We start from the raw sequence: 115972 nt of genomic DNA on the forward strand, positions 1-115972 counted from the left end.
GGGTGTGGTTTCCCTTTCCCCGTTGTGTATGCTATCGGTTATCCTCTTTGGGGGCGTCATTTCCTGGGTCGGGGTGCGTCTCTGTCCGCTCTGCTCTTTTCTTCTTCCTCTTCTTTCTTTTCTTTTCCCTTTCTTTCTTCTCCTTCTCCTTCTTCTTCTTCCTCTTCTTCTTTCTTTCCTTCTTTTCTTTCTCTTCTTCTCTTCTCTTTCTTCTCTTCCTTTCTTCTTTCTCTTCCTTCCTCTTCTTTCTTTCTCTTTCTTCCTTTTCTTTCTTTTTCTTTTTTCTTCTTCTTTCCTTCTTCTTTCTTTCTCTTTCTTTTCTTCTTCTCCTCTCTCTTCTCTTTCTTTCTTTTCTCCTTTTCTTTCCTTTCTCTTTCTCTTCTCTTCTTCCTTTTTCTTTCTTTCTCTTCTTTTCTTCTTTCTTTCTTTCTTTTCCTTCTTCTTCTTTCTTTCTTTCTCTTCTTTCTCTTTCTTCTTTTCTTCTTTCTCTTCTTTCTTTCTTCTCTTTCTTTCTTCTTTCTTTTCTTTCTTCTTCTTCTTTCTCTTTCTTCTTCTTTCTCTTTCTTCTTCTTCTTCTTTCTCTTCTTCTCTTTCTTCTTTCTTTCTTCTTCCTTTCTTTCTTCTTTCTTCTTTTCTTCTTTTCTTTCTTTCTTCTCTTTCTTTCTCTTCTTCTTTCCTTCTTTTCTTCTCTTTTTCTTTCTTTCTTCTTTCTTCTTCTTTTCTTTCTCTTTCTTTCTTCTTCTTTCTCTTTTCTTTCTTTCTTCTCTTTCTTCTTCTTTCTTTCTCTTCTTTCTTTTCTTCTTCTTCTTTCTTTCTTCTTCTCTTCTTTCTTCTTTTCTTTCTTCTTTCTTCTTTCTTTCTCTTCTTTCTTCTTCTTCTCTTTCTTCTTTCTTTCTTCTTCTTCTTTCTCTTTCTTCTTCTCTTTCTTCTTTCTTTTCTTTCTTCTTTTCTTTCTTTTCTTCTTTCTTTTCTTTCTTCTTTCTTTTCTCTTTCTTCTTCTTTCTTCTCTTTCTTCTTTCTTCTTCTTTCTTTTCTTCTTTCTCTTCTTTCTTTCTTCTTTTCTTCTTTCTTTCTTTCTTCTTTCTTTCTTCTTCTTCTCTTCTTCTTTCTTCTCTTCTCTTTCTCTCCTTCTTCTTCTTCTCTTTTCTTTCTTCTCTTTCTTTTCTCCTTCTCTTCCTTCTTCTCTTTCTTTTCCTCTTCTTCCTCTTCTTTTCCTTCTTTCTTCCTTTCTTCTTAGTTCTTCTTTCCTTCCTTCTTTCTCTTCCTCTTCTTCCCTCCTTCTCTTCTCCTTTCTTCCCTCTTCTTCTTCCTCCTTCTTCTCCTTTCCTCTTCTTCTTTCCTCCTTTCTCCTCTTCTTCTCCTTCTCTTCTCTTCTCTTCCTTCTTCCTTTCTTCCCTCTCTTCTTTCTCTTCTCTTTCTTTCTTTCTCTTTCCTTTCCTCCTTCTCTCTTCTCTTCCTTCTTCTCTCTCTTCCTTCTCCTTCTTCCTTCTTCCTTCTTCTTTCTTTTCTTCCTTCTCTTCTTCCTTTCTCTTCCTCTCCTTCTTCTTCTTCCTCCTTCTTCCTTCTTTCCTCTTCTTTCTTCTTTCCTTCCTTTTCGCTCTTCCCCCCTCTCCTCCCCTCCTTCCCCCTCTCCTCCTTCTCCCTCCCATCTCGCTTCTCCTTCCTTCTCCTTCCTCCTCCTTCTCCCTCCCTCCTCCGCCCTCCCCTCCGCTTCCACTCACTCAAAACCCTGCCAACCAAGACATCAACCGTGCGAACCTGACCTTTTCCATCCTTCTCTTTCCCTCTCTTTTTTTTCTATTCTATTCCTTTCATAACTCAACCCTGGAGAACCTTTCTTTTTCGTCTCTTTTTCTTCCCCGTTTCTTTCTCTTTTTCTCCCTTTTTCTATTCTTTTCTTCTTGTTTCTTTCCTTCCTTCTCGTGTTCCCTATATTTCCTCCCCTCCCCTTGCCCTGGGACATAATAACCCCTGAATAACAAAACAAAAAGACCCCGGGACAACAACTCCTAGTAGGAGTTAATTTAGGAAATATATTATAAGATTTAAAAATTTTTTACTTTAAGTCTTACCTTCCTTAATAAAGCGAAAGAAAAACCCTTAAATATTTAGTAAAAACTTAAACTCTCCTTTTAATCCATTCCCCTTAAATACTATATAGAAGATAGCCCATGTGTATAAATCCCCCCCCCTTTCCTCCCTATCCTTTCTTCTCTTGGCTCCCTTCCCTCTCCTCTGAATCCTCTCCTTTGTTCCCTCCCTGCCCTCCTCTTCTGCGCTTCCCCTCTTTTCCCTTTTTCCTTCACTTCCCCCGTCTCTTTCTCCCTTCCTTCCTCCTATCCCTCCCCGTCCTTCACTACGCTCCTCCCCATCTTTTCCTCCCTTACCCATCCCCCCCAGAGCGCTCCGGTCCATGCCTTTCTCCCCTCCCTCCCTCCCTTCTTCTTTCCTCCCCCCCTCCCCTCCGTCCCCCCCTTATCGCCGTTCATCCTCTTCTCCTCTTCCTTCTCCCTCCCTTTTTCTCCGTCTTCCTCTCTCTCCTCGCCACTCTCCTCCCTCCTGCTCCCCCCGCGCCGATTCCGTCCTTCCTCATCCCTGTTGTCTCCTTCCTCCCCCCTCCCCTCTCCTCCTTCTTTTCTTCTCTGTCCCGCTCCCTCCTCTGCGCTCTCCTCCTCCTGTCCCCCTTTCCCCTCCCCCCCCCACCCCCCCCCTTTTCCCCCTTCCTTCTTCTTCCTGCTCTCTCCCCTCTTTCTTTCCGCCTTTCTTTCTCCTTTTTCCCTCCTTTTCCTTTGCTTTCGCTTCCATATCCCTCCTTCCTCCTTTCGTCTCCTCGCTACGCTCCCCCCCCCTCCTCCTCCTCCTTCTTCTCCTTCCATTTCCTTTTTCCTCTTTCATTTTCCCTCCTTTCCTCTCCTCCTCCCCTCCTCCCCCCCACCCTCCGCTCCTCCTTTTCACAGATTCCTCCCTCCTTCTCTCCTTCGTTTTTTATTTCCCCCTTTCCTTCCCCTTTGAAGGAAACCCAACCAGGTAACCCTCCTCATCCTCCCCTCTCTCCGACCACGACCCTTGCTACCTGCCTCCCCTTCCCAAAACCCCTTCTCCCTCCCGACCCTCTCCCTCCCCCGAAAACCCCTACCGACGCAAGAACCCTCCCTCCGACCGTACTCCCTCTAAAGCAGACCTCTCCCCTCCTTCTCGCTCCCCTCCTCACCCCGAACCCCCTCCCCTCTCTTCCCCTCCTCTCCCCCCCCTCCCTCCCTTCCCCTCCGAAAAACCCCTGGAGACATACAACACACAACAAACAACAACAAACATCACAAAAAGCCGCTCTGGACTACCCTCTGCGCCGCTCTAGACCCCTCCTTCTCCTCTCTTCATCTCTCTCTCTGACCTCTCTCTCTCCCTCTCTTCTCTCTCTCTCTAAAAAAAAAAAAACAAGACATCAAACACTCAAAAAACAAAACCCCAACTACCTGACAACAAAAAGTGACCAAACACCCAACCATACCCACAAAAAACAAACAGCCCTCTTCTTCCTGCTCCTCTCTCTCTCTGCCATCTCTACTCTTTCCTCCATCTCTTTCTGATCACCTTCTACTTCCTTCTGAACTCTTCTCTTGACCTGACGCTCTGCATTCTTTCTCTGAACTCTTCCTTTCTCTTCTCTGCTCGTGGATCTCCGTCTCTCTCCTCTCTTCATTTTCTCTCTCTTCTTGTCCTCTTCTGAAGGGTCTCTCCTCTTCTCTGCTCTGACCCCCGGGACAGCCCCTCTGACCCCTGTGACAGCCCCTCCGACCCTTGTGACAGCCCCTCCGACCCTTGTGACAGCCCCTCCATCCCTGTGACAGCATCTCCGACCCCCGGGACAGCCTCTCCGACCCCCGAGGCAGTCCCTCCGACTCCTGGTACATCCCCCCCCATGGCTTTCCACTCCCCCAGTCCAGGCTCCGTTCACGCTGGGTACCAAACTCGTGCTGCCCATCGCTGCTCTCTGTGCATCCTAACAGATCCCAACCGGGTACAGGACCGCCTCCCGCCCCCCCTAGGCAGACGCTGGGGCCTGGTGGCTTTGCTTCCCAGGGGTGGGCACCTCTGCTAGGGGGTTCGCTGGCAGCTGCCACAAGCTCCTCTCCTCCTCCTCCTCCTCCGGGGCTGAGCTGGGGGGGTGGGGAAGGGAAGGCTTCGGGAGCTGGTGCAGCCTGATGCTGCTCCGGCTGCTGATGCCACCCTCGGTGCAGGGGCAGGAGGGCAGCAGGAGGGCTTCTGCCCACGGCTGGGCTGCTCCTCTCCTCCTCCACGCCCATCCTCATCCTCCCCGCGAGCAGCCGCGCCCGGCGGTGGCGGCGGAGTGCTCGGGGGATGGATGGCAGGTGGGGAAGCAGGCAGGCAGGCAGGCGGGGAGAGGTTTTCCCATCAGCTCCGCCAGCCCTGAAGAACCTGATGCAATAAGTCGGGGGGGGGGGGGGGGGGAGTAACCCTAATCTAGGCTGGGTGAAAGCCAGCGGGGCTGGAGGACTCGGTGGGCAAACGCAGCATGCCGGGGCTGGTCACCACCAGGAGGGTGGAAGAGGAGAGATAGGGAAGGGAGTGGAGAGCAGAGGTTGGATGGCAGAAACATCTCCAGAGGGCTGGGTCCCTGCTGCTGACTCCCCGGGAGCCTGAGGTGCTCTTCGGGGAGGAATCGGGAGGATCCCTGCGAACCTAAGAGCTCCATCCAGGCTTGAAGCCTCTTGGAGATGCATTTGAAGCCTTGCTGGAGAAGCTGGAGACCGAATCGGGCTGGGGTGAGCGGAGCCCAGGGGTGCTCCGTCCTGGTCGTGCCCGGTTCTGATCCTGCTCCTCCACCTCCAGCCGGCTGGGAGCTTTCCCGCTGCTGCGTGGTGGCACTGAGGGGGCACAGGATGGTTTGTGCCGGGCCGGATACCACATCCCGTTGAAGCAGGAGCAGGGAGCAGAGCAAGGGGGGAGGAGGAGGAGGAAGGCTCGGGAACAAAAGCCTGGGGCGGGTGGAAAGGATTTGTTTTGAAGAAGTGAGTCAGTGGAGGATGTTTTGCTGGAGCAGCCTCGGGGAAACGCTGCCTCTGCTTTGCTCTCAGCTGCCTGGTAGCCTGGGATACAGATCTGCTGCTGGGGCACGGGCTCGGTCCTTTGCTCTTGCCTCCGGAGCACCCTGGCTGGAATAAGTGGAGGGAAGGCATCTGGTGAGGCTTCCAGGTGCCCCCAGAACTGCACCCACCTGTGCTGTAGGCAGCCCCTAGCACTTGCCTGGGGCAGAGAAGGCAGCCCTGGAGACCCCAGCTGGGCTGTGCTGCAGGCTGCTTCTGCTGGCACCGCTGGGCTGTGCCCCACTGTCGCCAGCCCCTGCTTGGGCACAGCCTGTGCCCCGTGAAGGGGTGGCAGCCATCCTGCTGCACCCACGTGAGGGTGGGCAGTGTCAGACGACCACCAGTGATGAAGGTACTTCTCCCTCCCCACTGCCTTTCTGAGCTCCATCTAAAGAGGGGCTTAGAATCACAGAGCTGTCAGGGCTGGAAGGGAGCTCAAGGCTCAGCCAGTCCCAACCCCCCTGCCATGGGCAGGGACACCTCACACCACAGCAGGTTGCTCACAGCCACCTCCAGCCTGGCTGCAAAAACCTCCAGGCAGGAGGCTTCCACCACCTCCCTGGGCAACCTCTGCCAGGATCTCACCACCCTCCTGGGCAAGAATTTCTTCCTAACATCCAATCTCAATCTCCCCACTTCTACTTTTGCTCCATCCCCCCCACTCCTATCAGTCCCTCACACCCTCCAAAGTCCCTCCCCAGCTTTCTTGGAGTCCCCTTCAGATCCTGCAAGGCCACCAGAAGGTCTCCTGGGAGCCTTCTCCTCTCCAAACTGAAGATGTGTGTCAGCACATCTTGCCCTGGGGACATCCTCGTCCCCTCTCTGGGATCTGCACTGGTGGATGGCAAGAAGCTGGTGCAATGCTCTGGGGGGCTGAGGGGACCACAGTGCCTGACATGTTCCAGTGAGCTAAAACCATTTTGGGCTTTGGCCACCAGAGCTGAGCTGTAGGTTGAAGATGCTCTTTGCCTTGGGTGGGTGGGTGGGTGATCTGTCAGCTGTGCAGCCCTCAGCTGTGCAGCCCCCAGCAGTCCCTCTCCTCTCCTCTCCTCCCCTCCCCTCCCCTCCTCTCCCCTCCCCTCCCCTCTCCTTTCCCCTCCCCTCCCCTCCCCTCCCCTCTCCCCTCCCCTCCCCTCCCCTCCCCTCCCCTCCCCTCCCCTCCCCTCCCCTCCCCTCCCCTCCCCTCCCCTCCCTTCCCCTCCCCTCCCCTCCCCTCCCCTCCCCTCCCCTCCCCTCCCCTCCCCTCCCCTCTCCTCCCCTCTCCCCTGCCCCCCTCTCCCCTCCCCTCCCCTCCCCCCCTCTCCCCTCCCCTTCTCTCCCCTCCCCGAGCTCGGGTTCCATGGTGCTGGAGCATCTCCTGGGGGGTCTGAGGGAGGGATCTGTCAGCTGTTGCAGCCCCCCAGCAGTCTCCACCTCTGCTCTTCTTCCACTGATCCTCCACCCTCACCCCAGAGCTGAGGTTCCATGGTGCTGGGAGCAGCCCCCAGCAGCTCTCCCAGTCTGCCCAGTAGCATACTGGGATTGCATCAGCTTTTAGCAGGGCCAGTGAGGGCTGTGTGAAGCCTCTGGCAGGAACAGCTTCCCTTGCTCCAGTTCCACCCAGTGGAAAGAGTTTTTTCCCCTCCCCTGTCTGGGCTGGGAAGCTGCGGCCGGGGGAGCGCTGGCCAGCGGCTGCCGGCGGCTCTGAATCAGAGCTTGTTCTGGGGCAGCTGCTTGGCCAGCCCCGATGGGAGGGGGACAAAAACCCAGCCCTGGCAGTCTCCTGTCCGGCTCCAGGGCTGCGAGCCCTCATAAGGAACTCTTTATGTCAGACCTTGGCTTGTGGCTCCGAGGTGGGGGTCTGGGGGAAAGGTAAATTTGGGGTGGGGTGGGAAGAGCAGCCAGGGGGTTTGAAATGATGATCCTGGCAGGCTGGGGGGGGGAAGGGGAAAGAAAGAATTGAATGTTTCCCCTCCCCCCCCCCCCCGAAAAATAAACCCCAAACCCCAATAATCTTTGCAACCTCCCGAAAAGCTGTGCTGAGGGAGCTGACTCATCACTTTTAGCCTGCTTTGGCTCCGTTTTCCTGGCAGCTCCTTTGGATCACAGGAGCAGTGGGGAAGGAAGGAGGGGGGGAAGCAATTCCTGGGAATTGAAGTGAGTTGGGAGATCAAATACCAAAAAAAAAAAACCCACCAGTGCAGTGGTCACCCAGGAGGGCTCCCCACGTTTGATTTGCCTCCTGGGGCTGAGGCTTTGGCTGCTGCCAGATGTTTTCTTCTTCTGCCTGTGGCCAGCAGGAAAAAGCTGGTGGCTAAAAAATCATCCCCTGCCCACCCCCCAGCCCTGGATTTTCCATCATCAGGTGGTTCCAGAGGCTGAGGATGCAGGAAGCAACATCAAGCATCAGAGAGTCAGAGAATTGTCAGGGTTGGAAGGGAGCTCAAGGCTCAGCCAGTTCCAACCAACCCCCCCTGCTGCCAGTCCTCAGGCTGGGCAGTCAGGGACTGGTTGTGGAGAGGGCAGAGTCCAGGGGGCAGCGAAGGAGGCTGCTAGGAGCTGGTGGTGGGGAAGGTTGGGTCAGGGCAGCTGCAGGCAGCCAGCAGCAGCTGATTGGAAGATCCTGCAGGAGCTCTTTGCAGACCTTGGTCCTTCCTCCTCACCACATCTCCTGAGTGTGAGCTCCAGCTGCTGAGTTTGGTAACATGAGAGGGAACTGCTGGGGCTCAGCAGCTGGCACCTCACAGGTGAGGAAGGTAATTCCTGTAGATCTTCAGTTTGGAGAGGAGGGGAGCAGAGGGCTCATGGTGTGGGCAGTGGAGTCACAGTCACAGAGCTGTCAGGGTTGGAAGGGAGCTCAAGGCTCAGCCAGCTCCAACCCCCTGCCATGGGCAGGGACACCTCACACCACAGCAGGTTGCTCACAGCCACCTCCAGCCTGGCTGCAAAAACCTCCAGGCAGGAGGCTTCCACCACCTCCCTGGGCAACCTCTGCCAGGCTCTCACCACCCTCCTGGGCAAGAATTTCTTCCTCACATCCAATCTCAATCTCCCCACTTCTACTTTTGCTCCATCCCCCCCACTCCTATCACTCCCTCACACCCTCCAAAGTCCCTCCCCAGCTTTCTTGGAGCCCCCTTCAGATCCTGCAAGGCCACCAGAAGGTCTCCTGGGAGCCTTCTCCTCTCCAGCCTGCACAACCCCAACTCTCTCAGGCTGTCCTCAGAGCAGAGCAGCTCCAGCCCTCTGCTCCTCCTCGTGACCCTTCTCTGGACACCTTCCAGCCCCTCCAGAGCCTTCCTGGAACTGGACCCAGAGCTCCAGGTGTGGTCTCAGCAGAGTGGAGCAGAGGGGCAGAATCCACTCCCTGGCCCTGCTGGCCACACTTCTGCTGCAGCCCAGGCTCTGCTTGGCTCTCTGGGCTGCAAGTGCTGACTGCTGGCTCCTCCAGCAGGAGGCCATGCAGCATGCACAGGGCTTATGGCAAGCAGCAAATCTGCAGAGGACACCAAGCTGAGTGGTGAGGTTGGCAAGACTGAAGGACAAGATCCATCCAGAGGGTCCTGGACAGGCTGCAGAGGTGGCTGAGGAGAACCTCAGGAGGTTCAACAAGGCCAAGTGCAAGGTCCTGCAGCTGGGTCAGGACAGCCCTGGATATCAATGCAGGCTGGGGGTGAGGAGACTGAGAGCAGCCCTGCAGAGAAGGAGCTGGGGGTGCTGGGGGGGAGAAGCTGGACAGGAGCCAGCAATGGGCACTGGCAGCACAGAAGGCCAAGGGCAGCCTGGGCTGCATCCAAAGCAGTGTGGCCAGAGCTGGAGAGAGAGGATCCTGCCCCTCTGCTCTGCTCTGGGGAGACCTCACCTGCAGGGCTAGGGCCAAATATGAGACCCCAGCACAAAGAGGTCCTGGAGCTGATGGAGAGGGTCCAGAGGAGGCCACAGAGATGATCAGAGGCTGCAGAACCTCCCTGTGGGGCCAGGCTGGGAGAGTTGGGGCTGTGCAGCCTGCAGAAGAGAAGGCTGCAGGGAGAGCTGAGAGCTGCAGCTGAAGCTCTGCAGGGGAGCTGCAGGCAGGCTGGGGAGGGACTGTTCAGAAGGGGCTGTGGGGATAGGCCCAGGGGCAATGGTTTGGAAGTGGAGCAGGGCAGAGTTAGGTTGGAGCTCAGGAGGAAGTTGTGCCCAGGGAGGCTGGGCAGACACTGGCACAGGTTGCCCAGGGAGGTGCTGGAGGCTCCATCCCTGGAGCCATTCAAGCTCAGCCTGGCTGTGTCCCTGGGCAGCCTGCTGCAGCTGGAGGTGTCCCTGCTGCCTGCAGGGGGTTGGGCAGGATGCCCTTGGAGGGTCCCTTCCAGCCCAGTGTAATCTGGGAATCAATGGGCACAGGGCATGCAACAGGCATGGGACATGCAGTGAGCACAGGGCAGGCAGCAGTGGCAGGGCAGGCAGCAACTTTAGAGCATGCAGTGGCCCAGGGCATGCAGTGAGTGCAGGGTGGGCAGTGGGCAGAGGGCATGCAGCAGGTGCAAGGTATGCAACAGGGATGGGACATGAAGCAGGTGCAGGGCATGCAGTGACTGCAGGGAATGCAACATGTGCAGGGCATGCAGCAGGCACAGAACCTACAGCAAGTACAGGGTATGCAGTGACTGCAGGGCATGCAACAGGGACAGGACATGCAGTGACTGCAGGGAACCCAACAGGCACAGGATATGCAACAGGTGCAAGCAGTGCAGTAGGCGCAGTGTGTGCAACAGGTGCAGGGCATGCAGCAGGCGCAGTGCATGCAACAGGTGCAGGACATGCAGCAACTACAGGGTATGCAGTGACTGCAGGGCATGCAACAGGCACAGGGCATGCAACAGGTGCAGTAGTCCCATCAAGGCTGTGCTCTGCCTCCCGCAGCCCTCCCTCCCCCCCCCCCCGCGGTGCAGCTGTTGGCAGCAGCTGGCAGAGCTAATCAAACTTCGTGGAAATACTTTCGTCGCTGTTGGTTTTTTTCTCTCTTGTTTTCCGCTTTCCCGAGCGCGCTCCCGAGGCGCCAGGACCGCGCCCGCAGCCCCCGGGGCAGCCTTGGTGCTGCCTGCCTCGGGCTGCAGCCTGCCTCGGGGCGCTGCCTGCCTCGGGGTGCTGCCTGCCTCGGGGTGCAGCCTGCCTCGGGGTGCTGCCTGCCTCGGGGTGCTTCCTCCCTCGGGGTGCTGCCTGCCTCGGGGTGCTTCCTCCCTCGAGGCGCTGCCTGCCTCGGGGTGCTTCCTCCCTCGGGGTGCTGCAGTCTGCCTCGGGGTGCTGCCTGCCTCGGGGTGCTTCCTCCCTCGGGGCGCTGCCTCCCTCGGGGTGCTTCCTCCCTCGAGGCGCTGCCTGCCTCGGGGTGCTTCCTCCCTCGGGGTGCTGCAGTCTGCCTCGGGGTGCTGCCTGCCTCGGGGTGCTTCCTCCCTCGGGGCGCTGCCTCCCTCGGGGTGCTGCCTGCCTCGGGGTGCTTCCTCCCTCGAGGCGCTGCCTGCCTCGGGGTGCTTCCTCCCTCGGGGTGCTGCAGTCTGCCTCGGGGTGCTTCCTCCCTCGGGGTGCTTCCTCCCTCGGGGTGCTGCCTCCCTCGGGGTGCTGCCTGCCTCGGGTCGCTTCCTCCCTCGGGTCGCTTCCTCCCTCGGGGTGCTTCCTGCCTCGGGGTGCTTCCTCCCTCGGAGTGCTGCCTGCCTCGGGGTGCTTCCTCCCTCGGGGTGCTTCCTCCCGCGGGGTGCTGCCTGCCTCCCGCGGGGTGTGTCACGGGCGGGCGTGGAGCTGCCGTGGGCTGCGCCGCTGCCGACTTTTGCTTTCGTTTGCCGGGGCTGGAGCCCTCCGGCGGAGGGCTGCGGAGCCTTCCCCTGCCGCTGGCGGCGCCGGGGCCTTATCCTCGTCTGCTCCTGGGGCTCCCGACCACCACCCACCCCCTCCGCCCCGGCCCCGGTGAGTGGCTTTGGGGACTTCGGGGACAGTCTAGGGACGTTGCCGAACTTCGTCTGGAGAGAGCCTTGCGAGCAAATCCTGCTGCCCTCTGCCCCCCTCCCCCACCCCCTGCGTAAGTGCAGGGCAGTCGCTGCCCGAGGGCACCGGCACGGTGGCAGCCGGTGGCAGCGGGGGGCTGCCTGCCCTCCCCCTTCGGGGGGCGTGTGGAGGTGTTTGGGGTCCCTGGCACCGCCGTGGCTTGCTGGCAGCTCCGCTGGTGGAGTCTGCGTGGGTCTGCGAAGACGTGGGTCCCGTCCCGGAGCAGTGGCCAGGTAGTGCCTGTGGCCATGCGGTTGTGGGGGAGGGGAGGAGGGAGGAGCTGGCTGGGCTGCACCCCGGAGGGACCCTGGCACGGGAGCTGGACCCACTGCAGAGGCTCCTGCCTCTGCTGGTGCCCTCAGCCCGGGGGTTGGCAGCTGCCCTTAGCTACAGGGCACAGCAGCCCCAGGTCCCTCCGGGTGGTGCTTGGCTGGGGAGGGCAGGCAGAGGGGCAGGTGGCACCACAGGGGATGTAGGGGCACCCTTGGAGCTGGTGCTGTGAAGGGCAGGTTCAGATGGCACCACAGGGGTGTAGGGACACCATTGGAGCTGGTGCTGTGGAGGGCAGCCAGAGGGGAAGGTGGCACCCCAGGGGGTGTAGGGGCTATGTGGGAGTAGAGAGCAGGGCTGCAGCAGGAAGAGTGGGTGCAGACCAAGGTGGGAGAGAGGGACAGAAAGCAGGGAGAGAGGGACACAGAGCAGGGAGAGAGGGACACGGAGCAGGGAGAGAGGGACACAGAGCAGGGAGAGAGGGACGCGGAGCAGGGAGAGAGGGACAGAGAGCAGGGAGAGAGGGACAGGGAGCTGAGAGAGAGGGACAGAGAGCAGGGAGAGAGGGACACAGAGCAGGGAGAGAGGGACAGGGAGCTGGGAGAGAGGGACACAGAGCAGGGAGAGAGGGACATGGAGCAGGGAGAGAGGGACAGAGAGCAAGGAGAGAGGGACATGGAGCAGGGAGAGAGGGACAGAAAGCAGGGAGAGAGGGACACAGAGCAGGGAGAGAGGGACGCGGAGCAGGGAGAGAGGGACAGAGAGCAGGGAGAGAGGGACACGGAGCAGGGAGAGAGGGACAGGGAGCTGGGAGAGAGGACAGAGCAGGGAAAGAGGGACAGAGAGCAGAGAGAGGGACAGAGCAGGGAGAGAGGACAGAGAGCAGGGAGAGAGGGACAGAGAGCAGGGAGAGAAGGACACAGAGCAGGGAGAGGACACAGAGCAGGGAGAGAGGGACAGAGAGCAGGGAGAGAGGACACAGAGCAGGGAAAGAGGGACAGAGAGCAGAGAGAGAGGACACAGAGCAGGGAAAGAGGGATACAGAGCAAGGAAAGAGGGCCAGAGCACAGAGCTGTGGGAGGCTCTGCCCCAGGAGGAGGTGTGTAGGAACCAGGGCACCAGATGCCCTCATCCTCTCCAGCCAAGGTGGGCTGGCTGTGTGGCACAGCTGGGCTGGGGGCCCTGGTGCCTGGAGAGCAGCTGAAGCTTTGCCGAGTGCTGCTGGCAGTGATGCAGGGGCACAGGGGAGCTCTGCCAGAGCCATCCAAACTGATGTCACCTAATCCCTTGTCTCCTGAGGGCCTTCTGTGCTGGCACAGCACCTGGGGCACCAGGGAGCCCTGAGCCAATGTTGTATGGAGGGCAAAGTGTCCCTGGTCAGCACACAAGGTGCTGGGGGGGTCCAGCTCTGCCTCTAGCACAAGAAGGACCTGGAGCTGCTGGAGAGGCTCCAGAGGAGGCCACAGAGGTGAGCAGAGGCTGCAGAACCTCCCCTGTGGGGCCAGGCTGGGAGAGTTGGGGCTGTGCAGCCTGCAGAAGAGAAGGCTCCAGGGAGACCTCAGAGCAACCTTCCAGGACCTGAAGGGCTCCAGGAGAGCTGGGGAGGGACTTTGGCCAAGGGCTGGCAGTGCCAGGATGAGGGACAATGGCTTGGAGCTGGGAGAGGGGAGAGTGAGAGTAGAGAGGAGGAAGAAATTGTCAGCGAGGGTGGGAGCCACTGGCACAGGTTGCCCAGGGAGGCTGTGGCTGCCCCCTGCCTGGAGGTGTTCAGGACCAGGCTGGATGAGGCTCCATCCTCCTGACCCCCACCCCTCAGGTATTCACAGACCTTGATCAGATCCCTCTCAGCCTTCTCCCCCCCAGACTGAACACCCCCATGGCTCTCAGCCTTTCTCCACAGCAGAGATGTTCCAGGCCCTTCAGCATCCTCATAGCTCCCCCTGGTCTCTCTCCAGCAGATCCAGGCCTGTCCCTCTGGAACTGGGGAGCCCAGACCTGGACACAGCTTGTGGCCTAAGGCTTCAGCAGATCCAGGACCTCCTGCTGAGGAAGGAAAGGCAGGCAAAGAGCAGCTAAAGCACAGCACACTGCAAAGATTCTCCTGGTTTCACACTTCTGGAAGCTGAACAACTCAGATCTCTGAACATGGAGAGTTGGCACTGCTCAAGGGGCAGAGTTGCCTGCAGAGCCCTCCAGTTGCTGTCCAGGGAGATCTGCTGGGCAGCATGTGACAGAGGAGATCCTGCCCCCTGCTCTGCTCTGCTCTGCTCAGACCCCACCTGCAGCACTGCCTCCAGTTCTGGGGCACAAGAAGGACCTGGAGCTGATGGAGAGGGTCCAGAGGAGGCCACAGAGATGATCAGAGGACTGCAGAAGCTCTGCTGTGGGGCCAGGCTGGGAGAGTTGGGGCTGTGCAGCCTGCAGAAGAGAAGGCTGCAGGGAGAGCTGAGAGCTGCAGCTGAAGCTCTGCAGGGGAGCTGCAGGCAGGCTGGGGAGGGACTGTTCAGAAGGGGCTGTGGGGATAGGCCCAGGGGCAATGGTTTGGAAGTGGAGCAGGGCAGAGTTAGGTTGGAGCTCAGGAGGAAGTTGTGCCCAGGGAGGCTGGGCAGACACTGGCACAGGTTGCCCAGGGAGGTGCTGGAGGCTCCATCCCTGGAGCCATTCAGGGTCAGCCTGGCTGTGTCCCTGGGCAGCCTGCTCCAGCTGGAGGTGTCCCTGCTGCCTGCAGGGGGTTGGGCAGGATGCCCTGGGAGGGTCCCTTCCAGCCCAGTGCCAGCTGTGACTCTGTGAGGTCTCAGTCACCAACCTGTTGGTGCTGAAGGCTCCCTGCTGGCCCTCACTCCACACAGCCACACTGCTGAGCTGGGGAGGAGCTGGGGAATGCTCAGGGAGGCTGTGGTGTCACAGGGGAAGCAGGACTGGCTTGGCTCCCACTCAAACCACAGGCAGTGGCAGAGCCTTCCAGGAGGTGCCCACACCTGGCTCTGCTTGCTCTGCTGCTTTGTGGGTTCCCTGGAGGAGTTCTGGGGCAGCCTCATCTCTTTTGGAGCCCACACCATGGAATCATAGAAGCATTGAGGTTGAAGGAGGCCTTTGAGGCCCTCAATCTCCAACCACACACCTGGAGCTCCCAGTCCCACCACTGCTGTGGGCCACCACCCCTCTGCCATGTCAACTCCAAGCTCTGGGCAGAGCTGGAGCTCAGTCCCATCTGTGCCTCCCATGCCTTCAGCCTTCCCTGTGGTGCAGGATGGAGAAGGTCCTCTGATGGGAGCAGGGACACAAGGTGCAGCCTGCAGGGCATTGCCCACTGCAAGCAGCCCCCCCCAGCCTCCCCAGCTCTCTGCTCACCCAGGGCAGGACCTCTGCTGGAGGGGGCAGCAGCAGGGTGCTGTGCAGATGTGCAGTGAGAAGGCAGTGAGGCTGCTCTTGAGCCCTGCTGCAGGCTGCTGGCTCCCAACAAACACAGCAGGGAAAGGTTGCTCAGGGCCTCCTCCAGCCTGGTCCTGAACACCTCCAGGCAGGGGGCAGCCACAGCCTCCCTGGGCAACCTGTGCCAGTGTCTCCCCACCCTCACTGACAACAATTTCTTCCTCCTCTCCATTCTCACTCTCCCCTCTGCCAGCTCCAAGCCATTGTCCCTCATCCTGGCACTCCCAGCCCTTGTCCCAAGTCCCTTCCCAGCTCTCCTGGACACCCTTCAGGTCCTGGAAGGTTGCTCTGAGGTCTCCCTGGAGCCTTCTCTTCTGCAGGCTGCACAGCCCCAACTCTCCCAGCCTGGCCCCACAGGGGAGGTTCTGCAGCCTCTGCTCACCTCTGTGACCTCCTCTGGAGCCTCTCCAGCAGCTCCAGGTCCTTCTTGTGCTGGGGGCACCAGAGCTGGAGGCAGTGCTGCAGGTGGGGTCTGAGCAGAGCAGAGCAGAGGGCAGAATCCCCTCCCTGTGCTGCTGCTCTCCCTGCTCTGGATGCAGCTCAGCACACAGCTGCCTGCTGGGCTGCCAGGGACCACTGCTGGCTCCTGGGCACTTTGTCACCCCCTGACCCCCCAAGGCCTTCTCCTGCAGGCTGCTCTCAGCTACTCCTCCCCCAGCCTGGCTCTGTGCTTGGCATTGCCCAGGTGGGGGTTGTGTCCATACAGACAGAGCAGATCCCAGCAGCTCTCTGCTCTGAGCTAGGCCTGGCCAGCAGTGGCCACTTCTGGTGGTGCCCATGGCTGTTGTGTCCCTGCAGTGCCAGGGGAGCTGGGCAGGCTGAGCCAGGGGCTGGAGCATGCAGGGAGGATGGTTTGCTGCCTGCCAGCCCTGGGAAAAAGGCCTTTTTCCACTGAGTCATTTTGCTGCCTCTGCTTTTTGTAAGGTCTGGGGGGGAAGGAGGGGGATGGAAAAAGCCAGCCCAGCTCTCCCTGCTGCAGCAGGATCAGGTCCATGCCAGCACAGCTGCCCCCTGTTTGCTGTGTGGATGGAGTGGCAGACAGGCAGCAGCAGAAATAGAACAGGGCTGGCTATTTTAAGATCTCCATTACATGATCTGAGCATTAAAGGGGGAGAAAAAAAAAACCAAAAAGCAGAGATAAGGAGGAAAGAATAAAAAAGCTTTGGTTGAGCTGCAACTGGCTCCAGAGAGCAGAGGCAGCTCCAGTGGGGATGGGACCCTCAAAGCCCATCCCTGTGGGGCTCTGCTGGGTGATGAGGCAGGGGGACCTGAGCTCCTGAGGGCACAGGGGATGGGTGGCTGCCCACACCTGCCCCTGCTTTGGTGTCACTCACCCCAAGGGTTTGGTGTGGGGCAGGTGGAGGGACAGCTCCTGATGGCTTTATCCATGGTCTGCAATGGAGGCAGCCTGAGGTAGTCTGCAGGTGACACCCAGCTGGCTGGCAGGGTTGATCTGCTGGAGGGCAGGGAGGCTCTGCAGAGGGCCCTGGCCAGGCTGGGTCCATGACTGAGGGCAGCTGTGTGAGGTTTAACAAAGCCAAGGGCTGGGTCCTGCTCTGGGCTCACAACCACCCCAGGAAGGCTCCAGGCTGGGGGCAGAGTGGCTGGAAAGTGCCCAGCAGAAAAGGCCCTGGGGGTGCTGGGTGGCAGCAGCTGAAGATGAGCCCAGGGGGTGCCCAGGTGGGCAAGAAGGGCACCAGCAGCCTGGGCTGGAGCAGCAATGGTGTGGGCAGCAGGAGCAGGGCAGGGATTGTGCCTCTGGAATGGGCACTGAGGAGGGCACAGCTTGAGTGCTGGGGTCAGGTTTGGGCTTCTGACTGCCAGAAGGACACTGAGGAGCTGGAGCAGGTCCAGAGAAGGGCAAGAAAGGTGGGGAAGGGTCTGGAGAAGAGGGCTGGGGAGGAGCAGCTGAGGGAGCTGGGGGGGTTTGGTGTGGAGAAGAGGAGGCTGAGGGAGACCTCATTGCTCTCTCCAGCTCCTGAGAGGAGGCTGCAGCCAGGTGGGGGTTGGGCTCTGCTCCCTAGAATCAGAATGAAAGGAACTGGCCTGAAATTGTGCCAGGGGAGGCTTAGGTTGGAGATGTGGTTCCAGGGTGGTGAGGGACTGGCAGAGGCTGCCCAGGGAGGTCGTGGAGTCCCCATGGCTGGAGGGGTTGCAGACCCTGTGGCCATGGCACTTGGGGCTATGGTTTGGTGGCCATGGGGGGGTTGGTTGGTGTTGGATGATCTCAGCTTTTCCAACCCAAGCCCTTCTGTGGTGCCCTGATCTTGGTGTCACCTGTGGCACTGCTTTGGTTGTGTGGTTGTGGACAGCAATGCTGGGTTTGGTATCCTGGGGAGGGACCTGGCTGCTGTGGTGGTGGTGCACAGAGGTGTGAAGCCCAGAATGAGGATTTGCTTCTCCTGGAGACCTTTCAGGGCTGCTGTGGAGCTGAGCTGATTGCAGTGCTCTTTGCTCTCAGCAGCAGGTGGGATGAAGAGCTGCCTTTGACTGCCAGGGGGTGAAATTCAGCCTTGTTTCAGAGGCAAGCAAAGATCTTGGCAGGTAAGGAGAGGAGGTCCCAGATCCCTGGAGGCAGGAGCTGCTTTCTGCTCACTGTTCCCTGCAGCTGGAGCCAGTGGACAGCTGCCCTGGTCCCCGGCCTTGTCCCTCACCCCCACCCAAGCCTGGAGCCTGAGCTGCAGGGGAAGAGGGCAGCAGCCCAGCTCCCAGCAGCACACCTGCTTGTCAGCAGTGCTGCCTGAGCAGAACAAACAACCCCAGCTGGGGACTTGATGCCAACCAGCAGCTTATCAAGGTGCACCCAGGTGATGGTTGAGCTTCTGAGATAAGTGGAGGAGCCAGGAGCTGCTGCAGAAGGTCCTGAAGCAGCTGCTGAGAAGAGCTCACTCCCCACAAGCCACAGAGGGCTGGTGGTGGGAGCTTGGGAGGCTCTGCAGAGAGCCCTGGCCAGGCTGGGTCCATGGCTGAGGGCAGCTGTGTGAGGTTTAACAAAGCCAAGGGCTGGGTCCTGCTCTGGGCTCACAACCACCCCAGGAAGGCTCCAGGCTGGGGACAGAGTGGCTGGAAAGTGCCCAGCAGAAAAGGCCCTTGGGGGTGCTGGGTGGCAACAGCTGAAGATGAGCCCAGGGGGTGCCCAGGTGGGCAAGAAGGGCACCAGCAGCCTGGGCTGGAGCAGCAATGGTGTGGGCAGCAGGGCTGGGGCGGAGCTCAAGCTTGGCTCTCCTGACTTAGGTCCATGGTGCACGGCTTGGGAGGAGGCAGCCAGGGAGCAGTTGCTGTGCCCCAGGCTGATGTGGGAGTGTGGTTCCTGCCCACCAAGGGCCCCCAGCACACTGGCACAGGATGCTGTGGAGCCTCCACTCCACCTCCCTCTGAAAATCTATTACTTTGTGGAGCAAACCCAAGGCAGCTTGGAGGTTCTCTGTTGGCCCCCCCCCCCCCCAGGATGTATTTATCACAGGAAGGCTCTGGAGGGGCTGGAAGGTGTCCAGAGAAGGGCCAGGAGGAGGAGCAGAGGGCTGGAGCTGCTCTGCTCTGAGGACAGCCTGAGAGAGTTGGGGTTGTGCAGGCTGGAGAGGAGAAGGCTCCTAGGAGACCTTCTGGTGGCCTTGCAGGATCTGAAGGGGGCTCCAAGAAAGCTGGGGAGGGACTTTGGAGGGTGTGAGGGAGGGATAGGAGTGGGGGGGATGGAGCAAAAGTAGAAGTGGGGAGATTGAGATTGGATGTGAGGAAGAAATTCTTGCCCAGGAGGGTGGTGAGAGCCTGGCAGAGGTTGCCCAGGGAGGTGGTGGAAGCCTCCTGCCTGGAGGTTTTGGCAGCCAGGCTGGAGGTGGCTGTGAGCAACCTGCTGTGGTGTGAGGTGTCCCTGCCCATGGCAGGGGGGTTGGAGCTGGCTGAGCCTTGAGCTCCCTCCCAGCCCTGGCAGCTCTGTGACTCTCTCCACCTGGGGATGGTGGTACCTGGGCTGGGAAGATGCTTTGGTGCCAAGGAGGCTTCAGAACACCCTGAGCCTCCCTTAGAGCCTGAGGGGCTGGAGGTGGCCCAGCCTGGTGGCACTTGCCAGAGCATTTTGTGCGTTCCTGGTGGATGGCACTGAGGTTTCTCTCTCACCCTCCTGTTCCCCCAAGAGTGCCTGGAGGAGCAGCTGGAGCCCATGGCGTACACGGAGAGTGCCCTGCCGGCGGCGCCCCTCGGCTCCCAGTGCTGTGTCTGCAAGGTGGAGCTCTCCATCTGTGGCCAAAACCTCCTGGACAGAGATGTCACCTCCAAATCAGATCCCTTCTGTGTCCTCTTCATGGAAGTCGATGGGAAGTGGCTGGAGGTAAGGCCTGGAGCTGGGTGGATTTCCTCCTCCTGTGGTTTGCCTGTGCCTGTGGCTCCTCTGTGCTCCACCACAAGGCTGCTCCTTATCCCTCTCTGAGCAGAGGTGGAAGCTCCTGTGGTACTCCTAATGCTCTGTGCATGCCCCATGTCATGGTTTTCATTGTATGGTTTGGTCCTCTGGTGTCTCCTCCCTCTGTGCTCCAAGGCTGCTCCTCACCCCTCTGTGAGCAGAAGTGGAAGCTCCTGTGGACCTCCCAATGTTCTGTCCATGCCCCACGCCATGGTGTTCCTTGTCTTCATTGTGTTCATTGTATGGTTTGGTCCTCTGGTGTCTCCTCTGTCTGTGCTCCACCACCAGGCTGCTCCTCACCCTTCTGAGCAGAGGTGGAAGCTCCTGTGGTCCTCCCAATGTGTTGTGCATGCCCCATGCCATGGTGTTCATTGTCTTCATTGTATGGTTTGGTTCTCCTATGTCTTCTCCCTCTGTGCTCCTCCACAAGGCTGCTCCTCACCCCTCTGTGAGCAGAGGTGGAAGCTCCTGTGGTCCTCCCAAGGCTCTATCCATGCCCCATGCCATGCTGTTCCTTGCTCTGTGGGTTGGTCCTTTCCCTGTTGGTGCTTCCTGCCTGGTGCTGGGGGTGAGCTTGGACCTCAAAAATGCCAACCCCTGGCAAGGCACCTAGAGGGCATCAAAGGATCTTGCCACCTTCAAAGTGGCCCCAGCCCCTTCTCTAGGTTCTGTAAGCTGGTGGTGGGGGAGGTTGGGTCAGGGCAGCTGCAGGCAGCCAGCAGCAGCTGGTTGGAAGATCCTGCAGGAGCTCTTTGCAGACCTTGGTCCTTCCTCCTCACCACATCTCCTGAGTGTGAGCTCCAGCTGCTGAGTTTGGTAACATGAGAGGGAACTGCTGGGGCTCAGCAGCTGGCACCTCACAGGTGAGGAAGGTAATTCCTGTAGGGACAGAGGAGGAGAGCAGAGGGCTCATGGTGTGGGCAGTGGAGTCACAGTCACAGAGCTGTCAGGGTTGGAAGGAAGCTCAAGGCTCAGCCAGCTCCAACCCCCTGCCATGGGCAGGGACACCTCACACCACAGCAGGTTGCTCACAGCCACCTCCAGCCTGGCTGCCAAAACCTCCAGGCAGGAGGCTTCCACCACCTCCCTGGGCAACCTCTGCCAGGCTCTCACCACCCTCCTTGGGAAGAATCCTGGAAAGCAACCAAAAATTGTCTAATTTCCTGGGGACCTCTTTCTTGCTGCTTGATCTCTAGATCCTTCCTTCTAGAGGAAGGGTCTGGAGAAGAGGGCTGGGGAGGAGCAGCTGAGGGAGCTGGGGGGGTTGGTGTGGAGAAGAGGAGGCTGAGGGAGACCTCATTGCTCTCTCCAGCTCCTGAGAGGAGGCTGCAGCCAGGTGGGGGTTGGGCTCTGCTCCCCAGTCTCAGGGGATGGAAGGAGAGGAAATGTCCTGAAATTGTGCCAGGGGAGGCTTAGGTTGGAGATGTGGTTGAAGAGTGGTGAGGGATTGGCAGAGGCTGCCCAGGGAGGTCGTGGAGTCCCCATGGCTGGAGGGGTTGCAGACCCTGTGGCCATGGCCCTTGGGGCCATGGTTTGGTGCCCATGGTGGGGTTGGGTTGGTGTGGGACTGGATGATCTCAGAGAGCTTCTCCAACCCAAACCAGTCTCTGATTCTCTGATTCCATCATCCCCAGGAAGCCCCCCAGGAAGCCTTTGGTGGCTGAGCAGCCCAGGGACTCCTTACCTTGTGGTAGGACTCCACCTAAGTTGCTGTTATCAAAGGAGCTGATGCCAGGGAGGTGCCCAACCCAACGCCCTTATCCTGGACAAATTTAGCTGCAGGTTTGATGGTGCTGGTGGTGGTGCTGGCTTGCTGGCTGGACTGGATGATGCTGGAGGCCTTTTCCAACCCAACCTGCTCTCCAGTGGACTTTGCTGAGCAGCCTGGGGATGATGAGGGAGCCTGGGGAGCTGTCAGTTCTGCCCTGATTGCTCTGCTCAGGGGTTTCTCCTTCTGTCAGCAATGTCTCAGTCCAGCAGCTCTGATTCCAGACCTTCCTCCTCAGCACAACTCTGTGAGGCTGTTCTGGTGGTTGTGTCTTGGGGTTTCTTTTCTCTTCCCTCCTCCTCTCCTTCCCTCCTCCTCTCCTTCCCTCCTCCTCTCCTTCCCTCCTCCTCTCCTTCCCTCCTCCTCTCCTTCCCTCCTCCTCTCCTTCCCTCCTCCTCTCCTTCCCTCCTCCTCTCCTTCCCTCCTCCTCTCCTTCCCTCCTCCTCTCCTTCCCTCCTCCTCTCCTTCCCTCCTCCTCTCCTTCCCTCCTCCTCTCCTTCCCTCCTCCTCTCCTTCCCTCCTCCTCTCCTTCCCTCCTCCTCTCCTTCCCTCCTCCTCTCCTTCCCTCCTCCTCTCCTTCCCTCCTCCTCTCCTTCCCTCCTCCTCTCCTTCCCTCCTCCTCTCCTTCCCTCCTCCTCTCCTTCCCTCCTTCTCTCCTTCATCTTTTCTCTGGTTGGCACCCTGGGCACTGCCTGGCAGCCCTGAGGAGCAGGTCAGGAGCTTGTCTGTTGTGTCAATCCCAGAGTTGCTTGGCTTGGAGAAGCTCTCCAAGATCCTTGAGTCCAACCATCAGCCCAGCACCCCCATGGCCATTACAGCATGACCCTGTGAGCTGGCACAGGCCATGCTGTGCCCACGTGCCAGGGAGCCTGCCCACTGCTGCCAGGGCCAAGATCCTCCAGCACCCAGGCATGGCTGGACCTGGTTTTGGCTTAACACCAGAGCTGCAGTGCAGGGCATGGGTGGGCAAAGCAGAGCCTCAGCAGGGTAGAACACTGTCCCTGTGCCCTCCTCACCATGTCCCAGCTCTCAGACCTGCTGTGGGTGGAGGGTGTCCTGCTCCAGGAGCAGTGGCAGCTGTGGGGGTGCCAGTTTCTGAGCTGGGTTCCAGGGCTGCACTGCTGCCAACAGCTTTCTACTGGCTCTCCTCTTGAGCTGCCCCCCCTGTGCCCAAATGCCATCATTTCTGTCTTGCTGAGCTCAGGAGGAGTGACCAAATCTGTGTGAAGCAGCCTTGGATTGGCTGGGGAGGGAGGGACAATCAACCACAGGCCCAGAGGTGACATGAAGCTGGGAGGTGGTTAAAGGTTGTGCCCAATGATGCCAGGGCAGCCCTGGCCTGTGGTGCCCAAAGCAGAGCCATGGCTCAGCCATGCTGCTGCCTTTGTGCTGCTCTGAGTCCCCTGGGATACCATCTCCCAGTCCTGGAGAACTGAGCATCTCCACATGCCAGGGATTCATGGATCCATGAGGATGAGCTTTGAGGTCCCTTCCAACCCATTCCATGGATCCATGAGGATGAGCTTTGAGGTCCCTTCCAATCCAACCCATTCCATGGATCCTTGAGGGTGAGCTTTGAGGTCCCCTCCAACCCAACCCATTCCATGGATCCATGAATCTCTGCATATCCTACAGGAAGGCTTCAAAAGGCCAAGCCAGGGACCTCCTTCAGCTTCTGCCTTGCAAAGGAGTTTCTCTGGAGGCCAAGGAGCTGTGCCTGGGGCACTGCCAGGTCTCATAGCCACCAGGAGCTGCCAGGGAGGAGCTCTTCCCAAGCACCCCAGGGGGGTAGATGTTCATCTGCAGCCAGCCTGGGTCCTCTCCCAGCCGTGGGTGGGGACAGCCTGAGCTCCATCTTTTCCCCTCAGGAGCTTGGGATGAGCCTTGCCAAGTGCAGAGCCACAGCCCAGTGCCAAAGCACAGAGCGCTGCAGGCTCCTCTGCCACCTCCCCCCAGCTCCTGACTCAGTTTCCCTCTGAGCAAGGGCTGTTAGTGCCAGGAGGAGGGAGAATGGGCTGGGGCTGGGAGAGGGGAGATGAGAGTGGAGAGGAGGAAGAAATTGTTGTCAGTGAGGGTGGGGAAGGGAGCTCAAAGCTCAGCCAGCTCCAACCCCTGTGTGCTGGTTTGAGGCCAGCCAGATCCTCTCTTGCCCCGAAAGAGACAGAAGAATGACACACGCAAACGGATTGGAGAGTGATGGAAAGTTTAAATGGAAAAGTGATTGGTGAAAATACAGAAAAAAAAACTACACAGCATAGTGGCAAAGAACATCCTAAAGCATACAGAGTCCCTTACATAGTACCCAGAGGTTTCCCAATCCTTCCCTTCTCCCACCTGAGGGTCTACCCAATCCCTCAGGGCTCTTCCTTCCCCCCCCCTCCCACTGCTAGGCAAGTCTCAGGCTGGCCAGGTCTGAGACTGCCCCCCCTCCATTCTCCTCCTGGCATTAGGCCTAGTCAGGCCTAAGAGGCCTTGAGGATACTCCCCCGGCATTACCCGATAAGAGAGGACATCTCCCATGGGAGCAGAGAGGGAAGAAAGAGAAAGAGAATGACTCTGCAGATGGCCTTATAGGGTGCAGGATTTATGGGTAGAAATACGTCGTTTCCTGTGTCCACCCCTAGTGGGTGGGCACCCAGGACACCAGAGGTGTATCTCATGCAGCAGTGGCAGAGGGCGCCCAGCCTAAACTGCCACCCCCTGCCATGGGCAGGGACACCTCCCACCAGCACAGGATGCTCAGGGCCTCATCCTGCCTGGTCCTGAACACCTCCAGGCAGGAGGTGCCTCCCTGGGCAACCTGTGCCAGTGTCTCCCCAGCCTCACTGCCAACAATTTCTTCCAGTGGCCTGTGCTGAGGTTTTCTTTGTTTTTTTTTTTTTCCCATGGTAAGTTAAGGAAGAAGAACCTCCAGGAATGTTTGAGGTGCTGGAGGGCACTGCTGGAGGGTTGCTCCTCTGGCTCCTGACATCTTTCTTGTCTTGCTTTGCTTCTCCTTGCTGTTTAGCTGTTCAAGGCCAGCTTGGAGGAGGCCTTGAGCTGGTGGGAGGTGTCCCATGGGTGGGAGCCCATGGCAGGGGGCTGGCACTGGATGAGCTGTGAGGTCCCTTCCAACCCAGCCCCATTCTGTGAGTCTCTGACTTGCAGCTGGGTGGCTCTGGCTGAGGAGCAGAGGCGTGGGGGGAGAGCTTCAGCTCCTGCAAGAAGCTTCAGTGAGCCTTGAGGCTGCAGAGAGCCTTGGCTGGCAGGGTGCTGCTGCCCTGGCTGTGGGCACCTTGTGGGGTGCAGAGGAGATGCTGGGGGCTGGAGGGGGAGCTGTGCTGAGCTCCTGCTGTGCTGACTCTGCTGACTGTTGCAGGGGCTCTGGGTAGCTCTGGCTGAAGCCAGAGAAGGGCTAAGGCAGGGACAAAGCTGCTGTCCCTACAGTGACCTCCTCTCTTTGCAGCTGGACAGGACAGAGACAGCTGTGAACAACCTCAACCCAGCCTTTGCCAAGAAGTTCATCATCGACTACCACTTTGAGGAGGTGCAGAGGCTGAAGTTTGCCCTCTTTGACCAGGACAAGTCCAGCACTCAGCTCTATGAGCATGACTTCCTGGGGGAGTTCTCCTGCACCCTGGGCATGGTGAGGCCCTCAGCTCCTGCACCCCTCCAGCTGAGGGACCCCCGGGTGACATCAGCGAAGGGACCCCCCCCAGGTGACATCAGCCCAGGGACCCCCCCCAGGTGACATCAGCCCAGGGACCCCCCCAGGTGACATCAGCCAAAGAGCACCTGGTGGGATGAAGGCCACTTCCCTTTACCTCCTGGGGAGTTTGCTGAGTCCTTCCAGGCCAGGCCAATGGAATGGCTCAGTGCTGGGGCTGGGCCTGGCCAACATCTTCATCAGTGCCATTGGGGAGGGGACAGACAGACAGACAGAGAGAGGCTGCTCAGCGAGTTTGCTGAAGATACCAAACTGAGACACCTGAAGGCTGTGAGGCCATTCAGAGGCTTGGAGAGACTGAGAGCTGGGCAGAGAGGAAGCTAAGGAGGCTCAGCAAGGAGGAGAGCAGAGTCCTGCAGCTGGGCAGGAAGAAGAAACTGCAGCAGGACAGGTTGGGAGGGGATCTGCTGGAGAGCAGCCCCAAGGAGAAGGAGCTGGCAGTGCTGCTGGGCAGCAAGTTCTGCATGGCACAGCAATGTGCCCTGGGGGCCAAGAAGGCCAAGGGGGTCCTGGGGGGCATTCAGCAGAGGGTGGCCAGCAGGGCCAGGGAGGTTCTCCTCCCCCTCTGCTCTGCTCTGCTCTGCCCTGGGGAGGCCACAGCTGGAATATTGCATCCAGCTCTGGGCTCCCCAGCTGCAGAGGGACAGGGATCTGCTGGAGAGGCTCCAGAGGAGGCCACAGAGGTGAGCAGAGGCTGCAGAACCTCCCCTGTGGGGCCAGGCTGGGAGAGTTGGGGCTGTGCAGCCTGCAGAAGAGAAGGCTCCAGGGAGACCTCAGAGCAATCTTCCAGCACCTGAAGGGGCTCCAGGAGAGTTGGGGAGGGACCTGGGACAAGGGCTGGGAGTGCCAGGATGAGGGACAATGGCTTGGAGCTGGGAGAGGGGAGAGTGAGAGTGGAGAGGAGGAAGGAATTGTTGTCAGTGAGGGTGGGGAGACACTGGCACAGGTTGCCCAGGGAGGCTGTGGCTGCCCCCTGCCTGGAGGTGTTCCAGGCCAGGCTGGATGAGGCCCTGAGCAAGCGGTGCTGGTGGGAGGTGTCCCTGCCCATGGCAGGGGGCTGGCTCAGGGTGGTCTTGGAGGTCCCTTCCAACCCAGCCTGCTCCATGCTCCTGTGTGTCTGTGATGCCTTTTTTTCTGCTGCCTGTGAAGGCTTCTGCTCTCCACCCCTCGGTACAGTGATGTCTCCTTCTCTTTGGCTCCCCCAGATTGTCTCCAGCAAGAGGATAACCAGGAGCCTGCAGCTGGGCAACGGCAAGCCAGCGGGCAAGGGGCTGATCACGGTAGGGCTCCTCCTGCACCTTCCCTCCTCAGCCTGGGCAGCACCTTGGGGGGCTTCAGGACACCCTCCCCAGGGTTCTGCAGCTGCCATTGGGCTCAGGAAGCTTTTCCCCTTTACTTTTCCTACTTCCTTTGGTCTGGTTGGAGAACCTTTGGGGTGAGGCCCATCCTGCCTGGTGCCCAAAGGCTGTGAGCTTCACCTTTGGGCTCTGGAATAGTAAAGCCTCAGGCTGGGGACCTCATGGCTCTGTCAGCTCCCTGATGGGAGGGTGGAGTGAGCAGGGAGCAGCCTCTGCTCCTTGGGGGCAAGGGACAGGAGCAGAGGAGATGGTTCCAAGCTGCACCAGGGGAGGTCCAGGCTGGACCTCAGGGAATATTTCTGCCCTGGAAGGGATCTCAGACATTTGGAAAGGCTGCCCAGGGCAGTGCTGCAGTCTCCATCCCTGGGGGTGTTCCAGCAGCTGTGGAGCTGGGGCTTAGGGATATGGTTTGGTGCTGAGCCTGCAGTCAGAGGTTGGGCTGGATGAGCTTGGAGCTCTCTTGCAGCTGGATGTGTTCTGGGATTCTGTGAGGAGTACAAAGCCAACATCTGCTGCTAGCTGCCTGTTCCCAGCTGCCTGTTTGAAGCTGCCTGTTTGCAGATACCTTGTTCCAGCTGCCTGTTTCCCAGCTGCCTGTTTCCAGCTGCCAGCTCATCCCCCCGGAGCAGCAGGGGGAGCGGTGTCGACTGCTCTGCCGGCGCTGGGTGTCTTTGTAAGCTGGGGACAGAGCTGTGTCGTAGCAACCACGACTCTCACGGCAACAGCTTCTGCTCCTGCTGCAGACCCCTGCTTGCAGGGCTCGTCCCAACCTCCATCTCCTCAGAGATGTTTTGGGTTTTTTGTTTGTTTGTTTTTTAAGAAGAAAAGACAAATTTGGCTGCACCCCAGGGAGACCTCGGAGCAGCTTTCCGGTACTGAAGGGGCTCCAGGAGAGCTGGGGAGGGACCTGGGACAAGGGCTGGGAGTGCCAGGATGAGGGACAACGGCTTGGAGCTGGGAAAGGGGAGAGTGAGAATGGAGAGGAGGAAGAAATTGTTGTCAGTGAGGGTGGGGAGAGACTGGCACAGGTTGCCCAGGGAGGCTGTGGCTGCCCCCTGCCTGGGTAGCTCACCAGAAGAGATCCAAAGGATGGGAGATCACTGAGCCAGGATGGAAGGGACCCTCCCAGGGCATCCTGTCCAACCCCCTGCAGACAGCAGGGACACCTCCAGCTGGAGCAGGCTGCCCAGGGACACAGCCAGGCTGACCCTGAATGGCTCCAGGGATGGAGCCTCCAGCACCTCCCTGGGCAACCTGTGCCAGTGTCTGCCCAGCCTCCCTGGGCACAACTTCCTCCTGAGCTCCAACCTAACTCTGCCCTGCTCCACTTCCAAACCATTGCCCCTGGGCCTATCCCCACAGCCCCTTCTGAACAGTCCCTCCCCAGCCTGCCTGCAGCTCCCCTGCAGAGCTTCAACTGCAGAGGATCTTTCCCCTCTGCTCTGCTCTGCTCAGAGCCCACCTGCAGCACTGCCTCCAGCTCTGGGGCCCCCAGCACAAGAAGGACCTGGAGCTGCTGGAGAGGCTCCAGAGGAGGCCACAGAGATGATCAAAGGGCTGCAGAACCTCCCCTGTGGGGCCAGGCTGGGAGAGTTGGGGCTGTGCAGCCTGCAGAAGAGAAGGCTGCAGGGAGACCTCAGAGCTGCAGTTGAAGATCTGGGTGGAGATCTCAGGAGGAAGTTCTGCACAGTGAGGGTCAGGAGTCACTGGAACAGGTTGCCCAGGAAGGGTGCTGGGGCATGGGTGTGGACACCAAGGAGCAGACTCTGCTTTGGACTCCCTGTCCTAAAGCAGGAGATTGGATCCAAAGCCTAAGCCAGCCTCACCCCCAACCCTTTCCATTTTGCCTCAGGATCCTTTGTCTTAGCTGAGATCACCCAGGGGTGAATCACAGAACCATAGAATGGGTTGGAAGGGACCTTAAAGCTCATCCAATCCCAGGGCAGGTTTCACTCTGCTCCACTCCAGTTCCCTTGATGGGGACCATCCCAGGGCAGGTTTCATTCTGCTCCCCTCCAGCTCCTCATCCTCAGGCTGGTTTTGGTGCCCACGGGTGGGCACTGAGGGCTAGGAGGGAGATGCCCAGGCTTTGTGGCAGACACCATCTGGCTTCACACCCCTGTGGGACAGGGGAAAGCTGAGGGTTTACCTGAGCTGGATGGATCTTCCGTGGGTCCAGGACCGATGCCAGCCTGCCAGGGGAATCTCAGGAGCTGCTCCTTCCCCCCAGGCTGATTCAAAAGCTGCATCTCCACCTCCTCATCTCTGCTGAGGGCCAGGAACCCTCTGACTGCTCCTGCTGCAGACAATCCTGCCCTTGCTTCCCAGCAGTCCTCCTGAGAGCCTTGCTGGGGTGACACTGCTGATCTCCAGTGGACGACAACCTCCTGGGGACAGCCAGCTGGGCAGCAGTACCATGCAGGATGCCCATCCATGCCCTGCCCCTGGCTGTGCTGCTGCCACCTCCTGCAGCCAGAGATGCCTCTTAAAGCCATTGGGGCTGCAGCAGAGGCAGGGAGGGGATTCTGCCCCTCTGCTCCACGCTGCTGAGACCACACCTGGAGCTGTGTCCAGTTCTGGAGCCTCTGCTCCAGGAAGGCTCTGGAGGGGCTGGAAGGTGTCCAGAGAAGGGCCAGGAGGAGGAGCAGAGGGCTGGAGCTGCTGTGCTCTGAGGACAGCCTGAGAGAGTTGGGGTTGTGCAGGCTGGAGAGGAGAAGGCTCCCAGGAGACCTTCTGGTGGCCTTGCAGGATCTGAAGGGGGCTCCAAGAAAGCTGGGGAGGGACTTTGGAGGGTGTGAGGGAGTGATAGGAGTGGGGGGGATGGAGCAAAAGTAGAAGTGGGGAGATTGAGATTGGATGTGAGGAAGAAATTCTTGCCCAGGAGGGTGGTGAGAGCCTGGCAGAGGTTGCCCAGGGAGGTGGTGGAAGCCTCCTGCCTGGAGGTTTTTGCAGCCAGGCTGGAGGTGGCTGTGAGCAACCTGCTGTGGTGTGAGGTGTCCCTGCCCATGGCAGGGGGTTGGGGCTGGATGATCCTGAGCTCCCTCCCAGCCCTGACAGCTCTGTGGTTCTGTGATTCTATGCCAGGAGGAGCAGAGGAGGAGAGAGGTGGGGAGCAGATGCTTGTGCAGGACACAGCCTGGAGGAGAACATCCAGGGGGCTGAGAAAGCAGCAGGGAACAGAAGGGAACAAAGGGAATTGTGGTTGGAAACGTTCCCTTCACAACACCCCAAGAGGCTCAGCAGAGCTCAGTCCAGACTACACCAACCCACTGCTGCCTGGCAGCTGAAGGCCTTCTGCATTCTGCTTCAGAGAAATGCCTTCAGCTGCAGGCTGCTGAGCTCTGCTCCTGCCTGCTCCTCAGCAGAGCAGAATAGGAGCCCAGCCTCAGGGCACCTCCTCGGAGATGGTTTGCATCCTTGGGGCCATCTCCTCAGGTGATCATTTCCTCCCTTGAGACCATCTCCTCAGGTGATCATTTCCTCCCCTGAGACCATCTCCTCAGGTGATCATTTCCTCCCTTGAGACCATCTCCTCAGGTGATCATTTCCATCCTTGAGACCATCTCCTCAGGTGATCATTTCCTCCCTTGAGACCATCTCCTCAGGTGATCATTTCCATCCTTGAGACCATCTCCTCAGGTGATCATTTCCTCCCTTGAGACCATCTCCTCAGGTGATCATTTCCTCCCTTGAGACCATCTCCTCAGGTGATCATTTCCACACTTGAGACCATCTCCTCAGGTGATCATTTCCATCCTTGAGACCATCTCCTCAGGTGATCACTTCCATCCTTGAGACCATCTCCTCAGGTGATCATTTCCTCCCTTGAGACCATCTCCTCAGGTGATCATTTCCATCCTTGAGACCATCTCCTCAGGTGATCATTTCCTCCCTTGAGACCATCTCCTCAGGTGATCATTTCCATCCTTGAGACCATCTCCTCAGGTGATCATTTCCACACTTGAGACCATCTCCTCAGGTGATCATTTCCACACTTGAGACCATCTCCTCAGGTGATCATTTCCTCCCTTGAGACCATCTCCTCAGGTGATCATTTCCATCCTTGAGACCATCTCCTCAGGTGATCATTTCCTCCCTTGAGACCATCTCCTCAGGTGATCATTTCCTCCCTTGAGACCATCTCCTCAGGTGATCATTTCCATCCTTGAGACCATCTCCTCAGGTGATCATTTCCTCCCTTGAGACCATCTCCTCAGGTGATCATTTCCTCCCTTGAGACCATCTCGTCAGGTGATCATTTCCATCCTTGAGACCATCTCCTCAGGTGATCATTTCCACACTTGAGACCATCTCCTCAGGTGATCATTTCCATCCTTGAGACCATCTCCTCAGATGATCATTTCCTCCCTTGAGACCATCTCCTCAGGTGATCATTTCCTCCCTTGAGACCATCTCCTCAGGTGATCATTTCCATCTTGAGACCATCCTCAGGTGATCATTTCCTCCCTTGAGACCATCTCCTCAGGTGATCATTTCCTCCCTTGAGACCATCTCGTCAGGTGATCATTTCCATCCTTGAGACCATCTCCTCAGGTGATCATTTCCACTTGACCATCCTCTGGTGATCATCCATCTGACCATCTCCTCAGATGATCATTTCCTCCCTTGAGACCATCTCCTCAGGTGATCATTTCCTCCCTTGAGACCATCTCCTCAGGTGATCATTTCCTTCCTTGAGACCATCTCCTCAGGTGATCATTTCCTCCTTGAGACCATCTCCTCAGGTGATCATTTCCATCCTTGAGACCATCTCCTCAGGTGATCATTTCCTCCCTTGAGACCATCTCCTCAGGTGATCATTTCCTCCCTTGAGACCATCTCCTCAGGTGATCATTTCCTCCCTTGAGACCATCTCCTCAGGTGATCATTTCCTCCCTTGAGACCATCTCCTCAGGTGATCATTTCCATCCTTGAGACCATCTCCTCAGGTGATCATTTCCACACTTGAGACCATCTCCTCAGGTGATCATTTCCTCCCTTGAGACCATCTCCTCAGGTGATCATTTCCTTCCTTGAGACCATCTCCTCAGGTGATCATTTCCATCCTTGAGACCATCTCCTCAGGTGATCATTTCCATCCTTGAGACCATCTCCTCAGGTGATCATTTCCTCCCTTGAGACCATCTCCTCAGGTGATCATTTCCATCCTTGAGACCATCTCCTCAGGTGATCATTTCCTCCCTTGAGACCATCTCCTCAGGTGATCATTTCCTCCCTTGAGACCATCTCCTCAGGTGATCATTTCCACACTTGAGACCATCTCCTTCTGTTGCTGTGCCCAGCCTGGCACATGGTAGATGACACGTGAGAACATAGCAAGGTTCAGACAGACAGCTGCAAGGTGAGCTTCAGACAGACAGCTGCAAGGTGAGGTTCAGACAGCTGCAAAGTCAGATCGTGAAATGATTTTGCTGTTCTCTTCTGCTGCACATATTTCTCTGCTAATCCTTAGTCTGATACTTATACCTAATCCCTTCCCTCATCCTTGTTCCTAGTCTAATACTGAGGTTTATCTACCTGAGCTAATGCCTGTATCACCTTCCTGTTGTGCTGGCACTGAGTGCAGCCTTGCCTTGCCTTTCAGATAGCTGCCCAGGAGCTGTCAGACAACAGAGTGATCACCCTGAGCATGGCTGGCAGAAAGCTGGACAAGAAGGTGAGTGGGGAGGGCTGGTTCCATGGACTGGCATGGCTTAGAGCCAGCAGGTCAGCTACCCCAGTGCTGGAATCATCTCCTGAGGAGCCTGCCAGTTCTGATGCTCCTTCACCCTGTGCCTCAGAAGTGCTGAGAGCTCCTGCCTTGGCCTTCAGCCCTCTGGAAATGGAGTGGAGATCTGCTTGGGGAGCACATCAGATCTGCTTGGGGAGCACATCAGATCTGCTTATGTTCAACATCTTCATCAATGCCATTGAGGAGGGGACAGACAGACAGAGAGAGGCTGCTCAGCAAGTTTGCTGAAGATACCAAACTGAGACACCTGAAGGCTGTGAGGCCATTCAGAGGCTTGGAGAGACTGAGAGCTGGGCAGAGAGGAAGCTAAGGAGGCTCAGCAAGGAGGAGAGCAGAGTCCTGCAGCTGGGCAGGAAGAAGAAACTGCAGCAGGACAGGTTGGGAGGGGATCTGCTGGAGAGCAGCCCCAAGGAGAAGGAGCTGGCAGTGCTGCTGGGCAGCAAGTTCTGCATGGCACAGCAATGTGCCCTGGGGGCCAAGAAGGCCAAGGGGGTCCTGGGGGGCATTCAGCAGAGGGTGGCCAGCAGGGCCAGGGAGGTCCTCCTCCCCCTCTGCTCTGCTCTGCCCTGGGGAGGCCACAGCTGGAATATTGCATCCAGCTCTGGGCTCCCCAGCTGCAGAGGGACAGGGATCTGCTGGAGAGAGTCCAAGGGAGGGCTCCAAGGCTGCTGAAGGGACTGCAGCACTGCCTGGGGAGGAGAGGCTGAGAGCCCTGGGGGTGCTGAGTCTGCAGAGGAGAAGGCTGAGAGGGATCTGCTCAATGTCTATCCAGAGCTGAGGGCTGGGGGGCAGGAAGGAAGGGACAGGGACAGCCTCTGCTCACTGTGCCCTGGCATAGCACAAGAGGCAATGGATGGAAACTGCAGCACAGGAGGTTCCACCTCAGCAGGAGGAGGAACTTCTGCACTGGGAGGGGGACAGAGCCCTGGAGCAGGCTGCCCAGAGAGGTTGTGGAGTCTCCTGCTCTGGAGCCTTTCCAGCCCTGTCTGGATGTGTTCCTGTGTGACCTGTGCTGCATTCCATGGTCCTGCTCTGGCAGGAGCTTGGACTGGAAGCTCTCCAGAGGTCCCTTCCAGCCCTTGACATCCTGTAGGCTGTGATCACACAGCAGGATCTGTCTTTGCTGAGGTGGAAGGGTTGACCTGATGGAGCCAGGTGGTGCCTGGGGTTGGCTTTGGCTGTGACCCACAGGAAAGCTCCAGGAGCCCTTCTGGACTTTCTTTAGCAGGCAGCCAGAGCTGCGCCTCTGCCACCAGCCCTGTTGCTAAGCAATGGATGGGAGCAGGATTCTCTCCTCCCTGTAGTCTCCCTCTGGAGCTGGCATCATTGGCAGGGTGGTCCTCAGCTTCCAAAGCAGGGCTCAGCAAGTGCCCAGGCAGAAGGGGTTGTGGAGGGACAGGAGATCCACAGATGGCATCATGTTGGAAGGGACCCTTGAAGGTCATCTTGGCTGGACAAGATCCCCTTGGAGGGTCTCTCCCAACCCTATGCAACCCCCTGCAGGCAGCAGGGACAGCTCCAGCTGGAGCAGGCTGCCCATGGACACAGCCAGGCTGAGCTTGAATGGCTCCAGGGATGGAGCCTCCAGCACCTCCCTGGGCAGCCTCTGCCAATCCCTCACCACTCTTGCACCAAAGACATTTTGCCTCCTCTCCAACCTAAGCCTCCCCTGGCACAATTTCAGGACATTTCCTCTCCTTCCATCCCCTGAGACTGGGGAGCAGAGCCCAACCCCCACCTGGCTGCAGCCTCCTCTCAGGAGCTGGAGAGAGCAATGAGGTCTCCCTCAGCCTCCTCTTCTCCACACCAAACCCCCCCAGCTCCTTCAGCTGCTCCTCCCCAGCCCTCTTCTCCAGACCCTTCCCCACCTTTGTTGCCCTTCTCTGGACCTGCTCCAGCTCCTCAATGTCCTTCTGGCAGTCAGGAGCCCAACCCTGACCCAGCACTCAAGCTGTGCCCTCCCCAGTGCCGATTGCAGGGGCACTATCCCTGCCCTGCTCCTGCTGCCCACACCATTACCCTCCTCTGGACCCCTCAGCCTCCTCTTCTCTACTCTAAACACCCCCACGCCATAGGTCAGGACGAATTGGCCTCAGGTTGCTCCAGGGGAGCTTTAGCTTGGAGTTTAGGACCAATTTCTTCCCCTCCCAAGGGCTGTGAAGCCCTGGAAGAGGCTGCCCAGGGCAGTCCTTGTGCCTGGAGAGGGTTCCCAAGCCAGGCAGGTGTGGTGCTGAGGGCTGTGCTTCAGTGGTGGCCTTGGCAGTGTTGGGCTCCCTGATCTTGGAGGTCTTTGCAAGCTTCTTGCCTCCCTGGCTCAGTGCCTGCAGGGTGGACAAAGGAGGTGCTGGCAGAGCAGTATGTAACCCCTCCTGCTTTTCCCCCCCCAGGACCTCTTTGGGAAGTCAGACCCCTTCCTGGAGTTCTACAAGCCAGGGGATGATGGGAAGTGGATGCTGGTGCACAGAACAGAGGTGAGTCCAGCTGCTGAGACCCCCCTGGCACTGCCTGGCACAGCCTGGCACTGCCTCACCCAGCACTGGGCAGCAAGATCCAGACCTTGAGGCTGCATCTTCATCTGCTGGGGCCTAGCAGCCTCAGCTGGACTGAGCCCAGCAAGGTCTTGACGTCCTCCTGCACTGCCCACTGCTCCTTGTGCCCAGCAGGGAGGCAGGAGGGCTTCTGCCCCAGGATAACCTCTAGGCTCAGCCTGGGCAGGGCTTTGTCAGTCTGAAGCCTTCCTGTGGGATATTCATAGATCCATGGAGTGGTTGTGGGTGGGAAGGGACCTCAGAGACCATCAAGTCCTGCTCAGGCAGCCTGAGCCTCAGTGCTGATGTCATGAGCAAAGGATCAGGAACCATCCACAGAGCCCCCATGGAGGGAGATCATCACCATGGGATGGGTTGGGTTGGAAGGGAGCTCAAAGCTCACCCAGCTCCAAGCCCCTGCCATGAGCAGGGACACCTCCCACCAGCACAGCCTGCTCAGGGCCTCATCCAGCCTGGTCCTGAACATCTCCAGGCAGGGGGCAGCCACAGCCTCCCTGGGCAATCTGTGCCAGTGTCTCCCCAGCCTCACTGACAACAATTTCTTCCTCCTCTCCACTCTCACTCTCCCCTCTCCCAGCTCCAAGCCATTGTCCCTCATCCTGGCACAGCCAGCCCTTGGCCAAAGTCCCTCCCCAGCTCTCCTGGAGCCCCTTCAGGTCCTGGAAGGTTGCTCTGAGGTCTCCCTGGAGCCTTCTCTTCTGCAGGCTGCACAGCCCCAACTCTCCCAGCCTGGCCCCACAGGGGAGGTTCTGCAGCCTCTGCTCACCTCTGTGGCCTCCTCTGGCCCCTCTCCAGCAGCTCCAGGTCCTTCTTGTGCTGGGGGCCCCAGAGCTGGAGGCAGTGCTGCAGGTGGGCTCTGAGCAGAGCAGAGCAGAGGGCAGAATCCCCTCCCTGTGCTGCTGCTCTCCCTGCTCTGGATGCAGCTCAGCACACAGCTGCCTGCTGGGCTGCCAGGGACCACTGCTGGCTCCTGGGCACTTTGTCACCCCCTGACCCCCCCAAGGCCTTCTCCTGCAGGCTGCTCTCAGCCACTCCTCCCCCAGCCTGGCTCTGTGCTTGGCACTGCCCTGCCCCAGCTGCAGGACCTTGCCCTTGGCCTCGTTGGACTTCCTGAGCTTGGCTTGGCCCCAGCTCTGCAGCCTGCCCAGGTCAGAGGTGGGGGTTTGGAAGGTCCTCCTGCCCCTCCTCCTGGGAGAACTGTGGGAATTGGGGGTGAGCCTGGGCACCAGCCATGGTTGGCATCCCCAAGGCAGGACAGGTTTATGGGGAGCAGGTTTTTACCCTGATTGTCCTTCTGGGTTGCTGCTCAGTTCCTCGACCTGGAGGTGTCCAGAAACTGTGTGGCCATGGCACTTCTCCTGAGTCCCAGGGGATAGAAGGAGAGGAACTGGCCTGAAACTGTGCCAGGGGAGGCTTAGGTTGGAGAGGAGGAAAAGTTTCTTTGCTGCCAGAGTGGTGAGGGATTGGCAGAGGCTGCCCAGGGAGGTGGTGGAGCCCTCATGCCTGGAGGGGTTGCAGCCCCTGTGGCCATGGTTTGATGGCCATGGGAGGTCTCTCCAGGCTATTTTTTCCAAGTGCTGGGTGCTCCAGCAGCCTCCTCCTGCCCTGCCCTGAGTGTGACCCCCAGCCCTGGCAGGAGCCCCATGCCAGGTGGGCACCATTGGGTTTTGAGGCTGGATCCAAGGAGATCAGATTCCTCCTGCCTGCAGCCTCAGGGGCTGGAGTCTTAGCAGCTGCCAGCCTGCTGCTGGCATTCCAGCTGGCATTCCTGGAGGTGTCTGGGGAGGCAGGGCTGAGTGCTGTGCTCACAGCCTGCAGCTGAGGCACCACAGCCTTTCCCACCCACCCTGGGCACCGGGCAGCTGCCAGCCTGAGGGCACCATTCTGGCCTGCCTGGGCTCCCCCCTGCTCCTGCAGCTTCCCCCCACCCCCGGGGGGGTTCACAGCTCCTGCCCCAAGCTGTGCCCCTGGCTCAGGCTCTCCCCCAGGCTCAAGCTGAAGCCTGCCTGGTGCCCTTGGGCAGGTCCCACACAGCTCTGCCTCCCTGAGCTGCTCCTGCTCTGGGTGCAGAGCTCCGGGGTGCTCTGTGCCAGCTCCCCCTGGCTCACAGAGCCACAGAATCAGCCAGCCTGGAGAAGACCTCAGAGCTCAACAAGCCCAACCTGTCCCCTAACCCCTAAGCCCTCCTGACAACCAAACCCTGGCTCCCAGTGCCACAGCCAAGCTTTTTAGAACCCCTCCAGGGATGGTGACTCCACCACCTCCCTGGGCAGCACATCCCAATGGCCAATCTCTCCTCCTGGGAAGAATTTCTTCCTCTCATCCAGCCCAAACCTCCCCTGCACAGCTTGAGACTGTGTCCTCTCCTTCTGTCACTGCTTGCCTGGGAGCAGAGCCCAACCCCCACCTGGCTACAGCCTCCCTGCAGGGAGTTGTAGAGAGCAATGAGGTCTGCCCTGAGCCTCCTCTTCTCCAGGCTGAACACCCCCAGCTCCCTCAGCCTCTCCTCACAGGGCTGTGCTCCAGCCCCCTCCCCAGCCTTGTGCCCAGCCCCTCCCCAGCCTTGTGCCTCAGACCCCTCCCCAGCCTTGTGCCTCAGACCCCTCCCCAGCCTGTGCCCCAGACCCCTCCCCAGCCTGTGCCTCAGACCCCTCCCCAGCCTTGTGCCCCAGCCCCCTCCCTGGCCTCATTGCCCTTCTCTGGACACCTTCCAGCCTCTCAATCTCCTTCTTAACCTGAGGAGCCCAGAACTGGACACAGCACTCCAGGTGTGGCCTAACCAGCGCTGAGCACCAGGCAGGATGACTTCCCTGCCCCTGCTGGCCACACTCTTCCTGATGCAGGGAGACCTCAGTGCTCTCTGCAGCTCCCTGAAGGGAGGTTGGAGTCAGCAGGGAGCAGCCTCTGCTCCTTGGGGGCAAGGGACAGGAGCAGAGGAGATGGTTCCAAGCTGCCCAGGGGAGGTCCAGGCTGGATCTCAGGAAATCTTTCTGCCCTGGAAGGGATCTCAGACATTGGGAGAGGCTGCCCAGGGCAGTGCTGCAGTCTCCATCCCTGGGGGTGTTCCAGCAGCTGTGGAGCTGGGGCTTAGGGATATGGTTTGGGATTGAGCCTAAACTGGGCTGAGGGTTGGGCTGGATGAGCTTGGAGGTCTGCTCCAGCTGGATCCATTCTGTGATGCTGTAACAGTAGCTGCTGGCCTTGAACTGGTGCTTGTGGCTGTGCCCTGGGCATGGTGGTGCCCATGGTGCCCAGGCTGCCCCTGCTGTTGCCTCAAGGAGCTTCAATCACCCAAGAGGACTCAAAGGAATCTGCTGTAACTCTCCAGCCACAAAGGTTGTGGCTGCCCAGGGAGGTGGTGGAGTCCCCAGGCCTGGAGGTGTTCCAAGCAAAGAGTTGCTTGTGGCACTCTGGGACACAGCCTGGTGGGCATGGAGGTGTTGCAGGGTGGGAGGTTGGTCTGGGTGACCTCGGAGGTCTTCTTCCAACCTTAATTCTCCTCTGGTTGCCTGAGCTCAGACCTGCTGCAGCCTCTGCAAGGGGCAGAAGAGGGCCAGAATGTGGCTGCCTGCAGCTGGCCTGCTCTGCCCCACTGAGAACCTGCTCCAGGGGCACTCTGGGAGAGGTGTCCCTGCTCTGTGCCACTGTCCCCCCACCTCTGCAGCTGTCCCTGTGGGAACCACATCTGCCCCTTGCCTTGCTCCCCCCCCCAGGTGATCAAGAACACACTGGACCCCCTCTGGAAGCCTTTCACTGTGCCTTTGGTGTCCCTGTGTGATGGGGAAGTGGAGAAGATGATCAAGGTAATGGGGGTGGGGGAGGGGAGGAGGGGGGAAGGGGTCCTTCAGCTTGTGTCAGGGTGCTCAGCCTCTGGATTGACCACTCAGCATCTGGACAACCCAGAGAAACAAACCTCAACCAGAGGAAACCAGGGGCACCCACAAAATAAAAGAGGCCAGCAGGATGGGGGGGGGGACCAGCAGCTCAGCTGGAAGGGGACAGCTGAAGCCTCTCTGCTTCTGCAGCTGTTTGGTGCTCCTTCTGGAGCTGCTTTGTGGTTCTGGAGCTGCTTTGTGCTCCTTCTGCAGCTGCTCTGTGCTCCTGGAGCTGCTGTGAGCTGCTGGAGCTGCTCTGTGCCCCCTCTGCAGCTGCTCTGTGCTCCTGGAGCTGCTGTGAGCTGCTGGAGCTGCTCTGTGCCCCCTCTGCAGCTGCTCTGTGCTCCTGGAGCTGCTGTGAGCTGCTGGAGCTGCTCTGTGCCCCCTCTGGAGCTGCTCTGTGCCCTCCCCCAGGTGGTTTGCTATGACTACGACAGTGATGGGGGACATGACTTCATTGGGGAGTTCCAGACCTCGGTGGCCAGGATGTGTGAAGCCCAAGATGCCTTTCCAGTAAGTGCTGCCATGCTGTGGGGGAAGGGCAAGCAAGAGGCTCCCTGGGGCTGGAGGTGGAGCTGGGCTCTGGCACTGCACCCTGCAGCTGTGCCAAGAAGCCTCCTGCCACCTCTGAAGTGCCCACAGGCTGCCAGGAGAAACCCAAATGGTTCTTCCCTTTGCTCTGCCAGCTGGCTGCAGGTCCTGGAAGGTCCCTGGGGACCAGTGAGTACCTGTCAGCCACCTGGGCTGTGGGGCAGACCATCCAGGACTGCCAAGAAGCAGCCAAGTCCAACCTGCTCTGCTCCTGGGTGCCCCGGGTGCAGCTAAAACCTCTGTGCCAGGCAGAGGTGAGGCTGCCTTGGTTGAAGGCTGAGGTCTGCTGAGGTGTTTGAAGCAGCAGCCATGGTGTGGGGGAGGTGCTGTGTGTTTTTGGGGACCCCTAGGGAGGTGTGAGGTGCTGCTGGGGCTGCATCTGCAGCAGGGACTGCCTGGTCCCCAGCAGTGCCAGCTCTGGGCCCCGGGAGGAGAGGAGGCTGCAGGGAGAGCTCAGAGCAACCTTCCAGCACCTGAAGGGGCTCCAGGAGAGCTGGGAAGGGACTTGGGACAAGGGCTGGGAGTGCCAGGATGAGGGACAATGGCTTGGAGCTGGCAGAGGGGAGACTGAGAGTGGAGAGGAGGAAGAAATTGTTGTCAGTGAGGCTGGGGAGACACTGGCACAGGTTGCTCAGGGAGGCTGTGGCTGCCCCCTCCCTGGACGTGTTCAGGACCAGGCTGGATGAGGTCCTGAGCAAGCTGTGCTGGTGGGAGGTGTCCCTGCCCATGGCAGGGGCTTGGAGCTGGCTGAGCTTTGAGCTCCCTTCCAACCCCCTCCATGATTCTGTGATTTCTGAGGGATGTTGGTGGCCTGCCCTAACGATTCACCTGCCTGACCCATCCCATGCTGCTTGCCCTCATCGCATCCCCCAGCCTCCTGCAGCCTTGCTTGGGTGTCTCAGCTGCCACATGCCAGGTCCTTGGGCATGGTGGAAGCCACTGAGGAGCTGGAGCAGGTCCAGAGAAGGGCAAGAAAGGTGGGGAAGGGTCTGGAGAAGAGGGCTGGGGAGTAGCAGCTGAGGGAGCTGCGGGGGTTGGTGTGGAGAAGAGGAGGCTGAGGGAGACCTCATTGCTCTCTCCAGCTCCTGAGAGGAGGCTGCAGCCAGGTGGGGGTTGGGCTCTGCTCCCTAGGATCAGAATGAAAGGAACTGGCCTGAAATTGTGCCAGGGGAGGCTTAGGTTGGAGATGTGGTTCCAGGGTGGTGAGGGACTGGCAGAGGCTGCCCAGGGAGGTGGTGGAGTCCCCATGGCTGGAGGGGTTGCAGACCCTGTGGCCATGGCTCTTGGGGCCATGGTTTGGTGCCCATGGTGGGGTTGGGTTGGTGTGGGACTGGATGATCTCTGAGAGCTTCTCCAACCCAAGCAGTTCTGTGATCCCATGAAATCCCCTAGGAAGCAGGAGCAGCTCCTGTGCCTCCATCCCCCCCATGGGACCCCAGCAGCTGGCTGCAGTTGGTGGAAGCCTCTTCATGCAGGGAGGGTGCCCACAGCATGTGGCCACTGCTGGCATCTGCCCAGCCCAGCCCAGCCCCCCTCTCACCTTTGCTGCCTCCCCCTCTGTTGCAGCTGGAGCTGGAGTGCATTAACCCCAAAAAGCAGAGGAAGAAGAGGAACTACAAGAACTCTGGGATCATCATGGTCAAGTCCTGCAAGGTGAGTACCATGCTGGGACCTTTCCCTCTGCTTCTGGCCAAGCTCAGGGCTGCCCCAAGTTGCCTCCAGCCCTGCTGCCTCCAGTGGGCCTTGTGTTGCCCAGAGCAGCTGCTGTGCTGTGCCTGCCCTTCTGCTGGGCTTTCCCTCCCCTTGCAGCACCTGAGCTGCACCCAGCTGGACAGAGCAGCAGGAGGAGATGCTGGCTGTGGGCTGTGTCTGCTTCAAGCCCCAGCTGTGGGCACCTCCTGGCTGCCTGGGGTCTCCTGCAGGGCCAGGGGTGGGTGCTGCTGGGTCAGGTCCTTCTGAGCTGAGGTGGTGCTGAAGTTCTCCCTTCAGGTGCCAGCAGCAGGGTGGGGAAAGCTCCAAGTGCCATGGCCACAGGTCCTGCAACCCCTCCAGCATGGGGCCTCCACCACCTCCAGCCAATCCCTCACCACTCTTGCAGCACAGAAATTTTGCCTCCTTTCCAACCTAAGCCTCCCCTGGCACAATTTCAGGACATTTCCTCTCCTTCTGTCCCCTGAGACTGGGGAGCAGAACCCAACCCCCACCTTGCTGCAGCCTCCTCTCAGGAGCTGCAGAGAGCAATGAGGTCTCCCTCAGCCTCCTCCACACCAAACCCCCCCAGCTCCCTCAGCTGCTCCTCCCCAGCCCTCTTCTCCAGACCCTTCCCCACCTTTCTTGCCCTTCTCTGGACCTGCTCCAGCTCCTCAGTGTCCTTCTGGCAGTCAGGAGCCCAAACCTGACCCCAGCACTCAAGCTGTGCCCTCCCCAGTGCCCATTCCAGAGGCACACTCCCTGCCCTGCTCCTGCTGCCCACACCATTGCTGCTCCAGGCCAGGCTGCTGGTGCCCTTCTTGCCCACCTGGGCACCCCCTGGGCTCATCTTCAGCTGCTGCCACCCAGCACCCCCAAGGGCCTTTTCTGCTGGGCACTTTCCAGCCACTCTGCCCCCAGCCTGGAGCCTTCCTGGGGTGGTTGTGAGCCCAGAGCAGGACCCAGCCCTTGGCTTTGTTAAACCTCACACAGCTGCCCTCAGCCATGGACCCAGCCTGGCCAGGGCCAGGGAGCTGCAGAGAACAATGAGGTCTCAGACCTGCAGGTGGGATGAGAACCTTTTGGCCAGGAGGAGAGGATCTTCCCTTCAGGTCACCTATGATGAACCCTTCCAGCTCTGAGGGATCCCTGCCCAGGCCTCCCAGCCCAGCTTGGCTCCTTGCTTGGCCTCCTGTTGCTTCTGAAGTACCCACAGACTGCCAGGAGAGACCAAATGGTTCTTTCCATTGCTCTGCCAGCTGGCTGCAGGCCCCAGAGTGGCAGTGCCCACACCTCTCAGGTGCTTGCTTTCCTCTCTGCAGTGCTGCAGGTTGCTGAAACACCTGCTGGGGTTTTCTTGCAGATCACCAGAGACTTCTCCTTCCTGGACTACATCCTGGGAGGCTGCCAGCTGATGTTCACTGTAAGCTGCCCTGCACCCAGCAGGACCAACTCTGCCTACAGCAATGCTTGCAGCTGGGGAGGGAGCTGCTGCAGTAACCTTGGCAGCAGCTGGGATGGCTTTGCATGGCCAGGAGGAGCTCTCCCCTTCTGCAGCTCAGCCAGCAAGGGGCTGGGCTCATTGCTGCCATGCCCAGGGGCCTGCAACAGCCTGCAGAGAGTAGGATGGGCTTGAGGTCTGCTGAGATGGTTGGAGCAGCAGCCATGGTGTGGGGGAGGTGCTCTGTGTTTTGGGGGCCACCTGGGGAGGTGTCAATGCTGGTGGGGCTGCATCTGCAGCAGGGACCTTCCCTGGTGCCCAGCAGTGCCAGCTCCTGAGCCCCTGGAGAAGAGGAGGCTGCAGGGAGAGCTCAGAGCAACCTTCCAGGACCTGAAGGGGCTCCAGGAGAGCTGGGGAGGGACTTGGGACAAGGGCTGGGAGTGCCAGGATGAGGGACAATGGCTTGGAGCTGGGAGAGGGGAGAGTGAGAGTGGAGAGGAGGAAGAAATTGTTGTCAGTGAGGGTGGGGAGCCACTGGCACAGGTTGCCCAGGGAGGCTGTGGCTGCCCCCTCCCTGGAGGTGTTCAGGACCAGGCTGGATGAGGCCTTGAGCAAGCTGTGCTGGTGGGAGGTGTCCCTGCCCATGGCAGGGGCTTGGAGCTGGATGAGCTTTGAGGTCCCTTCCAAGCCAACCCAACCATGAACCCAGGGGTCTCTGAATCATCACAGAACAGGACCAACTCCTCTCCCCATGGCAGCCTTCACCACCCTCCAGGCTTTTTTCTGGAAGCTCTCCTTGTTTGGAAAGCAGCTAAGAAGCTTCAGATTCTCCTGGGATGCTTTTATGCATTTTTATTGGCATCCTAGGGACCTGCTGGAGAGGGTCCAGGGGAGGCCACAGAGATGAGCAGAGGCTGCAGAACCTCCCTGTGGGGCCAGGCTGGGAGAGTTGGGGCTGTGCAGCCTGCAGAAGAGAAGGCTGCAGGGAGAGCTGAGAGCTGCAGCTGAAGCTCTGCAGGGGAGCTGCAGGCAGGCTGGGGAGGGACTGTTCAGAAGGGGCTGTGGGGATAGGCCCAGGGGCAATGGTTTGGAAGTGGAGCAGGGCAGAGTTAGGTTGGAGCTCAGGAGGAAGTTGTGCCCAGGGAGGCTGGGCAGACACTGGCACAGGTTGCCCAGGGAGGTGCTGGAGGCTCCATCCCTGGAGCCAGTCAAGCTCAGCCTGGCTGTGTCCCTGGGCAGCCTGCTCCAGCTGGAGGTGTCCCTGCTGCCTGCAGGGGGGTGGGCAGGATGCCCTGGGAGGGTCCCTTCCCACCTGATGCCATCTGTGATTTCCACCTTCTTTCAAGCTGGGTCACAGCCTGTCAGGAGGAGCTGGCAGAGCACTCTGTGACCCTGAGTGAGGCCATCAGAGGGCTTCCCCTTGCTACTGAGTGTTCTGGAGAGAGCTGCAGCTACCTGCAGCATCTCAGTTTGTGCTTTGCTGTCTTGTCTGAAAACAGGCTGGGGGGGAGAGGAGAAGGAGGAGGAGGAGGAAAAGTTGCCATAGGAACAGGAGGGATTGGGAGAGCTTTGTGTGTGCTGCTCTGCTGCTGCACAAAGGGAAAGTGGCTAGGGGAGAACAGGAGGAAGTTTCTTGGTGGCACACAGCTCTTGGGAGGGCTTTGGGCTGGGGAAAAGAAGAAAAATCTTCCTCTCCATCCACAGCTCTGGAGGGTTTCTCCCCCTGCCAAGGCACCTTTGCTCCAGAAACCTGGGTGGGAGTGAAATGGGAGCAGCACTGCAGAATCACAGAGTGGTTTGGGTTGGAGAAGCTCTCAGAGATCATCCAGTCCAGCATCAACCCAACCCCCCCATGGCCACCAAACCATGGCCCCAAGTGCCATGGCCACAGGGTCTGCAACCTCTCCAGGCATGGGGACTCCACCACCTCCCTGGGCAGCCTCTGCCAATCCCTCACCACCCCTACAGCACAGAAATTTTGCCTCCTCTCCAACCTAAGCCTCCCCGGCACAATTTCAGGCCAGTTCCTCTCCTTCTCTCACCTGAGAGTAGGGGGCAGAGCCCAACCCCCACCTGGCTCCCAGAAGGACCCTGAGGGGCTGGAGGTTGTTCAAGAGGTGCTGGGGTTTGGGGGCAGGCCTGTGGGGGTGTCTGGGGGCTAACAGGGGCTGGCAGGCAGCATCCCTCTGTCCTGGGCACTGGGGAGGAGGCAGCTTGAACCCGGGGGGGGCGGGGGGGGGGGGCAGTTTTAGGGACCCTCACTCCCAGAAGGACATTGAGGGGCTGGAGGTTGTTCAAGAGGTGGTGGAGGCTTGGGGGGCAGGCCTCTGGGGGTGGCTGGGGGCTAACAGGGGCTGGGGGCTGTGCTGCTGTCTCCCCATCTCCTCCTCCCCCCCCCAGGTTGGCATTGACTTCACAGCCTCCAATGGGAACCCTCGGGACCCAACCTCCCTGCACTACATCAACCCCCTGGGCACCAACGAGTACCTGGCAGCCCTCTGGGCCGTGGGGCAGATCATCCAGGACTATGACTCGTAAGCACCACCACCCCCTGCCCCCTCAGAGGCCTCCCTGCCTTCCCCTGGGGGGCTCCTGCCTGCCCCTGCCTTCCATTTCTGCAGGGCCAGGGCTGCCTCCGAGTCCCTTGCTCCTGGGAAAGCTCCCTGGGGGGATGTCCACCTGGGAGGCAGGAGGAGAAGAGGGTCAGGGTGAGGGTTTCCTGCTCTCCCCCATCACTGCTGTTGAGAGGAGGGGGTGGGTTAGCAGGGGCTGGAGCATCCACAGCTGGAGAGCAGCCTGAGTGCAGCAGCAGATGCCCCTTTGGGTCACCAGTGGGTCCTCACTGGGTCCCCAGGCTGCCCTGAGGTGTGCAGCACCTGAGACACCCCTGGAGAAAACAAAGGAGTCCCACCAGGCTGCTCTGGGACCAGAGTGGGGGAGGTCCTGGGGGGGGTTGATCTCCAGGGTGCCACAGCTGGCAAGAGCCTTGGGGTGGAAGGATCTCCCTGGTCCCTGCTGGGGCATCAAGTCCTGTGCCCAGGTCAGGAGGCAAATGGGGGATCTGCTCCTGCTCCGCTGAGCAATCCCAGGGCACTGAGGCTTGCTGGGAAGGGGGAAAGGCCACAGCAAGAGCCTTGCAGACCTGGTGTTGTGTGTGTAGCCACAGCCAACCCTTCCTCTTCTTCTCTTCCAGGGACAAGATGTTCCCTGCTCTGGGATTCGGTGCCCAGCTCCCACCAGACTGGAAGGTGAAGCCTGGGGGTGGTCTGCACGGTTGGGATGGCTTTGTCCTAGCACTGCCTGGGCAGCAGCAGAGCTGCCAGGGATTCCCACCTGGCTTGGGCAGGGAAGAGCCGTCAGGCAGGGAGGGTGGAAGTGGGATTTCAGCTGGAGGAGAGTGAGGGGTGGTAAGGTGGGGAGGGGGCACAGGCAGCCTTTGCTCTCTTCGAAGCGGCCATAAGAGCAGCAGCTCCCTGGCACTGCCAGGCAGAGCCCAAGCAATGATTCATATTCCTGGCAGGAGGCAGGGACAAGTCTGAGCCCCTGGGTGAAGGAGGAAGACAGTGGCAAAGGCTGGAAGAAGGCTGGGAGCTGGGCAGCCTCGATATTAGGGATGCAGGGGCAGAGTCTGCAAGGAGTGAGGGCAGCAGGGGCAGGACAGAAAGGAGGAGCAGGACAGGCAGGAGGAGCAGGACAGGCAGGAGGAGCAGGACAGGAAGCAGGAGCAGGACAGGAAGCAGGAGCAGGACAGGAAGCAGGGGCAGGACAGGAAGCAGGGGCAGGACAGGCAGGAGGAGCAGGACAGGCAGGAGGGGCAGGACAGGCAGGAGGAGCAGGACAAGAAGCAGGGGCAGGACAGGCAGGAGGAGCAGGACAGGAAGCAGGAGCAGGACAGGCAGCAGGAGCAGGACAGGCAGCAGGAGCAGGACAGGAAGCAGGGGCAGGACAGGCAGCAGGAGCAGGACAGGAAGCAGGAGCAGGACAGGCTGCAGGGGCAGGACAGGCAGGAGGAGCAGGACAGGAAGCAGGGGCAGGACAGGCAGGAGGAGCAGGACAGGCAGGAGGAGCAGGACAGGAAGCAGGAGCAGGACAGGCAGGAGGGGCAGTACAGGAAGCAGGGGCAGGACAGGCAGGAGGAGCAGGACAGGCAGGAGGAGCAGGACAGGCAGGAGGAGCAGGACAGGAAGCAGGAGCAGGACAGGCAGGAGGAGCAGGACAGGCAGGAGGGGCAGGACAGGAAGCAGGGGCAGGACAGGCAGCAGGAGCAGGACAGGCAGGAGGAGCAGGACAGGAAGCAGGAGCAGGACAGGAAGCAGGAGCAGGACAGGCAGGAGGGGCAGGACAGGAAGCAGGAGCAGGACAGGCAGCAGGAGCAGGACAGGCAGGAGGGGCAGGACAGGAAGCAGGAGCAGGACAGGCAGCAGGAGCAGGACAGGCAGGAGGAGCAGGACAGGAAGCAGGAGCAGGACAGGAAGCAGTGGCAGGACAGGAAGCAGGATCAGGACAGGCAGGAGGAGCAAGACAGGAAGCAGGAGCAGGACAGGAAGCAGGGGCAGGACAGGCAGGAGGGGCAGGACAGGCAGGAGGAGCAGGACAGGCAGGAGGGGCAGGACAGGCAGGAGGAGCAGGACAGGAAGCAGGGGCAGGAGAGGCAGGAGGGGCAGGACAGGCAGGAGGAGCAGGACAGGAAGCAGGGGCAGGACAGGCAGGAGGAGCAGGACAGGCAGGAGGAGCAGGACAGGCAGCAGGAGCAGGACAGGCAGGAGGGGCAGGACAGGAAGCAGCAGCAGGACAGGCAGGAGGGGCAGGAGAGGCAGGAGCAGGAGCAGGAGCAGGACAGGCAGGAGCAGGACAGGAGCAGGAGCAGGACAGGCAGGAGCAGGCAGGCAGGAGCAGGACAGGCAGGAGCAGGACAGGCAGGAGGAACAGGACAGGAAGCAGGGGCAGGACAGGCAGGAGGAGCAGGACAGGCAGGAGGAGCAGGACAGGAAGCAGGGGCAGGACAGGCAGGAGGAGCAGGACAGGAAGCAGGAGCAGGACAGGCAGGAGGGGCAGGACAGGCAGGAGGAGCAGGACAGGCAGGAGGAGCAGGACAGGCAGGAGGGGCAGGACAGGAAGCAGGGGCAGGACAGGCAGCAGGAGCAGGACAGGCAGGAGGAGCAGGACAGGAAGCAGGAGCAGGACAGGAAGCAGGAGCAGGACAGGCAGGAGGGGCAGGACAGGCAGCAGGAGCAGGACAGGCAGGAGGGGCAGGACAGGCAGCAGGGGCAGGACAGGAAGCAGGAGCAGGACAGGCAGGAGGGGCAGGACAGGAAGCAGGAGCAGGACAGGCAGGAGGAGCAGGACAGGAAGCAGGAGCAGGACAGGCAGGAGGAGCAGGACAGGAAGCAGGGGCAGGACAGGAAGCAGGAGCAGGACAGGCAGCAGGAGCAGGACAGGCTGCAGGAGCAGGACAGGCAGGAGGGGCAGGACAGGAGCAGGAGCAGGACAGGCAGGAGGGGCAGGACAGGCAGGAGGAGCAGGACAGGAAGCAGGGGCAGGACAGGCAGGAGGAGCAGGACAGGCAGGAGGGGCAGGACAGGCAGGAGGAGCAGGACAGGCAGCAGGAGCAGGACAGGCAGGAGGGGCAGGACAGGAAGCAGGAGCAGGACAGGCAGGAGGAGCAGGACAGGCAGGAGGGGCAGGACAGGCAGGAGGAGCAGGACAGGCAGGAGGGGCAGGAGAGGCAGGAGGAGCAGGACAGGCAGGAGGAGCAGGACAGGCAGGAGGGGCAGGACAGGCAGGAGGGGCAGGACAGGCAGAGGGCAGGACAGGCAGGAGCAGGACAGGCAGGAGGAGCAGGACAGGCAGCAGGAGCAGGACAGGCAGGAGGAGCAGGACAGGAAGCAGGGGCAGGAGAGGAAGCAGGGGCAGGACAGGCAGGAGGAGCAGGACAGGCAGGAGGGGCAGGACAGGAAGCAGGGGCAGGACAGGCAGGAGGAGCAGGACAGGAAGCAGGAGCAGGACAGGCAGCAGGAGCAGGACAGGCAGGAGGGGCAGGATAGGCAGGAGGGGCAGGACAGGCAGGAGGAGCAGGACAGGAAGCAGGGGCAGGACAGGCAGGAGGAGCAGGACAGGCAGGAGGAGCAGGACAGGCAGGAGGGGCAGGACAGGAAGCAGGGGCAGGACAGGCAGGAGGAGCAGGACAGGCAGGAGGAGCAGGACAGGCAGGAGGGGCAGGACAGGCAGGAGGAGCAGGACAGGCAGCAGGAGCAGGACAGGAAGCAGGAGCAGGACAGGCAGGAGGAGCAGGACAGGCAGGAGGAGCAGGACAGGCTGCAGGGGCAGGACAGGCAGGAGGAGCAGGACAGGCAGCAGGAGCAGGACAGGCAGGAGGGGCAGGACAGGAAGCAGGGGCAGGACAGGCAGGAGGGGCAGGAGAGGCAGGAGGAGCAGGACAGGCAGGAGGAGCAGGACAGGCAGGAGGGGCAGGACAGGCAGGAGGAGCAGGAGAGGCAGGAGGGGCAGGACAGGAAGCAGGAGCAGGACAGGCAGGAGGAGCAGGACAGGCAGCAGGAGCAGGACAGGAAGCAGGAGCAGGACAGGCAGCAGGAGCAGGACAGGCAGGAGGAGCAGGACAGGCAGCAGGAGCAGGACAGGCAGGAGGAGCAGGACAGGAAGCAGGGGCAGGACAGGCAGGAGGAGCAGGACAGGCAGGAGGAGCAGGACCGGAAGCAGGAGCAGGACAGGCAGGAGGGGCAGGACAGGCAGGAGGGGCAGGACAGGCAGGAGGGGCAGGACAGGCAGCAGGAGCAGGACAGGAAGCAGGAGCAGGACAGGCAGGAGGAGCAGGACAGGCAGGAGGGGCAGGACAGGCAGCAGGAGCAGGACAGGAAGCAGGAGCAGGACAGGCAGGAGGGGCAGGACAGGCAGCAGGAGCAGGACAGGCAGGAGGGGCAGGACAGGCAGGAGGAGCAGGACAGGAAGCAGGAGCAGGACAGGCAGGAGGAGCAGGACAGGCAGCAGGAGCAGGACAGGAGCAGGAGCAGGACAGGCAGCAGGAGCAGGACAGGCAGGAGGAGCAGGACAGGCAGCAGGAGCAGGACAGGCAGGAGGCAGGAGCAGGAGCAGGACAGGAAGCAGGAGCAGGACAGGCAGGAGGGGCAGGACAGGCAGGAGGGGCAGGACAGGCAGCAGGAGCAGGACAGGCAGCAGGAGGGGCAGGACAGGCAGGAGGAGCAGGACAGGCAGGAGGGGCAGGACAGGCAGCAGGAGCAGGACAGGCAGCAGGAGGGGCAGGACAGGCAGGAGGAGCAGGACAGGCAGGAGGGGCAGGACAGGCAGGAGGAGCAGGACAGGAAGCAGGAGCAGGACAGGCAGGAGGAGCAGGACAGGCAGCAGGGGCAGGACAGGCAGGAGGAGCAGGACAGGCAGGAGGAGCAGGACAGGCAGCAGGAGCAGGACAGGCAGCAGGAGAAGTACAGGCAGCAGGAGAAGGAGTGCCACCTCCCCCTGAGATCCCACCCCTGCTGTGACTCAGTTTCCCTATTTACAAGGGCTGGCAGTGCCAGGATGAGGGACAATGGCTTGGAGCTGGGAGAGGGGAGAGTGAGAGTGGAGAGGAGGAAGAAATTGTTGGCAGTGAGGGTGGGAGAGACTGGCACAGGTTGCCCAGGGAGGCTGTGGCTGCCCCCTGCCTGGAGGTGTTCAGGACCAGGCTGGATGAGGCTCCATCCTCCTGACCCCCACCCCTCAGGTATTCACAGACATTGATCAGATCCCTCTCAGCCTTCTCCTCTCCAGACTGAACACCCCCAGGGCTCTCAGCCTTTCTCCACAGCAGAGATGCTCATCATCATCATCATGAAGAGACCTTCATCACCCTCATAGCCTCCCCTGGACTGTCTCCAGCAGATCCCTGTCTCTCTGGAACTGGGGAGCACCCTGTGCTGGTGGGAGGTGTCCCTGCCCAGGGCAGGGGGTTGGAGCTGGATGATCTCTGAGGTCCCTTCCACCCCAGCCCACCCCAAGAATGTCCAAGTGCTGCTGCCCAGCTCAGGGGCTTGGCCCTGCATCACCTCTGAGGTCCCTTCCCCCTCTCCAGAGCCATTCTGTGACTCTCCAAAGCACTGAAACCAGTGCCCTGCGTGGGGGCAGGAGGTGGTGTGGGTGCTGCTGGCATCCCCAGGGGACATGCCAAATGAAGCTGCTCCAGAGCAGCGCCCAGAGGGAGGATGGGGCCTTGCCATGGCTCCCCCCAGCGCTTCCCCTGCTGCTGGAGGTGCTGTGCACACACAAAAAGTCTGCTTGGAAGTGTCAGAGAAGATCTTGGAGCAGCTCCCTGCTGAGCCCTGAGCAGTTTCCCCCAGCAGGCAGGAGGAGAGGGCAACAGATGGGTGTTGGTCCCTGGGGGTGATGAGCAAAGGCAAGGCAGCAGTGGGGAGGGGGCTGCCTGGTGTCAGGGGCCAGGGGGGAGCTGAGGGCTTCCTGCTGAGCCCCTGACAAGGCTGTGCACACATTTGCCTCCCTTGATGCAGCCAGCATGGAGTCACAGAGCAGGGCTGGCTTGGAAGGGACCTCAGAGACCATCCAGTGCCAACCCCTGCCATGGGCAGGGACACCTCCCACCAGCACAGCCTGCTCAGGGTCTCATCCTGCCCAGCCTGGAACACCTCCAGGCAGGGGGCAGCCACAGCCTCCCTGGGCAACCTGTGCCAGTGTCTCCCCAGCCTCACTGCCAACAATTTCTTATGGGAGAGTTGGGGCTGTTGAGCCTGGAGAAGAGAAGGCTCCAGGGAGACCTCAGAGCAGACTTCCAGTACCTGAAGGGGCTCCAGGAGAGCTGGGGAGGGACTTGGGCCAAGGGCTGGCAGTGCCAGGATGAGGGACAATGGCTTGGAACTGGGAGAGGGGAGCCCCTTCAGGTGCTGGAAGGCTGCTCTGAGGTCTCCCTGGAGCCTTCCAGCAGGTAGATGCCATCCAGAACACCTCCAGAGGAGTTCATGAAGCTCAGGGTGGGTCCTGCTGTGTAGCTGGTGAGGAGCCCAGACGAGAACCTCCTGCCCTGCAGTGCAAGCCCTGGCAGCATTTTTGCTCCTCCTGTCTCTAAATCCTCCTCTTAGTTAGAATTTGGGACACCTTACTCCAAAACCCAACCTGCTGAGCCCTTTGGCATGGTGACAATGAAGGGATCTGGGTCTGGATTTCCAGGCAGTGCCCCCAATTGAGACAACACCACCACCAAAAGGAGTGTGGCAAACCCCAGCCACTGCTTCCAGGCTGTCTGTAACCCCTGGGGGGTTGCTGGTGGCTGGGAGCATTGCTGGCTCTGCCCCAAGAGGCTTGGAAGCCCCAAGCAGGCTGTTGATGTTCCCCAGCCTGACAGCTCCCCCCCAGCCCTGCAGCAGGAGGAGGGAGAGCTGCTGCTGCTGCTGCTGCTGCTGCTGCTGCTGCTTGACCTACTTTGCTTTGGTTGCTATTTCCCCACCCCTCCCCAGAAATCATTCCTGCTGCGTTCCACACCATGCCCAGGGTCCCTGGAAAGGCTGAATCAGAGGGGTGTTGGCTGCAGCAGCCTCAGGAGGACTTCTGCCTCTCATGGGGCTTTGGGGGACAGTCCCTGAAGCCATCCCCTCCCTGGCTGAGCAGCTCTGCAGACCTCCACCCAGCCAAGGAGCAGAAAGCAGCCTGGGGTTTGGGACTCTGACACCTCCTGAGCTCAGGAGCTTTGGTGCTGCAGGATCTGGAGGGGCTGGAAGGTGTCCAGAGAAGGGCCAGGAGGAGGAGCAGAGGGCTGGAGCTGCTCTGCTCTGAGGACAGCCTGAGAGAGTTGGGGTTGTGCAGGCTGGAGAGGAGAAGGCTCCCAGGAGACCTTCTGGTGGCCTTGCAGGATCTGAAGGGGGCTCCAAGAAAGCTGGGGAGGGACTTTGGAGGGTGTGAGGGAGTGATAGGAGTGGGGGGGATGGAGCAAAAGTAGAAGTGGGGAGATTAAGATTGGATGTGAGGAAGAAATTCTTGCCCAGGAGGGTGGTGAGAGCCTGGCAGAGGTTGCCCAGGGATGTGGTGTGCCAGGGGGAAAGAAGAGCTGGGATTCCTGTGATGGAATTGGGGATGGGGAAGCAGGATGGAGGCAGAGCTGGGATTCCTGTGATGGAACTGGGGATGGGGAAGCAGGATGGAGGCAGAGCTGGGACTTCTGTGTTGCCACTGGAGTTTTTCTCCCTTTATAAGCTGCCTTAGGATCAAATCCTTTCTCCTGGTGACCAGGCAGGTGTCCCTGCTGGCTGAGGGCCTCCCTTCCATGTGCTTTCCCTCTGGGAAGGCAGTGGGCAGCCTTGTGGACAATCCTGTGTAGAAGAATCATCATCTGAGGTGGCTCCAGGATGGGGAGAGGAAGGAACTCCTCCACCCTGAGATGCTGCTCAGCCCTGATCATGCTTCTGCTGCCTGCCTGTGTTGGTGTGAGCTGAAATTCCCCCCCCACCAACAATAACCAGGCTAGCTCAGTCTGGAAGCAAATGAAAAGCTGTATTTACAAGCAGAGTCTAAAATCTACAATGAAATGCAATGAATATGTACAAATATACAAAATTCACAACATTCACAAATATATACAATCAACAGAAAAAGCACAACCGATCTCCCTTTGCTTCCCCCCAAGGGGACCCTCCCAAAGGGGCCTCTCTCTCCCAGGAGCTTCCCCCCCAGACCCCCCTGGACAGAGAAGCAGAGTTAGTTAAGCAGAAAGTTGTTAACTTAGCTGCCAAGGTCAGTGTGTTATCTTCAGCCAGAAGAGAAGAAGAAACAGCAGCCAGACAGCCCAGCAACTGCCCCCACTGCCGAACGCAGAATGTGCAGAGTGCCTACTTTGTTTTGGGTAATAGTTCTTAAACATTTCTATCTATCCAATGGAAGTGTTTAGAACAATCAGTATTTTGCTTTCTTACACCCAATAGTGACTTATTTACATTCTTTCACTTTCTTGTTCTGAACTTTGCAAGGAAAAATTAAAAAGACAGTTTCAAACCATCACAGTCCACCCCTTCTAAACAATTCCATTGGCTGCTACTACCATTTATCTAATCTAAAATAATATCTACAACAATAGGTGAATAAAGACCATAGTCCATTCCGGCTATCTCAGATGTAGATGATTCAAAAGAGTCAAATCACAGGAAAAACAGCAAACAGCTTGTTTCCTCGCAGATGGAGCGAAGAAAGGAACAGGGACTCTCAGGTGACTCAGGGCTCTCAGGGTTCGTGCACCGTAGATCTTATGGACTCTCCTCTTGGGCGCGATGCTGTATCTGCGCAACACTCTGAATTTAACCTCTCTCAGCCAAAGTTAGATTTCTTTGTGGAATACACTGAATTTCACCATTTTCTTGCATCACCCAATAGGTGTGACCAGGACCTTCAGCAGAAACCACCCCTCGGACAGGTTTGGCCTCTCCTGACGGAGAAAATACCCAAACAGTTTTGCCTAACAGATTCTTTTCTCTGATAACAGGAACTCTATCACCTTCCTCCTTTCGCAACAAATCTGATTGGGCAGGTCCAGCTCGATTCACTGAACCTCTACTATTCACCAACCAGGTTGCTTGTGCTAAATGTTTCTCCCAGTTTTTCAAAGATCCACCCCCCATGGCTTTGAGAGTGGTTTTCAGCAAACCGTTGTAGCGTTCGATCTTCCCTGCAGCTGGTGCATAGTAGGGAATGTGGAATATCCACTCGATGCCGTGCTCTTTGGCCCAGTTTTTTACAAGATTGTTCTTGAAATGAGTTCCATTGTCCGACTCAATCCTCTCTGGAGTTCCGTGTCTCCACAGGATTTGTCTTTCCAGACCAAGAATGGTGTTACGTGCAGTTGCATGAGGAACTGGATAAGTTTCCAGCCATCCAGTGCTCGCCTCTACCATAGTCAGCACATACTGCTTACCAGATGGAGAACGAGGTAGAGTGATGTAGTCAATCTGCCAGGCTTCACCATACTTGTACTTGGACCATCGGTCACCGTACCACAAGGGCTTGATCGCTTTGCCTGCTTAATAGCAGCACAAATGTCACAGTCATGGATGACTTGTGTGATAGCATCCATGGAAATGTCAATGGATCTGTCACGAGCCCATCGGTAGGTTGCATCTCTGCCTTGATGTCCTGACGAGTCATGGGCCCACCGAGCTAAGAACAGCTCACCTCGGTGTTTCCAGTCAAGATCAGGATCAGGATCAGAGTTTGTGTCCACCTGGGAAACCCTTGCAGCTAGATCTGCCTGATGGTTGTGTTGTTGTTCCTCAGTAGCTTTGCTCTTAGGAACGTGAGCATCGATGTGTCTCACTTTCACTGGGATTCTCTCAATGCGAGCAGCAATGTCTTGCCACAGATCTGCAGCCCAGATTGGCTTTCCTTTCCTCTGCCAGCCATTCTTTTTCCAGTCTTTCAGTCAACCCCACAAGGCATTGGCTACCATCCACGAGTTGGTGTAGAGATAAAGCTTTGGCCATCTCTCACGTTCAGCTATGTCAAGAGCTAGCTGGACATCTTTTACCTCCGCGAATTGACTGGATTCTCCTTCTCCATCTCTCGCCTCTGCAACTCTGCGCATTGGACTCCACACTGCAGATTTCCATCTCCGCTTGTTCCCAACCAGACGACAGGAACCGTCTGTGAACAAAGCATATCTCTTTTCATCATCAGACAGATCACTGTAAGGAGGAGCTTCCTCAGCACGAGTTACTCTCTCCTCTGGAGGTTTTGCACAGCTTGTGCCTTCTGGCCAGTTTGTGATCACCTCCACCAAACCAGGCCTTTCGAGATTTCCCATTCGAGCTCTCTGTGTTATCAGAGCCATCCACTTAGACCAGGTAGCATCTGTTGCATGATGTGGTGAAGAACCTTTGCCTTTGAACATCCAATTCAGAACTGGCAATCTAGGAGCTAGAAGAAGTTGTGACTCAGTTCCAATCACTTCAGAAGCAGCTTTCACTCCTTCATAAGCAGCTAAAATCTCTTTCTCTGTTGGAGTGTAGTTTGCCTCTGAGCCTCTGTAGCCACGACCCCAGAAACCAAGAGGACGTCCTCGTGTCTCACCTGGAGCTCTTTGCCATAAGCACCAGGTTGGACCATTGTCACTCGCGGCCGTGTACAGAATGTTCTTAATGTCTGGACCAGTTCGGACAGGTCCCAGGCCCATCGCTTGGACTACCTCTCGCTTGATCTGGTCAAAGGCTGCTTGTTGCTCAGGACCCCATTGGAAACTGTTTCTCTTTCGAGTCACATCATATAGAGGTTTCACAATCTGTCTGTATTCAGGAATGTGCAGTCTCCAAAATCCCACTATGCCTAAGAAACGCAGAGTTTTTTTTTGTTGATGGGATTTGCCATGGTGGAGACTCTGTTTATCACATCCATTGGGATGTGACAGCGACCATCTTGCCACCGCACTCCCAGAAACTGGATTTCTCTGGCAGGTCCTTTCACCTTGTCTCACTTGATAGCCAAACCGGCTTGCAAGAGAATGTCAATGATTTTGTTACCTTTCTTGAAGACTTCTTCAGCAGTCTCACCCCAGACGATGATGTCATCGATGAACTGAATGTGTTCTGGAGCTCCACCTTTCTCCAAAGCATCATGGATCACTGCATGGCAGATGGTTGAACTGTGAATCCACCCCTGGGGCAAACGATTGAATGTGTACTGAATGCCTCTCCAGGTGAAAGCAAACTGAGGCCTGCATTCCTCTGCTATGGGAATAGAGAAGAAAGCATTAGCAATGTCTATGGTAGCATACCATTTGGCCTGCTTGGATTCCAGCTCATATTGGAGTTCCATCATGTCTGGCACAGCTGCACTCATGGGTGGAGTTACTTCATTCAAGGCACAGAAATCAACTGTCAGACGCCACTCTCCATTCTGCTTTCTCACAGGCCAGATTGGACTGTTGAAAGGTGAATGAGTTTTGCTGATGACTTTCTGACTCTCCAGCTGACGAATCAAGTTTTGAATGGGCACCAAAGAGTCACGGTTGGTTCTGTATTGTCTGTGATGCACAGTTTGAGAAGCAACCGGCAGCTTTACATCCTCTATCTTATGTTGTCCCACAACTGCAGATTCATCTGAAAGCTCAGGTCTAATGGACAACTTCAATTTCCCTCCATCAATTTCTACAGTTGCTATTCCAAAAGCCCATTTGTAACCCTTAGGGTCTTTAAAACGCCCTTCTCTCAGAAAATCAATTCCCAAAATACAAGGTGCATTAGGTCCTGTTACAATAGTATGTTTCTTCCACTGCTTCCCAGTTAAACTTATGTCAACCTCTATCTTAAACAACTCTTGAGATCCACCAGTGACTCCCTGAATAGTTATAGATTCTCCCCCTTGATAATTTGATGGTATTATGGTGCACTGAGCTCCTGTGTCAACCAAGGCCCTGTACTTCTGAAATTTTGAAGTGCCAGGCCACTGGATGTACACATCCCAATAGATTCTGTTATCTCCATTATCCCTTACCTCCCCCTGGCGGAAGGCAGGGCACCCCTAATGGTGGGGATTACCTCCACATGTACAGCCGGCACAATGTCCAGCACCAGAATTAGGATCACTGTTGGAGCTATCAGAGTTGTTCTGGGAAACTGAGGAAGCGACAGCTACCCTCCTGGTATTGCTACCTCGGGATCTGCCCCTCTGCAGCTCCCGTAACCTCTTGAAAAGATCAGAAGTTGGTTGACCATCCCATCTGTTCATGTTCTCACCAAACTGATCACGCAGAGTTATCCAGATACTGCCACGTGATTGCTTCTGCTGTCTGTTTTGGTTTGACCTATTCTGGAATGGCCTTCTTGGAGCACATCTGTTCCTAACAGCTGAAACTTGTATCCATCTGGAGGAAGAGGAATCAGAATCATCCCCCTTCATCAAGTTGGATATGGAGGTTTTAAGTTCCTCCTTCAGCTCTTTCATGCAATTCTTCATTTCTCCAGACAAAGTTTCAATGGCTGAAACCAAAGAAGTACGTGCAAGACTATCCTCCAATTGCCTCATTTGGTCAGTGAAATGGCCAACAGTAGGAGGTGCTCCACCATAATTTCTTGCCACAATCCTGCTTGCCAGAATAGTAGCATAATTAGGAGGAGCAAGCTTAATGAGCTTTTTGGCAAGGCCTGTTCCAACAGGAATTTCATCAGGATTCAGAGTCTTATGATCTCCATACATTACTTCTCTCACAGCAAACTCTCTCAGACTCTTGATTCCCTCAGCTATTGTGGTCCAAGGCTTAGGGTTCCATGGTAAATCATCTCTGCTGGGGTACCTCAGCGAGACTGCCAGTAGGAGGCGTGCCCACAGAGAAACTTTACCAATGCACTTGCCTAGGTGCCTGTCTATGCCTGTATCCTTTGAGAGCATCCCCAACTGAGAGGCCGACTTGTCACCTACCACCAATGCTGGGGCTCCCATATCAAAACACCTGGCTAGCCAAGACAGGACTGGCTCATTATCTCCTCTGATGTAATCCTTTCTCACATGTCTAATTTCCTGTCTGGGTGCATTAGCTGACTGTATGTCATCCTCATCATCATCATCATCATCATCCTGAGGTTGCTGTCCCCATAATCCTGTTGTAATCCTCCGTTGAATTTCCTTGAGTTCAGAGGCACTACCAGCAGTTGCTAATCTACCAGGGTCTACATCCTGACCTACATCTCCATCATCCATGTGGGGTCTCAAGAGGTCTACCAGAGTTTTAAGGCTAACCCTCTCTTCCTCATCAGAAGGATCTTTCTTAAGAGAGGGACCCTGAGTAGAAGGACCCTCATCTCCATCTGCACCATCTCCTGCAGCATCTGCATCTCCTCCTGCAGCTCCTTTACGCTTTCTGGTTACAGTGGCCACCAAATTTACTGGCTTGGTTTTCACATTCACAGCAGAGTTGGAAGAGCAAGTAGCCTTATGTCTTTCTTGACACAGTGCTATCAGCAGCCATATGATTATTCCAAGAAGCAACAAAATTAAGATTAGCACAAGATATCTAGGGTACCACTGGTTCCAAAGACCCTCTGTAGTTGTAAGAGGAGTAACAAACTCATATGTGTCTGCTAGCAAATCCATAGTTGAGTTACCATAGCTTCTTAGCCCAATAAGACCACAACAGAATTCACCAACATTCAGTAACTTGTTCTTAACCCAAAGAAATGACTTATATGCCACATATCTCACAATCTTGTCTATCATGCAAGAAATGGCCCATCTGTAAACAATCACACTGATAATAGATGAAATAGAATGACTCAGAATCCAAAACAGCTTCATTTTGCTTCCTAATCTGAGCAGAAATAAATCACAAGCAATCGAGCCCCACGTTGGGCGCCAAAAATAAAAAGTGTGTCAGTGTGAGCTGAAATTCCCCCCCCACCAACAATAACCAGGCTAGCTCAGTCTGGAAGCAAATGAAAAGCTGTATTTACAAGCAGAGTCTAAAATCTACAATGAAATGCAATGAATATGTACAAATATACAAAATTCACAACATTCACAAATATATACAATCAACAGAAAAAGCACAACCGATCTCCCTTTGCTTCCCCCCAAGGGGACCCTCCCAAAGGGGCCTCTCTCTCCCAGGAGCTTCCCCCCCAGACCCCCCTGGACAGAGAAGCAGAGTTAGTTAAGCAGAAAGTTGTTAACTTAGCTGCCAAGGTCAGTACGTGTTATCTTCAGCCAGAAGAGAAGAAGAAACAGCAGCCAGACAGCCCAGCAACTGCCCCCACTGCCGAACGCAGAATGTGCAGAGTGCCTACTTTGTTTTGGGTAATAGTTCTTAAACATTTCTATCTATCCAAGGGAAGTGTTTAGAACAATCAGTATTTTGCTTTCTTACACCCAATAGTGACTTATTTACATTCTTTCACTTTCTCTGTTCTGAACTTTGCAAGGAAAAATTAAAAAGACAGTTTCAAACCATCACACTGCCCCTTGGCTAGCAGAGGGCTGGGAGGTGCTGCTGACCCCCAAGCCAGGGGCAGCTGCTCTGCTCCTCCATGCTCACCTGGCTCTTTGCTTCTCCACAGGTATCCCATGAGTTTGCCATCAACTTCAACCCCACCAACCCATTCTGTTCAGGTAAGCTTCTGCCTTCAGTGTTCTTCTGTCCTCCCCTCTGCCTCGCTGCACCCACACCTCAGGGATGTTTTTGCAGGTCCACTCAGAGGCAGTGAAGCAGAGCTGGTGCTGGGGGTGCAGGCAGGGCAGGCAGAGAAGATTTGGGAGGGTGCAGGGAGGCCCAGGGTGGAAAGCAACTGGATGCAGGGAGCCTCACAGCCACCTTGGTGCTGCTGTCTCTGGGGAACACCAGGACTGGCTGGCTGCCAGGTGAGGAATTCAGTCTCAGATCCTCAGGGAGCAGCTGGAAGCTGGTCCCAGTCGTGGCAGGAGGACTGCTAAGGTCTAAGTGGGGAGGCAGGGACTGAGGAACCCATCCAACCTCAACTGCTGCTCAGCCCTCACCATGCCTCTGCTGCCTGCTCCTTGCTGGGGAGTGTTGCTGACCCAACAGGCTGGACCACGACATCTCCAGACCCTCCAGGAGTTGTCTGGTTGGCTTCAGGGTGGACAATGACATCTCCAAACCCTCCCAAAGTCATTTGGTTGGCTTCAGGCTGGACCATGACATCTCCAAAACCCTCTCAAAGTTCTCTAGGTTGACTTCTGGCTGGACCCCCCAGAAGTTGTCTGGGTTGGCTTCAGGCTGGACCATGACATCTCCAAGACCCTCCAGAAGTTGTCTGGGTTGGCTTCTGCTGTACTCCAGGCAGCCTCCAGCCCTCTCTGGCTGGTTCATGCCAGCTGGCTGTGAACATCTTCTGCTCTCCTGCCTTAGCTTTGCTCAGCCCCTCCCCAGCAGCTGCAGAGCATTCTTTGGATCTGACTCTGCAGGTGCTATGAGGTTCCTGCAGCTCTTACCAGTGATGAGGCCTTCCCAAAGAGCTCATCAGCAGCTGATTGACTCTGGAATTGGGCATGGCTTAGGTTGGACATCAGAAGAAACTTCTTCCCTGAAAGGGTTCTCCAAGCCTGGCCCAGGCTGCCCAGGGAGGTGGCTGAGTGCCCAGCCCTGGAGGTGTTTCAGGGAGGCAGAGATGTGGTGCTGAGGGCCATGGCTTAGCCCCAGCCTTGGCAGAGATAGAGAATGGTTGGAGTGGAGGAGCTGAAAGAGCTTCTCCAGCCCAAACCCCTCTGCTGCACATCCTCAGCATCCCTTCAGCCTTCTGCTGCTGTGGCCAGTGCCAGAGGGTCACAGCTTGGGACCTCAGATGTTGCTCCTGGGCTTGTTTGCTCCTGCTCCATGGCTGTCTGGAGCTTAGTTATGCTCAGGGACCAGGAGCTGCTTTTGTTTGCTCAGGAACCAGGAGCTGCTTTTGATTGCTCAGGGACCAGGAGCTGTTTTTGTTTGCTCAGGAACCAGGAGCTGCTTTTGATTGCTCAGGACCAGGAGCTGCTTTGATTGCTCAGGAACCAGGAGCTGTTTTTGTTTGCTCAGGAACCAGGAGCTGCTTTTGATTGCTCAGGAACCAGGAGCTGCTTTTGATTGCTCAGGAACCAGGAGCTGTTTTTGTTTGCTCAGGAACCAGGAGCTGCTTTTGATTGCTCAGGAACCAGGAGCTGTTTTTGTTTGCTCAGGAACCAGGAGCTGCTTTTGATTGCTCAGGGACCAGGAGCTGCTTTTGATTGCTCAGGAACCAGGAGCTGTTTTTGTTTGCTCAGGAACCAGGAGCTGCTTTTGATTGCTCAGGGACCAGGAGCTGCTTTTGATTGCTCAGGGACCAGGAGCTGCTTTTGATTGCTCAGGGACCAGGAGCTGTTTGCTCCTCCTCTTTGGCTGGTTCTGATGTTCTGCAGAGACCTGAGCAGAGCCTTCTTTGCTCATGAGCACTGGGAGATGCTCTGAGGAGCATCTACAAAGTAACTGAGGAGCAAAGCCATAGTATTAGAGACCTGGAGGGCAGGTGGATGAAACTTACGGAGCTGGAGGATGAGGTTGGAAGGGGAGGGAAAAACTGAGTCTAAGTTCAGCTGCCTGAAGGGAGGTTGGAGCAAGGAGGGGGCAGCCTCTGCTCCTTGGTGGGAAGAGGCAGGAGCAGAGGGAATGGCTCCAAGCTGCACCAGGGGAGGTTCAGGTTGGATGCTAGGAGATGCTGCTTCCCAGAGAGGGCCCTCAGACACTTGAATAGTCTGCCCAGGGCAGTGCTGCAGTCTCCATCCCTGGGGGTGTTCCAGCAGCTGTGGAGCTGGGGCTTAGGGATATGGTTTGGGATTGAGCCTAAACTGGGCTGAGGGTTGGGCTGGATGAGCTTGGAGGTCTGCTCCAGCTGGATCCATTCTGTGATGCTGTAACAGTAGCTGCTGGCCTTGAACTGGTGCTTGTGGCTGTGCCCTGGGCATGGTGGTGCCCATGGTGCCCAGGCTGCCCCTGCTGTTGCCTCAAGGAGCTTCAATCACCCAAGAGGACTCAAAGGAATCTGCTGTAACTCTCCAGCCACAAAGGTTGTGGCTGCCCAGGGAGGTGGTGGAGTCCCCAGGCCTGGAGGTGTTCCAAGCAAAGAGTTGCTTGTGGCACTCTGGGACACAGCCTGGTGGGCATGGAGGTGTTGCAGGGTGGGAGGTTGGTCTGGGTGACCTCGGAGGTCTTCTTCCAACCTTAATTCTCCTCTGGTTGCCTGAGCTCAGACCTGCTGCAGCCTCTGCAAGGGGCAGAAGAGGGCCAGAATGTGGCTGCCTGCAGCTGGCCTGCTCTGCCCCACTGAGAACCTGCTCCAGGGGCACTCTGGGAGAGGTGTCCCTGCTCTGTGCCACTGTCCCCCCACCTCTGCAGCTGTCCTTGTGGGAACCAAGGGGCAGGCCCTGGTGCTAAGCCTGCAGTGCTGGCTCAGAAGGTCAGACCTGGAGGAGCTTGGAGCTCTTCTCCTCCAGCGGCTGCCTCCTGCACTCCTGCTGGTGCTTTGTGGGGCTGGGTGCTGGTGGGGCTGGGTGGTGGCAGGTGCTCACACCTTGGCTTCTCTGCTCTGCCTGCAGGTGTGGAGGGCATTGTCCAAGCCTACTCAGCCTGCCTGCCCCACATCCGCTTCTATGGCCCCACCAACTTCTCGCCCATCGTCAACCACGTGGCTCGCTTCGCCCAGCAGGCAGCCCAGCAGCAGGCTGCAGCTGTGAGTGCCCAGCCCCACACTCTGCTGGGGGGGGGGAATTTCCTGGCATTAAATCTGCCAGAGCAGCTCAGCTGGAAGCAAATGGAAGCTGGAGTTAGAAGCAAATCTTCCAACCTGCCCTGGAATGCAGTGAGAGACTGAGAGAGTTGGGGTGGCGCAGACTGGAGAGGAGAAGGCTCCCAGGAGACCTTCTGGTGGCCTTGCAGGATCTGAAGGGGGCTCCAGGAAAGCTGGGGACGGACTTTGGAGGGTGTGAGGGAGTGATAGGACTGGGGGGGGATGGAGCAAAAGTAGAAGTGGGGAGACTGAGATTGGATGTGAGGAAGAAATTCTTGCCCAGGAGGGTGGTGAGAGCCTGGCAGAGGTTGCCCAGGGAGGTGGTGGAAGCCTCCTGCCTGGAGGTTTTTGCAGCCAGGCTGGAGGTGGCTGTGAGCAACCTGCTGTGGTGTGAGGTGTCCCTGCCCATGGCAGGGGGTTGGAGCTGGCTGAGCCTTGAGCTCCCTCCCAGCCCTGACAGCTCTGTGATCCTGAGATAGCAGAGGCCCAGAGCCATCAGAGGGCACAGGGACAGGCAGCAGGGTGGGAGGTGAGACAGAGCCTTGCACAGGGCTTGACTCCCCATGAAGAATTAATCAGCTCTGGGGAATTAGGAGGCACCTTCCAGTAGGGGCCCTGCAGCCAAACCTCTCCTGTCCTTACCCCAAGCTGTTCCAATCCCTTCAAGTCCTGCTCAGGCAGCCTGAGCCTCAGTGCTGATGTCATGAGCAAAGGATCAGGAACCATCCAGAGAGCCCCCATGGAGATCATCAGAGCACCATGGGATGGGCTGGCTTGGAAGGGATCTCCAAGATCATCCAGTTCCAGGCCCCTGCCATGGGCAGGGACACCTCCCACCAGCACAGCTTGCTCAGGGCCTCATCCAGCCTGGCCTGGAACACCTCCAGGGAGGGGTCAGCCACAGCTTCCCTGGGCAACCTGTGCCAGTGTCTCCCCACCCTCACTGACAACAATTCCTTCCTCCTCTCCACTCTCAGTCCTCCCTCTCCCAGCTCCAACCCATTGTCCCTCATCCTGGCACTTCCAGCCCTTGTCCCAAGTCCCTCGCCAGCTCTCCTGGAGCCCCTTCAGGTGCTGGAAGGTTGCTCTGAGGTCTCCCTGGAGCCTTCTCTTCTGCAGGCTGCACAGCCCCAACTCTCCCAGCCTGGCCCCACAGGGGAGGTTCTGCAGCCTCTGCTCACCTCTGTGGCCTCCTCTGGAGCCTCTCCAACAGATCCATGATCTCCCTCTTGTGCTGGGAGCCCATTTTGACACCAGAAAGAGGAGCAAGGGGGAAAGTGCTGCTGAGATGTGCTGATGGAGCCTCCAGCCCAGGAGGACCTAACCATGGGGCCAGCCTTGTCCCTGCCCAGCAGCTCCAATCACATCTCCTTAGGGGCTGGGTGCCATGGCTGGAGCCTGATGATGCCACCAGCAACCCTTCCCTGCAGTGAGGTGAGGGTTGGCCTCAGGGAATAGAAGGAGAGGAGTTGGCCTGGAATTGTGCCAGGGGAGGCTTAGGTTGGAGATGAGGAAAATTCTTTGCTGCCAGAGTGGTGAGGAATTGGCAGAGGCTGCCCAGGGAGGTGGTGGAGTCCCCATGGCTGGAGGGGTTGCAGAACCTGTGGCCATGGCTCTTGGAGCCATGGTTTGGTGGCCATGGGGGGGTTGGGTTGCTGGTTGGGATGATCTTGGAGGGCTTTGGAGTGTTGGAGTTCTGTGACTCTCTGATTCTGTGCTTCTCTGGTTCCCTGCTGCCATTTACTGCCAGCACCAGCACTGTCCTTGCTCCCTGGGGAGTCTTCCTCTGCTGCTCCCATCTGGTGCCTGCTGCTCCCTCTGGGGCAGCCTTTGGTGCTGAGCTGCAGCCCTGTTCCTGTTTAGCTTCTGGGACATGTGGTGGTAAACATCCCAGGAGCTCTGCTCCTCCCTCATTTCCTGCAGCCTTTCCAGCCTTTTTTCTCAGCTCCTCTTGTGGAATTCCCAGGGAAAAGAACAAAGGGACAGAGCCCTTCTGAGCTTCCCTCTTTTTGACCATACACAGAGGCCAGGGAGCGGGGGGGATAGGCTTCCAGTCGTTCCCACCACCCACCAGCTGCTCTCCTCAAGCTACTCCTCCTCCTATCCTGGTTCCCAGACAGGCTCAGGCCCCACTCACTTGTCCTGCTTCCACTGGTGACCGCTGGCCACTCTGGAGAAGCATCAAAGCCCTCTCCTGGAGCTTGCTCTTAGCATCCAGTCTCAGATATTGGGGTCCTGCTCTTCAGAGCTACCATTTGCTTTGAAAAGTTTGGATTTAGGGGGGGAAATAACTAAGCCCTGGGCAGTGCCCTGCAGGCAGGACTGAAGCTTTGGAAGGGGGTGGGGGTGGGGAGGGGCTGCCTGCCTGAGTGGGCTCAGGAGAACCTCCTCCTCTGCACCTTCCAGCTCAGCCCAGCCGTGTTTGTAGGTGGAGGTTAGCACTGGAGAAGGTGGAGAGGAGGTTTCAGGAGGTGTGGGCTGGAGGAAGCCCAGGAGAAGGGGCTGGGGGCAGCAGTGCCTCTCTAGCTCTTCCAGGGCAGCTGCATCGTGGTTTGCAAAGGAAATGGAAAGAATGAGAAGAGGAGCAGAGGGCTGCAGGGCTCCCCAGTGCTTGCTTCCCTCTGCCCTGCCCTGCCCTCCTCTGCTCTGCCCTGCTCTGCCCTGCCCTGCCCTGCCCTGCTCTGCCCTGCCCTGCCCTGCCCTGCCCTGCCCTGCCCTGCCCTGCTCTGCCCTGCCCTGCAGGCCACAGGGTCTGCAACCCCTCCGGCCATGGGGACTCCACCCCCTCCCTGGGCAGCCTCTGCCAATCCCTCACCACTCTGGCAGCAAAGACATTTTGCTTCCTCTCCAACCTAAGCCTCTCCTGGCACGATTTCCTATCACCTGAGGCTGAAGAGCCCAACCTCAGCTGGCTGCAGCCTCCTCTCAGGAGCTGTAGAGAGCAATGAGGTCTCCCTCAGCCTCCTCTTCTCCAGGCTGAACACCCTCAGCAATCCCAGAGATAGCCCAGAGCTGGGAGGAGGACCTTGGCTGCTTGCACTCTGCAGCCTGGTGTCCTCCTCACAGAGGGAGGGCAAAGGCTGCAGAGAAGAGGGGAGGGGACTTGTGCTGGAGCCAGATCACAACTGATGCCCTTCAGTGCTGATGGGCACCACCTCCAAACGGGCCTCAGGGCTGGGAGGAAGAGGGCATCTCAGCTTCCCTCCTTCTGGGTCTAAGCCTCTGCCCTGCCCTTTCCTGCCCAGCAATACTTCATCCTCCTCATCATCATGGATGAGGAGAAAAGGGCAGAAGCTGCAGAGCAGAGGTGAGGGTGACTTGTGCTGGAGAGAGATCAGCACCACTGATGCCCTTTGGTGCTCATGGGCACCACCTCCAAACGTGCCCCAAAGTCAGGAGAATGAGGGCACCTCGGGCTCCCTCCTTCTGGGTCTAACCCTCTTGCCCCTACCCTTTCCTCCTCAGCAATACTTCATCCTCATCATCATGGATGAGGAGAAAAGGGCAGAAGCTGCAGAGAAGAGGGGAGGTGGAGCCAGATCACCACTGATGCCCTTTGGTGCTGATGGGCACCACCTCCAAACGTGCCCCAGGGTTGGGTGGATGAGGGCACCTCGGGCTCCCTCCCTCTGGGTCTCATCCTCTTGCCCTGCCCTTTCCTGCTCAGCAATACTTCATCCTGCTCATCCTCACGGACGGGGTAATCAGCGACATGGAAGAGACGCGGCAGGCGGTGGTGCAAGCCTCCCGGCTGCCCATGTCCATCATCATCGTCGGGGTGGGCAACGCCGACTTCGCCGCCATGGAGTTCCTGGACGGGGACAGCCGAGTGCTGCGCTCCCAGGCGGGGGAGGAGGCGCTCAGGGACATCGTCCAGTTCGTGCCCTTCCGTGACTTCCGCAACGTGAGTGTGGGCGGGGGGGGGGAGGGGAGGAGGAGGGGCAGGACCACCCCCCACAGGGCAGTGTGTAATGAAAACAGAGAGTTTGTAATGTGTAAAGAGCTGTAGTCAGGGCTGGGAGGGAGCTCAAGGCTCAGCCAGCTCCAACCCCCTGCCATGGGCAGGGACACCTCACACCACAGCAGGTTGCTCACAGCCACCTCCAGCCTGGCTGCAAAAACCTCCAGGCAGGAGGCTTCCACCACCTCCCTGGGCAACCTCTGCCAGGCTCTCACCACCCTCCTGGGCAAGAATTTCTTCCTCACATCCAATCTCAATCTCCCCACTTCTACTTTTGCTCCATCCCCTCCAGTCCTATCACTCCCTGACACCCTCCAAAGTCCCTCCCCAGCTTTCTTGGAGCCCCCTTCAGATCCTGCAAGGCCACCAGAAGGTCTCCTGGGAGCCTTCTCCTCTCCAGCCTGCACAACCCCAACTCTCTCAGGCTGTCCTCAGAGCAGAGCAGCTCCAGCCCTCTGCTCCTCCTCCTGGCCCTTCTCTGGACACCTTCCAGCCCCTCCAGAGCCTTCCTGGAACAGAGGCTCCAGAACTGGACCCAGAGCTCCAGGTGTGATCTGAGCAGAGTGGAGTAGAATCATAGAATTGTTAGGGTTGGAGGGACCTCAAGGCTCATCCAGTTCCAACCCCCCTGCCATGTTCAATATCTTCACTGATGATCTGGATGAGGAGAGTCCAACATCAGTAAGTCTGCAGCTGACACCAAGCTGGGGGCAGGAGTGGATCTGTTGGAGCCTACGAGGTCTCTGCAGAGGGACCTTGACAGGCTGGACAGATGGGCAGAGCCCAACAGGATGGCATTCAACAAGTCCAAGTGCCAGGTGCTGCATTTTGGTCACACCAACCCCATGCAGAGCTACAGGCTGGGGACAGAGTGGCTGAGAGCAGCCAGAGAGGGACCTGGGGGTGCTGGTGGGCAGCAGCTGAACAGGAGCCAGCAGTGTGCCCAGGTGGCCAAGAAGGCCAATGGCATCCTGGCCTGCATCAGGAAGAGTGTGGCCAGCAGGAGCAGGGAAGTCATCCTGCCCTGTGCTCAGCACTGGTCAGGCCACACCTGGAGTGTCCAGTTCTGGGCTCCTCAGGTTAAGAAGGAGATTGAGAGGCTGGAAGGTGTCCAGAGAAGGGCAACGAGGCTGGGGAGGGGTCTGGGGCACAGGGCTGGGGAGGGGTCTGGGGCACAGGACTGGGGAGGGGTCTGGAGTACAAGGCTGGGGAGGGGTCTGGAGCACAAGGCTGGGGTGGGGGCTGGAGCACAGCCCTGTGAGGAGAGGCTGAGGGAGCTGGGGGTGTTCAGCCTGGAGAAGAGGAGGCTCAGGGCAGACCTCATTGCTCTCTACAACTCCCTGCAGGGAGGCTGTAGCCAGGTGGGGGTTGGGCTCTGCTCCCAGGCAAGCAGTGACAGAAGGAGAGGACTCAGTCTCAAGCTGCCCCAGGGGAGGTTTGGGCTGGATGTGAGGAAGAAATTCTTCCCAGGAAGAGAGATTGGCCTTTGGGATGTGCTTCCCAGGGAGGTGGTGGAGTCACCATCCCTGGAGGTGTTCAAAATCAGCCTGGATGAGGCATCAGTGCCATGGGTTAGTTGGTTGGATGGTGCTGGGTGAGAGGTTGGACCTGATGGTCTCTGAGGTCTTTTCCAGCATGGTTGATTCTGGGATTCTGTGCTTTTCCCACAAATGGGATTCCTGTGGCAGATTAGCTGGGGACTCACAACCTGCTCCTCTGTCTGGTGTCTTCCCAGATGCTGTGACTATAGTTCCAGTGGCTCTTGGCTCGGAGAGGGCTAGGGGCCTCTCTCCCTCTTGTGTGCTCCCTTGCTGGGCTGTAGCCTCTTCTGAGGTTCAATTCTGTTGGAGCTTTTCCCCTTTCTGCCTTGGTCCAGGTGCAAGGCCTGGGTGAAGTTGTTGGTCTGCTAGGGCAGGTTCTTCAGCTGCTGCTCTGGCAGCATTTGGCTCTTGTCTCTGTGGTAAGCAGATCCTCAGCTGCTGCTCTGGCAGCATTTGGCTCTTGTCTCTCTGGTAAGCAGATCCTCAGCTGCTGCTCTGGCAGCATTTGGCTCTTGTCTCTGTGGTAAGCAGATCCTCAGCTGCTGCTCTGGCAGCACTTGGCTCGTGTCTCTTTGTGGTAAGAAAAAGGCCCAGATATAGTTGTTCTGCTGGTGCAGACCCTTCAGCTGCTCCTCCGGCAGCATTTGGCTCTGGTTGCTGCCTGGCTGAGCACAAGGCAAGCTGCCTGTCCTCTTGGCTGGTTTAAATCCTGTCCCAAGACAGTGAATGCCCTTTGATAACACAGGACCCTGCCAACTGGACCCAGGGGATGGGGCACAGCCAAACATGGCCAGGGGCACACACACAGTTCCCAGCTGTGTCTCAAAGCTAATCACACCTGGTCCATGTTTATCTGGACCCCAGGAGGTGTCCAGGTGTGCACACTCAGGGGTGCTTAGCTAAGCCTTGTCTGGGCTGGGGCAGGTTTGGGGGTTTGACCCTTCAGGACACGGTGTTGTGGTTTAAGCTTTTCCCAGAGTCCCTGAAGCCCAAACTGGAACAGATTTAGATTTGTCTCCCCCCTCTGCCTTTTGTCCTGCTAGGGTAAAAAGCAAAATTAGGCAGGAGAAAGGAGAGGTAGTAAAACAAAAACTCCCAAATCACTAAATAAACAGGTCTGGAATCAATTTGGAAGTGGAAACAAAAAAAAAGAAGGTAATTTTTACCAAAATATCTATCTATGGCTTGTGAGTGACAGGGAAAGTTACAAAGGTGTAAGGAAAAGGGTAAAGAGAAAAATACACTAAGCCAGGCCCAGCTGGCCTTGGATTCCCTGGATGTCAATGTGGATTCTCTTTGGATGCAGTCCTGGGAAGTGTGGATGCTGCATGGAAGCAGGGCAGGCAAGGTGGCAGGCTCAGGAAGCAGGGGGGAAGCAGAGATGTCTGCGGAGCAGGCAAGGTGCAGGAGCAAGAGGGAGAACCAAGAAGAGGGCTGCCCTTGAACAGGCTTTGCTGGACAGGAAGGGGGAGTGGGAAAGACCTTGACCCAGGGGACCCCTCCCCCCGGGAGGTAGGGGGGGATCAAGTCTCTCTGCCCATCTGGGTCAGGTTTCTTTGCTCACCTGGGGGCTGGGTTCTTCTCAGCCCATCCAGGGATGGGTGTAACCTGGCACAGGCAGTGCTGGGGCCTCAAGCCTGGCACTGGCCCTGGCAGGGGAGGAACCCTGGGTAGGGGCAGGCAGCAGGTGGAAGGGTGACACTTCCCTGCCTTGCCCTGGCCCTGAACTCCATGTCCCTGTGTGGGGCAGTGCTGTGAGCAGCAGGAGATGTCCAGCTGGCAGCTGGGCACCACTGGTGCCCAGGGCTTAGTGTTGGGAAGGATCTGGAGGTGCTGGAAGGTGTCCAGAGAAGGGCCAGGAGGAGGAGCAGAGGGCTGGAGCTGCTCTGCTCTGAGGACAGCCTGAGAGAGTTGGGGTTGTGCAGGCTGGAGAGGAGAAGGCTCCCAGGAGACCTTCTGGTGGCCTTGCAGGATCTGAAGGGGGCTCCAAGAAAGCTGGGGAGGGACTTTGGAGGGTGTGAGGGAGTGATAGGAGTGGGGGGATGGAGCAAAATTAGAAGTGGGGAGATTGAGATTGGATGTGAGGAAGAAATTCTTGCCCAGGAGGGTGGTGAGAGCCTGGCAGAGGTTGCCCAGGGAGGTGGTGGAAGCCTCCTGCCTGGAGGTTTTTGCAGCCAGGCTGGAGGTGGCTGTGAGCAACCTGCTGTGGTGTGAGGTGTCCCTGCCCATGGCAGGGGGGTTGGGACTGGCTGAGCCTTGAGCTCCCTCCCAGCCCTGACAGCTCTGTGGTTCTGATTCTGTTGCTGATCTGGGTGAGGGGATTGAGGCATCCTTGCTGAGTTTGCTGATGGCACTGCACGGTGAGGCAGAGTTGATCTGCTGGAGGGTTGGGAGGCTCTGCAGAGGGCCCTGGCCAGGCTGGATCCTTGGCTGAGGCCAATGGGATGAGGTTCAGCAAGGTCAAGGGCTGAGTCCTGTACCTGTGTCACAACAGCTGCCATGAAGGCTCCAGGCTGGGGGCAGAGTGGCTGGGAAGTGCCCAGCAGAAAAGGCCCTGGGGGTGCTGGTTGGCAGCAGCTGAAGATGAGCCCAGGGGGTGCCCAGGTGGGCAAGAAGGGCACCAGCAGCCTGGCCTGGAGCAGCAATGGTGTGGGCAGCAGGAGCAGGGCAGGGATTGTGCCTCTGGAATGGGCACTGGGGAGGGCACAGCTTGAGTGCTGGGGTCAGGTTTGGGCTCCTGACTGCCAGAAGGACACTGAGGAGCTGGAGCAGGTCCAGAGAAGGGCAAGAAAGGTGGGGAAGGGTCTGGAGAAGAGGGCTGGGGAGGAGCAGCTGAGGGAGCTGGGGGGGTTTGGTGTGGAGAAGAGGAGGCTGAGGGAGACCTCATTGCTCTCTCCAGCTCCTGAGAGGAGGCTGCAGCCAGGTGGGGGTTGGGCTCTGCTCCCCAGTCTCGGAGGATGGAAGGAGAGGAACTGGGCTCCAGCTGGGCCTCTGCCCCTCTGGTGGGTGCAGCACAGTGGTGCTGTACAGCAGTGGTGTGGCTGTGAGCTCTGGCTCCGTGCTTGGGCTGGGTGAGCTCAAAGCTCCCTTCCATGGTTCCATGACTGTAAAGGACACAGGGCTGAGTGCCAGCCCAGCCAGGTTTGGGGTGGGTTCTGACTCTGCTGTGTGTCCCCTCTCACCTGCAGGCTCCCAAGGAGACCCTGGCCAAGGCGGTGCTGGCAGAGCTGCCCCAGCAGGTCGTGCAGTACTTCAAGCACCACAACCTGCCCCCCATCAACTCGGAGCCAGCCTAGAGCCCTGCCCATGCCCTGCTGGTGCCTGCTGGCTCCTCATGCCTGCAGGAGAGGAGCTCTCTTCCTGCCACACTTTGTACTTCTTAAGTTAATTGCTACGTCCAGAACCCTCATCCCAGAGGAGCCTCGGGGTCCCCTTTGTACAGCCCCAGCCCACGGGGGCAGGAAGCAGCCCAGGCCCTGCCACCCAGGTCAAGCCCTGCCCTGCCCAGGCCCTGCACTGCCCAGGCCCTGCCTGCTCAGGCTGTGCCACCCAGGCTGTGCCACCCAGGCCCTGTTTCCCAGGTGAGGATCTGCCAGCCCAGGCCCTGCCTGCCCTCTCCTCTCCTTTTTCAGTATTGAATGTACTTTGTATAATTTCAGTGGAACAGGAAAAATACTTTTTATGACCAGAACTTGCTTTTTTGTGTTGTTGGGTTTTTTTTGTTTGTTTGTTTGTTTGTTTGTTTCTCCCCAAGCAAAGAAGTGCTGCCCACATTCCCTTCCTGCCACCAGCTGTGGTGTCTGTGCTGTACCAGCCCTGCTCCCTGGGTGTTTTTATGCCCTGTCCGTGTTGCATTTGTTACACTCAGGTTAATAAAGACCCTTGGAGATTTCCAACAAGGCTCTGCTAGATGGGAAGGAAGGGCTGGGAGTGTGGTGCTGGCGGTTGGAGTCATCAGAGCTGGGGCCAAGCCAAGCTCAGGAAGTCTAATGAGGCCAAGGGCAAGGTCCTGCCTTGGGGATGCCAACCATGGCTGGTGCCCAGGCTCACCCCCAATTCCCACAGTTCTCCCAGGAGGAGGGGCAGGAGGACCTTCCAAACCCCCACCTCTGACCTGGGCAGGCTGCAGAGCTGGGCCCAAGGCAGCCTCAGGAAGCTCAACAAGGCCAAGTGCAAGGTCCTGCAGCTGGGGCAGGGCAATGCTAAGCACAGATACAGGCTGGGTGGGGAGTGGCTGAGAGCAGCCTTGAGGAGAAGGCCTTGGGGGGGTCAGGGGGTGACAAAGTGCCCAGGAGCCAGCAGTGGTCCCTGGCAGCCCAGCAGGCAGCTGTGTGCTGAGCTGCATCCAGAGCAGGGAGAGCAGCAGCACAAGGAGGGGATTCTGCCCTCTGCTCTGCTCTGCTCAGAGCCCACCTGCAGCACTGCCTCCAGCTCTGGGGCCCCCAGCACAAGAAGGACCTGGAGCTGCTGGAGAGGCTCCAGAGGAGGCCACAGAGGTGAGCAGAGGCTGCAGAACCTCCCCTGTGGGGCCAGGCTGGGAGAGTTGGGGCTGTGCAGCCTGCAGAAGAGAAGGCTCCAGGGAGACCTCAGAGCAACCTTCCAGCACCTGAAGGGGCTCCAGGGGAGGGACTTTGGCCAAGGGCTGGCAGTGCCAGGATGAGGGACAATGGCTTGGAGCTGGGAGAGGGGAGAGTGAGAGTGGAGAGGAGGAAGAAATTGTTGTCAGTGAGGGTGGGGAGACACTGGCACAGGTTGCCCAGGGAGGCTGTGGCTGCCCCCTGCCTGGAGGTGTTCAGGACCAGGCTGGAGGAGGTCCTGAGCAAGCTGTGCTGGTGGGAGGTGTCCCTGCCCATGGCAGGGGCTTGGAGCTGGCTGAGCCTTGAGCTCCCTTCCAACCCATTCTATCACTCTCTGAGTGACCTCCAAAGCCCTCACCCAAAGCAAGCAAACACCATCCAGCCTAGCTGCAGGAGCTGTTCTGCTGCGTGGGGGCCCTGGGGCAAGGTTACTGCCACAGAAGCTCTGTTCTAGGCTCCCTCCCTGGCAGGCTTCATGTCCCAGCTTGTCCCTCTGCACTTCAGTGCTGCAGCATCAGAGGGTTCTGCCTGTAAGGAGGTGGATGGGAGTGAGGCTGAAGTGCTGAGCTGGGGCAGCTCTCTGCTTTGCTTTCTTGGCCAGGCTGTGACAGCAGCAGAGACCCAAAGGCTTGTGGCAGCTAAAGGACTCCCCCAGGAGCTTCTGGGAAGAAGAGGAAAGCAGAGGCTTGTGTGGGGCAACACCAACAGCTCCAGCACCTCCAGAGGTGCCTTCCAACCCTCACATCCTTTGATCCTGTGACCCCATCCTGATGCCCAGGGAGCTGGCACTGTTTGAGCTGCAGAAGAGGAGGCTGAGGGAGACCTCATTGCTCTCTACAGCTCCTGAGAGGAGGCTGCAGCCAGGTGGGGGTTGGGCTCTGCTCCCCAGTCTCAGGGGATAGAAGGAGAGGAAATGTCCTGAAATTGTGCCAGGGGAGGCTTAGGTTGGAGAGGAGGCAAAATTTCTTTGCTGTAGGAGTGGTGAGGGATTGGCAGAGGCTGCCCAGGGAGGTGGTGGTGTCCCCATGGCTGGAGGGGTTGCAGAACCTGTGGCCATGGCACTTGGGGCCATGGTTTGGTGGCCATGAGGGGCTTGGTGTGGGACTGGATGATCTCAGAGAGCTTTTCCTACCTGTGACTCTGTGAAAGGCTGGGAGCTGAGTTTGTTCAGTCTTAAGGCTCAGGGGAGACCTTAACCACCATGGAGCAGTGCACAGAGGGAGGCTGCCAGGAGGATGGAGACTCCCTTGGTACCAGCAGTGCCATGGAGAAGACAAGGGGTGCTGGGGACAAGTTCCTGCTGGGGAGATTCCCATTGGGCTCCAGAAGGAAAGGTGTCTCCCTGAGCACAGCCAGGCACTGGAATCACCTCCAGGGCAAGCAGTGCAGTCCCTGTGCTGGGCACTGTCCAGCCCCAGCTTGCCAGGCTGCAGGGCAGCTCACTGCACCTCCACCATCACCCAGAGAGCTTGGCCCAGGTGCTCCTTGGGGTCCCTTCCAGCCTGGCACTCTGGGTTCTGTGCTTCCCATCCCTGCCTGGCTCCCTGGTGCCCAGCAGCCACAACCATGCCCCTGGCAGGCTTCTGAAACCCAGGACAACTTCACCAACCCCCAAGGGCCAGGGCTGGAGGAGCTCTGCAGCTCCAAGAGCCCCAGGGAGTGTCACCCCCTCTGGATTGCTGCTCTTCAGGACACTGCTGCAGGTCTGGTGGAGCACTGGGGTGGGAGCAGAGCCTTTGAGCAGAGCAGCCTCCTGCAGCTGCTCTGAGCTGCCTCAGGACAGGAGCTCTGCATTGGGAGCTGAGCAGCCTCCTGCAGCTGCTCTGAGCTGCCTCAGGACAGGAGCTCTGCATTGGGAGCTGAGCAGCCTCCTGCAGCTGCTCTGAGCTGCCTCAGGACAGGAGCTCTGCATTGGGAGCTGAGCAGCCTCCTCCAGCTGCTCTGAGCTGCCTCAGGATAGGAGCTCTGCATTGGGAGCTGAGCAGCCTCCTGCAGCTGCTCTGAGCTGCCTCAGGACAGGAGCTCTGCATCCCCAGCTCTACATTTGCAGGCTTGCACTGCTGCTGGCTGCCAGCTGGAGGAAGGGGCTGCTTGGGCAGAGCTTCAAGCAGTTATGAATGGCAAGAGGTAGAAAAAGAAAGAAATCACTGCAATCAGTAAGGCAGGGGAGAAGTGCATTCAGCATGTCTTTAATCATGGAACACCAGAACTTCTTGACAGTGTCATGGCAATCTACACCATCTGCTTGGCTCCTCTTCTGCCTCCACTTCTCAGATATGGCATTAAAAAAAAAAAAACACACAAAGAAAAAGAAGAAACAACCCCCCAAACAAATGACATTTCCCAGCAGAACACATGGCTCTTCCTGCTTCCTCTCACAGGGGGTTGGCTTTGTTGGGTTTATTTTTTGTTTTTGCTGTTGTGTGGGTTTTGTTTTCTTTTTTTCTTTTTTTGCCTGATAAAGACTTGTAGAAACTTCTCAGATCACAGAGTTCTCCCCTGTCTGGAAGGATTTGCCAAGGTAAAAGCTCTCTCCTCCCCACCTCAGACCCTTCCTTAGGCTGCTTTTGTTTTTCTCCCAGGCTCAGGATGCACCCCAGAAATGGACAGATGGAGGGGGAGGGGAGGGAGAGGTAGGGGAGGAGCAGGAGGGGAGGGAAAAGAAATATTAAACCTCCTGGATAGCTACAGAGAGTTATGTTAGGAGCCTCTGAGTCGTACTGAAGTGGGAGAGGTTAGCTAGAAAAGTTACAGGGTGGGGCAGGACGCATCCAGCATCCCCTGGGGCTGTGGCAGATCCTCTGAGCTCCCTCGGGCAGGGAGGCGGAGGTCCTTAGGGACCATCAAAGAAGCTGCTGCTGCGGAAGACGGAGGAGACGATCTTGCCGGTGGAGTTGATGGTGCCCTCGCTGTCCGAGCTGGACTCCGAGTCGCTGCTCCCCGAGTAGGCTCCCAGCCCCGGCAGGATCCCGATGCAGACGGCGGCCGAGGGGCAGTGCACCGCCGAGCCCCCCCCCGAGCTGCTCCCCAGGGGAACGCAGGGAGCTTTGTCTGAAAGAGAGGAGGAGCCACGGGCAGGGAGGAGGGCACAGAGCTGGGGTGAAGCCCGGAGGTGCTGGAAGGTGTCCAGAGCAGGCAGAGCATCTCTGCTCCACATAAACTCAGTGCTTTACACTGGGGGAAGCCAGGAGCTGAGCCCAGCCTTCAGCCTCTGCCCTGCTCTGCTGAGACCCCAGGAGCCAGCAGTCAGCACTTGCAGCCCAGAGAGCCAAGCAGAGCCTGGGCTGCAGCAGCAGAAGTGTGGCCAGCAGGGCCAGGGAGGGGATTCTGCCCCTCTGCTCCACTCTGCTCAGACCACACCTGGAGCTCTGGGTCCAGTTCTGGAGCCTCTGTTCCAGGAAGGCTCTGGAGGGGCTGGAAGGTGTCCAGAGAAGGGCCAGGAGGAGGAGCAGAGGGCTGGAGCTGCTCTGCTCTGAGGACAGCCTGAGAGAGTTGGGGTTGTGCAGGCTGGAGAGGAGAAGGCTGCAGGGAGACCTCAGAGCAGCCTTCCAGCACCTGAAGGGGCTCCAGGAGAGCTGGGGAGGGACTTGGGCCAAGGGCTGGCAGTGCCAGGATGAGGGACAATGGCTTGGAGCTGGGAGAGGGGAGACTGAGAGTGGAGAGGAGGAAGAAATTGTTGTCAGTGAGGGTGGGGAGACACTGGCACAGGTTGCCCAGGGAGGCTGTGGCTGCCCCCTGCCTGGAGGTGTTCCAGGCCAGGCTGGATGAGGCCCTGAGCAAGCTGTGCTGGTGGGAGGTGTCCCTGCCCATGGCAGGGGCTTGGAGCTTTGAGATCCTTTCCAACCTAACCAGTTCCCTGCAAGGGCTGCTCCTCTTCCCAGGCAGGTCTCATCCACCTGCCACTCACCTGCTGCTTGTGGAGGACTGCAGGAGGTAATTAAAGCATCAGCAGCTGATGAGGCTGCTCTGACAGGAAGGATTTGCAGCCTCAGGGGGATTGAGGTTTCTCTCTGAGCACTTTCAGCCCAGCTCCACTCTAGCATTACAGATTTTTCCTTCTGCAGCTGTCAGTTTGCTGCCTGTCAAGCCCCCAAACCCACTAAATCTGAATAAATAGCTCTGCTGCCTCTCCCTGAGCAGCATTTTGTGCCTGTGCAACACAACAGCCTAGCTGGGGGGTGAAAAAAAACCAACCCCAAAGTTTAGTTCCATTGATGTGCTGCTCAGCATCTCACTCCACAGCTCATGAATTGATTCCCAGCCCCTGAAGGTTTGACTGAGCAGAAGGGAGGCTCAGGAAGTGCCTTGGGTTGTCACTCCCCACTTGCAGCAAGCTCTGATTGCTGTCAGAGGAGGCTGACAGCCAGGCCTGACAGCTAAGCTTCCAGCTGCAACTTCATTTCCCTTCCAGCTGCCCAGGAGTTCCTCAACAAAAATGGGTCTGAGGATGCTGAAGATCACTTCCCAGCAGGGCTGCTGCTGACAGGACCTGCAGCAGGCTCCACAGGCAGCTCAGCAGCCTCTTCCTGCTTGTCAGGAGCAAGTCTTTGGGGATAGGGTTGAGGTCAGCTGCCTCAGGACAGGGCAGAAGCTCTGTCTGGGGAGCTGGAAGAGCAGAGCAGCTTAGGCAACAGAGCTGCCAGGAGTGCTTTAGGCAGGGGACAGAGTGCTGGTGACCTGAGGAGCTTCCCCCCCAGCACCTACAGCTGCCTCCTCTCCCTCTCTTCTCCTCTCTCCTCTCCCTCTCCTCTCTCCTCTCCCTCTCCTCTCCCTTTCCTCCTCCTCCTCTCCCTCTCCCTCTCCCTCTCCCTCTCCTGCCAGGTGCAGGCTGGGCTGTGCAGAAGGAAGGAGCCAGAGGAGCAAATCCTCTGCCAGACTTCACACCAAGCCAGCTGCTGTGCAGGGGAGGGGCAGACAGCTTCCCACCTGCAGAGGTCAGGACCTACCTGGAGTCTTTTCCTCATGGTCAGGGTCTAGTTTCAACCTCTTCACACTGTTGCCACCATCTGAACTGTGGGGAAAAAAAACCCAGAAAGTGTCTTGCTCCTCAGAGAAGCAACCACTGAATGGCTGGGGACAGTCAGCAGCTCTCCTCAGTGCCAGCAGCAGCCCCTAGCAGTCCCCCACACCTGAAACTGCTCTCAGCTGGGGATCCTTGGGGTGCATCCAGCAGCCTGGAAAGACTCAAACATCACCCTGTGGCCTGGGAGGGACAGACAGGCTCTGGGAGGGACATACAGGCTCTGGGAGGCACACACAGGCTCTGGGAGCCCTCCTGCACAGCAGCCCTGGGCTGCCTCCAAGGCTGGAAGCAGCTCAGGGCAGATCAGGAATGCCCACAGGCACTGCAGGCAGCCCTCAGGGCCACAGGCTTGCAGCTGGGGATGATGCCCCTGGGGAAGGGTCTGCACAGGCTTCTGAGCACCACAGGGATCCATCCCTGGAGCCATTCAAGCTCAGCCTGGCTGTGTCCTAGGGCAGCCTGCTCCAGCTGGAGCTGTCCCTGCTGCTTGCAGGGGGTTGCACAGGATGCCCTTGGAGGGTCCCTTCCAGCCCAGTGCCAGCTGTGAGGCTGTGAATTACCACAGCTGCTGCTGCAGCATGGATCCATGGCAAGGGTGGGGTGGGAGGGAGCTCAAAGCTCAGCCAGCTCCAACCCCTGCCATGGGCAGGGACACCTCCCACCAGCACAGCTTGCTCAGGGCCTCATCCAGCCTGGTCCTGAACACCTCCAGGCAGGGGGCAGCCACAGCCTCCCTGGGCAACCTGTGCCAGTCTCTCCCCACCCTCACTGACAACAATTCCTTCCTCCTCTCCACTCTCACTCTCCCCTCTCCCAGCTCCAAGCCATTGTCCCTCATCCTGGCACTGCCAGCCCTTGTCCCAAGTCCCTCCCCAGCTCTCCTGGAGCCCCTTCAGGTGCTGGAAGGTTGCTCTGAGGTCTCCCTGGAGCCTTCTCTTCTGCAGGCTGCACAGCCCCAACTCTCCCAGCCTGGCCCCACAGGACCTTGCCCTTCTGAAGCTCATTCTCTGCCCCTTGGACAATTGCTGAGCTCTTACAGCTCTGCCACAGCAGCCTGCTGGAGGCAACTCCTCTCCACCTTCCCCACAGCTCTCAGCCACCACTGGCTTCCCTCTAGGCCCCTTCAGGTCTTTTCCCTCCCAAGGTTTCCTTCCCCTCCTTCAAGCACCCAGAGAGCTCATCCTGACCCCCAGCAGGACCTGCAGCACTTCACACAGAGCTGCAGAGCCTGACCTGGAGCAGAAAGAGGCCCAAGGTGGTGCTGGGGGAAGGAGCCCTGCTTGGATTTCTGATCCTGGCTCCTCCTGGGCACTGCTCAGTTTCTTTCTGCCCATCTTGCATGTTCCCAGTCCTAAGCCATCCACACAAACAAAGCCTCCCAGCTTCAGCTGTGCTGAGTGACTGAGTGTGAGCATTTCCCTGCATTAACCCTTTCCCTGCCCCTGCCAGATCAGGCAGTGCAGGGGAAAGCTTCCCCTGCATGGGGAGCTTGGATTTCTGACCCCTCCTTTAGAGACAACTCCAGAGCTCAGCGGGGGGAGCAGCTCTGGCAGCTCCTCACCACCCTTTGGTCTCTGAGGCCACTTTGCCACCAAAAAGGAGACAGTGGCAAAAAAATAGCAGAGTGCAAAGCAAGGCTGGGCTGGCACCATGCTGCCAGCTGAGATGCTCTCTTCCAACAGATGCCATCTGCACAACTCAGAGCTGCCATTCAGCACATGCCAGCTCCTTCCTCACATCCTGCTGCCTTCAGGACTAGGAGCTGCAAGCCCAAAATAAAGCCCAAACCCCACTGATGGTTGCTTGCTATCAGCTCAAGGGACTTCTTCCCTCCCCAAACAACTACCCCAGGCCTCCTCCTCCTCCTGCACCCCAGGAGGTGGGGGAAGGGCTGAACTCAGGCTGCAGTCACTGGGAGCTGCCCAGCAGCCTAGAGGAGAAAGCTGCTGAAGAGTCTCCTGTTCTGTGGGGCACGCTCAGAACCACAGCCTGAATGCTGGGGTGTCAGGAAATCACCTTGAGCAGGAGACAGCTCCTCTGTGGGCTGTGCCCAAAGTCCTTCCAGTGCCTGAAGGGTACCTGATGGCTCCCTGGGGAAGAGAAGGCTCCAGGGAGACCTAATAATAGTAACCCCAAACTTTGATCTGCCACAGCTGTGCCCAAACCTGGCCTCCAGCAGCACAACTCTGCCATGGGAGCCTTGGATGTTTGCTGGGTTTTGTCTGTTCAGCAGGGGGGGCTGATGGCTCCCTGGGTACCATGGAGAAGAGAAGGCTCCAGGCAGACCTCAGAGCAGGCATTCAGTACCTGGAGGGGCTACAAGAAGGCTGCAGAGAGACTGTCCCCAAAGGCCTGCAGGGACAGCCCCAGGGGCAGTGGTTTGAAAGGAGAGCAGAGCAGATGGAGATTGGATGTGAGGAACAAGTCCTGCACCAGGAGGCTGCTGGAACTCTGCAACAGGTTGCCCAGGGAGTGGTTGAGGCTCCATCCCTGGAGACATTCAAGGTGAGGCTGGAGAAGGCTGTGAGCAACCTGCTCTAGAGGAGATTGTCCCTGCTGACTGTGATAACCTCTGGAGGTCCCTTCCAACCCAACCCCTTCCATGATTCTGTGGTTCTACAACCTCCAGCACACCAGCAGCTGACTGCAGGCCAAGATCAGATCAGCAAGCAGGTCCCAAAGGCAGCTGCCATCTCCCTGGGGTGGGAAGGAGCTGCTCTGACAGTGCCAGGAGCAAGGGAAGTTTCTCCAGGCTGAGGGAGCTGGGGGTGTTCAGCCTGCAGAAGAGAAGGCTGCAGGGAGACCTCAGAGCAGCCTTCCAGCACCTGAAGGGGCTCCAGGAGAGCTGGGGAGGGACTTGGGCCAAGGGCTGGCAGTGCCAGGATGAGGGACAATGGCTTGGAGCTGGGAGAGGGGAGAGTGAGAGTGGAGAGGAGGAAGAAATTGTTGTCAGTGAGGGTGGGGAGACACTGGCACAGGTTGCCCAGGGAGGCTGTGGCTGCCCCCTGCCTGGAGGTGTTCAGGACCAGGCTGGATGAGGCCCTGAGCACCCTGTGCTGGTGGGAGGTGTCCCTGCCCATGGCAGGGGGGTTGCAGTAGCTGCTCTCTGACATCCTGTCCAACCCCAACCCATTCTATGCTCACACTCCACACAAAGCTCCCCTCCCTCTCCCCTCCCCTACCCCCTCCCCCCCCTCTCCTCCTCTCTCCTCTCCTCTCCTCCTGCCCCCTGCTGCAGCCCAAACAAACCTCCTCAGACACAGCCAACCCCAGCTGCCAAATGCTGCCAACCTGAATGAAGCCACACAGGCAGGGTGCCACCCAGCTCCACAAATAGAGATGCCAGATTCCCTCTGGATGCCCAGGGAGGCTTGCCCCAGCCTGGCAGCCTCTCCTGCAGAGCCTTCCCACTTGCTTTCCACACAGCTCTGTTTGGAGTTGCCTCATGTGGTTCCCTCCACCCAGTTCCTGAGAGCCTCTAGACACAGGATTGGGTTTTTCTCCTGCCCTTCCTCCCTCCCTCCCTCTCTTCTGTAGGCCCAAGGCTGGCAGCTCCCTCCCTGCAGGCACTTCTGCCCTGCCTCCCTTTCCCCTGCTCACTGGGATCTGCTCCCCCTGCATTTTGAGAGGTGTGAAACCAACCTTCTGTGCTTCACAGCTCCTGCCAACAGCTTTGCCTGAGAGAATTTGTTCTTGTTTTCCACTGCCTTCACAGGCAGCTTCTTCTCAGCTTCCTTCTTTGGGTCCATGCTGACTCCCACTTTGGTGAGAGTGCTGTGAATGAAGGGTTAAGGAGCAGCAGGGAAGGGCTGGAGGGCACAGAGGCTTCCTCTCTGATGGCTTTGGCCAGCTCTGGCTGACAGCACTGACCCAAAGGTCATCCACACATCCCACCACAACCAACCTCTGAGCTGGGCACAGGCAGGAGAGACTTCACCCTGGGCTTGGAGCCTGCTGGAGGGCACAGCAACAGCAGCTCCACCTGGCAAGAGGGATGAGGGAGGGGATTGCCCCCTCTGCTCTGCTGAGACCTCATCAGAGCTGGGGCCAAGCCAAGCTCAGGAAGTCCAATGAGGCCAAGGGCAAGGTCCTGTAGATGGGGCAGGGCAGTGCCAAGCTCTGTGCTTGGGGGAGGAGTGGCTGAGAGCAGCCTGCAGGAGAAGGCCTTGGGGGGGGTCAGGGGGTGACAAAGTGCCCAGGAGCCAGCAGTGGTCCCTGGCAGCCCAGCAGGCAGCTGTGTGCTGAGCTGCATCCAGAGCAGGGAGAGCAGCAGCACAGGGAGGGGATTCTGCCCTCTGCTCTGCTCTGCTCAGAGCCCACCTGCAGCACTGCCTCCAGCTCTGGGGCCCCCAGCACAAGAAGGACCTGGAGCTGCTGGAGAGGCTCCAGAGGAGGCCACAGAGGTGAGCAGAGGCTGCAGAACCTCCCCTGTGGGGCCAGGCTGGGAGAGTTGCAGAAGACAAGGCTGCAGGGAGAGCTCAGAGCAGAAACTTCTTTGGTGTGAGGCTGCTGGAGGCCTGGAGCAGGCTTGCCAGAGAGGCTGTGGAGTCTCCTTCTCTGGAGAGCTTCCAAGCCCCCTGGATGTGTTCCTGTGTGCCCTGCCCTGGCTGCCCCTGCTCTGGCAGTGGGGTTGGACTGGATCATGTCTGGAGGTCCCTTCCAACCCCTCCCATTCTGTGCTTCTGTGATTCCCACTCCTCAAACTCTCATTTTGCTGAGCCCAGCAGACCTCTCACCTCTCTCTAAGGTCCAGCTCCCCTCCCTTTAAGGGGCACAAGGCAGCTACTCCTGGTTTGAAGACCAAGCCTGAGAGGAAGGTGACAGATCTGGTTAGGGCTGCATGTGGTCCAGGATTCACTCCAAGAGATTGTGACTGCGCAGGAAAAACTAAGCAGCTGAAAGCAGTGTGAGCAGGCTGGGAGACAGCTGAAACCTGGAATGGGGTTGGAGCAGCTTAAGCAGGTTCTGAGACAGGATAAGAAGGAGCTGGGTCTGTTTTCCAGGCACACTCCACTGAAGAGATCCTTCTTCTGTGGCAGGATCTCATCCTGTCCCTTAGAACAGTTCATGTCCAGCTGTATCCAAGTGAGGTCCATCAAGAATCCTGACTGTTAACAAGGTGCTAACCTTGGAGCAGCTGAACAGGAGCCAGCAGTGTGCCCAGGTGGCCAAGAAGGCCAATGGCATCCTGGCCTGCATCAGGAAGAGTGTGGCCAGCAGGGGCAGGGAAGTCATCCTGCCCTGTGCTCAGCACTGGTCAGGCCACACCTGGAGTGCTGTGTCCAGTTCTGGGCTCCTCAGGTTAAGAAGGAGATTGAGAGGCTGGAAGGTGTCCAGAGAAGGGCAACGAGGCTGGGGAGGGGTCTGGGGCACAAGGCTGGGGAGGGGGCTGGAGCACAGAGCTGGGGAGGGGGCTGGAGCACAAGGCTGGGGAGGGGGCTGGAGCACAGAGCTGGGGAGGGGGCTGGAGCACAAGGCTGGGGAGGGGGCTGGAGCACAAGGCTGGGGAGGGGGCTGGAGCACAGCCCTGTGAGGAGAGGCTGAGGGAGCTGGGGGTGTTCAGCCTGGAGAAGAGGAGGCTCAGGGCAGACCTCATTGCTCTCTACAACTCCCTGCAGGGAGGCTGTAGCCAGGTGGGGGTTGGGCTCTGCTCCCAGGCAAGCAGTGACAGAACAAGAGGACACAGTCTCAAGCTCAAGCACAGACCTCAAAGCTCATCCAGCTCCAACCCCTGCCATGGGCAGGGACACCTCCCACCAGCACAGCTTGCTCAAGGCCTCATCCAGCCTGCCCTGGAACACCTCCAGGCAGGGGGCAGCCACAGCCTCCCTGGCTGTCTCCTCAGTGCAGAGCAGCAACCCAGGCTGCTTCCTGCCTCAGCTGAGTCCCTTCAGCCCAAAATCATTTCTGTTTCACAGGTGGCCCAGCAGCGCCATCCTGTGGCTATCAGAAGCAAGCTGAAAGCTCCTCCTGTCAAACAGGCCTCCAAGTTCCAGCACATGATGCTACACCCTGCAGTGTCCACTTTCCACACTGACTTTTGGTTCTTCATTAGACTCTGAAACAAGAGGGCTGGAGCAGCTCCCCTGTGGGGGCAGGCTGGGAGAGATGGGTCCTGCAGAAAAGGCTCCAGGGAGAGCTCAGAGCAGCCTTCCAGCACCTGAAGGGGCTCCAGGAGAGCTGGGGAGGGACTTGGGACAAGGGCTGGGAGTGCCAGGATGAGGGACAATGGCTTGGAGCTGGGAGAGGGGAGAGTGAGAGTGGAGAGGAGGAAGAAATTGGCAGTGAGGATGGGGAGACACTGGCACAGGTTGCCCAGGGAGGCTGTGGCTGCCCCCTGCCTGGAGGTGTTCCAGGCCAGGCTGGATGAGGCCCTGAGCAGGCTGTGCTGGTGGGAGGTGTCCCTGCCCATGGCAGGGGGGTGGGGGTGGAGCTGGCTGAGCTTTGAGCTCCCTTCCACCCCAACCCATCCTGGCATAAAGCCTGCAGCCAGGTGACCTCCGTGTGTCCTCAGCAGCCCTGCTGAGGGAATCCAGGCAGCATCAGTGTGTGGTGAGTGGTGAGGCTAATTCAAGCCCACATGAGAGTCCCTCTGGGCTGGTATGGCTCACCCCAGACCTATGTGACCTAACTGGAGCTGCCAGCTGCTGCCACAGCACAGCCCTGCCTCAGCCAGGGCTTACAGCAGCCACTAAATATAGCCCAGGAGCAGCCCAGCATCAGCTGCAGCTAGGCAGGAGGCTACTCCAGCTCCAGCAACAGCCTAGTCCTGAAGGAAACATCACAAAAATAATGCACTGCTGCCTGGTTTTTCTTTCTTAAACAGAACCCTGACATTTCAGGCTGGGAGAGTTGGAGCTGTTCAGCCTGGAGGAGAGAAGGCTCTAGGGAGACCTTCTGGTGGCCTTGCAGTGGTGTTAAGAGGCTCTAAAAAAGCTGGGGACAGAGTTTGGAGCAGGGCCTGTTGTTGATGAGCTTTGGAGGTGCCTTCCAAACCCAGACCATTCTCTGATTCTTCCTCAGCTAAGAAAGTTTCTGCCAAGGGCAATGTGGGGCTGAGCTCATCTCCAGCACAGTCACCTGCAGGAAGGAGTGAAGAGACTTCAAGGAGCCTGGCATCAAGCTGCAGCAACCCCATGGACCAGGAACCTGCTGGGGCAGGGTCAGGGGAGGACACAAAAGTGATCCAAGGGCTGGAAGGCCTCTGCTGTGAGGCCAGGCTGAGAGAGTTGGGCTTGGGCAGCCTGGAGAAGGCTCCAGGGACACCTTCTGGTGGCCTTGCAGTGCTGGAAGAGGCTCTGAAAAAGCTGGGGACAGAGTTTGGAGCAGGGCCACTTGTGCCAGGCCAAGGGGGGATGGTTTGAAGTGAAAGAGGGAGATTGAGAGTGGAGAGAAGGGAGAAATGTTTGCCCCTGAGGGTGGGGAGAGCCTGGCCCAGGCTGCCCAGAGAGGTGGGAGCTGCCCCCTGGCTGGCACCACTGCAGGTCAGGTTGGTCGTGGCTGTGAGCAGCCTGCTCTGGCTGGGGCTGGCCCTGCTGAGTGCAGGGGGTGGCACTGGGTGGCCTAAAGCATTCTATGAGGTCCCCATGGAAGAGTCAATCTGAGCTGAGAATCATTAACCAGTCTCAGGCAATGCAGAGCTTGCTGGCATTGGCACTACTCAGCTTCACTTGCTGACTGCTTTTGGTCACTTCCTCCTGTCCACAAACACTTTGTCACTGAAGGGCCCTCAAGGACTTCTGCTTTGTTCTCCAGTGACTTTCAAACAATGGTTTTCACCAGGAGGCAGAAACCCCATCAGGTTCTGCTTAGATTCAGGAAACCTCAGAACCTCAACCTTTAGCTCAGCACAGAAATCCTCAAATCATTCCAAATTCCACTTGAGAGACAAAAAGCATCCTGTGCCATCTTCCCCAAGGAGACCTTGGAGCAGCCTTCCAGCACCTGAAGGGGCTCCAGGAGAGCTGGGGAGGGACCTTGGCCAAGGGCTGGCAGTGCCAGGATGAGCTTGGAGCTGGGAGAGGGGAGACTGAGAGTGGAGATGAGGAAGGAATTCCTGGCAGTGAGGGTGGGAGTCACTGGCACAGGTTGCCCAGGGAGGCTGTGGCTGCCCCCTGCCTGGAGGTGTTCAGGACCAGGCTGGATGAGGCCCTGAGCAGGCTGTGCTGGTGGGAGGTGTCCCTGCCCATGGCAGGGGCTTGGAGCTGGATGAGCTTTGATGTCCCTTCCAACCCAAAGCCATTCTCTGAATCCCTGCCAAGCCAATGACTGGAAGCAAGGAGGTGCTTTTCCTTTGGGTTGTTTCCCTTCAGCTGTGGTGTTTCATGGCCTAAACAATGGAAAGAAAACAACAACCCCCAATAATGGGCAGGGGAGAGAAGGAAAGAGAAGAGCCGAAGGCATGTGGAGGTTCAGGCAGGGAGCAATGTGCAGCAGAGGGACAGAGCCAAGCCACAGTGACAACACTGAATGCTCCCTCCTGGAAAGCAGCTGCCCCAGAAGGTGCTCAATGACAGGACCCAAGTGGGGCCCAGGCTCTCTCCTCCCCCTCCACACAACCAGCAAAGGATATTCTGTACTCATTCAGCTCCTTCAGCTCCTCCTCCCTTCGCTGCTTTTCCAGGAGCTCCTGCTGCCGGGAGACCTCGTCCAGGAAGTGTGTCTCGTCCTCATCCAAGCCCCTCACCATGTTTTCTGGAGGGCAGAAGAATGCACCTTGAGAGGCCACCACCACTTGGGAGTAGCCATCTGTTGTCATACCATCAGCCAACCAGCATGACTGGAAAAGCCCTCCAAGAGCATCCAGTCCAGCCAGCAGCCCAACCCCACCATGGCCACCAAACCATGGCCCCAAGCGACTGCCAACCAGCTCCCCCCAGGGTCCTCTGCCAGCTGCAGCTTTCCAACCACACATCCCCAGGTCTGCAGCTCCCCATGGGGTGGTTATGAGCCAGAAGCAGGACCTCCGAGGTCACCCAGACCAACCTCCCACCCTGCAACACCTCCATGCCCACCAGGCTGTGTCCCAGAGTGCCACAAGCAACTCTTTGCTTGGAACACCTCCAGGCCTGGGGACTCCACCACCTCCCTGGGCAGCCACAACCTTTGTGGCTGGAGAGTTACAGCAGATTCCTTTGAGTCCTCTTGGGTGATTGAAGCTCCTTGAGGCAACAGCAGGGGCAGCCTGGGCACCATGGGCACCACCATGCCCAGGGCACAGCCACAAGCACCAGTTCAAGGCCAGCAGCTACTGTTACAGCATCACAGAATGGATCCAGCTGGAGCAGACCTCCAAGCTCATCCAGCCCAACCCTCAGCCCAGTTTAGGCTCAATCCCAAACCATGTCCCTAAGCCCCAGCTCCACAGCTGCTGGAACACCCCCAGGGATGGAGACTGCAGCACTGCCCTGGGCAGCCTCTCCCAATGTCTGAGATCCCTTCCAGGGCAGAAAGATTTCCTGAGATCCAGCCTGGACCTCCCCTGGGCAGCTTGGAACCATCTCCTCTGCTCCTGTCCCTTGCCCCCAAGGAGCAGAGGCTGCTCCCTGCTGACTCCATCCTCCCTTCAGGGAGCTGCAGAGAGCACTGAGGTCTCCCTCAGCCTCCTCCTCTCCAGCCTGAACACCCTCAGCTCCCTCAGCCCCTCCTCTAGCCCAGGGGCTCCAGGCCCTTCTCCAGCCTCCTTGCCCTGCTCTGGACAGGCTCCAGCCCCTCAAGGTCCTTCCTGGAGTGGGGAGCCCAGAGCTGAGCACAGCACTTGAGCTGTGGCCTCCCCAGAGCTGAGCACAGGGGGATGGGCACCTCCTGGCCCTGCTGCCCACCCTGCTTCTGACCCAGGCCAGGAGGCCTTTGGCCTTCTTGGCCCCTGGGCACTGCTGGCTCATGGGCAGTGAGTGCCAACCAACGCCCCCAGGGCCCTCTGCCAGCTGCAGCTTTCCAACCACACATCCCCAGGGCTGGAGCCCCCCACGGGGTGGTTCAGAGCCAGGAGCAGGACCTGGCCCTTGGCCTTGTTGAGCTTCTCCCAAAGAGCCTTGGCCCCTGGGGGTCACCTGTCCAGGGGTCACTGCAAAGCTGCCCTGGCCTCTAGCAGATGGACACAGCCACCCAGCTTGGTGCCATCTGCAGCCTTCCTGAGGAGCCTCAGTGCCCTCACCCAGATCCCTGATGAAGACATCAAAGAGTCCAGGCCCCAGCACTGAGCCCTGGGGACACCACTGGGGACTGACTCAGCTCCATCCCCACCCCTCCCTGGGCCTGGCCATCAGGCAGTCTCAAATCCCCTGCAGGCTGCACTCCTCCTTGTGCCCTCAGCAGCTGAAGGAGCCAGCTGTGGGGGGCAGTGCCCTCTGCACATCACTTCTTGGAAACTGCTCAGTGCTTACACCACCCCCAGCCCAGCACAGCTCACAGCCACCTAGGCTCTGCCCAGACAGAGGATGGAGCAGGAGGAGGCTGCAGCCAGCTGGGGAGGCCAAGCAGCTCTGGGCAGCTTCAGCTCCCTTGCTCCATCTGCACCACATCTGCTGCCTGAGCTGGGGGAGTGCTTGGGGCTGTGGGACACCTCCTGAGGGAATGCAGGCTCCTGGGGAGAGCCAGAGCAAAGGCAGCAGGCTCCAGGCTCCTGGGGAGAGCCAGAGCAAAGGCAGCAGGCTCCAGGCTCCTGGGCAGAGCCAGAGCAAAGGCAGCAGGCTCCAGGCTCCTGGGCAGAGCCAGAGCAAAGGCAGCAGGCTCCAGGCTCCTGGGGAGAGCCAAAGGAAAGGCAGCAGGCTCCAGACACCTGGGCAGAGCCAGAGCAAAGGCAGCAGGCTCCAGGCTCCTGGGGAGAGCCAAAGCAAAGGCAGCAGGCTCCAGGCACCTGGGCAGAGCCAAAGGAAAGGCAGCAGGCTCCAGACACATGCCAGCTCCAGGGGAGATGCCTGCAAGGCACCTGAAGACCTTCTTATCTCAGAGGGTTGTGCCCAGGAGAAGAGGATCAGTGGTGTTAGGGCAGCAGAGTAACTCTCTGTGTGCCAGGCATGCACTGAATCAGGCTGGAAAAGGCCTCTGAGCTCATCCAGTCCAGGCTTTCATCACAGATCTTCCAGTCCCACACCAACCCAATCCCCCCCCGAGGCCACCAAATCATGGGCCCAAGGGCCATGGCCACAGGGTCTGCAACCCCTCCAGCCATGGGGACTCCACCACCTCCCTGGGCAGCCTCTGCCAATCCCTCACCACTCTGGCAGCAAAGACATTTTGCCTCCTCTCCAACCTAAGCCTCCCCTGGCACAATTTCAGGACATTTCCTCTCCTTCTATCACCTGAGACTGGGGAGCAGAGCCCAACCCCCACCTGGCTGCAGCCTCCTCTCAGGAGCTGTAGAGAGCAATGAGGTCTCCTTCAGCCTCCTCTTCTCCACACCAAACACCCCCAGCTCCCTCAGCCATGCCCTCCAAACCCCTCCCCACCCTCACTGCTCTCCTCTGGACACCCTCCAGCCCCTCCATGTCTTTCTTACACTGTAACACCCAGAGCTGAACCCAGTGCTCAAGGGGTGGCCTCACCAGAGCCATGTCCAGGACTCTGTGACTTTGCTTTAGAGCTACTCTTGGCACTCTTCAAAGATGTTCTGATTCTTCTCAAGTGCCCCACATGAATGCAGGTGAGCATCCTTACCTCACCTCTGGCAACGGCTTTGAGCTGGAGAAGGGGAGATTGAGACTGGAGATGAGGAAGGAATTCTTGGCAGGGAGGGTGGCTTACTGCTCACCTTGCTGCTCCCTTGCTGTCCTCTTCTCTTCCATCCCATCCTCAACCCCTGCAGCAAAGCCACTCCTGCTGCTGCTGGCTTTGGTGGCTGCCTGGACCTGCCCTCCTCTTCCTCCTGCTCCTGCTTGCTGCCAGCATTTCAAACAAGCCCCCAGCAAACCTCATAGCTTATTGCAAATCAGCCCCCCAAAACCTGGAGTTTTTGCCATGGCAAGGCAGGGCTGGAGCTGCTCTGTTATTGAGCAGAGGGCTGAGAGAGTTGGGGTTGTGCAGGCTGGAGAGGAGAAGGCTCCCAGGAGACCTTCTGGTGGCCTTGCAGGATCTGAAGGGGGCTCCAAGAAAGCTGGGGAGGGACTTTGGAGGGTGTGAGGGAGTGATAGGAGTGGGGGGGATGGAGCAAAAGTAGAAGTGGGGAGATTGAGATTGGATGTGAGGAAGAAATTCTTGCCCAGGAGGGTGGTGAGAGACTGGCAGAGGTTGCCCAGGGAGGTGGTGGAAGCCTCCTGCCTGGAGGTGTTCAAGGCCAGGCTGGATGAGGCAAGCGAATCTAGTTGAGAGGTGTCCCTGCCTGTGGCAGGGGGCTTGGAGTAGATGATGTCTGATGAGCTCCCTCCCAACCTGACCCATTCTAGGATTCTCTGAAATTCCGATGCCACTGTTCCAAGCCTTCTGTTCTGTCTCTCAGAGAGGCAAAAATGACACAGAGCTGTGCCCCTGGGCCAGCAGGTCAAGGGAGGTTGATTCTCCCCCTCTGCTCAGCTCTGGTGAGACCACACCTGGAGTACTGTGTCCAGTTCTGAAGCCTCTGTTACAAGAGGGATCTGGAGGTGCTGGAAGGTGTCCAGAGAAGGGCCAGGAGGAGGAGCAGAGGGCTGGAGCTGCTCTGCTCTGAGGACAGCCTGAGAGTTGGGGCTGTTCAGTCTGGAGAAGGCTCTGAGGTGACCTTCTGGTGGCCTTGCAGGATCTGAAGGGGGCTCCAAGAAAGCTGGGGAGGGACTTTTTAGGACATCAGGTAGTGACAGGACTGGTGGGAATGGAATAAAGCTGGAAGTGGGGAGATTCAGGCTGGATGTGAGGAAGAAGTTCTTCCCCATGAGAGTGGTGAGAGCCTGGAATGGGTTGTCCAGGGAGGTGGTTGAGGCTCCATCCCTGGAGCTGTTTAAGGCCAGGCTGGATGAGGCTCTTGCCAGCCTGATCTGGTGTAAGGTGTCCCTGCCCATGGCAGGGGGGTTGGGACTGGCTGAGCCTTGAGCTCCCTTCCAGCTCTGACTGATTCTATGATTCTACGGGGGGGGAGAGGGGGGGCAGCTTCAAAACAGGACCCTTGTGGTGCTTACTGAATTTAAATTGCTCCTCAAACTCCTGCTGCTTCTTTTCTCTCTGCTCCTGAAGCCTTTCATACAGTGAGCGTGGGTCGTAGGCCTCCTCCGGGCACTCTGCAAGGCACCAAGAGGACAATGAGGGAGGACAGCACCAGCACCACCCAGCCCCAGCACTGCTCACCTCCTCCATGCAAACCCCTTCCAGCCTGCACAACACAAGCTACTACCTTGTAGTTTGGGGTTTTGACCTCCCCCCCTCAGCAGTGAAATCCTCTCTGGGCTGACCCAAGCCTACCCCATACCTTCAGGATCCTCAGGCTTCCGGACCTTCTCCCATTCCTCCTGCCTCCTCTTTCGCCGCTCCTCCAGCTCCGACTCGGAGACGAACCTCTTGTTAATCACCAGGTCAGCAGTGCCATCTCCCCCATCCATGGTGGAACAGCCTGGCCTAAAAGGAAACACAGGGAAAAGGAGATCCAGGGGCCTGATGGCACTTAGCAGGGCAGGAGATGCTCCCAGGCAGGTCTGGGGCTGCCAGCATGAGGATACGGAGCCACTTCCCTTTACCTCCTGGGGAGTTTGCTGAGTCCTTCCAGGCCAGGCCAATGGAATGGCTCAGTGCTAGGGCTGGGCCTGGCCAACACCTTCATCAGTGCCATTGGGGAGGGGACAGACAGACAGACAGAGAGAGGCTGCTCAGCAAGTTTGCTGAAGATACCAAACTGAGACACCTGAAGGCTGTGAGGCCATTCAGAGGCTTGGAGAGACTGAGAGCTGGGCAGAGAGGAAGCTAAGGAGGCTCAGCAAGGAGGAGAGCAGAGTCCTGCAGCTGGGCAGGAAGAAGAAACTGCAGCAGGACAGGTTGGGAGGGGATCTGCTGGAGAGCAGCCCCAAGGAGAAGGAGCTGGCAGTGCTGCTGGGCAGCAAGTTCTGCATGGCACAGCAATGTGCCCTGGGGGCCAAGAAGGCCAAGGGGGTCCTGGGGGGCATTCAGCAGAGGGTGGCCAGCAGGGCCAGGGAGGTTCTCCTCCCCCTCTGCTCTGCTCTGCCCTGGGGAGGCCACAGCTGGAATATTGCATCCAGCTCTGGGCTCCCCAGCTGCAGAGGGACAGGGATCTGCTGGAGAGAGTCCAAGGGAGGCCTCCAAGGCTGCTGGAGGGACTGCAGCACTGCCTGGGGAGGAGAGGCTGAGAGCCCTGGGGGTGCTGAGTCTGCAGAGGAGAAGGCTGAGAGGGATCTGCTCAATGTCTATCCAGAGCTGAGGGCTGGGGGGCAGGAAGGAAGGGACAGGGACAGCCTCTGCTCACTGTGCCCTGGCATAGCACAAGAGGCAATGGATGGAAACTGCAGCACAGGAGGTTCCACCTCAGCAGGAGGAGGAACTTCTGCACTGGGAGGGGGACAGAGCCCTGGAGCAGGCTGCCCAGAGAGGTTGTGGAGTCTCCTGCTCTGGAGCCTTTCCAGCCCTGGCTGGATGTGTTCCTGTGTGACCTGTGCTGCATTCCATGGTCCTGCTCTGGCAGGGGTTGGACTGGAAGCTCTCCAGAGGTCCCTTCCAGCCCCTGACATCCTGGGACCTGTGATCAACCACCACAGACTCTTCTGATGCAGCTCTTCCTGAAAGAGAAACCAAAGCCTTCACACCCTTTGAGCTTCCCCATCTCAGAGGTCAGAATTTATCATCCCCAGATCATTGAGGTGGGACTGGTATCAATCAGGCTTTCCTCTTCTCATCTTCAGACTCTAACAGATCATTATGCCTCAAAGCCAAAGCTCCAACTCGTGCTTGGAGGCTGATGAACACACTTCTGAGGTAAGGATCTTCTGCAAAGCCAGTTGTGGCTGGGAGCTGTGGGGAAGGTGGAGAGGAGTTGCCTCCAGCAGGCTGCTGTGGCAGAGCTGTAAGAGCTCAGCAATTGTCCAAGGAGCAGAGAATGAGCTTCAGAAGGGCAAGGTCCAGTGGGGCCAGGCTGGGAGAGTTGGGGCTGTGCAGCCTGCAGAAGAGAAGGCTCCAGGGAGACCTCAGAGCAGACTTCCAGTACCTGAAGGGGCTCCAGGAGAGCTGGGGAGGGACTTGGGACAAGGGCTGGCAGTGCCAGGATGAGGGACAATGGCTTGGAGCTGGGAGAGGGGAGAGTGAGAGTGGAGAGGAGGAAGAAATTGTTGTCAGTGAGGGTGGGGAGACACTGGCACAGGTTAATCATAGAATCAGTCAGGGTTGGAAGGGAGCTCAAGGCTCAGCCAGTTCCAACCCCCCTGCCATGGGCAGGGACACCTCACACCAGATCAGGCTGGCCAGAGCCTCATCCAGCCTGGCCTTAAACACCTCCAGGGATGGAGCCTCAACCACCTCCCTGGACAACCCATTCCAGGCTCTCACCACTCTCATGGGGAAGAACTTCTTCCTCACTTCCAGCCTGAATCTCTCCACTTCCAGCTTTATTCCATCCCCCCCAGTCCTATCACTCCCTGACACCCTCTAAAGTCCCTCCCCAGCTTTCTTGGAGCCCCCTTCAGATCCTGCAAGGCCACCAGAAGGTCTCCTGGGAGCCTTCTCCTCTCTAGCCTGCACAACCCCAACTCTCTCAGGCTGTCCTCAGAGCAGAGCAGCTCCAGCCCTCTGCTCCTCCTCCTGGCCCTTCTCTGGACACCTTCCAGCACCTCCAGAGCCTTCCTGGAACAGAGGCTCCAGCACTGGACCCAGAGCTCCAGGTGTGGTCTGAGCAGAGTGGAGCAGAGGGGCAGAATCCCCTCCCTGGCCCTGCTGGCCACACTTCTCCTGCTGCAGCCCAGGCTCTGCTTGGCTCTCTGGGCTGCAAGTGCTGACTGCTGGCTCCTGCTGAGCTTCTCCTCCCCCAGCACCCCCAAGGCCTTTCCTTCAGGGCTGCTCTCCAGCCACTCACTGCCTTGCTTGAGATTGTCTCCACCCAGCTGCAGGACCTTGCCCTTGGCCTTGGTGAGCCTCAGGAGGTTGTCATGGCCCCAGCTCTGCAGCCTGTGCAGGTCCCTCTGGACGGATCCCTTCCCTCCAGCCTGTGCAGGTCCCTCTGGATGGATCCCTTCCCTCCAGCCTGTGCAGGTCCCTCTGGATGGATCCCTTCCCTCCAGCCTGTGCAGGTCCCTCTGGATGGATCCCTTCCCTCCAGCCTCTGCAGGTCCCTCTGGATGGATCCCTTCTCTCCAGCCTGTCTGCTGCACCACACAGCTTGGTGTCATCAGCAAACCTGCTGAGGATGCACTCAATGCCACTGTCCATGGCTCCAACCAAGATGTTGAACCTGACTGGTCCCAGCACTGAAGCCCTGAGGGACTCTGCTTTTTGTGGAGGGTTGCCCAGGGAGGCTGTGGCTGTCCCCTCCTGTGCTGAAGGAAGCTGAAGGAAGTTTGCCTGTTTTCAGTGCTTGCTATGACAGAATGGTAGGGGCTGGAAGGGACCTCTGGAGGGCATCCAGCCCAACCCCCTGCCAAGGCAGGGTCACCTAGAGAAGCTCACACAGAAAGCCATCCAGGCAGATCTGGAGTGTCTCAAGAGATGGAGACTCAACCAGCTCCCTGAGCAGTCTGTTCCAGTGCTCTGCCACCCTCAAAGTAAAGCAGTTCCTCCTCATGTTTAGGTGGAACTTCCTATGTCCCATTCTGTGCCCACTGCCCCTTGTCCTGGCACTGGGCAGCACTGAACAAAGCCTGGTGCACCCTCCTGACACCACTCTGTAAGTACTGCTCAGCATGGATGAGATCCCCCTCAGGCTGCTCTTTTGCAGGCTAAAACCCCCAAATTCTCTCAGCCTTTCCTCATAAGAGAGATGTCCCAGGCCCCTCAGCAGCTCTGTTGGATGCAGACAATTCAGCATCATCTTTCCTTCACTCCAGCAGCAGCCTCTCCTACAGAAAGCAAAGCCTTCCAAATTCTTACCAAAAGTGCTTACTTTGTCTGAGTTATTCTTTGTTATGTGATGGTCACTTGAGTTCTGAGCAGAAATCCAGGTTAGAGCCCTGGGCTGGACAGGAGGATGCATTCTCAAGGTGGGAATTGGCAAGAGAAGATAAGAACCATGGATTCTCTTGAGAACAGGGGCAAGGAATGACAGACCAAGGGCTTTTCTTCCTTTCATTCCTCTTTTCCTATCTACCAACCACCCTCAACCAAGCCCTTTCCATAAGCCATGGTTTCATGGCCATGGGGGTGTTGACAGTGGGGCTCAGTGATGCTAGAAGCCTATTCCACAGGATCACAGAGTGTTAGGGGCTGGAAGGGACCTCCGAAGCTCACCCAGCCCAACCACCCCTGCCAGAGCAGGAGCAGCCAGAGCAGGGCACACAGGAGTACAGCCAGGTGGGGTTTGAGTATCTCCACAGAGGGAGACTCCACAACCCTCCCTGGGCAGCCTGTGCCAGGCCTCTGTCACCCTCACAGGGCAATAACTCTTCCTCTTGTTCCCATGGAACTTCCTCTGCCTCAGCTTCCCCTACTGCCCCTTGTGCTGGCATTGGGCATCACCCAGCAGAGCCTGGCTCCAGCCTCTGGGCACTCCCCCTGCACATCTTTATCACCAGCAATGAGGTCACCCCCAGGATCCTCCTCTCCAAGCTCCAGAGCCCTCAGCTCCATCAGACTCTCCTCATGAGGGAGATGTTCCACTGCCTTCAGCATCTCTGTGGCTCTGTGCTGGACTCTCTCAAGCAGTTCCCTGAGGCCTTTCTTGACCTGAGGGGCTCAGAACTGGACACAATATTCCAGATGTGGCCTCAGCAGGGCAGAGTAGAGGAGGAGAACCTCTCTCAACCTACTGCCCACAGCCCTTCTAATCCACCCCAGGCTGCCCTTGGCCTTCTTGGCCACCAGAGCACATTGCTGGCTCAGGGCTCTTTCCAACCAAAAGAATTCTCTGACTCTCTGAACATCTATTGAGGGCCATTGCTGAAGGTGGTTCAAGCTGGCAACCTAGAGAGGAGATAAAATGTGAAAGTCCCTCCTTAACACAGGTCCTAATCACAAGGGCAGGTTCCCTACCCAAGTGCTGTACAGACAAGATAAAGCTGCTGCTTCTCTTGAGCCATCTCAGCCTGACCATTGGGAGGGGAAATTAAAAGTTCCAACAGAATGGTGACAGAAAGTCATAAACCCAGACTGACAGAGAGGGGCTCTGTAAGGGCACAGCAGCATAGAATCATAGAATCAGTCAGGGTTGGAAGGGACCACAAGGATCATCTAGTTCCAACCCCCCTGCCATGGGCAGGGACACCTCACATCTGGGGACTAAAGCCTTCAACAGCAAATCACCTGCCTTCTGGCTCAGCCAGATCACTCAGACAATATGTATTTTAAGATACCTTGATTAAGGTTTAAAAGGGTTCTCAAACACTGGAAGAGGATCCTCAGGGAGGAGGGTTGGATAGCCCCATCCCTGGAGGTGTTTCAAAGAGGCAGAGATGTGGTGCTGAGGGCCATAGCTTGGTAGAGTTAGGGAATGGTTGGACTCAACGAGATGAAAAGTCTTTTCCAAGCAAAGTGATTCTGTGGTTCTATGGTTCTAGCTGTGCCTGGACACACAGCTCCAGCAGAACCCTGGAAATTGGCATCTGATCAAACACATTTCAGCAAATACCAACTTCAAGACCAACCACATCCTGGAGCACAAAGATGAGGGGCGGGCAAAAATAATACTAATGAAGCAGCACCACGTTAAAGGTCACTTGCTCTTATCAGCTTTGCTGATCTTGCTGTGTTTGTTGCCCTCCTCCACCTACAACACACACACACAAAGTCAGACCAGTCAAAGCAACTACCTTCTATGTTTTTGTCTGGTAATCATGTTCCAGCCAGTGACACACCGAAGTTTATGTCACAGCTGTAAACTCCACCCTGATATTACCAGATGGTAACAGTCCCAGTATCCAATAAAGTTGCCATTCGCTAGGCTGAAGCAGATCCGGCGCAGAGACGGCGTCCCAAGTGCAGCTCCCAACCCCCCCAGCCCTGCCCTGACTAACGGACTCCCTACCCATCGCTGCTACACCTCGGCGAGCGCTGCGGCGGCTGCGCAGCACATCAGAGCCGGCTTGCCGCACAGCGCTTTAAGTAGGCGGTATGGAGCCGCTCCCCATCGCGCCGTACTCAGCCAGACGCCAGTTCCCGAGATCCAGCCCCAGCTCTACCGGTGCCCGAGTACGCTAGGGACGGCTGAGCCTCCCGGGCGCAGGCCTGGCCTCACAGGGCTGGGGGCTTAGCTCCTTGCCGGCGCCGCCGAGCCCCCACCGCGGCCTCCTCTCTCGACCTTCCCTTCACCTACTCGCTCCGGGAGTGGCCTCCACCCGCGACCCGGCCCGTCGCGCTCGCAGGGCCCGGCCTGGCCCTTTCCCACCCTGCTCAAGAAGGCCCTTCCAGGGCAGCTGCAACTACTTTCCCCGCCGCGTTCAGAAAGTCCCCAGTCCCTGCCGCAGAATCCGGCAGGCCCGGGGCTCGGGCCACCGCCAGCACGTACCGCGGCCGCCGGCCCGCTACAGCGAGAGGCACAGCCCGGACCAGCACGCCGCCATTGATCCCCTCTCCAGGCCCGTTCCGGTTCGCTCGCCACTGCCGTTCGCCCCACCTCTTCCGTCCTCAGAAGCCAACCGAGTAAGCTCTTCCTTACACAACCCCTCCCCTAAAGCAGCCAATCCTCGCTACTCTTACAGAAGGCGGGAGCGTTGACTGACGGGCGACGTCAGAGCGACCACGCGTTCCTATTGGGGGAGGCTCCCGTGCCGGGGTGGAGTCCGGGGGCGGGGCCGGGGTCGCCCGGGAGACGGCGGGGGGCGCGGCCAGGCTCGGCGGGGCGGGGCCGTGGGGCGCCTCCATCTTTCCGCCGAGCGCCGCGGCGGCACAAAGGAGCGGAGCCGCTGGGCCGGATCTGGCCAGGGGGCGCGGGCCCCGCGGCGGCCCTGCCGGTTCCCGCTACAGTGGAGGCGAGGCGAGGTAGGGCACGTACTGCCCTGGGGCGGCGATGGCGGTGTGACAGGCTGGGCCGGTGCCGCGGGGTGGGCAGCGAGCCTGTACTGAGGGGAAGGGGCAGCGGCGGGTTGGGCTCCGCTGGCAGCGGCGGACCCAGTGCGTCGAGCCCGGCCTTGGGTTAAGGAGGGAAGAGCGTGATGCTCGTCCCAGCCTCTCTCTCCGCTTCTTCGGGAGACTGACGTGTTGCTGCCGCCGGGACAGGGTCCCGGTTGGGGTTGCAGTGGGGGCCGGGAGGCCGCCCGGGAGCGGGGCCAGCGCAGCCCCCCAGGCCTGAGGCAGCGGCCCGCGCTCCCGCCGCCGCTGTTTGTTCTGCGGGGGGTGCCCTGGCGTCCCGGGGGTTCGCGCCGGGGCGGGCGGAGGGGAATAAGCGGAAGCCGGCGGGTGGGCATGAACCGGCCTCGCTTGCCCTCTGCCCGCCAGGCTGCTGGCGCGCTGGGCGCTCCCGGTGCTGGGCAGCGAGGCCCGGAGCTGGCAGGAGCTGGGTGGGGGTGTGGAAGTCAGGAGCTCGAAGAAGGAAGCGGCCAAACTTGACGGAACTGAGGGTTCGCCGGGCTGGGGCACCCCGGTTCCGGGGCTTTTCGTGGGTTAGGGCTTCCGAACGGCGCGGCCCCGGTGCTGGGGGCTCCGCCTGGTACCTGTATGACTTGCAAAACAAGGGCTTTGCTCCCGCCGGGCGCTGCGAGTCGGGCTTCGGTGGGCAGGGGACAAAGGACGTGGTGGTCTGGGACCGCTCGGGAGCTTCGGATCGCTCGGAAGAGTTTTTGCTGAGCCCTCGAAGATTTAGGTATCGATGTTAAAAACAGACTTCTAGGAGCTGTTCAGCACTCTCAAGGTAAAAATATTTCGGCAGAGCAAGTTTTCTGTTTTACAGAGAGAAGCTGAGGATGTGGAGGGAGCTGTCAGGAGCAGTCCTCAGCCTAGGTCTTGTGCCTGCTCTGCTTGGGCGATAGGTTAGGCAGCAGCACCTTTCCTCCCAGCACGGTCACACCAGGGTCCTGCTGTGCTCTCCTGGTTCAGTGCTTGCAGAGCAGGGCCCCTCACTGCTCATGGAGTGTGCACCTCTCTTTGAAGCCCTCTGGCTCTGTTTCCAGCTCACCTATCTGAGTTTTAGCACTTGCGTTTTCTTTAATTCAGTGCTGCTGATTGTCATCCTCTGCTGTGCAGTAGCACAGGCTCACAGAACTGTTTGGGTTGGAAAAACTCTCTGAGTCCAACCAGCAACCCAGCTCCACCATGGCCACACCATTCTGGATCACCTCTGGGGATGGGGATTCCACCACCTCCCTGGGCAGCCTCTGCCAATCCCTGACCACACTTGCAGCAAAGAAACTTTTTCCTCCTTTCCAACCTAAGCCTCCCCTGGCACAATTTCAGGACATTTCCTCTCCTTCTATCACCTGAGACTGGGGAGCAGAGCCCAATCCCCACCTGGCTGCAGCCTCCTCTCAGGAGCTGGAGAGAGCAATGAGGTCTCCCTCAGCCTCCTCTTCTCCACAGTCAACCCCCCCAGCTCCCTCAGCTGCTCCTCCCCAGCCCTCTTCTCCAGACCCTTCCCCACCTTTGTTGTCCTTCTCTGGACCTGCTCCAGCTCCTCAGTGTCCTTCTGGGAGTGAGGAACCCAAAACTGAAGCCAGCACTCAAGCTGTGGCCTCAATAGTGCTCATTCCAGGGGCACAATCCCTGCCCTGCTCCTGCTGCCCACACCATTGCTGCTCCAGGCCAGGCTGCTGGTGCCCTTCTTGCCCACCTGGGCACCCCCTGGGCTCATCTTCAGCTGCTGTCACCCAGCACCCCCAGGACTTTCTTTGCTGGACTAAGTGGGGCTGTCCCTTGTGGGCAGTGTCTTACCATAGCTCAGGATGATCTTAAGTTCCCTTCCAACCCAAACCATTCTGTGCCTCTGCTGTGTCTGCAGTCACTTGGCTTTCATTTTCTGTTTAGATATTGCAAAACTTTCTGCTGAGTCCCTTTGGTGCCCAGCCTGGGCCCTATCAACATTTCTCACTCAGAGGATCTTTGCTCTGAGCTTTCTTTTTTGCCCTCTTCCAAATGCATTCAGCCTTGGAGTCACTGCACTGTTCTCAGGGTGCTGCTGGCTTTGGTTTTTTTCACCCTTTCTGTGTCAGGTTTTGTTGTCTTCAACAGAAGAGGGTTTGTATTTTTTCCCCCCACTTAGCCCTAAGCTTTGCCTCAGGTTTTTCATTTTCCTGCCTTTTGTCCTGCAGTGAATTGCTTTGATTTGTTTTGCTGCCTTTTGTTGCTGCCTCTTCTCACCCTGCTCCTCTGTTCAGCTCTGCTTTACTCAGAGTTCTGTCCATCCATCAGTGCTGGGAGGTCATTTGCATGTGGAGACCTGCAGATATTTGTCTGCTCTGCCTCTTTCTTTCCCTCTTTGCTTCTCAAAATTGACATTTTTTGCTGTTTCCCTGCTGAACTATAGAGATCTCTGAGCACTGTCCTCCACAGTCACCTGAAGCCTTCCTTGGCCTCTTGTCTCCTCCTGGGCTCCTGTCTCTGGCTGGGGATTTCTGGCAGAGCCTCAGCTACTTCTTAAATGATTTTTTTTCTGTTGTATTTCCCCAAATGCAAGGAATTGATCTGTTCTTTGATCTAAACCTGGCCTGTGCTGCTGTGTGGGGCTTTGTTCTCTGCTGAAGGCTGCTCAGCAGAAGCTCCTTCCTGCTGCTGGCTCCCCTTGCTCTGTCCCTTCCCTTGGGATGTGGCTGCTGCTGCTGCTTGGTGCCCCCATCCTGCTGCTGGTTGCCCCCTGCCCAGGGCAGGTTCCCCCTGCTGCTGGTTGCCCCCTGGCTGGCTCTGCTTCTGTAGTTTGGGTGTTTCCTGGGGTGCTCTCCTTCAGGGGTGGCAAGTGGCAGCTGTAGCTTTGTTTGACCCTCCCACACTGCTGGCTGGAAGCTCTCAGGATCTGCTGTCCCTCAGCTGGATGTGGCACTCAGTGGCATGGTCTGCTCCATGTGGTGGTGTTAGCTCCCAGGCTGGACTTGGGGATCTCAGAGGTCTGATCCAGCCTCAGTAATTCTGTGATTGCTCTCTGCAACTCCCTGATAGGAGGTTGGAGTGAGGTGGGGTTGGGCTCTTCTCCCAAGGAGCAAGTGATAGGGCAAGAGGAAATGGCCTCAGGTCACCCCAGGGGAGGGTTAGGTTGGCCATGAGGAACAATTTCTTCTCCTTGATGGCTGCCAAGGCCTGGCCCAGGCTGCCTGGGGCATTGGTGGAGTGCCCATCCCTGTAGTGGTTTCAAGGCCTTGTAGGTGTGGAGTTGAGGGCCATGGGGCAGTGGTGACTTGGCAGTGCTGGGTGAAGGGTTGGACTCCATCATCTGAAAGGTTTCTTCCAACCAGAGCCTTTCTGTGACTTGTAGGAAGCTCCTGCAGGGTGTTTGCAGGCAGTGGTTTGCATTCTGCACAGCAGAGGAATGGTTTCCTTTGTCTTTGTCTTCAGCCTCCCATGGCATCCTAGAATGGCTCAGGCTCAGGACCTCAGGGATCATCCAATGGAGCCCCCTTGCCATGGGCAGGGGCAGCTCTCAGCCAGGCTCAGCTGCTCCAGGCCTCATCCAGCCTGGCCTGGAACACCTCCAGACAGGAGGCAGCCACAGCCTCCCTGGGCAGCCTGTGCCAGAGTCTCACCTCCCTCACACTGAACAACTTCTTCCTCAGCTCCACTCTAACCCTGCTCTGCCTCATCTCCAAACCATTCCCCCTTGGCCTGGCTCTAGACATCCTCAGCAAAAGTTCCTCTGCAGCCTTCCTGCAGGATCCCTTCAGGTCCTGGCAGGCAGCTCTGAGGTCCCCCTGGAGCCTTCTCCTCTGCAGGCTGCACACCCCCAGCTCCCTCAGCCTGGCCTCCCAGCAGAGCTGCTCCAGCCCTTGCAGCATCTTTGTGGCCTCCTCTGGCCTCACTCCACAGCTCTGTGTCCTCCTTCTGCTGGGGACAGCAGAGCTGGAGGCAGGACTGGAGGTGAGGTGTGAGCAGAGCAGAGCCCAGGGGCAGAATCCCCTCTGCTGCCCTGCTGCAGTGTGACCAGATGGAGTCTGACTGCAGCCCTCCAGGTTAACCACTCTGGCAGCTTCCTCTCTTGCCCCACAGCTCAGTGATCACTCAGTGCCTTCCTTCACTTCCATTCACTGCTATCTTCTTCTGTGCCTTCAGTACTCTTTTTTTTTTTTTTTCTTCCTCTTAGAAGGGCTGTGGTGGTTTCCTGCATCCTTCCTTGCTACCTCTTCAGTGTTTGCTCATCAGAGGGCTTGGATTTCATCATGTCTCATTTGCTGGGACTGAAAGGGATCCCTCAGAGTACTGTGGTTCCCTCCTCTACAGTAGCACATCTCTGATGATGGATTCTAAGTCCATTTCCTTCAAGCTTTGTTTTTTTCTGCTTGCTTGTTAAAACTGAGGAAAAAAAGGAGCTGTTTAGTAGCATAAGCAATAAGTCATGGTCAAGGGAGGAGTTTCTGCTGGGATGCTTTGCTGGCCTCTTGCTCTTCAGGCTTCTCTGGTCAAATTTCCTATCATAGAATCAGTCAGGGTTGGAAGGGAGCTCAAGGCTCAGCCAGCTCCAACCCCCTGCCATGGGCAGGGACACCTCACACCACGGCAGGTTGCTCACAGCCACCTCCAGCCTGGCTGCAAAAACCTCCAGGCAGGAGGCTTCCACCACCTCCCTGGGCAACCTCTGCCAGGCTCTCACCACCCTCCTGGGCAAGAATTTCTTCCTAACATCCAATCTCAGTCTCCCCACTTCTAATTTTGCTCCATCCCCCCCACTCCTATCACTCCCTCACACCCTCCAAAGTCCCTCCCCAGCTTTCTTGGAGCCCCCTTCAGATCCTGCAAGGCCACCAGAAGTTCTCCTGGGAGCCTTCTCCTCTCCAGCCTGCACAACCCCAACTCTCTCAGGCTGTCCTCAGAGCAGAGCAGCTCCAGCCCTCTGCTCCTCCTCCTGGCCCTTCTCTGGACACCTTCCAGCCCCTCCAGAGCCTTCCTGGAACAGAGGCTCCAGCACTGGACCCAGAGCTCCAGGTGTGGTCTGAGCAGAGTGGAGCAGAGGGGCAGAATCCCCTCCCTGGCCCTGCTGGCCACACTTCTGCTGCTGCAGCCCAGGCTCTGCTTGGCTCTCTGGGCTGCAAGTGCTGACTGCTGGCTCCTGCTGAGCTTCTCCTCCCCCAGCACCCCCAAGGCCTTTCCTTCAGGGCTGCTCTCCAGCCAGTCCCTGCCCAGCCTATAGCAGTGCTTGGGATTGCCCTGCCCCAGCTGCAGGACCTTGGTCTTGTTGAACCTCAGGAGGTTGTCATGGCCCCAGCTCTGCAGCCTGTGCAGGTCCCTCTGGATGGATCCCTTCCCTCCAGCCTGTGCAGGTCCCTCTGGACGGATCCCTTCCCTCCAGCCTGTGCAGGTCCCTCTGGACGGATCCCTTCCCTCCAGCCTGTGCAGGTCCCTCTGGACGGATCCCTTCCCTCCAGCCTGTGCAGGTCCCTCTGGATGGATCCCTTCCCTCCAGCCTCTGCAGGTCCCTCTGGACGGATCCCTTCCCTCCAGCCTGTGCAGGTCCCTCTGGATGGATCCCTTCCCTCCAGCCTGTGCAGGTCCCTCTGGACGGATCCCTTCCCTCCAGCCTCTGCAGGTCCCTCTGGACGGATCCCTTCCCTCCAGCCTCTGCAGGTCCCTCTGGACGGATCCCTTCCCTCCAGCCTGTGCAGGTCCCTCTGGACGGATCCCTTCCCTCCAGCCTGTCTGCTGTACCACACAGCTTGGTGTCATCAGCAATCCTGCTGAGGGTGCACTCAGTGCCTCTGTCCATGGCACTGACAAAGATGTTGAACAAGACTGGTCCCAGGACTGAGCCCTGAGGGACTCCACTTGGCACTTCCCCCCAGCAGCTCCTCTAGCTGCCAGCATGGTCTGTTTTGAAACATCTCCTGTGTCACTCAGGTGTGAGGAGGTAGCCTCACAAATTGGGGCAGGGAATGAGCAGAGGCCTGGCAGCCACAGGAGGAGAGGCTGAGGGCTGTGATGGTTCAGCCCTGAGAGGGGAAGGCTCAGGGGAGACCTTAACCACCATGGAGCAGTGCACAGAGGGAGGCTGCCAAGAGGATGGAGACTCCCTTGGTACCAGGAGTGCCATGGAGAAGACAAGGGGTGCTGGGGAGATTCCCATTGGGCTCCAGAAGGAAAGGTGTCCCCCTGAGCACAGCCAGGCACTGGAATCACCTCCCAGGGCAAGCAGTGCAGTCCCTGTGCTGGGCACTGTCCAGCCCCAGCTTGCCAGGCTGCAGGGCAGCTCACTGCACCTCCACCATCACCCAGAGAGCTTGGCCCAGGTGCTCCTGGGGGTCCCTTCCAGCCTGGCACTCTGGGTTCTGTGCACTGTTGGGTTTCTCTCTCAGCTCTGGCAGCAAGACAAAATGCTGGCACCTTGTCATGAGCTGAAGGCAAGGCTGTGTGAGGAGGTCCTGCCCTGTTCTGCTCCCTTGTCAGGATCCTGGGTTCAGCAGGAGCAGGGCAGGGTTTGTCCCCCTGTGCTGGGCACTGGTGAGGCTGCACCTCGAATGCTGGGGTCAGGGTTGGGTCCTCACTCCCAGAAGGACACTGAGGAGCTGGAGGAGGTCCAGAGAAGGGCAAGAAAGGTGGGGAAGGGTCTGGAGAAGAGGGCTGGGGAGGAGCAGCTGAGGGAGCTGGGGGGGTTGGTGTGGAGAAGAGGAGGCTGAGGGAGACCTCATTGCTCTCTACAGCTCCTGAGAGGAGGCTGCAGCCAGGTGGGGGTTGGGCTCTGCTCCCCAGTCTCAGGTGATAGAAGGAGAGGAAATGTCCTGAAATTGTGCCAGGGGAGGCTTAGGTTGGAGAGGAGGCAAAATTTCTTTTCTGCCAGAGTGGTGAGGGATTGGCAGAGGCTGCCCAGGGAGGTGGTGGAGTCCCCATGGCTGGAGGGGTTGCAGACCCTGTGGCCATGGCACTTGGGGCCATGGTTTGGTGGCTGTGGTGGGGTTGAGTTGCTGGATGATCCTGGAGGGATTTCCACCCTCAACTTTTCTGTTCCTCCATGATTTTGAACTCTTTTGGTGTTTTTTTTTCCTTCTCCTGAGCTTATGCTCACTCAGGGACTGAGTTTATTCCTTGCTCTGAAGCACTGCAGGCCATGGTGCTGAGCTGGGCTTCCTGTGTCACCAGGGTTGTGTCCTGCTGTGCTCTGGGGTGCTGAGACCCAGCTTGGCTTTGCCTTCCTGCTCTGTGTGGTGAGTGTGACACTGGCATGACCTGGCACCAGCTGTGCCAGCATCACCTTGATTGCCTCTTCCATTCTTCAGTGTTGCTGCCGAGCTCTGAGATGAGTCAGAAGTTCTCTCCTGACTCAGAAGGTTGTGGGACTGTGACCTCCCTTCAGCTGTACCTTTTAATGACCTCAAACTTTGATCTGCCACAGCTGTGCCCAAACCTGGCCTCCAGCAGCACAACTCTGCCATGGGAGCCTTGGATGTTTGCTGGGTTTTGTCTGTTCAGCAGGGGGGGCTGATGGCTCCCTGGGTACCATGGAGAAGAGAAGGCTCCAGGCAGACCTCAGAGCAGGCATTCAGTACCTGGAGGGGCTACAAGAAGGCTGCAGAGAGACTGTCCCCAAAGGCCTGCAGGGACAGCCCCAGGGGCAGTGGTTTGAAAGGAGAGCAGAGCAGATGGAGATTGGATGTGAGGAACAAGTCCTGCACCAGGAGGCTGCTGGAACTCTGCAACAGGTTGCCCAGGGAGTGGTTGAGGCTCCATCCCTGGAGACATTCAAGGTGAGGCTGGAGAAGGCTGTGGGGGAGGATGTCCCTGCTGCCTGCAGGGGCTTGGACTGGATGATGACCTTTGGAGGTCCCTTCCCCCCCACACCATTCTGTGGCTCTCTATTAAATGCAAACCACATCTCCCTAAGGGGGAAAAAAGAAACAAACAAAAACCCAACAAGGGTCTCTGAATTGGGATCATTTAAGGGCATTTTAGCAACACAACCCTGGAAGGTCAAACTGCTCCAGGTCTGGAATCTGAATCAAAGCTGCTCTGGAACTTCCAACCTGGCCACAGTGGATCCACCTTGGCAGCACAGCAAAGGGATGAGGAGGAACCAACCTGTGGGATCCCAACCTGTGGGATCCCAACCTGCTACAAGCCAGGACTGAAAGGGATTATTGAAGCTTCTTGGGCTGGATGAGCTTTGGAGGTCCCTTCCCACCCAACCCATTCCATGCTTCTGTGCTACCTGCTCTGCTGCTACAGTCCTGAGCTTGGGCTAGGAGAGGAGCTGCTGCTTTCCCAGGGAAAGTCACAGAAGTGGCTCTCAGCTGCTTGCTGCCAAAAGGTCAACCCAGGCTCTGATGGTGCTTGAATGAACAAGCAGTGACAGTTCCTGCAGCCTGTTTGCAGCTCTGCTGGGAGGCTTTTCATGCTGGAGCTGCTAACCAGTGTCAGGAGGTGACAAATGTGGGCTGGCTGACAACAGGAGGCTCCAGACATTGTCTGCTCTGTGCTGTGCTCTCCCAGGCAGCTGACAATGCAAGCTTCAAAGCAAGGCATCAGTGAACCTTTCAGCAGTGTTAGCAGAAGCCTTCACACATCCCCAGGAGTGTTCAGTGTGTGTCTGCACTGCCAGTGGCTCTGCCATGCCTGCTGCCATGTCTGCTGCCCAGCTGGGATGGCTCCTGGGGCCTTCTGCTCAGCGGTTCTGCACCTTACCTTCCTTTGAAAACCAGAGGGACAGGGATCTGCTGGAGAGAGACCAGGGGGAGCTATGAGGATGCTGAAGGGCCTGGAACATCTCTGCTGTGGAGAAAGGCTGAGAGCCATGGGGGTGTTCAGTCTGGGGGGGAGAAGGCTGAGAGGGATCTGATCAAGGTCTGTGAATACCTGAGGGGTGGGGGTCAGGAGGATGGAGCCTCATCCAGCCTGGTCCTGAACACCTCCAGGCAGGGGGCAGCCACAGCCTCCCTGGGCAACCTGTGCCAGTCTCTCCCCACCCTCACTGACAACAATTTCTTCCTACTCTCCATTCTCACTCTCCCCTCTCCCAGCTCCAAGCCATTGTCCCTCATCCTGGCACTCCCAGCCCTTGTCCCAAGTCCCTCCCCAGCTCTCCTGGAGCCCCTTCAGGTACTGGAAGTCTGCTCTGAGGTCTCCCTGCAGCCTTCTCTTCTGCAGGCTGCACAGCCCCAACTCTCCCAGCCTGGCCCCACAGGACCTTGCCCTTCTGAAGCTCATTCTCTGCTCCTTGGACAATTGCTGAGCTCTTACAGCTCTGCCACAGCAGCCTGCTGGAGGCAACTCCTCTCCACCTTCCCCACAGCTCCCAGCCACCACTGGCTTTGCAGAAGATCCTTACCTCAGAAGTGTGTTCATCAGCCTCCAAGCACGAGTTGGAGCTTTGGCTTTGAGGCATAATGATCTGTTAGAGTCTGAAGATGAGAAGAGGAAAGCCTGATTGATACCAGTCCCACCTCAATGATCTGGGGATGATAAATTCTGACCTCTGAGATGGGGAAGCTCAAAGGGTGTGAAGGCTTTGGTTTCTCTTTCAGGAAGAGCTGCATCAGAAGAGTCTGTGGTGGTTGATCACAGGTCCCAGGATGTCAGGGGCTGGAAGGGACCTCTGGAGAGCTTCCAGTCCAACCCCTGCCAGAGCAGGACCATGGAATGCAGCACAGGTCACACAGGAACACATCCAGCCAGGGCTGGAAAGGCTCCAGAGCAGGAGACTCCACAACCTCTCTGGGCAGCCTGCTCCAGGGCTCTGTCCCCCTCCCAGTGCAGAAGTTCCTCCTCCTGCTGAGGTGGAACCTCCTGTGCTGCAGTTTCCATCCATTGCCTCTTGTGCTATGCCAGGGCACAGTGAGCAGAGGCTGTCCCTGTCCCTTCCTTCCTGCCCCCCAGCCCTCAGCTCTGGATAGACATTGAGCAGATCCCTCTCAGCCTTCTCCTCTGCAGACTCAGCACCCCCAGGGCTCTCAGCCTCTCCTCCCCAGGCAGTGCTGCAGTCCCTTCAGCAGCCTTGGAGGCCTCCCTTGGACTCTCTCCAGCAGATCCCTGTCCCTCTGCAGCTGGGCAGCCCAGAGCTGGATGCAACATTCCAGCTGTGGCCTCCCCAGGGCAGAGCAGAGGAGGAGGAGGAGCAGAACCTCCCTCCAGCTGCTGGCCACACTCCTCTTGATGCCCCCCCCAGGACCCCTTTGGCCTTCCTGGCCCCCAGGGCACATTGCTGTGCCATGCAGAACTTGCTGCCCAGCAGCACTGCCAGCTCCTTCTCCTTGGGGCTGCTCTCCAGCAGATCCCCTCCCAACCTGTCCTGCTGCAGTTTCTTCTTCCTGCCCAGCTGCAGGACTCTGCTCTCCTCCTTGCTGAGCCTCCTTAGCTTCCTCTCTGCCCAGCTCTCAGTCTCTCCAGGTCTCACTGAAAAGGAGGAGCCCTGAGCACTGCTGTCTGTAGCCAGAGCTCAGGGGAAGCCTGGCAGGGTAGGAGGCTCTCTGCCAGGCCTCCCTTGCACACCAGTGGGGAAGTGAAGATCCCTTGGTGCACTTTTGGTGTTCCGGTGCTGGCTCCCCCATGCTGAAGGGAAGTGAAAAGAAGAAGCAGTTCAGGGTTGCAGCAGCCTGTGGAATCTGCCCCTCAGTGAGAGCACAGAGATGGAGCCAGCTGTGGTGGCACTGAGTGGCTGCTGCTGCTTCCCCCACTGGTGGTTACCACCTCAGGGCAAAGGAGGTCAGCTCCTTCAGCTGCTCTGGCTGGCAAAGCTGGGATGTTCTAGACAATCATGGAATGGATTGGGTTGGAAGGGAGCTCAAAGCTCATCCAGCTCCACCCCCTGCCATGGGCAGGGACACCTCCCACCAGCACAGCTTGCTCAGGGCCTCATCCAGCCTGGCCTGGAACACCTCCAGGGAGGGGGCAGCCACAGCCTCCCTGGGCAGCCTGTGCCAGTCTCTCCCCACCCTCACTGCCAACAATTTCTTCCTCCTCTCCACTCTCACTCTCCCCTCTCCCAGCTCCAAGCCATTATCCCTCATCCTGGCACTTCCAGCCCTTGTCCCAAGTCCCTCCCCAGCTCTCCTGGAGCCCCTTCAGGTGCTGGAAGGTTGCTCTGAGGTCTCCCTGGAGCCTTCTCCAGCTCCATTTGCTGTGTAATCCCTCCAGAGCTCGGGGGGGGTTTCAGTGCCAGGGATGGGGCCAGAGCTGGGAGGTTTGTGGAGAGCTCAGTGAAAGAGGTGTGCTGAAGGTCAGCCTGGTTGGGGTGCCAGGGTCCTCTTGCTGCAGCAGGAGAGCAGCTGAGGGTGGTCATGGCTTTGTCCTGGGGCTGCTGACACTCTGCATGCCCGGAAATGCTGCTCCCCAATTCCTTACCCCTCTAGGTTAGCTTCAGATGAGAGCAGAAGAAGTTTGGTTGCAGGAGACCCAGCAGGGCATTAACTCACTTCTGAAGCCTGTGGTCCACTCACCCTGCTGGAGGCCAAGCAGCTCTTTCTCCATAGCTGCACAAGGCTTGGAGTTGGGAGTCTGGCCTCAGCTCTGCACATGACCTCCTGGGAGTCTCAGTTTCACAGTTTCATTGTGGTTAATTGAGTGGAAATTCTCCTTTGGCATCACCTACCCTGAGCACCTCTAAGCTGACAGCACTCAGCAGTGCCCAGGAGGAGCCAGGATCAGAAATCCAAGCAGGGCTCCTTCCCCCAGCACCACCTTGGGCCTCTTTCTGCTCCAGGTCAGGCTCTGCAGCTCTGTGTGAAGTGCTGCAGGTCCTGCTGGGGGTCAGGATGAGCTCTCTGGGTGCTTGAAGGAGGGGAAGGAAACCTTGGGAGGGAAAAGACCTGAAGGGGCCTAGAGGGAAGCCAGTGGTGGCTGAGAGCTGTGGGGAAGGTGGAGAGGAGTTGCCTCCAGCAGGCTGCTGTGGCAGAGCTGTAAGAGCTCAGCAATTGTCCAAGGGGCAGAGAATGAGCTTCAGAAGGGCAAGGTCCTGTGGGGCCAGGCTGGGAGAGTTGGGGCTGTGCAGCCTGCAGAAGAGAAGGCTGCAGGGAGACCTCAGAACAGACTTCCAGCACCTGAAGGGGCTCCAGGAGAGCTGGGAAGGGACTTGGGACAAGGGCTGGGAGTGCCAGGATGAGGGACAATGGCTTGGAGCTGGGAGAGGGGAGAGTGAGAGTGGAGAGGAGGAAGAAATTGTTGTCAGTGAGGGTGGGGAGAGACTGGCACAGGTTGCCCAGGGAGGCTGTGGCTGCCCCCTGCCTGGAGGTGTTCCAGGCCAGGCTGGATGAGGCCCTGAGCAGGCTGTGCTGGTGGGAGGTGTCCCTGCCCAGGGCAGGGGTTGGAGCTGGATGGTCTCTGAGGTCCCTCCCAGCCCAGCCCCTGAAGGCAGAGCTGCTGTCCAGCTCAGCTCTGCACTTGAGGGCAGTTTCTCTTCTCCCTTCTCCCTTCCCTTTGTCTAATCATCTCTGACAGTCTCCTTGCCTTTACTTTCCCTGCTTGAGGCTGACCTGGAGCAGATCCTGCTTCCCTTTTTCCTTCAGATGACTGCTGGCAGCAGGGAGCAGTCAGGCAGTGCTCTGTGCTTGCTGCTGTGGTGTCTGGAATTCCAGGGCTGGCATTTCCCTGGCTGAAGCTAGCAGGTGGCAAAGTGGCTTTTGATGTCCCTGATAAAGGCTGAATGGAGCTGAAAGTCCCTCTGTGGCTTGGTGTGCTGGCTGCAGGGAGCAGATGGGACACCTGAGAGGCAGTTTCCAAGTGAATTGTGGTTTCCTTTTCTGTTTCCAGGGAGCCTCTCTCTCTCCATTCCCAAAGGCCAAGCAGACCCAGCCATGATGCCAGGCTGCTGCCCACCATAAAGGCTGCAGGGTGCCACAGTGGCTGTGCCCTCCCCTACTCTCTTACAGCACTTGGAGCCAGCCCTGCTCTTCCTGAAGCCCAACCCACCTCAGGTGAGTTGCTCAGAGTCACTTGGGTTTAATGCTGCTGGGAGCCCAGGTTTCAATAATCCCTTTCAATCCTGGCTTGTAGCAGGTTGGGATCCCACAGGTTGGGATCCCACAGGTTGTGATCCCACAGGTTGGTTCCTCCTCATCCCTTTGCTGTGCTGCCAAGGTGGATCCACTGTGGCCAGGTTGGAAGTTCCAGAGCAGCTTTGATTCAGATTCCAGACCTGGAGCAGTTTGACCTTCCAGGGTTGTGTTGCTAAAATGCCCTTAAATGATCCCAATTCAGAGACCCTTGTTGGGTTTTTGTTTGTTTCTTTTTTCCCCCTTAGGGAGATGTGGTTTGCATTTAATAGAGAGCCACAGAATGGTGTGGGGGGGAAGGGACCTCCAAAGGTCATCATCCAGTCCAAGCCCCTGCAGGCAGCAGGGACATCCTCCCCCACAGCCTTCTCCAGCCTCACCTTGAATGTCTCCAGGGATGGAGCCTCAACCACTCCCTGGGCAACCTGTTGCAGAGTTCCAGCAGCCTCCTGGTGCAGGACTTGTTCCTCACATCCAATCTCCATCTGCTCTGCTCTCCTTTCAAACCACTGCCCCTGGGGCTGTCCCTGCAGGCCTTTGGGGACAGTCTCTCTGCAGCCTTCTTGTAGCCCCTCCAGGTACTGAATGCCTGCTCTGAGGTCTGCCTGGAGCCTTCTCTTCTCTGGACAGCCCCAACTCTCCCATAGGAGGGCCACAAAGGGACAGAGGAGGACCACAAAAATGGGGCTGGAGAACCTGCCCTGTGGGGCCAGGCTGGGAGAGTTGGGGCTGTGCAGCCTGCAGAAGAGAAGGCTCCAGGGAGACCTCAGAGCAACCTTCCAGCACCTGAAGGGGCTCCAGGAGAGCTGGGGAGGGACTTGGGCCAAGGGCTGGCAGTGCCAGGATGAGGGACAATGGCTTGGAGCTGGGAGAGGGGAGAGTGAGAGTGGAGAGGAGGAAGACATTGTTGTCAGTGAGGGTGGGGAGAGACTGGCACAGGTTGCCCAGGGAGGCTGTGGCTGCCCCCTCCCTGGAGGTGTTCCAGACCAGGCTGGATGAGGCCCTGAGCAAGCTGTGCTGGTGGGAGGTGTCCCTGCCCATGGCAGGGGCTTGGAGCTGGATGATCTCTGAGGTCCCTTCCAACCTGAGCCACTCTAGGGCTCTGTGATGGTTCTCTATAGGAAACCAGGAGCTGTTCTGTCACTGCTGAGCAGCTGTAGCTCTGACCCTAGTGCTGGCTTTGTTTTCCAGCCCTCCTGCTGGCTGCCCCATGCCTGCTGGACCCCAGGAGCTCAGGACCTGAGGCTCCGTCCTGCCCCTGCGCCACTCCGGCGATGCAGCAGCCTCCCGCCCCAGGACCTCGCCGGCAGCCCTCTTGAAGCTTCCTAGATGATTGTAGTCGCCTGGGTTGTGTTCTGTGCTAGCAGAAGCCTTCTGCAAGGTTTGCTGCTGACTCTAGAGCACCACCTCCCCCCCTGGCTGGCAGCCCTGGGGGCTGGCAGGATGGGCAACTCCTGCGTGTGCCGCGACGACAGCGGAGCAGAGGACGGCGCAGCCTCCCGGGGCCGGCCGGCGGAGAGCGGCAGAGCTCTCGTCCCCGAGGCAAGGAACCACCCCAGGGACCCTGTCAGGCCCCCCAGGAGGGGTCGAGGGCCTCATGAGCCCAGGAGGAAGAAGCAGAACGTGGATGGGCTGGTGCTGGACACGCTGGCTGTGATTCGGACCCTGGTGGATAAGTAAGTGCCAGCGGCGGGCAGGGGCTGCAGCAGCAGGGCAGGAGTAGTGCTTCTCCTCTCCCCTCTGTGGCTCCTGCCTCTCACCCAGCTGCTCCTGACCTTCCCCCTCCTCTTTCCAGCTTGGAGGTTCAGGAGAGGAGCATCCTGCCCTAGGTAACAGAAGGAGCTGTGCGGAGTGCCCAGCTCAGTCCTCTTGGCTGGAGCTGAGGAGCTTCTGGCAGCTCCTGCGTGGGCCCCACAGCCAGGTGGGATGAGGATGAGGATGATGAGGATGTGTGCTCAGTGCTGCCTGCCTGGCACAGCTACACACCAGGAAGCCATCCTCACTGAGGAGTCTGGGAGCTCCTGTCCTAAAACTTGGGTGCTTGGTTGATTTTTCTCTTCTCAGGAGAGAGAGGATCCTGCCCCTCCCCTCTGCTCTGGGGAGACCTCACTTGCAGGGCTGGGGCCAGCTGTGGGACCCCCAACACAAAGAGGACCTGGAGCTGCTGTAGAGGCTCCAGAGGAGACCACAGAGATGATCAGAGGGCTGCAGAACCTCTACTGTGGGGCCAGGCTGGGAGAGTTGGGGCTGTGCAGCCTGCAGAAGAGAGGGCTGCAGGGAGAGCTGCAGCTGAAGCTCTGCAGGGGAGCTGCAGGCAGGCTAGGGAGGGACTGTTCAGAAGGGGCTGTGGGGATAGGCCCAGGGGCAATGGTTTGGAAGTGGAGCAGGGCAGAGTTAGGTTGGAGCTCAGGAGGAAGTTGTGCCCAGGGAGGCTGGGCAGACACTGGCACAGGTTGCCCAGGGAGGTGCTGGAGGCTCCATCCCTGGAGCCATTCAAGCTCAGCCAGGCTGTGTCCCTGGGCAGCCTGCTGCAGCTGGAGCTGTCCCTGCTGCCTGTAGGGGGTTGGGCAGGATGCCCTTGGAGGGTCCCTTCCCACTTGATGCCATCTGTGAAGCTGTGAAACAGTTAAGTGAAGCTGAGAGCTTTGTGTAGAGACGGCTCTAAAGATCAGGCTGAGGTTTTCTCTCCAGTGAAGTCTGAGTGCTCTTTAAAGCCTCCTGCATGCTGGCACTGCCCAGCTCCTGATCCCAGCACTGCATGCTCACAGCATCCTTTCAGGGGGACATGGGAGTACTCGTGGATTCAACCCATAGTTTTTTAGGGAGTTTGTCTTGCTTTCTTTAAGGCTCTGCTGAGCTGCTGGAAGGTGTCCAGAGAAGGGCAACGAGGCTGGGGAGGGGTCTGGGGCACAAGGCTGGGGAGGGGTCTGAGGCACAAGGCTGGGGAGGGGTCTGGAGCACAGGGCTGGGGAGGGGGCTGGGGCACAAGGCTGGGGAGGGGTCTGGAGCACGAGGCCCGGGAGGGGGCTGGAGCACAGCCCTGTGAGGAGAGGCTGAGGGAGCTGGGGGTGTTCAGCCTGGAGAAGAGGAGGCTCAGGGCAGACCTCATTGCTCTCTACAACTCCCTGCAGGGAGGCTGTAGCCAGCTGGGGGTTGGGCTCTGCTCCCAGGCAAGCAGTGACAGAAGGAGAGGACACAGTCTCAAGCTGTGCCAGGGGAGGTTTGGGCTGGATGTGAGGAAGAAATTCTTCCAAGGAAGAGAGATTGGCCTTTGGGATGTGCTTCCCAGGGAGGTGGTGGAATCACCATCCCTGGAGGTGTTCAAAATCAGCCTGGATGAGGCATCAGTGCCATGGGTTAGTTGGTTGGATGGTGCTGGGTGAGAGGTTGGACCTGATGGTCTCTGAGGTCTTTTCCAACCTGGGTGCTTCTGTGATTCTGTGAAATGAGCTTGGTTCCTGCTGGGTGAGGTGCAGGCTAGGAGCTGGGCAGACCAAAACACAGGGGGGAAAACACTTCCAGCTTCCCAGCTGGGGATGGGAGTCAGGAGAAGAGAGCTTTGATTCCTGTGCCTGCAGAGCAGTTTGCCTTCCTGCACCAAAAATGCTTTAAAAGGCCAATTCCAGGACTACTTTTTTTGCCCCTGCACATTTGTAATCTGAGGTGTTTTGGTGATTTCATGGTTTTTGTAACAGGCTTTTTTTTTTTGTGCTCTGTCTTCAAGTCAGTGAGTCCCAGCCCAGGGCAAGGCTGTTGTGCAAGGCTCTCCCTGCCTGTGCCCTGCCTTCCCCTTTCCCCTCAGTTCAGCTCTGGAAGCTCTTTCATAACACTTATTTTGTGCGCAGTTGCTCCTGTGGCTCTTGCAGTTGGGGTTGTAACCTCCTCAGCACTTCCCTGTACTACTGAGGGGCAGCAACTGGAGGTATTTCCCTGGTCCTGGACTCCTCTTGCTGCCAAACTCCTGAGGCTGCTGCATTTGGTTGTCTTTGGTTCTGTCCAGGCTCCAGAGGAACGACTTTCTTCCCCCCCTGAATCATAGGATCATGGAGTTGTTGGGGTTGGAAAAGCCTTCCCAGGCTATCCAGTCCAACCAGCAACCCAACCCCACCGTGGCCACCAAAGCATGGCCCCAGGTGCCATGGCCACAGGGTTCTTGGCCTCACTCCACAGCTCTGTGTCCTCCTTCTGCTGGGGACAGCAGAGCTGGAGGCAGGACTGGAGGTGAGGTGTGAGCAGAGCAGAGCCCAGGGGCAGAATCCCCTCTGCTGCCCTGCTGCCCACACTCCTCTGGCTGCAGCCCAGCACACAGCTGCCTGCTGGGCTGCAGGAGGGCACTGCTGGCTCCTAGGCAGCTGCTCAGCACCCAACCCCACCAAAGCTTTTTCTCCAGGGCTTCTCTCAACCCACTCTGCACCCAGCCTGGATCTGTGCCTGGGGCTGGCCCAGCCCAGCTGCAGGACCTGGCACTGTGACTTGTGAACCTCCTGCAGTTGGCACTGGCCCTGTTCTCCAGCCTGCCAAGGTCCTTCTGGATGGATCCTTCCCTCAGCTCCCAGGATGTTAAGGGCTGGAAGGGACCTCTGGAGAGCTTCCAGTCCAACCCCTGCCAGAGCAGGACCATGGAATGCAGCACAGGTCACACAGGAACACATCCAGCCAGGGCTGGAAAGGCTCCAGAGCAGGAGACTCCACAACCTCTCTGGGCAGCCTGCTCCAGGGCTCTGTCCCCCTCCCAGTGCAGAAGTTCCTCCTCCTGCTGAGGTGGAACCTCCTGTGCTGCAGTTTCCATCCATTGCCTCTTGTGCTATGCCAGGGCACAGTGAGCAGAGGCTGTCCCTGTCCCTTCCTTCCTGCCCCCCAGCCCTCAGCTCTGGATAGACATTGAGCAGATCCCTCTCAGCCTTCTCCTCTGCAGACTCAGCACCCCCAGGGCTCTCAGCCTCTCCTCCCCAGGCAGTGCTGCAGTCCCTCCAGCAGCCTTGGAGCCCTCCCTTGGACTCTCTCCAGCAGATCCCTGTCCCTCTGCAGCTGGGGAGCCCAGAGCTGGATGCAATATTCCAGCTGTGGCCTCCTGAGAGCAGAGCAGAGGGGGAGGAGAACCTCCCTGGCCCTGCTGGCCACCCTCTCCTGAATGCCCCCCAGGACCCCCTTGGCCTTCTTGGCCCCCAGGGCACATTGCAGTTGAGTCCCCTGCAGCACACAGCTTGGTGCCAGCAGCAAACTTGCTGAGGCTGTGCTCAGTGTCTGTGTTGATGTCAAAGAGACCCCTGAGGAACTTGGCCTCTGCCTGTCTCTGCTGATCTCCAGTCCTCAGCCACCTTGGAAGCCCTCTGCTAGGCACTGCCCTGTCCTGGGCAGCCCAGGGGTGGCCTGCAGTGGAATCCTGGCTTCCCTTTGTCTCCCATGAGGGCAGGTGGTGAGACACAGCTGGTTCCATAACCCAGCTCAATATGCCAGACAAAAGAGCCCAGGGGTATGAATAATGGAGAGCTTCAGGAGGCCACCAGCTAAATGTGGCTGGAAAAGTTTAGCTAATGAGAGCTCCTTTTAGATTAATAGGGAAGGGGGGGGAAAAAGACTCAAAGCCTGGTGATCAGTGACCTGGGCAGTGGCAGTGAGCC

The 115972-nt window shown here is 58.3% G+C and overlaps 4 protein-coding genes across 4 annotated transcripts; 2 read left to right on the top strand and 2 right to left on the bottom strand.

Moving 5' to 3' along the window:
- Window positions 1-282: 282 nt before the first annotated feature.
- On the bottom strand, window positions 283-11349 carry LOC128974325 (uncharacterized protein FLJ40521-like; the record flags this gene model as incomplete). Its single annotated transcript, XM_054390894.1, has 5 exons — window positions 11170-11349; window positions 10048-11074; window positions 5118-5174; window positions 4771-4886; window positions 283-330 (listed from the first exon to the last, which is right to left on the bottom strand). Coding segments are annotated over exons 1-5 (1428 nt in total), but the record flags the coding sequence as incomplete, so codon positions are not given.
- Window positions 11350-18957: 7608 nt separating this feature from the next.
- CPNE2 (copine 2) lies at window positions 18958-70958 on the top strand. Its single transcript, XM_054391251.1, has 15 exons — window positions 18958-19125; window positions 24411-24590; window positions 25877-25951; window positions 31635-31706; window positions 34169-34252; window positions 38044-38133; window positions 38620-38718; window positions 40363-40449; window positions 41849-41908; window positions 44327-44460; window positions 45120-45174; window positions 58969-59020; window positions 61970-62103; window positions 65828-66064; window positions 70851-70958. The coding sequence occupies exons 1-15, from the start codon at window positions 18958-18960 to the stop codon at window positions 70956-70958; spliced, it is 1635 nt and encodes a 544-aa protein (XP_054247226.1).
- Window positions 70959-74470: 3512 nt separating this feature from the next.
- On the bottom strand, window positions 74471-96845 carry PSME3IP1 (proteasome activator subunit 3 interacting protein 1). The gene is made up of 7 exons (XM_054391112.1): window positions 96818-96845; window positions 90638-90783; window positions 90351-90449; window positions 85835-85956; window positions 80905-81038; window positions 77186-77250; window positions 74471-75290 (listed from the first exon to the last, which is right to left on the bottom strand). The coding sequence occupies exons 2-7, from the start codon at window positions 90765-90767 to the stop codon at window positions 75073-75075; spliced, it is 768 nt and encodes a 255-aa protein (XP_054247087.1). The 5' UTR covers window positions 90768-90783; window positions 96818-96845; the 3' UTR covers window positions 74471-75072.
- A 14835-nt stretch (window positions 96846-111680) lies between these two features.
- RSPRY1 (ring finger and SPRY domain containing 1) lies at window positions 111681-112031 on the top strand. The gene has a single exon (XM_054390811.1). The coding sequence runs from the start codon at window positions 111681-111683 to the stop codon at window positions 112029-112031; it is 351 nt and encodes a 116-aa protein (XP_054246786.1).
- Window positions 112032-115972: the final 3941 nt, after the last annotated feature.

Source organism: Indicator indicator, chromosome 22 (assembly GCF_027791375.1).
Source record: "Indicator indicator isolate 239-I01 chromosome 22, UM_Iind_1.1, whole genome shotgun sequence".
Lineage (NCBI taxonomy): Eukaryota > Metazoa > Chordata > Aves > Piciformes > Indicatoridae > Indicator > Indicator indicator.

Coding starts and splice junctions, on each gene's coding strand:
- CPNE2 (XM_054391251.1), top strand. CDS start 18,958: ATGGCGTACACGGAGAGTGCCCTGCCGGCGGCGCCCCTCGGCTCCCAG. Junction 44,461..45,119: donor ATCATCCAGGACTATGACTC/GTAAGCACCACC, acceptor CTTCTCTTCCAG/GGACAAGATGTTCCCTGCTC. Junction 59,021..61,969: donor CACCAACCCATTCTGTTCAG/GTAAGCTTCTGC, acceptor CTCTGCCTGCAG/GTGTGGAGGGCATTGTCCAA.
- PSME3IP1 (XM_054391112.1), bottom strand. CDS start 90,767: ATGGATGGGGGAGATGGCACTGCTGACCTGGTGATTAACAAGAGGTTC. Junction 90,450..90,637: donor GAAGCCTGAGGATCCTGAAG/GTATGGGGTAGG, acceptor GGTGCCTTGCAG/AGTGCCCGGAGGAGGCCTAC. Junction 75,291..77,185: donor CCATGAGGAAAAGACTCCAG/GTAGGTCCTGAC, acceptor CCTCTCTTTCAG/ACAAAGCTCCCTGCGTTCCC.
- RSPRY1 (XM_054390811.1), top strand. CDS start 111,681: ATGATTGTAGTCGCCTGGGTTGTGTTCTGTGCTAGCAGAAGCCTTCTG.